This window comes from Oncorhynchus mykiss, chromosome 16, assembly GCF_057628025.1.
Source record: "Oncorhynchus mykiss isolate SJ-2025 chromosome 16, ASM5762802v1, whole genome shotgun sequence".
Lineage (NCBI taxonomy): Eukaryota > Metazoa > Chordata > Actinopteri > Salmoniformes > Salmonidae > Oncorhynchus > Oncorhynchus mykiss.
In genome coordinates, this window is record NC_143037.1 from 40,518,617 (window position 1) to 40,662,795 (window position 144,179).

General features: G+C 42.7%; 4 protein-coding genes across 19 annotated transcripts; 1 reads left to right on the plus strand and 3 right to left on the minus strand.

Annotated features, from left to right (window-relative positions):
* Positions 1–7,209: 7,209 nt before the first annotated feature.
* Positions 7,210–60,826, minus strand: tns2a (tensin 2a). 10 transcript variants are annotated; one of them, XM_090202630.1, is made up of 29 exons: positions 55,399–55,552; positions 54,951–55,035; positions 50,566–50,671; positions 50,246–50,283; positions 35,892–35,927; positions 35,578–35,619; positions 35,413–35,462; positions 34,771–34,954; positions 26,347–26,397; positions 26,114–26,236; positions 25,708–25,772; positions 25,389–25,472; positions 25,164–25,276; positions 24,728–24,788; positions 24,498–24,573; positions 24,209–24,338; positions 23,741–23,806; positions 23,481–23,597; positions 20,873–22,420; positions 20,574–20,736; positions 17,439–18,571; positions 17,203–17,334; positions 16,981–17,073; positions 16,561–16,638; positions 16,159–16,239; positions 11,438–11,606; positions 11,197–11,265; positions 10,771–10,800; positions 7,210–8,913 (listed from the first exon to the last, which is right to left on the minus strand). In XM_090202630.1, the coding sequence occupies exons 2-29, from the start codon at positions 54,975–54,977 to the stop codon at positions 8,772–8,774; spliced, it is 5,007 nt and encodes a 1,668-aa protein (XP_090058756.1). In that variant the 5' UTR covers positions 54,978–55,035; positions 55,399–55,552; the 3' UTR covers positions 7,210–8,771. The 10 variants fall into 10 exon arrangements, with proteins under 10 accessions (XP_090058756.1, XP_036802682.2, XP_036802684.2 ...); XM_036946787.2 differs by lacking the exons at positions 54,951–55,035; positions 55,399–55,552 and adding an exon at positions 59,579–60,826; XM_036946789.2 differs by lacking the exon at positions 54,951–55,035 and having other exon boundaries at positions 55,399–55,755.
* Positions 11,572–15,072, plus strand: LOC110491900 (dihydropteridine reductase). 2 transcript variants are annotated; one of them, XM_021565724.3, is made up of 7 exons: positions 11,572–12,493; positions 13,071–13,163; positions 13,365–13,461; positions 13,561–13,701; positions 13,811–13,919; positions 14,016–14,099; positions 14,532–15,072. In XM_021565724.3, the coding sequence occupies exons 1-7, from the start codon at positions 12,401–12,403 to the stop codon at positions 14,629–14,631; spliced, it is 717 nt and encodes a 238-aa protein (XP_021421399.1). In that variant the 5' UTR covers positions 11,572–12,400; the 3' UTR covers positions 14,632–15,072. The 2 variants fall into 2 exon arrangements, with proteins under 2 accessions (XP_021421399.1, XP_090058763.1); XM_090202637.1 differs by lacking the exon at positions 13,071–13,163 and having other exon boundaries at positions 12,028–12,493.
* Positions 60,827–63,544: 2,718 nt separating the features above from the next.
* eif4ba (eukaryotic translation initiation factor 4Ba) lies at positions 63,545–84,307 on the minus strand. 6 transcript variants are annotated; one of them, XM_021565730.3, is made up of 13 exons: positions 83,310–84,307; positions 80,924–81,073; positions 73,271–73,476; positions 72,783–72,899; positions 70,637–70,691; positions 70,334–70,486; positions 70,121–70,231; positions 69,828–70,022; positions 69,499–69,730; positions 69,300–69,388; positions 68,857–69,091; positions 64,538–64,572; positions 63,545–64,436 (listed from the first exon to the last, which is right to left on the minus strand). In XM_021565730.3, exons 1-13 carry the CDS (start codon positions 83,320–83,322, stop codon positions 64,417–64,419), a joined length of 1,611 nt encoding a protein of 536 aa, XP_021421405.1. In that variant the 5' UTR covers positions 83,323–84,307; the 3' UTR covers positions 63,545–64,416. The 6 variants fall into 6 exon arrangements, with proteins under 6 accessions (XP_021421405.1, XP_021421404.1, XP_090058767.1 ...); XM_021565729.3 differs by having other exon boundaries at positions 69,819–70,022; positions 83,310–84,184; XM_090202641.1 differs by having other exon boundaries at positions 80,924–81,070; positions 83,310–83,394.
* Positions 84,308–106,821: 22,514 nt separating this feature from the next.
* On the minus strand, positions 106,822–111,505 carry LOC110491902 (keratin, type I cytoskeletal 18). The gene is made up of 7 exons (XM_021565731.3): positions 110,987–111,505; positions 109,021–109,103; positions 108,659–108,815; positions 108,149–108,313; positions 107,892–108,017; positions 107,536–107,756; positions 106,822–107,341 (listed from the first exon to the last, which is right to left on the minus strand). Exons 1-7 carry the CDS (start codon positions 111,422–111,424, stop codon positions 107,221–107,223), a joined length of 1,311 nt encoding a protein of 436 aa, XP_021421406.2. The 5' UTR covers positions 111,425–111,505; the 3' UTR covers positions 106,822–107,220.
* Positions 111,506–144,179: the final 32,674 nt, after the last annotated feature.

Below are 144,179 nucleotides of genomic sequence, written 5' to 3' on the forward strand. Positions count from 1 at the left end.
ATAAAACATTAGCTCATCAGTAAATTATATTTTCAGCTGTTCTGCATTTGACTGATGTTCAGGGTATGACTAATTTACAGCCTCCTGTAGCTTCAACATCCTTGATTTTAGGAGTTAATTAGTTAACCTTGACTTGATCATAGTAACTGGAGTTACTACTTAATTATGACTATATCCTGCTTTGCTAGTCGTTTTATTTGTAACATTGAGAGCATCCTATAACATTTTAGGAAGGTCTTTTAGCGTGGGTTCATGTGATTTAAGGTGCTTGGCATAGTAACAATGTATAAAGCGACTGACATTGTATTGCGCAAGAAGGGAGATTTGTTCTTTGCAATTTATATGGGGGACATGACAAGACTAGTTGAGGGATGTGCTTAAGGCAATTTATTGACTCCAATGCTTCCCACAGTTGTGTCAAGTTGGCCGGTTCTCCTTTGGGTGGTGGACCATTGTTGATGCACACGGGAAACTGTTGAGTGTGAAAAACCCAGCAGCGTTGCAGTTTTTGACACAAACCGTTACGCCTGCTCAAAGGCATTTAAAAATGTTGTCTTGCCCATTCATCCCCAAGCCATAAGACTCCTGAACATCTAGTCAAATGGCTACCCGGACTATTTGCATTCCCCCCCCCCCTCCCATCCCCTCTCCACACCACTGCCACTCTCTGTTGTCATCTATGCATAGTCACTTTAGTAACCCTACCTACATGTATGTACTACCTCAACTAACCGGTGCCCCCACACATTGACTCTGTACCAGCACCCCTGTACCGGCACCCCTGTATATATCGTCATTTTTAATGCTGCTCTTTAATTACTTGTTACTTTTATCTCACAGGCAATGAATAGGCCAATAGTGGCGAAGTAATTACAATTTAGCAATTTACACTGGAGTCATATATATGTGCAGATGAGGATGTGCAAGTAGAAATACTGGTGTGCAAAAGAGCAGAAAAACAAAAACAAATATGGGGATGAGGTAGGTAGTTGGTTGGATGGGCTATTTACAGATGAGCTGTGTACAGCTGCAGCTGCTCTGACAGCTGACGCTTAAAGTTAGTGAGGGAGATATAAGACTCCAAATTCAGTGATTTTTACAATTTGTTCCAGTCATTGGCAGCAGAGAACTGGAAGGAAAGGGCCAAAGGAGGTGTTGGCTTTGGGGATGACCAGTGAAATATACCTGCTGGAGCGCGTGCTACGGTTGGGTGTTGCTATGGGGACCAGTGAGCTGAGATAAGTGTAAGCTTTACCTAGCAAAGACTTATAGATGACCTGGAGCCAGTGGGTTTGGCGACGAATATGTAGCGAGGACCAGCCAATGAGAGCATACAGGTCACAGTGGTGGGTAGTGTATGGGGCTTTGGTGACCAAACGAATGGCACTGTAATAGACTGCATCCAATTTGCTTGAGGCTATTTTGTAAATGATATCGCTGAAGTCAAGGATCGGTAGGATAGTCAGTTTTATGAGGGTATGTTTGGCAGCATGAGTGAAGGAGGCTTTGTTGCAAAATAGGAAGCCAATTCTATATTTAACTTTGGATTGGAGATGCTTAATGTGAGTCTGGAAGGAGAGTTTACAGTCTAGCCATTTCGACCATGAAGGCCTGATTCACGCAGTCTCCTCTGAACAGTTGATGTTGAGATGTGTCTGTTACTTGAACTCTGTGAAGCATTTATTTGGGCTGCAATCTGAGGTGCAGTTAACTCTAATGAACTTATCTTCTGCAGCAGAGGTAAGTCTGGCTCTTCCTTTCCTGTGGCGGTCCTCATGAGAGCCAGTTTCATCATATCACATGACGGTTTTTGTGACTGCACTTGAAGAAACTTTCAAAGTTCTTGAAGTTTTCTGTATTGAATGACTTTCATGTCTTAACCTCTAGTGACACCCCATCCCGTGAATGGGACCGTTTTCATCATCTTACACTAATTAGCATAATGCAACAGACATAAATCTTCCTAGAAAATCTTCCTATTCATGAAAATCACAAGTGAAATATATTGGAACACAGCCTTTTGTTAATCACCCTGTCATCTCAGATTTTCAAAATATGCTTTACAGCCAACGCTAGACAAGCATTTGTGTAAGTTTATAATAGCCTAGCATAGCATTATGCCTTGCTAGCAGCAAGCAACCTTGTTACGGAAATCAGAAAAGCAATCAAATTAAATCGTTTACCTTTGATGAACTTCAGATGTTTTCACTCACGAGACTCCCAGGTAGATAGCCAAAGTTCATTTTTTCCCAAAAGATTATTTTTGTAGCTCCTTTGTTCTTCACGTTTGGCTGAGAAATCGCCCGGAAATTGCGGTCACCACAATGCCGAATTTGTTTCCAACTTAGCTCCATAATATCGACAGAAACATGGCAAACGTTGTTTAGAATCCATCCTCAATGTGTTTTTCTAATATCTATTCGATAATATATCCGTCGGGACAATTCCTTTTTCTCTAGGACCGATTGGAGTAATGGCTACCTCTGCACTTTACGCGAGAATCTCTCTCGGAGCCACCATGTGACCACTTACGCAATGTGCCCCCATACGGCTATTCTTCAACAGAAATGCGTAAAACTATGTCACAATGCTGTAGACACCTTGGGGAATACGTAGAAAGCATAAGCTCGTTGATGGTACATTCACAGCCATATAGGGAGTCATTGGAATGCAGCGCTTTCAAAACCTGGGGCACTTCCGGATTGGATTTTTCTCAGGCTTTCGCTTGCAACATCAGTTCTGTTATACTCACAGATATTATCTTTACAGTTTTGGAAACGTTAGAGTGTTTTCTATCGAAAGCTGTCAATTATATGCATATTCTAGCATATTTTCCTGACAAAATATCCCGTTTAAAACGGGAACGTTTTTTTCCAAAAATGAAAATACTGCCCCCTAACACCAACAGGTTAAAGTAATGATGGACTGTCTTTTCTCTTGCTTATTTGAGCTGTTCTTGCCATAATATAGACTTGGTCTTTTACCAAATAGGGCTATCTTCTGTATACCACCCCTGCCTTGTCACAACACAACTGATTGGCTCAAACGCATTAAGAAGGAAAGAAATTCCACAAATTAACCTTTAACAAGGTACAGCTGATGATGGAAATTCCAGGTGACTACCTCATGAAGCTGGTTGAGAAAATGCCAAGAGTGTGCAAAGCTGTCAAAGGCAAAGGGTGGCTACTTTGAAGAATCTCAAATATAAAATATATTTAGATTTGTTTACCACTTTTTTGGTTATTACATGATTCCATATGTGTTATTTCATAGTTTTGATGTCTTCACTATTCTACAATGTAGAAAATAGTAAAAATAAAGTAAAACGTTTGAATGAGTTGGTTTGTTCAGTCTTTTGACTGGTACTGTGTGTGTGTGTGTATATATGTGTGTGTGTATATATATGTTAATGTTGAAAATGACTATTGTACCTGGAAATGGCAGATTTTTTATGGAATATGTTGGCGTACAGCGGCCCATTATCAGCAACCATCATTCCTGTGTTCCAATGGAGTGTTGTGTTAGCTAATCCAAGTTTATAATTTTAAAAGGGCAATTGATCATTAGAAACCCTTTTGCAATTATGTTAGCACAGCTGAAAACTGTTGTCCTGATTAAAGAAGCAATAAAACTGGCCTTCTTTTGACTAGTTGAGTATCTGGAGCACCAGCATTTGTGGAGTCGATTACAGACTCAAAAGGGCCATAAACAAAGTACTTTCTTCTGAAAATCGTCAGCTATTCCATGCGAGCAATTGCCAAGAAACTGAAGTTCTCGTACAACGCTGTATACTATTCCCTTCACAGAACAGCGCAAACTGGCTCTAACCAGAATAGAAAGAGGAGTGGGTGGCCCTGGTGCACAACTGAGCAAGAGGACAAGTACGTTAGAGTGTCTAGTTTGAGAAACAGACACCTCACAATTCCTCAACTGGCAGCTTCATTAAATAGTACCAGAAAAACGCTAGTCTCAACGTCCACATTGAAGAGGCGACTCTGGGATGCTGGCCTTCTAGGCAGAGTTGGAAAGAAAAAGACATATCTCAGACTGGCCAATAAAAAGAAAAGATTAAGATGGGAAAAAGAACACAGACACTGGACAGAGGAACTCTGCCTAGAACGCCAGCAACCTGGAGTCGCCTCTTCACTGTGGACGTTGAGACTGGTGTTTTGCTCAGTTGTGCACTGGGGCCTCCCACTCCTCTTTCTATTCTGGTTAGAGCCAGTTTTCCCTGTTCTGTGAAGGGAGAAGTACACAGCGTTGTACGAAATCTTCAGTTTCTTGGCAACTTCTTGCAAGGAATAGCCTTCATTTCTCAGAACAAAAATAGACTGGTGAGTTTCGTAAGAAAGTATTTTTTTTCTGGCCATTTTGAGCGTGTAATCGAACCCACAAATGCTGAAGTCCAGAGAGGACATACGAATAAATAAATAATCACAACGTATTTATCTCATGATCACAACATGAAAAAAAGTTGTTTTGTTGAGATCACGAGATAAATAGGAGTGGACAGTATGGCTGAGGCGGCAGAGCCCATGGTGGATCAGCGCATATGTTTTTATTGATTGTTACACTAATGGATGGTACATTTCATGCTAACATCATGCTTTCATTTGTATTTGGAGCACATTATCAGTTTATAAGTTAGAATGTTAGCAAGCTAAATGTCCTTTACCTTGAGCTAAGAGCTCTCTTGGGGCATCTAAGCCATCGTGGGGCATTTGAGCCTGTCTCCCAGGCTGTATGACACCCCCAAGACCACAGCATGCAAGCAACAAAGCAGCTACAGGGCCTTCAGAAACTATTCATACCCCTTGACTCATTCCATATTTTGTTGTTACAGCCTGAATTTTCTCACCAATCTACACACAATACTCCGTAATGACAAAGTGAAGAAAAAAAAGGTTTTATCAAATACATAAATATCTAATTTACGTAAGTATTCTCACCCCTTTGCTATGAGCTCAGGTGCATCCAATTTCCTTTGATCATCCTTGAGATGCCACTACTACTTAATTGGAGTCCACCTGTGGCCAATTCAATTGTTTGGACATGATTTAGAAAGAAACACACCTGTCTATATAAGGTCCCACAGTTGAAACAATTTCTAGAATGTAGAAAGTTTGGTCTTCATAATTGGAAAATGTAAAAAAATATGGAACTACCTAGAGCTGGCTGTTTGAACCAAACTGAGCAACCGGGCAAAAAGGATCTTGGTCAGGGAGGTGACCAATAACCCGATGACCATTCTGACAGAATTACAGAGTGCCTTAACTGAGATGGGAGAACCTGCCAGAAGGACAACTGTCTCTACAGAGTTTCACCAATGGGGGTTTATGGGAGAGTGGTCACATAAAGCCACTCCGGAGAAGAAGCCACAGCACACCTGGAGTTTGCAAAAAGGCAAGTGAAAGACTGAGATCATAAGGCAATCGATTATGTGGTCTGATGAGACAAAAATGTAACTTTTTGGCCTGAATGCAAAGCACTATGTCTGGAGATAACCAGGCACAGCTCATCAACCATCTAACATCATCCCTACCGTGAAGGATGATGGTGGTAGCATCATGCTATTGGGATGCTTTTCGGTGGCAGGGACTGGGAGACTGATAAGGATAGAGGGAACAATGAATGGAGCCAAATACAGGCAAATCCTTGATGAAAACCTACTTCAGAGTGCAAACAACCTTAGACTAGGGTGAAGATTTACATTCCAACAGGATAATGACCCCAAAGATACAGCCAAAGCAACACAAGAATGGCTTCAGAACAAGAATGTTAAAGTCCTTGAGTTACCCAGCCAAAGCCCAGACTTGAGTCCCTTTGAAAATCTGTGGAAAGACTTCAAGATTGCTGTTCACCGCCGTACCCCATCTAACGTAGCAAAGCTTGGGAAAATCTGCAAGGAAGAATGAGAGAAAATCCCCAACTCTAGATGTGCAAAGCTGATGCAGAAAACCCTAAATTACTCAAAGCTGTAATCGCCTCAAACGTGCTTCAACAAAGTATTGACTCATGGTGTGAATACTTATATACATTTGATTTCTGTATTTCATTTTCAATACATTTGCAAAAATGTAAATTTAAACATATTTTCACTTTGTCATTATGGGGTATTGTGTGTAGTTGTGTGAGGGGGGAAATTTAATTCAATTTAATCAATTTTGAATTCAGGCTGTAACGCAACAAAACGTCAATGGGTATGAATTATTTCTGAAGGCACTATGTGCAACAGTTGAAGATTAAACTTAAAAGTAAGATAAGAGGGTAAAGGCAATGTTCATAAGGCAGTTTTATGTTGTTGGGATTGTTCATTTTACTGCCCTAGATTATGGGGGAAACTGCAAATGTTTTAGTTGAGCACAATTAGCTAGTAAATCCAACCCTTAAGTCCAAGTTGTTGACAAGATTGTAATACTAAAAGCATAGTCTTGCCAAGTACACAGCACTAGCACAGTGTGATGTATGGACGTCTGTCTGGAGGCCCAGCTTGGACATAACTCCGTAGTGGCTTGTAAAAGGGATCTTTGTAATGGCAACTGCTGTGGTATTAACCAGGTCAGGATAACTTTAATTACATTAACTCACTCACTGTCCTATTATGTTGAGCATCTTGCTAATGTTGTTTACATTCCAAAGCACACCCTCTTGTTGTCATAGACCTACATAGAATAAGCTAATGAAATGGCTTGAAATTTAGTTTCAGAGTTGTTTTTCGAGAAAGTTAAAAAGTTACGTTTGTGTGGTATTTCCAAGTTTGTGGATTGGCTGTTTAATTCGAAGAGTATTATTGCACTAAATGGCAATAGAGATGGCCTGAGTGCCTGTCTGTTTGACAATGACAGCAATGAGTTGACAAGAGCACAAAGATCATGGGACGAGGCTACAATGGAGAAAGGTGAAATTAAAACAGATGATGTGCGATGTAAAAAAATAACTTGATGGATCTTGCTTTTTAGATATTTTGGAATAAATGTATATTTTCCAAATGCAGAATTCTAAAATGGCGAAAAATAATTAAACTAATAAAGATTATTATTTTTTGGGACCTGTCTGTATGTCTCCTCTGTTTGTGACATCTTTGTTTCAGGCCTGATTCTTGCTCTTGAAAAAATTAAGCAAAACACATGAGGCTTTAAATTCTGGAGTACAGTTTAGAAACCTAGTGATAATAAATCCAATGAGCAGAAGTCAGACTTGGTACCAGAATTTTAACTTTTTTAAATGTTTTATTATATTCTTCATTTGTGCATACAAAGCTTTCTTAAAAAATAGCATATAACATAGATTTTCTTACAAATGTTTCCTTTTGTCCTCCCTTTCCTAGCTGCATGTGAGAAAATATATTACTACATATAAAGATCAATAAGAAAACAGACCACAATATATTACCGCTGTCATACAAAGTAGTGTCTTTCTATTTCTTACAAAAACAATGCAAAACACTAAGAATACAAATACATGAAGCTTAAAAATATGAATGATTAAATCTTAATACAGGAGTGCTCTGTCTTTGGTTAAGTACATAGGACCTTAGACAACTGTCTGCTTTGTGTGTTAACTTTGTACATAAAGTCATACAGGTAAAAATATATGTGGGAGTTACATTGATATTGTGACTTATTCTTGTCTTGTTTTTAACGTTTGAATACATTTCTCAATGTTATACAGTATAATAAGGACTAGTATTTGCCCCATATTCTAGATAATTGACCCACAAAAAAATTGTGGAATAGAACAAAATGACTATTCGCAGCAATATTGTGTATTGCTCTTAACAGGAAAAGCCATAGGTATAAATACAATACATTAGAGACGGCATTGGTGCGGCACACCATTATTCCTTGGTTACTACAAACTTTTCTTTCTAGAGTACAATTCATACGAACGTACATGTGAACAAAACATAACAATACCCCATTATCTCTAGTACTGACCATATCTGTGCCCTATCCTCTACACACACTGATACCCTAACCACATACACTCTCTCCCTTGCACATTACAAATAGACGTTTCTCACATTCACTTTTACTTTCTACTGTAGCCTACTAGCAAGTGACGACAAGGCTTTGGTAACTTTAAGGTAATAGGAAATTAAAGGCCCAGTGCTGTTAAAAACTAGGTTTCCTGTGTTTTATATGTATTTCCACACTGAGGTTGGAATAATACTGTGAAAATGATAAATGCCTTTTTAGTTTAAGAGCTGTTTGAAAGGACCGCCTTGAAATATCCGCCTGTTATGGTGGGATCGAGTTTTGGCCTGCCTGGTGACATCACAGGGCAATTAATTTGTTAATAGACAAATAAGAGAGTTCCAAACCTCTCTGCCAATAACAGCTAGTTTTTCAGTTTTCAGCTTAGACCACTCACAGACAGTTCTAGCAAAATTGTTGCTTGAGAAATTGCTCTTTGCTGAGAAACATATTTTTTTTTAAACAATTTTAATTGAAAACAATTACAATAAGGTACTTAATTGTTACCCAGAAATGATTTGATGTTGAGATAAAAAAAAAAAAATGGCTGCATTGGACCTTTAAGGCATTTTTAGACATTAGACATTTAAACAACTAATACATTTGGACTATAATTCAAAATACCAGTCATGTTTGAAATGTTGAGCCTTTTGGTTCCAAAACTCAGTCTTTGAGAAGAGGCCACCGCCAATGGTGCTTTGTGGGTCTGTAAAGCATTTGTTTTGAAGCCTCCTCTTTGGGAGTTGTAACACTGTTGACAGTGTAACACCGGTGACGGGTCTTTGGCTTGGTTTTCTACCTGCGCTGCGGCCCTAACATCACCTTGTTGATGAAGTTGACAATGGCAGAGGCTGGCTGCTCCGGGTCGAGCTCAGCAAACAGATGACACACGTTTTCTGCCATGCTGCCTGGCTTCTTGGCTACAAACCCAAACACCCTATTGAACAGAAGGAGGAGGGGGAGAGAGGAAATAGATATTAGAGGGTTAGAAATACACACCTAGGGCTAGATTCGAACCTGACTGCGAAATATCCGCATTATAACGCAATTGACATTTAAAAACAAGGTTTCTTGCGTTTGCGGAAACTGCATTCATGGTAAACATTGCATATGTCGGCTCAATCGGAAATTACCTTTAAATATAAATTGCACTATATTGCAATTATTCTGCGTTCCGGATTGAATCAAGCCCCTATTTAGACATATTGATGCCCATTCTTACTGGTTTAATACTATGAGTGAGACTTCTGTTACTAAACGCTCAATTCAATCAGATTTGTTTTGGCAGTGTCAGAGATGTCAAATTCTTAAGTGGCTCCTGGCATTAGAGGTCGACCGATTAATCGGAATGGCCGATTAATTAGGGCCGATTTCAAGTTTTCATAACAATCGGAAATCTGTATTTTTGGGCGCCGATTTCCGATTATTATTATTTTTTTAAATAATAATACAAAATAAAAAAAACTTTTATTTAGCTAGGCAAGTCAGTTAAGAACACATTCTTATTTTCGATGACTGCCTAGGAGCTGTGGGTTAACTGCCTTGTTCAGGGGCAGAACGACAGATTTTCACCTTGTCAGCTCAGGGGACCCAATCTTACAACCGCAGAGTTAACTAGTCCAACGCTCTAACTCCACGAGTAGTCTGCCTGTTACACAAATGCAGTAGAAGCCAAGGTAAATTGCTAGCTAGCATTAAACTTATCTTATAAAAAACAAGCAATCATAATCACTAGTTATAACTACTGATCCAGTTTAGCAGGCAATATTAACCAGGTGAAATTGTGTCATTTCTCTTGTGTTCAGTGCACGCAGAGTCAGGGTATATGCAACAGTTTGGGCTGCCTGGCTCATTGCGAACTAATTTGCCAGAATTTTACGTAATCATATAATTTTTTAATCGGCCGATTAATCGGTATCGGCTTTTTGCGTCCTCCAATAATCGGTATTGAAAAATCATAATCAGTCGACCTCTACCCGGGATTATACCTAAAGCGGACATTGCCATTGGCTGAACGGAATCATATAAAGAGAAATTCTATGCAACCTTGTATACAAGTATGAACACTGGAATGTGAGATGCAATCTACACCTCGATTATGATGATAGCAATCCTCATTATTTCTTAGAAATTATTTTTCATTTTGAGCATAATTACTTTTATTATAGCCTACACTTTCTGATTCTGAACTTCTAACACAAGTCAAGCGGAGCAGTTGCTCCAAAGCAGTTTCAACTCCGAAAAATGCTGTATCTGTGTCTGCTATCGCAGGTTAATGCTTGATCTGATTGAATCGAATCTAGGCCTAACTCTTTAGACAGGAACAGGCTGAGACTAACATATGGGCCAGGTAACCAAACAAAGTTACCGTAGTAGAAGGTAGAACCTGGAAGGATAATATTAGCCTCATCTGATTATCCTGATCTCGCGAGCTTATAGTACATTATGTTCCGCTACTCGGATTCAGTGAAGTGCGTAGCGGTCAGGATGGTGGATCAGGCTATCATAATATCTCCTAAGCTAATATACAATAAAAATAAATAATAATCGAACTACACAAATGTACATAAAGCCTATGAACTGGCATAAAACAGAAGCTGTGAGCATGAATATTGGTGAACATGAATTTGTGACCGTGATCAACAGATACTGTATTTACTGGGATGATGGCAAAGGCACAAAAGCAATATGATGCCATGCAGGTAATCAAACATCGTGTCACACCGATCAATACACATACAAACACATCACACTCCCAAACAAACATATGCACAAACACACATAGAGCACTTACTTAGATGTTGTTCTGTCTGAATTAGTCCACCTGAAGCAAAGAGAAAGACAGACCGGACTCAAGACCCACACTGACAGACAGAGCTCTCAAACAAGCACAGGCATGGGTACAGATGCAGTCACAGCCACGGCCTGCATTGCACAGGCATAAACACATCACATTCTCTCTCCCACAAACACACACACACTCAGAAACACATATTTCAAGCTCACACACACACAGATCCATGCGCAGGTTTACAGCAAATGATGAATGAAATATGGTGATGACAGATGGTTAGCTGAGATGGTTTATAAACAGTGTGGTCGAGGTGTATTAGATTGCATAAGGGCACAGTCTTCATGTAATTCATGTTATATGTCATGGCTGACTAACATTTAAATTGTTTGTGAATGGTTTGTGTTAGTGTGCTACTCCAGTGCCCACCTCCTGTCCTGGGGGTCGATACTGCTGAAAGTCACACTGTTGACTGGGTAGTGTCTCCTGAAGAACACCCTATAGACAGACCGACAGAAAGACCATTTAGTGTGACCATTGATATCACTATCATATGTACTAATCTACCACAATACATCCATACAACCTTTCTTCCTGTTTTCTTTCCTAATCACTAATGACTTATGTGGGTGACATTTAGACCATATGATTTTGTCAGTGGTAATGTTACCTGCGCTGGCTGTCAGTCAGTGTGATACCCTGTGAAGACACTTTAAAGTGGACCACTGTGGCCGCTGGCTGGGGGTTTCGTGCCAGCGTGGCTCCGGTTGCCTTGGAGATGGCCTGTGGTCCAGTCAGTGACTCAGTCTCCACAGAATTCAGGTAGAGCACGTTGCAGGCTGGACGGGAGAGGGGTGGGACAGGAAAAAGTCAGAACATTCAGGAAGGGAACTGTGAGAGAATGATTTAGTTTCAAATTCGACATTTGTATATATTTAACCTTTATTTAACTAGGCAAGTTTTTCAAATTCGGCATTACATAGTACTGTATCAATAGCGTATCAATAGCAGCTAACGCATTATGCATCACATAGGAATTATATCAGCTCACATCACAGTGATTAATTAATTCTGTTCTGTTTTTTTGTACGGTATCAGAACAGCTAAGTCAACACAGAAAGTTAGTACGCTGACGTACTCTGACGTCCCAACTCCCCCTGCTGGGCAAACGAGCTCACACTCTTTTAGTGATTGGCCAGATTTCACTTTGGAGAATTTCCATTGGTCCTCCGGGCTCTGGGCGGTATTTGGTTAGTAACTAGTTCCGGTTGAAATGATCATTTAGGTGGAAGGGTGTTCACTAGTTACCACAGCCAGAAAGTCAAAAATGCCTATTATCGTAAACATTCATGAAACAACTTTTTTTTCCTTCTTAATTTACGGTTACGCATAATGTTATCAGTGTGATTAGGGTTAAGAGTAAGGTTTAAATCAGATTTTAAGAAGATCAATTGTAGAAATAGGGGTTTAGCCATAATTATGACTTTGTGGCTGCGGTAACTAGTGACGACCAGGTGGAAGAGCAAAGTCTGAACGGAGGAGTTTATAGTCTAGTTCTAGAATTTACAACAGCCCCTTCTGTCCGCGGACAGACTACTGGACATTAGTTAACGTACCAGACGAAGCTATAGGTATGGCGGCGGGAGAGGCACGAAAAGTCATCATCTACGGTGGGAAAGGAGCACTAGGAGCCACTTGTGTCCAATACTTCAAGTCTAAAAACTGGGTGAGAATTGACAGACAGACAAACTGTTGTTCTTCTTTGTAAAGCTACAATGAACGATATTAGCTTCAACAACGGCATGTATATGAACAGTATAGAAATATAACTGAGGCCGACTGTCAGATTTCTAGTGTTGTTATTATGGTAGTTCTTGTAAGGTGTATTCACTAGGAACAAACGGAACCACACAAAAGCAAACGGAACGGAATTTGTCTAATTGAAACGCTCGTTTTCGTTGCCAAACGTTTTGAAACGGTTTGCTACTTTGTGTGCACTAATGATATACCCCTAAAACGAGTTTCTATTGGACAAATTCCGGTAAGTCGCTCATCGTTTTGTTATGTTTCCTTCCGTTTAAGAAACGTTTTGAAACAAAATCGGCGGAATTAATATACCCCCAGGTTTAAGGTGTAACGTTGGTGCCAGTAGGAGTAGAATTACTGGCTAGGTACCCCTCGCTAAAGAGCACTCTAACCTCAAGGATCTTTTAACCGAACTAAGGTTAAATAAATAGAATATGACGAGCTGAAGCCATACTCAAATTGCAGCCCTGCCTACAGTACTGTGTGTGTTTCTCCAGTGGGTGGCTTGTATTGACATCAATGCCAATGAGGAGGCAAGTGCCAACATCCTTGTCAAACCAACCGACTCCTTTACTGACCAGGCAGAACAGGTGAGACCCTCCCCGCTCCTCCTCTCCTTGTCTCGTCTCTTTCCCTCAGCTATTTCCTTCAACACCACAGAGGGAAGGGACGGAGATGAGGGAAGAAGAGGACATTAAGCCAGGCTGTGTGTGTTATATGCTGTATGTATTCCCATGTTGATGTATGTATGCCCATGTTGATCATGGAGAGTGTGTGTGTGTGTTGCCTAGGTGACAGCGGATGTGTTGTCGTTGCTAGGCGACCAGAAGGTGGATGCCATCCTGTGTGTGGCGGGAGGATGGGCCGGAGGCAGCGCCAAGGCTAAAGGTCAGGGCTCGACACAGACGGACACCCACACAACAACTGATCTCTCTTTCCTTCTCTTCAGCCCTGTATAAAACAATGATCGTGTGTGTGTGTGTGTAGCTCTCTATAAGAACAGTGATCTGATGTGGAAGCAGAGTGTGTGGACGTCTACCATTTCCAGTCACCTAGCAACCAGACACCTGAGAGAAGGGGGGCTGCTCACACTGTCTGGAGCTCAGGCTGCCCTGACCGGAACCCCAGGTACACACACACAGACACACACTGCCTGGCTTTTATGATTGGCATCCATTAAGAATGTGAGCAGTAGATTCCATATATTGTTCTCTCCCTCCTCTGCATGTGTGTGTAGGTATGTTGGGTTATGGTATGGCGAAGGCAGCGGTCCACCAGCTGTGTCAGTCTCTAGCGGGAACCAACAGTGGCCTCCCTCCACAAGCTGCTGCTGTCACTATACTACCGTAAGACAGACAGACAGATGAACACACACACACACACACAGACGAACAGACACACATTCACACCAGTCTGTAATCATCTTTTGCACTCTCTGACAGCATTACCTTGGATACGCCTATGAACAGGAAGTTCATGCCTGACGCTGATGTCAGTTCCTGGACACCACTGGAATATGTGGCAGAGTGAGTGTGCGACAGTGCTGTCCATACACACACCACACAAAATATACTATAATATTGTAATATACCGTATTTAGCTATGCCGGCTTATATTTCCATATGGGTGGTCTCAGCAGGAATCGAACCCAAAACCCTGATGCTGCAAGAGCCATGCTGTAACAGTTTCTCTATCCTGGTCCAGGAGACCTAGCACTACACACCTGATTACACTAATCAATTTATCATCAAACCTTTGAATAATGGAATCAGATGTGTGCAGTGCTAGGGCAAAAACTAAAATGTGCACCCCATTGGATCCCTAGCACCAGGATTAAGAAGCACTGCTTTAACACAGTACTGTAATTCAGTGCTGTCTGATGTGATGTTTTAGAATGTTATACTGGGTTGTATTCTACCATGCTGTGATCTATGGAATGTTCAATTGTGTTGTTCCAGAATGTTCTACGGCTGGTCGACAGGAGAGAACCGACCGGCCTCCGGAACTCTGCTGCAGCTGGTGACATCCCAGGGCCAGACACAGGCCACACCGATGTAGAGGCGCACTCTTCCGCAATCATCTGCTCACTGTCCTCAAGAACTGAAATTACCACAACACTACTTAATGCTGGGCGCGTACAAGCAGATACATTTTGTCTAGTCGGTCACCGCCTTTCAAAGTGTGTTGCATTATGGGGATAAAAATAATATCGATTGCATGAACTCTACAAATGTTTTAAAAAATTGCTTCTTCATTTGTGCTTCTAAATCAGCATTGCTTGCTGTCTAGGGTTTTAGGCTGGGTTTCTGTATAACCACTTTGTGACATCTACTGATGTAAAAAGGGTTTTATAAATTTGATTTGAGTTAAGCAATCATTAGGGTGTTTTTGCTTGACCCACGTGAACGTGACCAAAGACGTGACTGAAACAGGAACCTCCTTTGCCATGAATCTAAAGCTACAGGGAATAAAAATAAGTGATATTTAAGATCTAACAAATTAATTGTACACATGTTTATGTTTTCAGTTTGTGAGTGTGATATGGGGGTACATAAGTTTATTTCAACAATTTGTAAAGAAAACCTTTTATAAACAATAGCAGCTATATTGACACTGCCATATTGACCTGAGCCTTACTGCTGGAAAACCCCCAGTGTCCTAACTTTTGGCTGTCGCAGATGCACCTCCCCCGCCTTCACTCACCGACTTAATTTACTGTGGGCTTTGTTAGCATTACTGCTCAAACACATCTGTGTGTCAGTGATGTGCAGTCAGGGAAGGCAGTGCTTACTCTAATGACAATCTAATCAAAATAGCTATTATGAAAGTCAAATTGAAAAGACATTTAAGATATTTAAGTATTTTTTTGTTATCTAATATTTGTTGTCTCAAAAAAAAAAAAATCTCTCAAATCCCAAAATGTACTAAAATTGCATCAAAACATCGAGTCGCCAGGGTATGCATCTCGATCATCTTATGCAGTGCCTTCCTTCCCGTTGAAATGCACTCCAGTCACTGTTGATGGACGTTTCAGGCATAGATAGGGCTTTGCTGCCTTCTCCATGATGCTAGCTTCATTCATTTAATTGAGTGGATTTCATAGTTTGCACATGCGTATTGCCTTTGAAATAAATGGATAAACAGTGCTTATTTGGGGCGTCTACATAGTTTGGTGCTTGGCATCCCCTGAGTGTCATCTAACGTCAACGAAGCTAACTAGCTAGCAAAAACAATAACCTGACAAAATGCATATTATGCACGCAAACATTTTTCCATTCATCCAGAAGGATAGACGAATGGATTTAATTTGCAATTGGCAGGTCACTGTTGAATTAATGAATAACGAATATGAGAAAAACTGGTATATTATACAAATGTATAAAACATGTGACTTGCTCCATTATCAGTTGCATGGACTACAACATATTTTACGCCCTATATACTGTGGAAAATAAGATGTATTACATTATAAAGCACCACGGTGTTCATATATGTCACACACAACAGGGTCTCTCACCAACAACAGCAGGAATGCAGCCATTTGTAGTTGAACATTGTGATACCTGACTAGGCTAGGGAACTCACCTGCACCCTGTTTCAGCAGGTCGGCAGCAGTGCTCATGTTACTGGCAGTCGACTGCAGCGCCTGCATTTCTCCAATGGGATCTGCAACACAGGGATGTACAAATTAGATATAGGTATTTGAATCAATATCTATACTCTGTCTCCATCTGGAGGAAATTGCTGGAAATATTTCAACCTTGCCAGAAGGTTATAATTCTATGCATATGTATCAGTGAAAAGTGCTACAAACATAAAATGTCTATGTACGATTATTACACAAATTGTCTAGGGATTAGATTGTGACAGGGTACTTAGCATCAATGGTTATAAAACAGCTTATGTTTACTTCGGTCGGGACTGTTCCCATTAAAATGACTCCAGCCGGCTAGCTAATAATAGCCCATAATGTGAGTGACTGCAGACCTTTTTCTGGGATCCGTAGGGAACAGGGTAGAGAAATTGGGGTGATGGAGTGCTGGTACACCAATGCAGACAAACTCCCTGTGGAACACAGACATTTAGGGCTCTATTCAATCTGTATCGCTGAATTGTTACCGATTGCACGATAGAAATGTAAAGGTAATTTTTGATTGAGCCGACATATGCAGCGTTTACTGTGAATGCAGTGTCCACTAACGTGGGAACATTGCCTTTAAATTTCAATCTCGCTGTAATGCTGAACTTCTGCGATACGGACTGAATAGAGCCCTTAGACTAAATGATCCATTGGGAACAACAACTATGGAACATAATGACTGAATGCCTAAATAGCTGAATACTGAAAAAACGAAAACAATATAGCCCAAAACTGAGAGTATACTATTCTTAATGTGAACATCTCACCAAAATGGGGCTCATTCTGACACCCTTTAATCTTCACTCCACGGGGGCCCGTCTCAATCAGGAAGTGTCGCACCAGCTGCTCTAATGGATTGGCTACCATGTGTGTGTTAGGGAGAGAACATGAAGAACACTATTAGCTAGCCGAAATTGAAGTGCTTTGTGTCGAGGAAATGTAGGGTGTTGAGATGAAGGCAAAAGGCTTGGGCAGTTGTTGAGTCATACCTTTGCTGCTGTGGTTGTTGACGTTAGCGGGCGGGATGGCCACCTTCAGTGCCAGGCCATAGGCACCCTGGAAGGAGTTGCTGTCCCGGATAAGAAACGCCCCTGGTTCTCTCTCCTTCAGCGCAGCTATGGCTACAGGTCAACAGAAAATAGGCATAAAAAAAGTTTCATGCATATTGATTGCATAACAGTCAAACGGCTTTCTTTATGACAAGTTAAAAAGTAACTTAAGTTACCTTGGTCCCTGGAGATGCCAGGCTTGTACCAGAAGCGTGAGCTGTCCTGGACAAACTTAACACTGACTCTGCCTGCCATCTCTCCTTCCAGAGATATAATTCCTTCTCCTTGGCCTGCAGGGGGTGCCATCTCCCCCACCATTGGAGAGAAGGTGACATGGTGCTGTGAGAGGGAGGACCTCAGTGTACCCACCCCGCCGTTAGGTGATCCTGGCCGGGCAGACTGCCGCCGTTTCTCTGGGAGTGGGGGCTGGGGGATGGTGACAGCAGTGTAGCCCGAGTATGGCAGATGGGGGGCAGATTGGGCACAGCAGCCAGTGGCAGAGGTGGGGAAGGTGGGGGTGTCATGTCCCTCAAGGGCTGAAGAGTGCCCACTGGCACTGCCCTCCATGCCAGGGTAATGCTGCAGGGGTCCTGGGGACTCAGTGCCCAGCATAAGCCTCCGGCCCAGGGTGGCGAAGCCAGGCACAGGAGGTTCTGAGGAGGGGGAGCCCTCCAGACTGCTGATGAGAGGCTGGGGGGAGGAAGGGGCCTTAGTGGGGGTGGCGATGGATTTAGGGACCTCTGGGTTCAGCTCCCTGGGTGGACATGCTCCATTCAGCTGGCCCTGAGCTGGGCAGGGTCCCGTTGTGCCAGGTACAGAGTTGGGGTTGGGTGGCTGGTGCTGGGCAAGTTCCGTTGTGCCAGCTGCAGAGTTGAGGTTGGGTGGCTGGTGCTGGGCAAGGGGTGGCTGGTGCTGGGCAAGAGGAGGCAGTGCAGCAGTCTCTGTAGGAAGGGTTGTCTCTGGACCAGGTGGGCTAACTTTCTCAGGGGGGGTCTGAGTGGGTGATACGGGGAGGCAGTGGTTGCTGGGTTGGCTGGTTATAGGTGAGAGTGTGGTACAGTGGTTCTGGGGCTGGGGCTGGTTGGGTGAGGGTGGATGTGTCGGTGTGGTGCAGTGGCTGTTGAGTTGGGTGGGGGAAGGTGTGGGTGTCACGGATGAAGACTGTGAGGGGTCAGGGATGTGTTGCTGGTTGAGCTGAGATACTTGAGCAGCAGTACTATCGGGCCTATCCTGGGACTGGGCAGATTCAAAGTCACTGTTGACTATGTCAGTCGATCGAACTTCATTCCCTTGTACACCTTGACTGGGCCTAAAAAAAATAGAAAGTCATTAAAAGAGATATGCAATATATTCTTACATGACATTTTGAAATGTTTATTTAAGGAAATTGTCTGGTACTTCTGCATACTAAACTCAGCAAAAAAAGAAACGTCCCTTTTTCAGGACCCTGTTCTTCAAAGATAATTCGTATAAATCCAAATAACTTCACAGATCTTCATTGTAAAGGGTTTAAACACCGTTTCCCATGCTTGTTCAATGAACAATAAACAATTAATGAACATGCACCTGTGGAACGGTCGTTAAGACATTAACAGCTTACAGACGGTAGGCAATTAAGGTCACAGTTACGAAAACTTAGGACACTAAAGAGGCCTTTCTACTGACTCTGAAAAACACCAAAAGTAAGATGCCCAGGGTCCCTGCTCATCTGTGTGAATGTGCCTTAGGCATGCTGCAAGGAGGCACGAGGACTGCAGATGTGGCCAGGGCAATAAATTGCCATGTCTGTACTGTGAGACGCCTAAGACAGAGCTACAGGGAGACAGGATGGACAGCTGAGAACCATTTGTAACAACACCTGCACAGGATCGGTACATCCGAACATCACACCTGCGGGACAGGTGCAGGATGGCAACAACAACTGCCCGAGTTACACCAGGAAGGCACAATCCCTCCATCAGGGCTCAGACTGTCCGCAATAGGCTGAGAGAGGCAGGACTGAGTGCTTGTAGGCCTGTTGTAAAGGCAGGTCCTCACCAGACATTACCGGCAACAACGTCACCTATGGGCACAAACCCACTGTCGCTGGACCAGGCAGGACTGGAAAAAAGTGCTCTTCACTGACGAGTCACAGTTTTGTCTCACCAGGGGTGATGGTCGGATTTGCGTTTATCATCAAAGGAATGAGCGTTACACAGAGGCCTGTACTCTGGAGCGGGATCAATTTGGAGGTGGAGGGTCCGTCATGGTCTGGGGCGGTGTGTCACAGCATCATCGGACTGAGCTTGTTGTCATTGCAGGCAATCTCAACACTGTGCTTTACAGGGAAGACATCCTCCTCCCTCATGTGGCACCCTTCCTGCAGGCTCATCCTGACATGACCCTCCAGCATGACAGCCACACTGCTCATTCTGTTCGTGATTTCCTGGAAGACAGGAATGTCAGTGTTCTGCCATGGCCAGCAGAGAGCACAGATCTCAATCCCATTGAGCACATCTGGGACCTGTTGGATCGGAGGGTGAGGGCTATGGCGATTTCCCCCCAGAAATGTCTGGGAACTTGCAGGTGCCTTGGTGGAAGAGTGGGATAACACAGCAAGAACTGGCAAATCCATGAGGAGATGCACTGCAGTACTTAATGCAGTTGGTGGCCACACCAGATACTGACTGTTAATTTTGATTTAGACCCCCCTTTGTTCAGGGACACATTATTCCATTTCTGTTAGTCACGTCTGTGGAACTTGTTCAGTTTATGTCGCAGTTGTTGAATCTTGTAATGTTCATACAAACATTTACACATGTTAAGTTTGCTGAAAATAAACGCAGTTGACAGTGAGAGGACTTTTTCTTTTTTGCTGAGTTTATTTAGCCAGTAGTTCTGAAAGTAGCGCTTATCAGCCAAAAGTGGTCCCCGAAAATTGCTACTACATCACATATGTGCAGATATGTTCACCACGTCATTACTCGCTCTTCTGTATGTGCATCTTGCTAGCTGTCACTCAAATGGCGAGGGGCTAAAGCTCATTGGCTAGAACTCAAAATGCTAGGGGGCTGGCCCACGTGGGGGAAAATGGAGGGAAAATGGGGCAGGAGAGCTTTGAGAAAAACAGTTGCTTTCAAATTAGGGATTTCGTGTCTAATCGAGGTAAAACAGTAATTACAGATTATGCATGTATGAACTGCACATTGACACATCCAGCCCAAAGTGGGAAATAAAAAAAATACTTAGTAGTTGCCAAAGTTCTGGAGCATGTCTTCAATCGACACACACGACTGATATGTGACATGCAGATGTTAAAAAGAAGACTATACCTTTCTTGTGTGCGCAGAGGGCTGCTGGTATGAACAGGAGTGGGTGGCTCAGAGCGGTCATAAGGCGTGGAACACGGGACATGGACATCTCGATGCATCCTCTTGAAGGAACCCTGGGAGATGTGGTCTCTCCAACCCACATTCTCACTCATCCCCCTTCCATCTTATGGAAGACAGAGAAAATAGGGAATTATTTTATGTGACACTGAACTGACAATTGACCAATTCTTTCCTACATTGGTTTAAATGTAATTTCATGAAATTATTTTCTAAATTGTTGTCAGTCGAGGTTGTCTCACCTGTCTGGCTGTCGGAGAGGTACTGCTGAGGGTGGGCTTCAGGGTGGTGGTCTGCTGGCCCTGTGGTGTGGCTGCAGGGGCCTGACAGGGTGGAAGGAGGGGGCAGAGGGGAGGTAGACTCAGACTGGTAGCCTGAGGCATAGCCCCTACTTTCAGAGGGGGAAGGCTGGTAGGGGGAGCAGGGGTAGGCCTGGTGGGGGGTCTGGTAGCCACTGCTGCTGCTGCTGTACTTCAGATCCAGGTGGGAGTGGGCGTGGGAGCGAGACGGCTCTGGGTACGCAGGGTGGCCTGACGGCAGGGGGTCAAAAGTGAAGGCAGGGAGCTCGTGTCCCTGGGGCCCATAGGAAGACACTGTGGCCCTCCTGTGCCAATAGTCTGCCTCTCTCTCTCTCTCCCATTGGAGCTCTGCCTCCCTGTCCCAATGCAGTGACATCTCCCTGCCTCTTCTCAGTCCCACTGCCTCCCTCTCCCAGTGCATCTCTACCCCCCTGGGCAGCTCAGACTCCCTCCCCCTCCTCAGCCCTGCTTCACGATGCTGCAGCTCTGCCTCTCTGTCCCAGTGGAAGCTCTCTCCTCGCTCCAGCCGCAGACCGCGGAAGGCTGAGTCCTCCCTCCTGATGAGGCAGTCCCGGCAGGGGCAGCCAGGGGGCGGCAGACCGTCCAGCAGCAGCATGTCGTGGTAGGGGCCAGAGGACTTGGTGTGGTGAGGGTGGTGATGGGTGTGTGAGGGAGGGTGATGGTACGGACCATAGTCATCACTTCTACAGAGCAGGCGCCCGGGAGGAAGGGTGTGGGAGTGGGGGTGAGGGGTCAGCTCCTGGGATGGATAGGGGCACAGAGAGGGGTGATGAGAGGGTCCCTCAGAGCAGGAGCGGTGCAGGTAATGTGGCGGGCCCTGCTGGCGGTCCCACACCAGGTCAGGGGGAGGCAGGGCCGGGTGAGGGTGCGGACTGTAGTGCTGGCACAGGTCCATGTGTGAGGGGGCGGTGGCAGGGTTAGCCGAGGGCGGTGCCCCAGGATGACCATTGGTGCCCGGGGCTCTGTCCAGGCAGTAGCTGTTGGGCATGAGGTGGAGTCGGTCACAACCGGGCTCGGCACAGTGCTGGGAGCGGTAGCCCACCCGGCAGGAACAGGAGCGGCCCAGCCTCAGGGTACCTGTACGCTCAGAGGGAGAGGACGAGTCCCCGTCATCCAGGATGGCAGTCTCCCTCTCCCTGTCTCGGTCGTCCATTTCCCCCTCGATGCCCCCCAGCAAGCGCTCCAGCTCCTCCCTCTCCTGCCGAGTGGGGGGCGGGGGCCTTCTGGGCTCTTCTGGATGCTCTGGGTGGGCCGTAGAGTGGGAAGAGTGGCCGGAGTGGCTAGTGAGGCCGGAGTGATTGAGAGAGTCAGAGCTAGGGGAGAGGAGCTGGTTCGGACTCGGCCTCTCCTCACTGGTGCCTGCTGGACTCCCATTGGTGGAGGTCAGGGAGCCTGAACCTGGGCCTGAACGACGTTTCTTTATCTGGGCGTACAGACTGCCATCCACTGGACCCCTGGTGTGAGCTATGTCTGAGAGAGAGTAGAGATTTAACATACTGTACCTTCAGAGTACAGTATCGACAGTATAGCCATAAAGTAATTGCCCAGTGTTTCCATATTTCTATGAAATATGACCTATAATTATTTACAATATGAGTGAAATGGTTTTATTTCCAAATGGTTTAAATTATTATGTATCTTAAAGATCAGCTGTGTTGGAATGGTGGGTGTACCCCAACAACAAAATGGTGTGGCTGTATCTCAGTCATAAAACATATTCACAGAAGTAGGCCACTGATTGGCCAACTCATCCTCCTCATGGAGATGGCATCATGTTCTATGAGGAAATAGCAAGCATTTTTTAAACGGTCTGTTTGCGTACAGATGTTCCATTATGTTATACAGATACTCCATTGGCCGCTCTATCAATAAAAATAAATGTCTTAAAAAATGGAAGGTAGTCAGGAGAAGGCAATGTTAAGTTGGGACCATTCTAGCCAATGAGAGGGCAGATACATGTGTGACCAACCACAACAGTCCTTGCTATCTGGGATCCTTGGTATGTGCCTACCCCCCATTGAAGTTGATGTTTAAAATGGTTAGGTACCAGTTAAGGTTAGGGGTTAGGGATTGGGATGTCCCAAGCATACTTCATAGCATTAACAAGCACAACTCTGATATAAAGATTTTTTTTATTAAAGGTGCCGGGATGTCACGTGCCCTATTTATATCAGTACACTCATCAGTACACTCGCCTTACCTAAGCATTACAAAACTTCTATTCAATCAAATAAACCTCACGTAGCAAATAAACCATCAAACATTTTTTGGGACCAAATTTGACACACCTTTCGCTTGGTGTGCAAAAACATTGGAGGCGAAAGACAGATTTTGGGCCTAGTTATCCATCTCTGGCTTGAGATACAAGTTTGAGGCAGGGATTTTGAAGTGTATAGGACGAGTCAACAACATTATTTGGATATGAGTTAATCAAATATTAACTTTTAAAAGTGACATTTTCACTGGGCAGTTACTTTAAGCTGTATGATTGAGATAGAGCCCACCAGAAATTCAGGGTGGCTTTCTGTACCTTCTAGACTGTCCTGGTAGCGCTGGTTGAAGTTCTCATAGGAGTCCCAGCGCACCACTGGGTCAGCTGTGTTGTAGTCCACTGTGACAGCAGGGTCATTCCTCTGGTACTCACGCCCTGAGGGGATAGTGTGTATGATTAGACATATGATTAAGCACACGCACATTAATACAAACTGCTATTGTGTTCACAGGTACTGTTACATTGTAAATTCTCCTGAAATGAGAGAGCTGAAGATGAGTCACATAGTAAGAACAAACCTTTGATCTTCTCTGGTCCAGAGGAAAAGACAAACTCTACAGTTGCATCCGAGGGAAATCGTTCATCTGAGAAAAGAAATGACCACATCGATCGGGTGCGTTTTAATGTTTTCCTTTAGAGTGGCTTGGTTGATTCAATTGGGCTAATTACTTCCACATAATCCCCTGGTGCTTTTACAATACAGGCCACAACATTTCAGCTGGAAGTAATTTAACAGAAAGTAAAAACAGGGGAATTAGGAAATTAGTGTGTTCATTATACAATTAAGCAAATAACCCGGAGAGATTCATTTTGACACATCGGTTCTATATAGTAATTTCCACTTCTCTTAACCACCACAATGAACCAACAAGTTTTATTGTTCCACACTGGCTTAACCGTTACTGCCAAGAAGGCCTTGTATTGATAATAAACCCTTTCCATACATGTCTCAAGAAGCCCTCTTCCCAGACCCTCCCCCTCCATACCAGTACAGGCCTCATCCAGCTCCCCCTTGCCGAACCACAGCTGTGCCCCGTGGATGGTGCAGGTGTGGAACTGCAGTCTGAACACTGTGTCCCTCTCTGCACTCTGGGCCCGTCTGTGGTAACACTTCACCTGCAAGGGGAGACAGAGATTTGGGAAGGGAGCAGAACAACAGATGAGATGCAGGAGAGGAGAATCCATCTACTTTCTGAACAGGCATTGGCAAGGCAGTGACTTAACTTGAGAAACAGTGGAATAATCTGTCAGACTATCTGTCTGACTCAGACTTACCATGATGTCTCCCTTCAGCAGCAATGCAGGCTCAATGGTCACACACAGTCTTCGGCCCCCGGAACCCTGCAAGTCACTGTGAACAACACACAACATATGAATACAAACAGATAGGCGCACACAGACAAGGAAAAGTAAAGGCACATCCTGTCCAGTATGTTAGAGCTATGGCTTTTCTGTCAGTTGTGTTGGTTAATAATACTGTAGGACATAAAGTGATGCAGACTCACTATATCCCTGAGGTGTAGACCAGCTGCATGGACTGGTAGATCTTCAGGAAGGGAAAGTAACCTGGGCAACGATAAAGAGAGGCGGTGTTCAGTGTTACACAGTGGAATGTGCTGACTGTCTCTCCCCCTGTCCTTTGTCATACGATTAAGGATAAACAGGCCAGTGTGTGGGTGGAGGGTGAACTTGACCATGTGAAAGCACTGTTGTCATTCACAGGGCCATATCTCAGAGCCTTGTGCAGAGACATGCACTCATAGACACACACACACACCTGGCACACGCACACACATACATGCACGCACACACACACACCACAGTCTACTGTAAACATAGACTCAAAACCGACTCAGCTCCCTGAGGTAGGAGAATGAGTGGTCTTATCTGAGGATGTCAGTCAGGGTGAACAAATGCGTAGTGCCCATCGCATGGCCTCACCTCCTTCGCCCTGGAAGTTAGGGAGTGTGGGGATGAGGACCTGGTGGAGGAACAGTGGGTTGCTGTTCATCTTGATCGCCCCAGAGAGGAGCCCCCCAAAGTAGTAGATATACCTGAGAGAGGGGGGGGGTTAGTAAGCCCACATCACTTCAGACAAAAAATAAAAAAGATGGGGCTTGCTTGTTGGCTAGTGATACAGACAAAATGTCTGTAGATAGTCCTTACCTGTTTTGGGACGGTTGGAGGGAGGACGAGACTTTATCCTCACAGAACTTCCTCATGGCCAGTGTGCTAAGGGCCTGGTCTGCCCTGCTCAAACACAGAAACACAGAATTAAATCGACACACTGCACAAGAAGAATACATACTTCATAGAGAGAATTATACAACATTTACAAAACATTCCCATTATGGGCTCTCTTAAAAGCCAGAAGTACATGAATGCAGCAGGCTTGAGCCAATGAACAAGCCAGGTTCCATTACTACAGCCTTAAACCATGCTCAGCATGGAAACTGTGGCTTTGGATGCAGGACAGGACACTTACCCTGCAGAGATCTTGCTGTAGTGCATGTAGGCTGCAATAATCACTCCTGTCTTGCCCTTGTTGCCCTGGAAGAGGAAGATCCGTGCCATCAGGACATAAAGTACCAACTGTTTTTAGCCTAAGGTTTGAGGCATTAAACTTATTACTACTGCTGTAAAGATATGGACGTCACTACCCTTATAAGAACATTCTGACCACTAACTTCACAGCGATTTCAAAACTTCACAGTGAAAAGATACAAAGATGAGATTACATATTGCCCTTAAATATATCAAAGAGCTTCTGTAAAGTGAATGCAAGTCATCTGGGTAAACCCAGCATTCTGTTTTTTTGTGTTTTCTTTAAAAGCCCCTAAAACAACAAAACGGGCGTTTAAAACCCAGTCAAAAGCAGGCCGAACCCTGACCTTGCAGTGCAAGACTACCACATGCTGGGGGTCGGAGGTCAGCCAGGTCTCCATGGCCTTACACATGGCACAGATCTTGTCCAGGGGAGGGGCATGGAGGTCAGGCCAGCCGAAGTCATGGACCTGAATGTCATGGGAAAATAGTGAGGAAGATAGGAAAAGTATGTTAATATAATAAGTCACAGAAAGTGGAACTGATACAGAATTGATACAGAAAATAAAAACATGTACACCTTTGGATTCATGCGGGTGATGTCATGGCGTCGTTCAGAGAGATTGAAGAGCTGAAAGCAAAATTCATATTTGAGATGAATGATGTGTGTACTCACGCTACACATATAAAAGCACATATTAGTATTTTATTAAGATCCCCATTAGCTGCTGCCAAAGCATCCGCTACTCTTCATGGGGTCCAAACAGGAACAAAACAACACATCACAACAAAACAATAGTCTACATCATAAATAAAACAATACATCACACAAGACATTGTGCACTATACAAGTTTACACTGCTCCACCATTACACATCCACAATATAAAATTTACAATATTTCAACAATTCAATATTACAATTTGTGTGTGTGTGTGTCTCTTCACAGTCTGTGTTGTGCCGTGAGGTGTTGTTTTATCTGTTTTATTTATCTGAATTTACTGTTAGCTTGAGTTACCTGATGTGGAAGAGAGTTCCATGTAGTCATGGCTCTATGTAATACTGTGCGTTTCCCAGCCTCAGTTCTGGACTGTGAAGAGAACCCTGATGGCATGTCTTGTGGGGTACGTATGGGTGTCTGAGCTGTGTTAGCTGTTTGACAGTTCGGTGCTTTCAATACGTCAATAGCTCTCACGAAGACAAGAAGTGATGCAGTCAATCTCTCCTCTACTTTGAGCCAGGAGAGATTGACATGCATGTTCATGATATTAGCCCTCCGTGTACATTTAAGGGCCAGCTGTGCTGCTCTGTTCTGGGCCAACTGTAATTAGCCTATGTCCTTCTTTGCAGCACTTGACCATATAACTGGGCAGTAGTTCAGGTATGATAAAACTAGGGCCTGTAGGACTTGTTTGGTTGATTGTGATGCCAAGAAAGCAAAGCAGCGCTATATCACTGACAGACCTCTCCCCATTTTAGCAACCGTTGCATCAATATGTTTTGACCATGTCAGTTTACAGTATAGGGTTAAACCAAGCAGTTTAGTCTCCTCAACATGTTCAATTGCCACATTTTTAATAACTGTATTTAGATGAGGTTTACGGTTTAGCGAGTGATTTGTCCCAAATACAATGCTTTTAGTTTTTGATATATTTAGGACTAACTTATTACCAGCCACTCATTCTAAAACTGACTGCAACTCTTTGTTAAGGGTTTCAGTGATTTCACTTGCTGTGGTAGCTGATGTGTATAACATTGAGTCATCAGCATGCATACAGTAGACACACAGGCTTTGCTCAAGGCTAGAAAACAGTAAAGGTTCAAGACAGCTGCCTTGAGGTATACCACACTACCTGGTTTAGGTTAGAAAGGATTCCATTAAAGAAAACCCTCTGTGTTCTATTAGACAGGTTCAAGATATGGCAGAGGATGTAAAGCCATGACACATACGTATTTTCAGCATCAGACTATGATTGATAATGTCAAAAGCTGCACTGAAGTCTAACAAAACAGCTCCCACAATCTTTTTATTATCAATTTCTTTCAACCAACCAATCATCAGTCATTTATGTCAGTGCTGTACATGTTGAGTGCCCTTCCCTATAAGCAGGCTGGAAGTCTGTTGTTAATTTGTTTACTGTGAAATAGCATTGTGTCTGGTCAAACACCATTTTTTCCGAAAGTTCACTAAGAGTCGGTAGCAGGCTGATTGGTCAGCTGTTTGATTCAGTAAAGGGTGCTTTGCTATTCTTGGATAGTGGAATGACTTTTGCTTCCCTCCAGGCCTGAGGGCACACAATTTACTGTAGGCTTGGATTGAAGAGATTGCAAATAGGAGTGGAGATATAGTCCGCTACTATCCTCAGTAATTTTCCATGCTCGTCAGTACCAGGTGGTTTGTCATTATTGATAGACAGCAATAATTTTTTCACGTTTTCCACACTCACTACAGAATTCAAAATGACATTGCTTGTCTTTCATTATTTGGTCAGTTATGATTGGATATGAATGTTCAGAGTTTTTTGTTGGCATGTCATGCTTAAGTGTTCTAATCTCGCCAATGAAAAAGTAATTAAAGTTGTTGGCAGTATCAGAGGGTTTTGTGATAAATGAGCCATCTGATTCAGTGGATGGAGATGAGTTTGCCTTTTTGCCCACTTGATTCAGCTGCACTGCACTCCGGGTAGTCGAAGTGCAAAATATGGAAAATATGCATATAATTGACAGCTTTGGATAGAAAACACTCTAATCCGGAAGTGCCCCAGGTTTTGAAAGCGCTGCGTTCCAATGACTCCCTATTCAGCTGTGAATGTACCACCAACGAGCTTACGCTTTCTACGTATTCCCCAAGGTGTCTACAGCATTGTGACGTAGTTTTACGCATTTCTGTTGAAGAATAGCCGTAGGCTACATTGCGTAAGTGGTCACATGGTGGCTCCGAGAGAGATTCTCGCGTAAAATACAGAGGTAGCCATTACTCCAATCGGTCCTAGTGAAAAACGAATTGTCCCGACGGATATATTATCGAATAGATATTAGAAAAACACATTGAGGATGGATTCTAAACAACGTTTGCCATGTTTCTGTCGATATTATGGAGCTAATTTGGAATATTTTTCGGCGTTGTGGTGACCGCAATTTCCGGGCGATTTCTCAGCCAAACGTGAAGAACAAACGGAGCTATTTCGCCTACAAAAATAATATTTTGGGAAAAAATGAACTTTGTCTTTCTACCTGGGAGTCTCGTGAGTGAAAACATCCGAAGTTCATCAAAGGTAAACAATTTAAATTTGATTGCTTTTCTGATTTCCGTGACAAGGTTGCCTGCTGCTATCGAGGCATAATGCTATGCTAGGCTATGATAAACTTACACAAATGCTTGTCTAGCGTTGGCTGTAAAGCATATTTTGAAAATCTGAGATGACAGGGTGATTAACAAAAGGCTAAGCTGTGTTCCAATATATTTCACTTGTGATTTTCATGAATAGGAATATTTTCTAGGAAGATTTATGTCCGTTGCATTAGGCTAATTAGTGTCAGATGATGACAACGGTCCCGTTCACGGGATGGGGTGTCACTACAGGTTAATGGCTTGTGTCTTTCTAATATCGAGGAGTATTTCACATTCTCTGGTCATACGAGTAACAACATGAATTGGTGCATGAGTCTCTCTCTCTCTCTAGGAGAATATGTGTGGATGTTAGACAAGGTCTCTGATGCTAAGAGATAAATGTATTTTCTAGGTGACTTGAACATTGACTGGTTATCATCTAGTTGTCCTCTCAAGAGGAAGCTTCTTACTGTGACTAATGCCTGTAACATGAACCATGTTATCACTCAGCCAACTAGTGTATTCCAATAGTGTTGGATCTGTGACATCCTCTTGTATTGATCATATCTTCACTAATGCTGCAGTACTTTGCTCCAAAGCAATATCAGTTCCCATTGGCTGTAGTGATCATAAGATTGTGGCAATAACAAGGAAAGCCAAAGTACCAAAGGCAGGGCCTAAAGTTATTCATAAGAAATCATACAATGTTTTCTCAGAACGTTTGTCAAAGATGTTGGTCTGATGTGTAGAAGGAGGTGAATCCAGATGCAGCACTTTGAGTTTTTGCACAATTATTCTTGCAAATTGTTGACAAACATTCATCTGTGAAAACTGTTAAGAGCCCTGTGATAAATTACTAAAATGCAATGTAAATGTAAAAAGGAAAGTTGTTTAAATTTCCATTTATTTTTGAAAAGGCCCTAAATAATTTTGTATCAGGACTGTTGAAAAGTATTTTGAAAATACATTAGTTTAGTTTAGGCCAGTGAAATACAAATGACAAACACTAAAAAGTAACAGAAATACTGCCCATCCCTGTGTGTATTGAATATACAATATTGAAAGAGAAGAACTGCTGTTTTGAATTTGGTCAAGTTTGTGTGGAAGAGGTCGAAAAACAATTGCCATCCATCAGTAATGATAAGCCACCAGCTAAAATGACTATGTATGTTGATGATTGCACACTCTACACATCAGCACCTACAGCTAGTGAGCTCACTGAAACTCTTAGCAAGGAGTCACAGTCAGTGTCAGAATGGGTAATTAACAATAAACTGGTCTGAAATACAGTGCATTCGGGAAGTATTCAGTGCATTCATCAATCTAGATACAATACCCCATAACGACAAAGTGAAAACAGGTTTTTAGACATTTTATCAAATGTATTTTAAAAAACAAACAGAAAATACTTTATTTACATAAGCCTTCAGACCCTTTGCTATGATACTCAAAACTGAGCTCATTTGCATCCTATTTCCATTGATCATGCTTGAGATGTTTCTACAACTTTATTGGAGTCCACATCTGGTAAATTCAATTGATTGGACATGATTTGTAAAGGCACACATCTGTATATATGAGGTCCCACAGTTAAACAGTTCATGTCAGAGCAAAAAAACAAGCCATGAGGTTGAAGGAATTGTCCGTAAAGCTCAGAGACAGGATTTTGTCGAGGCACAGATCTTGGGGAAGGGTACCAAAACATTTCTGCAGCATTGAAGGTCCCCAAGAACACAGTGGCCTCCATCATTCTTAAATGAAAGAAGTTTGGAACCGCCAAGACTCTTCCTGGAGCTGGCCGCCCGGCCAAATTGAGCAATTGTGGGAGAAGGTCCACTCCTCAGTAAAAGACACATGACAGCCCATTTGCCAAAAGGCACCTGAAGGACTCTCAGACCATGAGAAATAAGATTCTCTGGTCTGATGAAACCAAGATTGAACCCTTTGTCCTGAATGCCAAGTGTCACATCTGGAGGAAACCTGACACTAATCCCTACGATAAAGCATGGTGGTGGCAGCATCATGCTATGGGGATGTTTTTCAGCGGCAGAGAATGGGAGACTAATCAGGATAGAGGGAAAAATGAACGGAGCAAAGTACAGAGAGCCTTGATGAAAACCTGCTCCAGAGTGCTATGGACCTCAGACTGGGGTAACGGTTCACGTTCCAACAGGACAACGACCCTAAGCACACAGCCAAGACAACGCAGAGGTGGCTTCGGGACAATTCTCTGAATGTCCTTGAGTGTCCCAGCCAGAGCCCAGACCGGGGGGGCAAACTACCTGCCCTCCAGGACACCTACACCACCCGATGTCACAGGAAGGCCATAAAGATCATCAAGGACAACAACCACCCGAGCCACTGCCTGTTCACCCCGCTATCATCCAGAAGGCGAGGTCAGTACAGGTGCATCAAAGCTGGGACCGAGAGACTGAAAAACAGCTTCTATCTCAAGGCCATCAGACTGTTAAACAGCCACCACTAACATTGAGTGGCTGCTGCCAACACACTGACTCAACTCCAGCCACTTTAATAATGGGAATTGATGGGAAATGATGTAAAATATATCACTAGCCACTTTAAACAATGCTACCTAATATAATGTTACATACCCTACATTATTCATCTCATATGTATATGTATATACTGTACTCTATATCATCTACTGCATCTTTATGTAATACATGTATCACTAGCCACTTTAACTATGCCACTTTGTTTACATACTCATCTCATATGTATGTACTGCACTCAATACCATCTACTGTATCTTGCCTATGCCGCTCTGTACCATCACTCATTCATATATCTTTATGTACATATTCTTTATCCCCTTAACTTGTGTCTATAAGGTAGTAGTTTTGGAATTGTTAGCTAGATTACTTGTTGGTTATTACTGCATTGTCGGAACTAGAAGCACAAGCATTTCGCTACACTCGCATTAACATCTGCTAACCATGTGTATGTGACAAATAAAATTTTATTTTATTTGACTTGAACCCGATCGAACATCTCTGGAGAGACCTGAAAATAGCTGTGCAGCGACGCTCCCCTATTACTTGAAAGAGCTTGAGAGGATCTGCAGAGAAGAATGGGAGAAACTCTCCAAATACAGGTTTGCCAAGCTTGTAGCATCATACCCAAGAAGACTCAAGTCTGTAATCGCAGCCAAAGGTGCTTCAATAAAATACTGAGTATAGGGTCTGAATACTTATGTAAATATTTTTCTACGTTTTTTTAAGTTTCTGTTATATATACAGTTGAAGTCGGAAGTTTACATACACCTTAGCCAAATACATTTAAACTCAGTTTTTCACAATTCCTGACATTTAATCCTAGTAAGAATTCCATGTCTAAGGTCAGTTAGGATCACCACAGTTAGGATCACCACTTTATTTTAAGAATGTGAAATGTCAGAATAATAGTAGAGAGAATTTTATTTCAGTTTTTATTTCTTTCATCACATTCCCAGTGGGTCAGAAGTTTACATACACTCAATTAGTATTTGGTAGCATTGCCTTTAAATAGTTTAACTTGGGTCAAACATTTCAGGTAGCCTTCCACAAGCGTCCCACAATAAGTTGGGTGAATTTTGGTCCATTCCTCCTGACAGAGCTGGTGTAACTGAGTCAGGTTTGTAGGCCCTCTTGCTCGCACACACTTTTTCAGTTCTGCAAACACATTTTCTATAGGATTGAAGTCAAGGCTTGTGATGACCACTCCAATACCTTGATTTTGTTGTCCTTACGCCATTTTGCTACAACTTTGGAAGTATGCTTGGGGTCATTGTCCATTCGGAAGACCCAATTGCGACCAAGCTTGAACCTCCTGACGGATGTCTTGAGATGTTGCTTCAATATAGCCACATAATTTTCTTTCCTCATGATGCCATCTATTTTGTGAAGTGTACCAGTCTCTCCAGCAAAGCAATCACACAGCATGATGCTGCCACCCCCGTGCTGTGCTTCACGGTTGGGATAATGTTCTTCAACTTGCAAGCCTCCCCCTTTTTCTTCCAAACATAACAATGGTCATTATGGCCAAACAGTTCTATTTATGTTTCATCAGACCAGAGGACATTTCTTCAAAAAGTACAATCTTTGTCCCCATGTGCAGTTGCAAACCATAGTCTGGCTTTTTTTATGGCGGTTTTGGAGCAGTGGCTTCTTCCCTTTTCAGGTTATGTCAATATAGGTCCAGCAGCTTCACAAGGTGCTTTGTTGTTGTTCTGGGATTGATTTGCACTTTTCGCACCAAAGTACGTCCATCTCTAGTTGACAGAATGCGTCTCCTTCCTGAGCGGTAAGACAGCTGCTGGTCCCATGGTGTTTATACTTGTGTACTATTGTTTGTACAGATGAATGTAGTACCTTCAGGCCTTTGGAAATTGCTCCCAAGGATGAACCAGACTTATGGAGGTCTACAATTTTTTCTGAGGTCTTGGCTGATTTCTTTTGATTTTCCCATGATGTCAAGCAAAGAGGCACTGAGTTTGAAGGTAGGCCTTGAAATACATCCACAGGTACACCTCCAATTGACTAAAATGATGTCAATTAGCCTATCAGAAGCTTCTAAAGCCATAATTTTCAGGAATTGTCCAAGCTGTTTAAAGGCACAGTCAACTTAGTGTATGTAAACTTCTGACCCCCTGGATTTGTGATACAGTGAAATAATCTGTCTGTAAACAATTGTTGGAAAAATGACTTGTGTCATGCACAAAGTAGATGTCCTCACGACTTGCCAGAACTATAGTTTGTTAACAAGACATTTGTGGAGTGGTTGAAAAACAAGTTTTAATGACTCCACAACCTATGTTAACTTCCGACTTTACATTTGCAAAAATGTCTAAAAACCTGTTTTTGCTTTGCCATTATGGGGTACTGTGTGTAGATTGATGAGTGAAAAAATAGATTTGAATCCATTGTAGAATAAGGCTGTAAAGTAACAAAATGTGGAAAAAGTCAAGGGGTCTGAATACTTTCCGAATGCCCTGTATTAACATTCTGATTATATATCATTTTTAAATGGTCTGAGAAGAACAACAATGGCAGGGCAATTCAATAATAACCAATATGCAGTGATAATGTATTGAGCCTACTGCACAAACCTCATTGCTACAGTACTGTTTTTAGTAGGTTAATGTTGCATAGGCTTACAGCTTTTTAAGTCATGTTAAAAAAAAAAAAAAAAATCTGCCTCCATTTTGATTCAGAAAGTGATCTCCGCTCAGAAAAGGTTTGACCACTTTTTTACAGGAATATGATTCTGAATACATAAAGGACACCTCCCCCATTGGCATTCCTATCTCTTTTATATATGTATTTTATAGATGTATTTCTACCACGGTATCATCAAAGGAATTATCTAAGTGAGTTTCTGAGATAGCCAGTATATGAATGTTATCTGATGTTAGTAAGTTATTGATTTCATGAACCTTGTTTCTCAGGCTACATATGTTCATGGGCTATTTTTAACCTTTTCTGGGTTGCTTTTCTGGGTGGCTTTGAAAGCACATATGAAAGCATCACTGAGTGTATGGCTACATTCCAAAATCCATACCAGCCTACCACTTATAATACATGCCCAACACAATCCTTAATTTGGAGTGGTATGATAGTAGAGTAGATATTTGAACCCAGCCCATGTCGACAGCGGCAGGATATAATGTACTCACCAGGAACTTGTCCTGGTGCTTGGACCTGAGCATGGCAGTCACCTCCTTGAGGTTGAGACGGTAGCGCTGCTCGTCCAGCAGAGGGGGGAAGAACACGGAGATGATCCTCTCAGTGATGTAGGTCAGGTCAAAGTCATAGTGGCCCTCCATGACTCTTTCCATCACACGGTCCACACTGAAACTCCTGACCAGAGGGAAAACGCAAGGGGTTATGAGGTGGTCTACAGATGGATGTTGTGTTACTCCATTGAGCTCCAAAACAGAAACACTGAAACCTTTCATTTGCAGCCTCCCTTACATTACTCAGCGTTTCCCAAACTAGGGGTCGCGACCCCATGTGGTGTTGCCTGATTTGAAAATGGGGTCGAGAGAAAAACAGGAGGAAGTGTAGTTGGATAATGAGAGGAGGTGTAGAATGACAAATAAAAAGAGGGAATGAAGGAGGAGTGATAAAAAGAGAGAGACTGGGAAAGAGAAGAAGAGAATGAAGAGGAGATAGGAGGAGTCAGTGTGAAATCCTCCTCTTAATCATCCAGTACCTCCTCCTTTTCATCATCCTCCTCTTCCTTCTTCTCTTCCTCCTCCGGAGAGAGACATGTTAAATAATCAATTTAATTAGGTTATCATAGGGAGCTGTGTTACCTGGGGAGGGTGGTCCTCTGTTTGGTGTAAGTCAGAGACTTTGTGGAACCCTGAAGACAGAGAGAAATTAAATTAGAACCATTTCTCACACTCATGAGAAGAACAGCATGAACATTCACTTGTGGAGGGGAAGTGAGAAAAATGTGTCTGGAAAAGTCTTCTCACCAGGTGTTGGACGTGTCGGGATGGAGCTGTCCCTCTGCGCTGCTGTAGGCAACAAGGGGAGATATATGGTGATTCAACAAACAGGCTTCCTTCCTGAAGGCCCACCTATACTACTTATTGTAGCAACCTGACTTCTAGACAACACTCTCATCCAAGAACAAACCAAGCCCCCTCTACTAGCCAAGGAAAAGAGGGGCATCTGCCATTTTCCAACAGCACTGCAGATTTATGGATGGCTACAGCTTGTTGTTTATATCATAAAGTGAAGGAATGAAGGACTATTTAAAGAGTGAGAGACAGAGGGGTCAACTTACCAGATCAGATGGAGCTGGGATGCATGCTGTGGTCACCTGAAACACAACAACAGACCATTTTTCCAACGAGAAACATAATCGAACCAAAACATACAGTCAAAACATACAGTCAAAACATACAGTCAAAACCTACAGTCAAAACCTACAGTCAAAACCTACAGTCAAAACATACACATTACACGTTCCGAGGCTTTCCGCTGTCTGTTTTTTTTCTTCTCATATTTTTCTCCAGGAAAGAGGGAAGGGAGTGGTGAGGCTGGCGAGGCCGGGGAAGATGGGCCAGAGGAAATGCTCCCTCAGACAGACGGAGAGATAAAGAAAGAGAGAAAAACACATCCAAGCCAGATACGAGAGCCCTGTCATCCCATGTAGACATGATTACAGTAGAAATACCAGGACAAGGGAAGTATGGTATGCAAGTCCCAACATTCTCTGGGGGCGCTTGGTGGGACGGTCTGAGAAAAACCAGAGGTTGCATAATTTATCTTGCTAACCCACTCCATTTTGGTGTCACTCACACAATGGCACAGTTGGTAGCCAGGGAGCATGTGCACATAATCATGTTGGTCATGTTCACACTGATTCATAAAAACACAAAGCACTACAAAGTACAACTAATATGCTGGTGAAAAGCATTTATTAGAAACATTTGCTTTGACAACACTACAGCCTTTGCTGTCTCGTACGCACTCAGGCACGCATGCACACACACACACACACACACACACACACACAATGTAATTTCCCATGTGCAATGGTCTGTAGATCGTGAACCCAGACCTATGTTCCGGAGCAAGTGGAAGGAAGCACTGGTAGATTTTAGGTAGGGTTGAGGACCACAGTCATGCTTACGTAAAGGCCAAGCACACTGCGGGCCAGAGTATGTCCTAGCATTTCCACTCCCCAACCCTGTTACGCCTGTTTGTTTGGACACAGGAAAGGGCAAAGGCTTGTATATCTCATTGTGTACAGAGGGAAGTTACAGACCCCTTGGGTGGGAGTATGTTTGTGTTTGAGTGTGTGTGAGCCAGATATAGCTAGTGTGCTTGTGTGCGTTTCTAAGAAAATGTGTGGGCCTCAGACCTCTCCTCCTCATACAGTAGGTGGCTATAGGCAAAGCAGGGTGGTGTCAACAGACAATGTGCTGTAATGAGACACATGACTACATCACAGAGCTTGTTTCTGATTGATTACAATGAAGTTCATGGAACCACCACTGCTTTATTCTGCCAAGCAGTGGAACAATTCGTCCCCATGACGGATAATACTTCTGTTCTTTAAGAATCATAGCAGATCTTATCTTCTGTCCTGACTGCCAGTTGGGCTTGTGAAACTGCGACCACATAACTATGAAAACAATAACAAGAACCATGTTAAAAGGATGCATTAGGGTACTGCTGCTAACACAAGAACAACATGGCATTGCATTGTTTGCTGTTTGGGGTTTTAGGCTGGGTTTCTGTATAGCACTTTGTGACATCTGCTGATGTAAAAAAAAAGGGCTTCATAAATACATTTGATTGATTGATTGATGGCCAGAAGGTGAACCAGACAGCACACTGTCCACTCTCTTTCTGTCCAACTGTCCCTCTCCTCTGCCTCTAATCAATTCTCTCCGGCGACATCCTCTCTTTCCCTCGTTCTCTTCCAAACTGACTCTCTCCCTCTCTCTAACATTTTCTTTCTCCAATAATCCCTCTATCTCCTCTATTTTCCCCTCTCACTCCCTGTCAAACTTTCCCTCTCTCCAGCAGCATTCACCCTCTCTCTCTCTCTCCCGGCCTGCTGTCCTCCCCTCTCAGAGCGAGCGATGGGGCCTGCAGCAGGGGAGCATTACGCCAGAACAAACACACCAGATTCCATCTCCTGGGCCAACACTTACGCACGCGCTTCCTGCAAGTGCTCTCCCCCTCCCCTCTCCCTCACTCCCGCTCTCCCTCCATGTACCTCTCCCACTATATCACTCTCCAAACAGGCCCAGCTGGTAAGGCTCATGATGCTAACCCCTCTCTGCCTCTTCTAGATGGGCCACTGGTTCAACCAATGTCCTTGATCCATTAAAGCCAGGGACCATGGCTAATGCACTCACTGTGAATGCATCTCTTCAGTGCTATGCAAGACTAGCTATGGGAGAGAGGACTGATGATGAGGTAGCCTTACTGGTATGTTATACGTATGAGTAAGTGAGTGTGTGGGTATAGGGGAAATCCTAGAGTGCATAAGAGAACAAAGGGGTCTGCTTCATGTCCACTGACACCGAAAGGTGTTTTTGTAAGTGGAGTACAGGGTAAATAGACTGGATAACAGGGGAGGTGGCAGGGAGGAGTAATGGGGATACGGACATCATGTAAACAATATCATTAGTGAGCAGAACTGGGGCTAATTGGACTTCATCAACTTTGATTCTGCCCCACCCCAATGATAATTCATTCAGCCTTTCTCTGTCAAGTCTGATTCATGTTTTGTTCAAGAGTTGAGTCTCTCATCAGTCTCTTTTATTCCATCAAGCCTATCACTAAACAGAATTCAAAAACAGTTTTTGAAAACTGAAAATGAGCATGCTAAGGCTCATGGAAACTTCACTGGATTTGTACACTTTGTATCCGCCATAACTCTGTGGTAACCCTGTTCCACATTGAGTCACAAAACCTCATGACATATCAAAACAGACTGCGGTCTAATAGAGTGGTGATTGAAACCCACATGGCAGGAATTTCACAACAATATTCTGGTTGTCTAATCACCAGCCCCAACCATCTGGTTCTTCTCAGCTTTCAATTAGCATAGGAGAAAATCACACACAGAAATGGCATTTCTATGACTTCACTGACATGGTATGCACAAAGAGTGTACAAAGCATTAGGAACACCTCAGAAAAGCCTCAATTCATCGGGAATGACGTCGAAAGCGTTCCACTGGGATGCTCCCCCATGTTGACTCCAATGTTTCCCACAGTTGTGTCAAGTTGGTTGGCTGTTGCGTGTGAAAAACAGCAGTGTTGCAGCTCCTGTCACACTCACTGGCATCTACTACCATACCCCGTTCAAAGGGAGTTACATTTTTTTGTCTTGCCCATTCCGCCTCTGAATGGCAAACATACACAATCCATGTCTCAATTGTCTCAAAGCATAAAAATCCTCCTTAACCTGTCTCCTTCCCTTCATCTACACTGATTGAAGTGGATTTAACAAGTGGCATCAATAAGGGATCATACCTTTCACCTGGATTCACCTGGTCAGTCTATGTCATGGAAAGAGCACACTCAGTGTATTTGTCCTTTGTCTTACTGTATGTAACCAATTGTTGTCTTGACATAGCATTTGTCCAAGACAATTATATTTGATGCTTATTAGCCAATTGCTTCCCCTGTGAGACAGCCAATCAGAGGGCAGTGATGAAAGGGAAGCCAATCAGAATTGAAAGCTGATGCCAGATGGCCTTGTGCTTTCATCACGAAGGGTATTTTCAGAGGGCTGGTGATGTCATAGTGCCCAACAGGCATGAGGCTGGTTAGTGTCCCTCAGGCAGCTGTCCATTCTCATAGACCCTCCTGATATAGAAGATAGTGGGGTGTGACTAAGGTCAAAGGTTCAAGTCCCAGTGGAGGTACCTGACTGTATATCTCTGAGCTAGGTTTCATTATTCAAACACCCCATCCCCAACCCCCATTCAATCATTTTTACTACGCTGGTATGAGGAGTCTGAAGCAAACCTAATGCCCCTTAATCATTGCAAGGTGTGCTGTCTCTGAGAGTCCCTGAAAGTGAATCATGCGAGAAAACCAGCTAACGTTGGGGGCCTCGAAAGCCAGGACTGGGATACACTGCTGTAGGGAATGATCTCTTTATCCATCTGGCTTAAACTCTGTCCATTATATTTGTCTCCCTCTCTATCTTTCTTCCCGTCTCTCTCTTTCCCTAATTCCTTCCCTTCCGCGCTCTCTTACTTCGTCTCTTTCTCCCTCTCTTTACTTTTTCCTTCATTTCCCCCCTATTTTCTCATCTCTCTTTCTCTTCATCTCTCTGTATCTCCCTCTCCCTATCACTCTCTCTCTCTCTCTCGCTCGCTCCATCTCTCTCACCAAACAGCTGAGGGTGGGTACAGAACAGAACAGAACAGATAGGACAGAGGTCACATGTGTCCCTTTGGTATCTGTAATTACTGTGTGGGACTCCCAGTCATAGAGCCAGAGTCAACAGTGACCACAACAACCCCCCTCCTCTCCTCCTCCCCCCCGCCTCCTCCAAGTGCAAGAAGTATTCAAAGAGCAATGCTGGGCAAAAATAAACAGTGGTAAATAAACAGATTCGAAAAAATCAGCAAGGCAAGATTGTGAGAGATCAACACTGGAAAAATCCCCTGTGAACCAACCAACATGAGCCATTTTTATATCGTGTCTCAATGGTTTCCTCTTCCTCCCTGTTCTCTCTGTTTTTTTAAATTGGGTTCGTCCTGACCATTCTAGCTAGAGCTAGTCTCTTTGCTGTCCCACTAATATTGCTGAAATCTGAACAGATACATTCCTCAGATGGCGATGTCTCTTTCTCTTTCTCTAGTTCTAAGAGAAATGTTTTGTGGTAAGGAGTCATTGCCCCATGTACACAGCAACAAACTGTGTACAAATCAATGCATGTATGTATCTACAAATGGCAATAACCTGGATGTAATGACTACTGAATATGACACCAGACACATTACCATGGTCTGCCCTGTAGTGGAGAAAGTGGAAAGACATTCTTGGGATGATAGGGAGACTTTGCAGCCTTCAGCGTTGTGCAGTCAGAATAGAGCAAAACAGTGGCCAATTAGCCTGGCTTATTTCCCCTCTACCAAAGGTCATCTGGCAGAGTCCCAGACCTGTTAAGCCAACTGTCACGCTTATGGTTTTAACGCTGATCAGCATCACACTGACTCACTCACTAGTCTGCCCACATTCACAACAAGCCACGCTATCTACCCCGGCAATTACCATGACTCTGTGACGGGGTGGCGACTCAGAGTCCCTAACGATGATGATGAGACACATTCATTCTATTTCTATTCTACACTTCCTGTAGTACATTTCTATATAAACTAATTAAGAGATAAATATATAACAACTGGATTTTAATAAGATTATTTACCAGTGACACATCCCTAGTAATGATTACCAGGAAGATTTTTTCCGTTATTATGAGCTCGGGTCTGACAGGAAATAGAAGATGAGCAGAGAGGATGCTGGGTCAGCTCTGTGTTGTTGACAGGGTTAGAAAAACAGTAGAGGTTAACCGGATCTACAGGCCATCCTCTTACAGTTGTCTGCTGTTCCTCCACCACTTCCTATCTACACTACTGTGCCCCCCCCCACACACACACACCTTCAACTGATTTCCCGTAAATTACAACCAATATCCAGCTGGGCGGGGGTTGCTATTCCTCCCGAAAAAGCGGAAATGTCTCTTCCTGCCTTATTGGGTAGCACATCATGGGCAACATTCCCTGACCCTTAATCCTGGACCCCTCCCCTAACCCTGGTCCCCCTTCGCTCCCTGTGGACCACATGTTCCACTCCAGCTCACAGATAAGGAGGAACTGTTCTCTCTACAGAGAACAAGCAGAAATTAAACACTGTTTTGGCATATTGATGTATTTTTGACGTGGGATCGCTCATGAAAGACAAGAGATGAGCCAGCTGTAGGTTGTTGACGTCGTGGTTGGATGACTAACCGCAACTCCACAAGACAAGTACAAGAGTAGAAGCCATAGGGAGAAGCACACAGACTATTCTTTTTTCTAGTCCCCCTCTTTTCCAGGAAATGCTTTATTCTGGGAAGAGGAGACCAGGGGTTTTTCCCAAGGGAGCATTGACAGTAACTTAAAGGGACAGTTTGTCACCAGGCTCATGGCAACACTTGTCTGTAAAAGGTTGTAAATTCAGTCATAATGAGAGCACAATGGTTCACAGATGGCTAGTGAATTAGGATGTCTCCAGATGCATGGTAGAAACTACGTGACATAAACTCTTAAATGAGGAACTGAGTTGTTACATACAGTACCCTACTCAGACATTTAGGGTTAACGTGAAGATCAGCCAAAGGTCTTGTTCAGAGGTGGAAGTAACAAATTACAAATACTCTTGTTACTGTAATTGAGTTGCTTTTCCAAGTAGTTACTTTTTTTTTTTTTTTTTCCAAAGTCAGTAACTGTACTTTTACTTACACTGTAAATATGTTTTGAAGTATTGTACTCTGCTACCTTTTTAAAACCATCTGTTACAGAGCACAATTTTGTAGGCTATACATAACTGTAGATCATAATGGCACGGAAAGTTTGCGGAGCCATAAAACTGCTCATGTTGTTGTGACCAATCAAGTGACCAATCAAATGACCAATCAAATCAAATTTCACACATCACGCCAAAACAGGCCAATCAAATCAAATCAAACATTATTTGTCACATGTGTCGAATACAACAAGTGTAGACCTTACCGTGAAATGCTTACTTTACAAGCCCTTAACCAACAGTGCAGTTCAAGAAAGAGTTAAGAAAAGATTTACCAAAAAACGAATGAAAAAAATAAATAAAAAGTAACACAATAGAATAACAATAACGAGGCTATATACAGGGGGTACCGGTACCGAGTCAATGTGTGGGGGTACAGGTTAGTCGAGGTAATTTGTACATGGAGGTAGGGGTGAAGTGACTATGCATAGATAATAAACAGCGAGTAACAGCAGTGTACAAAACAAATGGAGGGGGGAGGGGTGTTAATGTAAACAGTCCGATGGCCATTTGATTAATTGTTCAGGAGTCTTATGGCTTGGAGGTAGAAGCTGTTAAGGAGCCTTTTGGTCCTAGACTTGGTGCACCGGTACCGCTTGCCGTGCAATAGCAAAAAAAAACTGTCTTTGACCTGGGTGACTGGAGTCTCTTACAATTTTCTGGGCCTTCCTCTGACAACGCCTGGTATATAGATCCTGGATGGCAGGAACTTTGGCCCCAGTGATGTACTGGGCCGTACGCACTACCCTCTGTAGAGCCTTACAGTCAGATGCTGAGCAGTTGCCATACCAGGCGGTGATGCTACCGGTCAAGATGCTCTCGATGGTGCAGCTGTAGAACTTTTTGAGGATCTGGGGTCCCCAGAGGAATTTTTTTTTTATCAAAGAGGTGTGTGTGAAAAAACAATGGAGACAGAGGAGACTGAGGAGATGAGACAATCCAGACACAGACAGACCCAGTGTTAAAGGCGAGGAGGAAAATCCCTGGCCTAAACTCAGTGACCAGTTCTCCTTTAAGCACAGGAGAGGCGAGAGTGTAATCATGCAATGCAAGCTTTGCTTACCCAGGATGATGGAGGTGGCTGCTAATTTAGCTAGTTAGCTACATGGCTAACCACCATCCAATGATGATAGCCGTTATTGTGCCTAGCACGTCATTGTCACTACGTGTGGTGGTGGCTGTGCCCAGTGGGACCTAGGAATTTTAGATACAGTGGGGAGAACAAGTATTTCATACACTGCAGATTTTGCAGGTTTTCCTACTTACAAAGCATGTAGAGGTCTGTAATGTTTTATCATAGGTACACTTCAATGTTGAGAGACGGAATCTAAAACAAAAATCCAGAAAATCACATTGTATGATTTTTAAGTAATTTGCATTTTATTGCATGACATAAGTATTTGATCACCTACCAACCAGTAAGAATTCCAGCTCTCACAGACCTGTTAGTTTTTCTTTAAGAAGCCCACCTGTTCTCCACTCATTACCTGTATTAAATGCACCTGTTTGAACTCGTTACCTGTATAAAAGACACCTGTCCACACACTCAATCAAACAGACTCCAACCTCTCCACAATGGCCAAGACTAGAGAGCTGTGTAAGGACATCAGGGATAAAATTGTAGACCTGCACAAGGCTGGGATGGGCTACAGGACAATAGGCATACGACTTGGTGAGAAGGCAACAACTGTTGGCGCAATTATTAGAAAATGGAAGAAGCTCAAAATGACGGTCAATCACCCTCGGTCTGGGGCTCCATGCAAGATCTCACCTCGTGGGGCATCAATGATCATGAGGAAGGTGAGGGATCAGCCCTGAACTACACGGCATGACCTGGTCAATGACCTGAAGAGAGCTGGGACCACAGTCTCAAAGAAAACCATTAGTAACACACTACGCCGTCATGGATTAAAATCCTGCAGCGCACGCAAGGTCCCCCTGCTCAAGCCAGCGCATGTCCAGGCCCTTCTGAAGTTTGCCAATGACCATCTGGATGATCCAGAGGAGAAGTTCATGTGGTCTGATGAGACAAAAATAGAGCTTTTTGGTCTAAACTCCACTCGCCGTGTTTGGAGGAAGAAGAAGGATGAGTACAACCCCAAGAACACCATCCCAACCGTGAAGCATGGAGATGGAAACATTCTTTGGAGATGCTTTTCTGCAAAGGGGACAGGACGACTGCACCGTATTGAGGGGAGGATGGATGGGGCCATGTATCGCGAGATCTTGGCCAATAACCTCCTTCCCTCAGTAAGAGCATTGAAGATGGGTCATGGCTGGGTCTTCCAGCATGTCAACGACCCGAAACACACAGCCAAGAGTGGCTCCGTAAGAAGCATCTCAAGGTCCTGGAGTGGCCTAGCCAGTCTCCAGACCTGAACCCAATAGAAAATCTTTGGAGGGAGCTGAAAGTCCGTATTGCCCAGCGACAGCCCCAAAACCTGAAGGACCTGGAGAAGGTCTGTATGGAGGAGTGGGCCAAAATCCTTGCTGCAGCGTGTTCAAACCTGGTCAAGAACTACAGGAAACGTATGATCTCTGTAATTGCAAACAAAGGTTTCTGTACCAAATATTAAGTTATGTTTTTCTGATGTATCAAATACTTATGTCATACAATAAAATGCAAATGAATGACTTAAAAATCATACAATGTGATTTTCTGGATTTTTGTTTTAGATTCCGTCTCTCACAGTTGAAGTGTACCTATGATAAAACAATTACAGACCTCTACATGCTTTGTAAGTAGGAAAACCTGCAAAATCGGCAGTGTATCAAATACTTGTTCTCCCCACTGTATGTACTTTCTCTGTGTAAATTTGGATAACATAAAAGCCAGACTCTGTAGCTAAGTCTCATAGAATGGGTCAAATTGCATTCTTCTTTTAGCTAGCTACTTACTGTACACTACCAAGAAAATGGTAAAAAAAAAAAACATAGTTGTGAGGCTTAATATACTGAACAAAAATATAAACGCAACATGCAACAATTTCAAAGATTTTACTGAGTTACAGTTCATATAAGGAAATCAGTCAAATTAAATAAATAAATTAGGTCCTAATCTATGGATTTCACATGACTGAGAAAACAGATATGCATCTGTTGGTCACAGATACCTTAAAAAAAGGTAGGGGAGTGGATCAGAAAACCGGTCAGTATCTGGTGTGACCACCATTTGCCTCATGCAGCACAACACATCTCCTTCGTATAGAGTTGTTGACTGGGTCCTGTGGACACCTGTTGTCCCACTCCTCTTCAATGGCTGTGCGAAGTTGCTGGATATTGGCGGGAACTGGAACACACTGTTGTACACCTCAATCCAGAACATGCCCAATGGGTGACATGTCTGCTGAGTATGCAGGCCATGGAAGAACTGGGACATTCCAGGAATTGTGTACAGATGCTTGAGACGTGGGGCCATGCATTATCATGCTAAAACATGAGGTGATGGCGGTGGATAAATGGCACGACAATGGGCCTCAGGATCTCGTCACTGTATCTCTGTGCATTCAAATTGCCATCGATAAAATGCAATTGTGTTCGTTGTCCGTAGCTTATTCCTGCCCATACCATAACCCCACCGCCACCGTGGGGCACTCTGATGTTTGCTGATGTTCACAACGTTGACATCAGCAAACCGCTCACCCACACGACGCCATGCACACTGTCTGCCATCTGCCTGGTACAGTTGAAACCGTGATTCATCTGTGAACTTCTCCAGTGTGCCAGTGGCCATCAAAGATGAGCATTTGCCACCTGAAGTTGGCTACGATGGCGAACTGCAGTCAAGTCAAGACCCTGGTGAGGACGACGAGCACACATATGAGCTGCACTGAAACTTTTTCTGTGCAGACATTCTTTGGTTGTGCAAATCCACAACTTCATCAGCTGTCCAGGTGGCTGGTCTCAGACGATCCCGCAGGTGAAGAAGTCGGATGTGGAGGTCCTGGGCTGGCATGGTTACACATGGTCTGCGGTTGTGAGGCCGGTTGCCAAATTGGTCTGAGGTTGTGAGGCCAGTTGCCAAATTGTCTAAAACGACGTTGGAGGCGACTTATGGTAGAAAAATTAACATTCAATTCTCTGGCAACAGCTCTGGTGGACATTCATGCTGTCAGCATGCCAATTAAATGTTCCCTCAAAACTTAAGACATCTGTGGCATTGTGTTGTATGACAAAACAGCACATTTAAAAGAGGTTTTGCTGTTTAATCAGCTTCTTGATATGCCACATCACTCAGATGATGAAAGCATAGAATAGCCAAATATCACAGAATTAAATATTTACTATAACTGGGGCTTAAACTTTACATAAGCATTCAAAACACCTTTATGAAGCCATTCATGACACCTTAATGAGTGTTTCAGTAGGCCTATAATGTATTACATTAACCTTCATGATTGATGTATTCTTTCATCAGTGTCTCTCACAAGTAATGTTTTGTCTACACATCATTATAATTTTATTGAGTGTGTATGTGAAGTGAGAGAACAGCAGATTGGTTTTATACAAATTAATGTAAACAAACCCATCTCTGTGTGTTTCATGAGGTCATGTGACGTTCATTTTGCATACATAGACGGAATATTTTTGTTCAGAGGGAACCTCCATCTAAGATGACGGTCTACAATAACCTCACCTCAGCACGCAAAAACAGGCGGACCAAGGAACCATTAAACAAGCAAAGATATATCTGCCATGATAACATATAAATGTATGTAATTTATTTATAAAAAAATGATTGTCCATGAACTATGACTATTCTAACAGGTGTTAAAATGTGCTTATGTCTTTACAGGCTGAGTCCTACAGAAATAGCCTTCTTAACCGTGATGAGGCCTGTGGTGACGGCAGGTGGAGGCTTTGAACACTGGCTGCTGCCGGTGATCTTATCGCTACAATCAAAACTTAAGAGGCTGGAAGCATCGTGCAAGATGTCCCTACCACTCATGAGAGGGTCTCTGAAAGCGCTTTGGAGGAATGAAGGAAGATCCCTAACTTATTGCTGCTGCAATCCTTCTGCCCAAGTTAAAAATCTCTTGGACTGACAAAGCAGATGTCATCGAAGCAGGTAAGATTTCATCACTCTAATATTTGTCACATTATTTGTTAACCTTAAACGTGTTCCTATGGTGATAAGATACACACTGAGTATACCAAACATTAGGAACACCTTCCTAATATTGAGTTGCACCCCCCTTTTGCCCTCAGAAAAGCCCCAATTCGTCAGGGCATGGACTCTACAAGGTGTCGAACGCGTTCCACAAGGATGGTGGCCCATTTTGACTCCAATGCTTCAAACAGTTGTGTCAAGTTGGCTGGATGTCCATTGGGTGGTGGTCCATTCTTGATACACACAGGAAACTGTTGAGCGAGAAAAACCCAGCAGCGTTGCAGTTCTTGACACAAACCGGTGCACCTGGCACCTACTACCATACCCTGTTCAAAGGCACTTCAATATTTTGTCTTGCCCAGTTACCCTCTGAATGGCACACTTACACAATCCATGTCTCAATTGTCTCAAGGCTTAAAAATCATTCTTTAACCTGGCTCCTCCCCTTCATCTACACTGAATGAAGTGGATTTAACAAGTGACATCAATAAGGGATCATTGTTTTCACCTGGATTCATTTGGTCAGTCTATGTCAATGGTTCCCAAACTTTTTATAGTCCTGTACCCCTTCAAACATTCAACCTCCAGCTGTGTACCCCCTCTAGCACCATGGTCAGCGCACTCTCAAATGTAGTTTTTTTTTGCCATTATTGTAACCCTGCCACACACACACTATACGATACATTTATTAAACATAAGAATGAGTGTGAGATTTTGTCACAACCCGGCTCGTGGGTATTGACAAAGAGCTCTTATAGGACCAGGGCACAAATAATAATATAATAATAATAACTCATTTTGCTCTTTATTTAACCATCTTACATATAAAACCTTATTGTTCATCGAACATTGTGAATAACTCACAACAGGTTAATGAGAAGGGTGTGCTTGAAAGGATGCTCATAACTCTGCAGTGTTGGGTTGTATTGGAAAGAGTCTCAGTCTTAAATCATTACCCACACACAGTCTGTGCCTGTATTTAGTTTTCATGCTAGTGAGGGCCGAGAATCCACTCTCACATAGGTACATGGTTGCAAAGGGCATCAGTGTCTTAACAGCGCGATTTGCCACGCAAATTTTCACAGAACCGTTTGTTGCAATTTCAATGAGGCTCTCTTGTTCAGATATCGGTAAGTGGACTGGAGGCAGGGCATGAAAGGGATAACGAATCCAGTTGTTTGTGTCATCCGTTTCGGGAAAGTACCTGCGTAATTGTGCACCAGACTCACTCCGGTGCTTCGCTATATCACATTTGACATTGTCCGTAAGCTTCATTTCCACACAAAAAAATCATACAATGATGGAAAGACCTTGTTAATGCAGATAGAGAAGAGCTCTAACTTCTTAATCATAGCCTCAATGTTGTCCCGCACATTGAATATAGTTGTGCAGAGTCCCTGTAATCCTAGATTCAGGCTAGAAAAAACATCACTCAGATAGGCCAGTCGTGTGAGAAACTCATCATCATGCAAAGTGACAAGTGATAATACAGATCTGGGCCTTATCCACAAAGCCTCTCAGAGTAGGAGTGCTGATCTAGGATCAGTTTTACCTTTTAGATCATAATGAAGAAGAGTACAGATGTAGGATCTTAATTTGATCACTCATTTGTTGCTGAGAATTTTCCTGTACAGCAGGAAATGCAAACTTGTAGTGTATTCAAGATTTAAAAAGGCTTCTAAAGTTTGTAATTTCCACTTTAAAATGTCAGACTTGATTTGCCCTAACAAAAAATGTATCAACACCTCAAACTATTTCCATGAATTATAATACCCATAATAATTCACATTTCCTCTTGCTGCATGATTGTTTTCCTGCTGTAGCAAACTGGCTTAATTTAAGATCGTACATCTGTATATGGACAGGTTGGGACCTGCTTTGTGGAAATGGGCCCTGGCCTGACACTGACCTGACCATCTGTCGATCTCTCGCTCTCTCTTTCATTCTCAATGACTGTGATAAAGCTAAGGTTATTACACTAGCATAACACAGAGGCTGGTCTTTTTTATTAAAATCAGACAGATTTTCGTGGACAATAACTTATAAAACCCTCAGGGCCAGACGGATGTTGTACCATGTGTATTTGGGGTTTGTGTTTGCTCTTCTGTATGTGGTTTCAATAAAACCCCAGGCAGCTTCCTTCGATCAGAGCTTCCTGAATCCCAAGCTTTCATGGGCGAGCCCCTTTAGCCCTCAGCGCTGGCTCTTAAGGCCAGATAACAGTTGAGATGGCCATGCCCCCGGAGGCTGGCCTGGCCTCTCCCTTCCTGGGCAGGACCGATGTCTATCGCTGCCTGGGCACCGACCACCCCCAGTCAACAGGACAGCCTCAGCTAAGCAGCTATCATCTCCAAACCCAAACACATCCAGGCCACAAACAACACAACAATGTGGAAATAATATCCCTCTGACGAAAAGCATTAATTTGAGGAAACAGCCAGACCTTTACAATCCACAGGACAAGAGTGGCCTACATACTATTCCAGGTCTACTGCAGACGAGTTTGTGCCCATTCCTAGATAGAAATCATCAAATATGAAAATTATATTGAAAAAACAACCGGATATGGACTTTTATTGATTTGCTACTTTCCAAACCCACCCTCACTTATCTTCTAATGCTCTCGTCAGATGGAAAAGATGCTACGAAGATTGGAAGGCAATCTCTGCCACATGCTTTCTTCCATAATGCATGGCGCCCGCCGCCGCAGTCTGCCAAGTCTCTCCCTGCCCCAGGCCAAAGTTGGCATTCACTCCTCCATCAATGACCCTTTCACATGGAGCAGCGTGGGGCTTGGGTGCGGCCGGTCCCCGTTCTGGGAATGGAACAGTGAAGCCTTCACATCAGTGGAAAGAAACTGTAGCCTTCCTTAACCCGCTGCAGCTCTACTCAAAGGTGGCATCTAGCTCATAGGGTAGGGACAGGGAGGATAATTCCAGAGTTGGGCAAGTTACGCAGGAGTGAATCAGTTTGGAGTCTTACCTTTGCCTCGCATTTCTTGTGAGTGGCTGTTTTACACACTGGAGAGAGAAGGATGAGAATGGAGCAATTAGTCAGCTTCCATCATCCAGGTTAATTTTGTGTATTTGATGTAGCATTGTTAAAAACATGATCTAACTCAGCCTAGCTCCCTAGACAATAATCAGCTTACAGTCAGGAGGATGTTGGCTCTGAGAGAGACAGCTAGCTAGAGCTGACAGGAGTGCCAGCTGAACAGGTTCCTCCATGGAGGAGGGTGGAGAGAGAGGGAGAGAAGTGGAAGAGAGAGAGTCTGAGAAAGACAGAGAGAGAGAGACACTCACCTCGACAGAAGGACCCTGTGCTGTCCACACTCTGACGACACACCCCACACTGACGCCTCTTCCTAAAGGTCTTCTCCTTGAAGACATGGGGCTCTTCCTTGCCCGTCTGTCAACACACAGGTACACACACATTCAGAAACTCAGTACTTAGGGAGTAGCACACACACTAGCAGGTTGTTGGCGTGTTTGAGTGAAAGGAGTTTTGCAGTCAGGTGTTGCTGATCCTTATTTCTGCTCCAGAACCTCTGGATGGTTGGTCCTATAACGGAGGTAATCTTCTAGTAACACGCCCATGATCCTACTTTGTTTCACAACATGAAATTGGCTTTGAACATGAGACTGCAGGGGGATGGGAGTTACACGTTTCATGGCATGGTAACTAAGCCAATGTAAACTAAGCCAATGTGGGTTGCTCTGCTCGTACACACAGACACACATTCACACACTCTCTCTCCCTATGTCGTGAACTAAGGAAAGAAAGGATGGAGAATGTTTGTGGAAAAAATGAAGGCATAGAAACACCCACTCAGATATACTGAGGGCAAATCCACCAGTTAATGTAAGCCCTCAGAAGTGTCCATGTTCGTGTGTGTACAGTACAATCTATCTACTGGCTCAAAGCCTGTCTGTTTTCATTGGTCCGGAAATCAAACTGAAACGTATAATGAACCTTTGTTACGGCAGTGTGTGCTTTTCCTCTTCAGTAAAGGGGCTGTTTGCACACTTTTCCATTCTCCTCTCCCGCTACGACTGGGCACTATTTGGACAGCTGGCAGGAGACTGTGCTTACCATGTTCACTACGCAACTGTGTGGACACCCAGGGCTGGCACCCCCCCCCCCCCCCCCACCCCACCCCCTCACCCATGGCCCCACCTCACCACTGACCCCAAGCATACCAGGCATGACACTAAACAACTGTCTCTCTGAAACTTTCTACCTGTCTGCAGCCATGGAGTGGCCCGGGAACCAAGTTTAAATAGAGACTTTAAATTCAAATTCAAATGAACTTCACCGCAAGCCTACTGTTGTTTGTGAGTAAAATACTGTAAGCAGTTTCACACATACTGGGCATGGTTTCACAACATTTTTGCTAAAGACACGATCACTCTGCATTACAGACCACCTGGCAGACAGACAGAGAAACAGACGGACGGACTGCATACCCTGGGATGCGTTCAGAAAAGGTGCAATGGGCTGAATGTTGCAGAGATAAAGAGCTGACATGACTCCTTACTTTACTTGTCAGAGAGGCATTTCAGTCATTGAGAACACTTCGCAACACTGTGCAATACTGAACATGGACCTGGATACTGACATAAGCACAAGCAGCCGGACACAGTTGGTAAACACTCAGTTGAAACAATGTGCAAGTTGGGGCCTTACGATAACAATTAGGTGTAACAAATGAAAATGTCCCCCATGTGAGACATGTGTCTCATGGATCCTTCTGTATGACATAAAAGGAATGATTGGCTCTCTTTGGATAATCAGCTGCCAAATGAGAGCTGTGAGGACAGGATGGATGGAAAGAGAGATGGGGAGAAAAGATAGATAAAGGTATCGAGTGAAACTTCTACACTCTTAGTAAAAAAGGTGCTATGTAGAACCTATTTCCTTTTTGGTTCCAGGTAGAACCCTTGTGGGTTCCATGCAGAACCTTTTCCACAGAGGGTTCTACCCCAAAGTTTTTTTTACCTGTAACTAAAAAGGGTTGTATCTATACCCAAGGGTTATCCTATGGGGCCAGTCGAAAACCCCTTTTTCAAAGTGTACACAGCAACTTGAAAACTTAGACTGGTTGAGTTGATTCAAACCAAATATCTTGGTTTTCCCTCCGTCTTTACAAAGTTTGTCTGTGGTTTTCATGATCTTTCGCTCTCCAGCCATTGGTTTACATATTTGTTCAAAAACATGCTAACATTCTCCTCATACTGTACTTTATTTATACAAACATTATTTATTATTACAAGTTCGCAATGTTCACCAACAGGCTATATATCCCATTCACCTTCATGGCAAAGTATGTCTAAAATGGGCATGCATAACATCTTACCTCGTTAGCCGCCCAAATAGAACTTCAGACTCTGGGTTAAAAAAAATTGCAGACAGTTCTCTGTTACAACCCCTCCTCTCCTAAAAACACCCTTCAAGTGCACACCAGTGAGTTGCTACCTCACAAACCTGACTGTTTGTGTAGTCAGTCAGTGTAATGGGACAACCTTTATCGCCAAGTCCCTGTGTCTCCCGTCTGCTCTGGGACAGCCCCCCTTCCCCCACCCCCCATCATCCCCCAGGCATTAACAGCAGTTCAGCACACAAAAGGGTTCTGTTCTCTTGTTTTTATGTCGTCCAGCTCAGAAAACCAGAAGTTCCTTAGTCAAAGAACCGCTTTTTGAAAATAAATCCCTCCCTTTCCTTCTCCCCGTCTACCAGAAGCCCCCAGAACAGAAGCGTGATTGAAGGGAGGAGCCAACCCATACACACAGATGCTACACACATCCATCCCTACAGACCCCCTGGATGCTCTGACTCCCTCTTCCCCTCCAAAAATAGCTTGATATTTAGTTTACACAATGATGGTTATTGTGTGGCACTCTGGACTGGACCCACTGACCCCAGGCTAAAGCGAGGCCAGGGGCCCGAGGCAGCTGGACTATAGAGATACTCCATAAGGGTAGGTCTTCTCTTGGGTTTCCCTTTAGACTCCAATATCTAAACAACTGAAGCTGTATTTGGACCTGAACGTCAACTCCTCTGATGTTGTGGCGCACTGGCTGGATGAGGGCCACCAGCAGCTGAGGGAGACGAGTTGAAGGAGAAGAGCTGCAGAGCACTGTTCAGTGCAAGAGCATCATACTTTATGTGCCATCTGGTAAAATGATTACGGTAGCATAATAACATTTGTAATATGCCATCTTCTCTCCACTATGAGTCTTTGTGACTCATATTGTTACAGGGGTTGTTTGTGTATATGTGTGGGTCTGCAGTACAATCCCCCTCCCTCGATTTAAAGCCAGTGTGTCACAGATGGAGATCAAGTGTGTGTGTGTGTGTGTGTGCATAATTGTGTGTGTGTTCTCTCTGTGTTCCCCTTCCCTTAATAGAAAGTCTAAAGATGCGGATGTGTGTGTGTCTGTGTTTGAATGTGTGTGCACGTGTTTATGTGCACGCGTGTGTGTGTACGTGTTTGTGTGTGTACACGTGTGTGTGTGTGTGTGTTCTCTGTGCAGCCTCCGTCCCTTCCTCCACAGAAGGCCAGTGTGTCTCAAAAGGGTGGGACAGGCAGCGGAGGGAACAGAGACAGCTTGTTCCAGTGGTGAGGTCAGCGCTGCGCCATGACACACTTCCTGTGTAGCCCTCCTCACTGTTTTAACCTCTGGTGGTCAGCCACAATGCTGCTGTCGCTGGCTAGGGTCCTCTCCTCTCACATTCAAAATCCTGATCCTGTTGTTCAGGGGCCGTATTCATATATCTCAGAGTAGGACTGCTGATATAGGATCAGGTCCCCCTTTCCATTGTATTCTTATTCATTTTGATCTAAAATGCTAAACTGATCCTAGATAGGTAATCCTATGATGAGACTTGGGCTGGTTCTACTGTGTCTCTGCTCCTTTCTCCCTCAGAGTCTGAACCACAACACTGCTGCTGGAGTGGGTCCTATCTATCAACTGATAAATGACATGCTCGGGTCACTGCAGTACACAGCAGCGCCAGTCTATTAGCAGTAACACGGTTATCACTGCCAAAGGAAAGATTGGACAATGTTATCGTGTTACCTATTCACTGTGGTTTCCCTCGTGTTATTATGTTCAGACCGCAGGGAAGAAACTTTTGACATGGGAATATGATATTGGAGGAGATTAAAGCACACATCCACATCTCCCCCTCACACACACACACACATTGTACACAACACATGCAAGAAAGCACACACACACACACAAACTACCTGGTTTACCATCACCACCTGGTTATTCAAATTGACATTTGTCATTAAGTTCACACACCCGCAAACACAGACGGACACACAAACACACACACACCTAAGGAGATCAAAATACACTTTCACAAAATCATAATAATGGTAAAGGATTGGGAAATTGCTATGACGCAGTAATGAACACAGAACACATTGGGGATGGGAGGGGAGGGGTGTGACGGGAGGGGAGGGGTGCGCATGGAGTCAGATGATTTAACCACTTTCCTTTTAGGCTTTCTGTATCAGACCTGCAAAAATACTTCACAATTAGCCTGCTATGACATCGGATTATACCGTAATTGGGCAAATAGACTCCACTAAGGCGAGGATATTAATCACATAGTAAAACGACAATATTAGTACTTTATCATTTCAATTGAATATAGTTCACCAGAGGATGATTACCTTGTGGAAGAGTCTCGAATATCTCATTCAGTCGGACAAATAACCCTGTCCGATGTGCAGCTGTGTAACTTTCGACTAGGGTGTACTGTCAAAGAACAAGCGAGTTTGGAAAGATGACTAATCCACTAATCTAACCGCGCAAAAACATTTACAGAAAAAGATAATTGTTTATAAAAAAAACTAACAGCACTGGAACATTCGACAAGAGACTATAGCTAATGATGTCAACATGACAACATTTCGAGGGAGAGGGCAAGCGCAGCGTGCGCAAATTAATGGGATGAATACTGTCAACGATGATGCTTGCACAGTCCCCCACACCTCAATGTAACACTTTGATTCCCTCACGAATTTGCATTATTTGATTGACCATAAGGAGTACTATGTAATACTAGTCCTACAATAAAAATACATTTCAATAATAATTACTTCTCCATTATTTTCTTACCTTATTCATTTCTTTTTCCTTTAAATCTACGCCTCGAGGCATAGGTCCGAGTTAGACTTTTTAGTTCAAAAGTTCTCTTACATCTCCAAAAAGTCCTCAAAACATAGTTTGCAACTAAAGGTTGCCTTGTTTCTTTTAGTCTCCCCTCTGCTCTGTCGCTGTGGGTGGAGCCATTAAAGGAAAGGCTATTGTGGAATTGAATGACTGGAATTCCACTCTGTGATTGGTCAGATCTGGGAGGGGAGAGTGAAGAAATTTCCCCAGGATTGGGAATTAGATATGTATTTTCTGGGGGCAAGTCAAAATGGTTCTAACATTGCATGTTTATCATCACGAATTTTCTAAACTGTTATGGTTGTTTATGTATAATTGTGGTAGACAATTATAGATCCAAACTTGTAAATACTCTCCAGACACAATCCCACCAAAAGGCACCTCTGTGGTTTTGTAGCCCTCTCTGACTCTCTCTCTCTCTCTCTCTCTCTCTCTCTCTCTCTCTCTCTCTCTCTCTCTCTCTCTCTCTCTCTCTCTCTCTCTCTCTCTCTCTCTCTCTCTCTCTCTCTCTCTCTCTCTCTCTCTCTCTCTCTCTCTCTCTCTCTCTCTCTCTCTCTCTCTCTCTCTCTCTCTCTCTCTCTCTCTCTCGCACACAGGCACGCACACACACACGTTTTAATGCATGCACACAGGTTGCAAGATTAGACATTGACATAATAAAGGTGGGCCAAACTTGTGTCATGTTACCAATAGCACAAGAGCTACACCACGTGGGGGGAAGAGAGAGGTGCAACAGGTAGTGTGCAAGTGCGTCAGTTCTGTGGCGTAGCACATTTTCACACAATCCAGAGGTGGTCTTGTGAGTTCCAAATCAACTCCTAGCCCCTATTCCCCAGCCACCTCTGTTGATCTGAAAGGATGGGATAGATGGAAGCATTATGTAGATATTTCTACCCAGCCAACTAGAAGCCAAGATGAAACTATTAAATGCCATAATGCTCAAGAGAATAGTGATAAATACCAATAATCTGTGACCTTGACAGGATTTAGGACTATTCCTAAATAGGAGAGTAAATACATTATTAGAAACATGACTATAATGACTGAGTATATCTGCGTTCGGGACCTACGTTTATCTAACCACTACATCATTTGAATGTAACTCACAGGAATCCCAGAACAACACATAGGGTAATTCAGTCCAGCCGTAAAAAAGGCCTAAGCGCCATGGAATTTCCGGCTCATGTGAAAACGGAGGGACCAGGGACGTTTATTTGTCTGTAGCTTTTTTTCTATTGGAGAGGAGTGGAGGAGAGGGGGAGGGAGGGGCAGGAAGGCCACAGGAGAGTTTAACAAAATACAGGGGTACTTCCTCGAGCTGACAAGATGCTTGGAGTCTGGGACTTGGAGAGGAGGGTAGGGTTGGGGGATAGATGAGGGATGGGGATTTGATTACAGCTGTTGAATTGGCCCTAGAACAAATTTTATTGTCACATCCTCAAATACACATAGACATGGATGGACAACAGGTTGATGTTCATTGTCAATGAGTCTTGTCCTGGAGGCAGAACTGAGAGATTTCCCCTGAGATAGCAGCTGCAAAATTGTAAACATTCATGAAAAAAAATTTGTTAGGGATAGGCATTTGGGTCAGCACCGTGGTTAAGGTTAGGGTTAGGTTTCAAATCAGATTTTATGACTTTCAAAATGTGCCAGCAAGTGACCACTCTGCAGAGCTGCCTCCCGAGGAAGATTCACGATGAAAAACGCTAACCTGCGGATGGACATGTGTAGTTATTTACAAAGAAGGATATATGTACAGAGACAACTACAATAGAGAGGGGGGAGCAACAGCTTTTGAACCTCAAATAGGGGGTCGAATAAGCCTGTGTCGAGAGCAAATCAGGCAGAACTGCCTCCCATCATTACAACTTTAACTGTGCAGAGATACTGAGAAACTAAGTCTGAATGAGCCTCACTGATCCTCATCAGTACTGAACATATAGAATGATACCTCTAAAATAAAATACTGCTTTTAGCTTAAGTTCTCTAAATACAAAGGATGTAACACTTTGTGGAATAGGGGAAATGCATGGAGCAGCATGGAGGTAAATGAAAAAGGTTTTGAGAGTGGGAACATTGGCCAAGAGGAAATGGGGTGGGGGAAAAGGGAGTGAAGGGGGAGCTGTATTGCTTGAGGAATGATTGTGTAAGACAGCGCTAAGCCAAATGTTGATAAGGTACAGCTGTACAGACGGAAAGAGAAAGAGAGAGAAAGAGAGAGAGAGACTATGAATACATACGCACGAGAGTAAACAAAGCTAGGGTCTCTTTGGGGTTGTATTTATCTTGGGAATATTTACATTAATTTTCCATGAGCGTAATACAATGCTGAATCATATCCCACTTACTTTATGTGCCCTCCCTACTCTCCCTGCCAAATTCCAGCTCATTCCCAAAACATTTCCTACTCTTTCAAAACACTCTTTTGCATACAATATTATCTTCAGAGGTTCTGTTATTTAAATGGGTGGGTCTGGGATTTATTGGGGTGGCAGGTTTTGGAAAAAGGAAAGACATTTCCTTTTCCCATTTCTCTACTTTCATCTCATACGCTGCCCCATACACACAAACATTCCTCAAGTACTGGTAACAGGTTTGTTCTAAACCAGAGGAGTCATGTCTAGTCAAAGCTTCCCTGGGGTTTGACTAAAGTTTGACCACAGATAACAGGAAGTGAGTGAGTTTCCATGTGAGTGAGTTTGTGGTTATGTGTGCCAGTGGAACGGTGTGTATTTGTGTCTGTGTCTGAGTGAGCATTATGGATCGTAGAGGCTATTTTTACCCTTGATCCTCCAATGCTCTTTTCTGTGTTGGGTGTGTAGAAAATGCCTGTGGAATATGGTCGCTGTAAGGCAGTGCCAGTTTCAAGCGTCGTTGGTTCTTTAAGGAATTCAAACCATTTTCTTTTGACCTTTGAAGGGATGAGTAATCTGAGCCTGCAGAACCGCTGTGTGTTACAGCTGTAACAGGTGGAACAAGAGGAATATCTAGCCATCTATTCCAATCAAGTCACTGTTGTTGTACTCTATCTTCACATTCAAGAGATGGAGAGCTGCCCAGCTCTGGCTTAGGGTGAGGGGATCATAAGCCAATATCACAATGTTCTCTGGTGATCAAGATAGGCTTTGAAAGAGTGAGTATCATATCACGATAGATTCAATCGCAGAAATTACACCTCTGGCTTTGATCCCTGTTGTGCATTCGGCTACAGCAAATTGTGTTTTTCTTTTGGTTGCCAAGTAATTGAATACTATAAGCCATTAATGGAGCTTCTCTAAGATAACACAGCCAGCCCACTCATAGGATGTACTGTAGCCAGCAGTATAACAAAGCTGTGACGCATCATGACTCATTGCACATAACCTGTGAGGCTTAAAAACAATCACCAGTATAACCACCACCTTGCCTTTGGCACCCAATAAAAAGCATTGCCATTCTAGCAACAGGAAAACAGGCATCGGCCAGAAGGACACTGTTGTGAAGTGTATTTATTAAGAAGTCAATGATATCTCTTCCATGCTTATCTGTTCATGGAGCATTTTTGACATTCACAGCTGCAGCCAAACCAGTCAAAATGAAATCAATTCCAAATAGGCCACCAATACTGTACATCAGCTCTGTGATAGGTCAATAATAATGTAAATGAATAGCTTGAGAGCATGAAAAGAGGATGATCCATTTTGACCACACCCATACTGACGGGTCAGTTGGATGCAATAGACTGACGTCGTCCCGGGGGCTAAGCATTCCCACGCTCCACAGCATGTGCTGTAACCATGGAGTACAATAACACTCATGTACCCAAACAGGGTTCCAATTATACACAGACTCTTGGGGGTGCCCGACGTCTCTTTCTTTGACAATTTCCATTCTGATGAGGGGGGCATGATTTTTTATGGGGGTAGCCATCCCTCTATAACCCTGAGTAATTCAAACCCTGCACCCAAACATGGGCACAGACACCAGACACAACTCAAAGAAACAAGCACGCTAATATACACAGACCAAACACATGCACTCAAATGTATGAGTATATCATGCATGATGTGCAAGGTTTCCTAAAATACAGCTCTTTTGTATTGGACCAGCTGTGGCCCCTAGACAAGCCCACCCAGACACTCACCTTGGTCAGCTTCATCTTGACGCTGTTGGATCTCTCTGGACCTCGGCGCTTCAGTGACCCTCTCACTAAGGGCACAGGCTCCGCTTCCTCCCCACAGCAAGGCTCCGCACTCAGGGCGCAACCCATATAGAGATGTGGGCCCTGGTGCTCTCTTTCTCTCCTGTCCTCTCTTTCCCTGTCCCCTGCTCCCTATACTCTACCAGACACTGTTTTCCTGCGTACTCTCAGGCAGCTGTTTTTGTCGGCGGACACGAGGCCCTTCCCCTTTTCCTGGCTCCCATTCAGCCTCACGCACACTCGCCAAGGGCCAGAGGATATACGTTCTCTCCCTCCTCTCCTTCTGTCTCACACAGACATATGCATCCACCCATTTCAAATACTCACATATAGACATACAGTACATATATGGTCTCTCTCCTTCGTTCCCTCTCTCCCAGGCACAAACGGTTACCCTCTCTCTTTCCCTCTAACTAACTCTCTTCTCTCATACGCATATACAATAACGCTCTGTTTCTCCCTCCCTTTCTCGCTCTGAAACCGTCTCTGTTTCCTGCTCACACATACACAGTCATTTTGCCAGACATTGCATGTATTGTCTAGAAATGGGTTCACAAAGCAACAAAACCACAATATAGTTGCAGTTTAGATGCTCTAAAAGACACAGACCTCTTAGCGTGGAGGCTGTCTCCTCTCCCTATGCTACTTACAAACGTGGAACTTGCAACATCAATTCCAAATACTTCCAGCAGAGTTGAAGTGGTCAGAAGTGCTGCTATGGCCATCCATCTACTCTAAACCTCTATCATTTTGTCTAGACCTTAGAGTAGACAAAGTTCACTTACTCTTACCCATTCTCACACTTTGCGACTGCTCCCAAAAGAGGCCCTTTATACTAGAGTGAGAATAACATTAGTATTATTCTTGCTTTGTTTTTTCCTCTGTCTTTTCGGTGTTCTTTGTTTATCCTGTTCAGTGTTTTGGCTGCTGCATGTGAACTCGCAGGACTTGGAGACCGTACCCCTTAAAAGGCAAATTCTTGATGTGCCTCCAAACCCAGTCTCTCACTCCCTTACTCCAACCCCCTTTTCCTCTCTTTCCCCTCCTACCTCGGTAGACTGAAAACAGCAGGCCAGGCTATGTCTTGTTGTTGTAAATGTGTTGCTCCCTCCAGACGGCCCTTGCAGGTATTCACCCCCAACTCTCTTTCCCTAACCCTCTCTTTCCACCCCTCCAGTTGTGTCTGTTTCCAGATCCCCGTTTGTGTGTTTACAACTGAACCCCTCCTGCTTTAACCACAGTACAATTTACTCCTTTTAATCAACTTACTTAGGTCCTGTGTGAAGTAGACTGAACACAGGGAGAGGGTTTGGATGAAACTGAGGATCTGTAGCTGGGCTTCCAGACAGTACTGGTTATCAAAGCATACCAGACACAGTGACATATAACCATACTAAAAAACCACTCACCATGGGTTTCTATACATTGAAAAAATATGACAGAGACGACAGACAGAGATCATAGAGACCAAATATGAGATGAGAGAAACCCTGAGAAAGTGCGAGGAGAGTGAGAAAGATAGTCACGACCAAAATTGTCACACTTCAGATGAGCAAGATGAGCAAAAAAAGACTATATGAGATACATAATACAAATACTGAGCTATAGTATATTGTATGCAAAAAAAAAGGGGGCAATTCTATTATTTTACACTAATACAATTGCTCAATATTTGTATTTATTTACAGGTAATAATAAACCATCTAAAAAAGATAGGTGTCAAAATTATTGACACCCCTATTTAAAAAAAAATACTTTCCATGATGTCTGCGCCTATGGACTGCCCTCTTCAATTCAAACCATAGATTTTCAATGGAGTTTGAGGCTGGAGTTTGAGAATGCCATTGCAAAATGTGTACAATAAATTCATGTCAATTTGTTACCTTATGTCTACTTTTATGCTCCTTTTCAAATTTCAAATGTTGCAAATCAACATCACAGATTTCTGTGATAAAGATTTATTATACTACAATGTACATATATGATATATTAATAAACACTATATTTTACACCGGTTGTCTTTGTGAATTGTTTCAACGATGTAAATGAATGAGCCACATTCTCAAAGCTAGTATTTTTCAAATGATTATCAGTGTTAAGGGGCACCCTCCTACCACTTTGTCTTTCTACATCCAAACACACATTAGCATGAACTCAAATAGAACATAGTTGTCTGCATATGGTAAACAAAAAAAAAAATGCAGTTTGACCAAGGACAGATTTGTGCCCAGTGTGGGCATAATCTATAAACAGGAAAGAACAAAACATGGGCCATATCACAGACAAAAAGGGAAAGTAACCAAAATGAAGTGCTGTATATTCAAGTACAATATGTGGGACTTACAAACTTCTTCCCTTTAGGGAGGTTGCTCCTGGAAAAAAGGCTAAGTGAAAGCTGTCTGTATTTAAAGGGATAGTTCACCCAAATTACAAAATGACAGTACAAAATGTACATCATGTCCAAATCATCCTAAAGTATCTAAAAATTGATTGTGTCATTGACGTTGCATATACAGTAGATGATTTGGAAATGAAGTGCAAAAATGCTAATATACCAAGAGGTACCATTGACTTATGTTGGATTTGTGCCACAAAATCCTAAAAAGTAAAACAACCAAAGCATGGACTGCTTAAAGGGTAAGAAAAGCAATACGTCATCTGGGTGAACTATCCCTATAGTGTGTAGGAGTTAGCAAGCCAGGAAGTAAAGGACCAAATATCAATCAATCCTCATGTTAGGATTGGGAATTGTTGTCAGTAGGTAACTTGAGACATTTAAAAATATATATTATTTGGCCCGATACAAAGGCCAGATATGAAACATAGTAGTGGCAAAAGGTTGTAGTTATGGAAAACAGAGGAAACAGGTACAGAACAAGCGATGTGATAGAAATGTGCCAAATAGGAACCATCTTCATGATATTGAGGATACTATTAATAGTAGTTTAAAAAACATTTTTATAACAATGTATGAGAGTGACAAATAATAGGCGGTTAGGTAGGAAATTTAATAGATTCACATTCAAAAGTGACCAATAAAAACTGCTTTTGGGAAGAAAGTTCAACTGTGACTCCTCAAAGCTGTGGTGAGGGTATTACCTTGTAAAATTCCTTTAATTCAACCTTGAATTCAGATCTGAGGCAGTGTTCCACACATTTCCCATTACTGACCCCCCTTAACTGAACACAGCCAGGGGCTTTGTCTCTCCCTCCCAGGATAGGACATCTAGACTTCCCCTGGGGGCGGAGGCGCCTGCCTTGGTATCCAGGAATAGACCATATGGGAGACAAGCAGGAAAAGATGCTGGGAAAATGTCAAGAGTTTAACAGTGACTCGGAGCACATGCAGCTGGACCAGCTTCAGGCTACAATATACTCCTCAGACACACTGAGTCTTGTTCCCTGCTCTCTCTTCCCCCCCTCAAAATTACACAGAAATGCCTGTTTACTATCAGCGTTCCGAAGCAGAGAACCCACCCTAAATATGCTGTGCTTAATGAGTCCTGTCACACAAAGTTAAGAGATCACAACCTGAGGGTCATACAGGTCAGGGATGTGAAGAAAGAGGTGGTTTGTATAGACAGGATATTACAAGATAAATATCACATTTTCATCTGTTTGAAGTGAACCTAAAATGTGACAAAAATACACCTAGAAACCAAAATCTGGGTGAATATTGTTTTAAGGTGGGAAATGAGGGGTTAGATTCGACAATCAAAACAGCATAATTTAGCAGTGGCGTACCATTACCTTTGGGGTATATCTATATAAAAAAATCCTTATATCAAGCTCTCGCACTCTTAAAAGCTCCCCATAGTGAGTTAAGGGTGACTTGACATTCCCATGGCTTAAAGAACAGTAAGAGTCTGGTTCTACAGTCATGCACGTAACAGATAAAGAAACAGAAACATCCAGAAACATTTAATGAGATCTCCTTCAGTTACATGTGATAGTGGGGTTACATACGACAATGCTGAAACATCCTCTGCATTAAATGCCAGTCGACACTTGGCACATGGATAAGAGTGAGTGAAGAGCATGCCTCCAAAACATTTATCACACAGCTCATATGATTTTCCATGGCATGGTTGCCTTGGCATTGACCTCCAGGCAGGTCCGGATGAGAGAAGGAAGCGGTTCCTTTCTGTGAAGGAAGCAGGAAGCCATTGACAGTGTATTGGGAAAGACCCTGGAAAGAAGCAGCTAATGACTGCTATACATGATGATCAGAGGAACACAAACATTGCTTCCCTCATAGTCAAAAAGAAGTTAAGGTATGTCAGCAAAGCCCCCTAAAATAAGGAGACTGTCTGTTTTCTTTTATTAAAACTCTTGTCTGTCCCTCTTGGACACAGGCGCTCCATCATTAGCATAACCAGGCTTACAGAGCTCAGACAGCTTACATAGTCCAGCATTTAGACTGGTGGTGGGTGGCGACGACGCCCGTAGCAATACATGTTTTCTCAACCCCACCTTTCAAAATTGTTATAATGATTAAAACTTCAACCTCCAGTCTCTTTTACTTAAAACCAGTCATTATTTCTCTATGTTTAGGTACAGTCCTGATGGTGCAGCCAGTCAGCACTGTGGGGTGGGTTTCTATTGAAGCAGGTTAGCAGGAAGGGAGCTGTAGTGCTGCTCCAGCCAGGTTGTGGTGCAGAGCAGAGATCTCACTCTTTTGGCATCAAACATCTTCACTTCTTCCATTCCACCTCTGTCTGCATTGTCCTCCATATTGTCATGTGGGTCTGCGTCCATTATAGCAAGGCTGCATACTGTACTTATTCGCTGAGCTCGACCTCTGAACAGAATTGCGGAAAAAGTATGAGTTTAATTGAAAAGTTTGAACATTGCTAAAATCTCAATTTAGCAGTAAATTCAGTGTCAGCAACCAATCTTTACCTTTTTTATTTACCTCATCAGCTAAGCTTGAGGAGCTGAAAAAAAATACACATGTTAATGGAGAAATGTACTGCTGAAACATGGTTGATTAAACTCTCCTCAGTTAGGTGCATCGCTAGAATATCAAACAGGGTAGGGCATCCCTGTTCATACAGTGGGTCCTCATTTAAAACTTGGATCATACTGCAGCACAGCTTGCAGAATACTGCGGTAAGGTACAGCATGTTACAGTGCATGAGTCATAGTATTTCACTGTCAGACTTAGTTGCCGTTATTGTTTGTTGAAACCACCAGAGGGCATCTTTGAGGGCGTCTTCATGAAACTCATTGGTGCTTGCTTACTTTCTCAAATAATCCTACAGAGGTCCATGCAGGCCAGAGGTTTTGATTGCTATACACCCACCTTAAAAAGTATAGCAAGTTAATTAATTTTGTTGACATGAAGCAACCATACTATAGCACAGAGAAACATCTTAAAACACGCTATTCTGTTCTTTTAAAATAAATTGTCTTAGTATCATGTTTTTTTTATGACCTTCCTAAACAAAATATTAATGGATTTCTTTGTGATTGGGTATATTAAATTGATTTGGACTTGTTTCAATAGTGCAGTAATATCTAACAATTCACAACAGTACACACAACCTAAAAGTAAAAGAACGGAATTAAGGAATATATAAATATTAGGATGAGAAATGTCAGAGTGGTATAGAGTAGAATAGAATACGGTATATACATATGAAATGAGTAAAGCAAAAATATGTAAACATTATTAAAGTGACTAGTGTTCCATTATTAAAAGTGGCCAGTGATTTAAAGTCTATGTATGAGGCAGCAGCCTCTAAGGTGCAGGGTTATGTAACTGGGTGGAAGCTACCTAGTGATGGCTGTTACTGCTGCTCTTTAATTATTTGTTTTTCTTTTATTTTTTTATTTTTTTAAAGGTATTTTCTTAAAACTGCATTGTTGGTTAAGGGCTTGTAAGTAAGCATTTCACTGTAAGGTCTACACCGGTTGTATTCCGCGCATGTGACAAAAAACATTTGATTTAACAATCTGATGGCCTTGAGATAGAAGCTGTTTTTCAGTCTCTTGGTCCCAGCTTTGATGCACCTGTACTATCTTCACCTTCTGGATGATAGCGGGGTGAACAGGCAGTGTTAGGTGAATGGATGATCTACGTGTGTGTGGTTCCCTCCGTGAAGCATAGAGGTGGTGTTGTGATGGTGCTTTGCTGGTGACACTGTACGTGATTTATTTAGAATTCAAGGCACACTTAACCAGCATGGCTACCACATCATTCTGCAGCAATACGCCATCTCTTCTGGTTTGAGCTTACTGGGACTATCATTTGTTTTTCAACAGGACAATGACCAAACACACCTCCAGGCTGTGTAAGGGCTATTTGACCAAGGAGAGTGATGGAGTGCTGCATCAGATGACCTGGCCTCCACAATCACCCGACCTCAGCCCAATTGAGATGATTTGGGATGGGTTGGACCGCAGAGTGAAGGAAAAGAGGCCAACAATTGCTCAGCATATGTGGGAAATCCAATACTTTTAGAAAAGTATTCCAGGTGAAGCTGGTTGAGAGAATGCCAAGAGCTGTCAAAGCAAATGGTGGCTACTTTGAAGAATCTAAAATATATTTAGATTTGTTTAACACTTTTTGGTTACTACATGTGGTTACTTTTTGGTTACTACATGTGTTATGTCTTAATTTAGTCTTCACTATTAATCTACAATGTAGAAAATAGTAAAAATAGTTTAAAAAAATAAAAAGAAACTAGAATGAGTAGGTGTGTCCAAACTTTTGACTGGTACATCTGCCCGATGTATACATGATGTATACATGATACATCAGGCAGATGTAGTATGGAGAGCGTTTGAACATTGGCAAGAAGTCGCCGAGACTTTGGCATTAGATCGCATTTTCCCTTCAGCCGCTGTTTGGATGATGCATGTCAAAGTGGCTAAATTATACTGGCAATAATAAAATTAAAACCGATATATTCATTTTTTTTGTTTATTTATTGTTTTTACCTTATTTCACCAAGTCAGTTAAGAACAAATTCTTATTTACAATGATGGCCTAGGAACAATTGGCAGAATGACAGATTTTTACCCTGTCAGCTCGGGATTTGATTTAGCAACCTCTCGGTTACCTAGCCCAATGCTCTAACCACTAGGCTACCAGATGCCCCAGACATGACTTCTAGTAGTGATTGCATACGTTTTCGTACTTTTTTTTCTTCATACTTGTCCCTCATGGGAATCGAACCCTCAATCCTGGCGTTGCAAGCGCTATGCTCTACCAGCTGAGCTTACATGGGACTATACTAGACTAAGTTATTTTTCTTGTAGGTAAAATGAAGAGATGATTCAAGTTAATGTAAAGTTTATTAGGCTATTGCTATACCATCAAGTTCTTAATAAAAGAACCAGCAAAGAGAAGAGAAAGGAGCCTTGAATAATTAAACAATAAATCAATCGCAACATGGTCGGCTAAAGCAACTGAATTCAGGAATTCATTCAACTGTTTTTAATCTTGACTGTACTAAAGACTTTAAAACCTTTTTTGTTAGAACAGACTATATGGGATTGATTATCATTTGTTGTGTAATAATCTGGGTCAAGACGCCAGCAGAGTAAGTAGACCTAAAACACTTTTTCACAGCATATTACTCAACACTAGTGAGACTCACCTCGCCTATGGTAGGCCTACAGTATATCTAAAAATATGTTAATGTAGGTCTCCTGATTTAAACCTGATTGGCATCAACTGAAAACAATCTGTAAACTCGGTCAAGCCTACAAGCAAAGATGAACTGGTGAAGGGCATCAAGACGTATTGGCTTGAGAAACTGACGATACAACAACGCAACAAATACATTAATCATCTCAGCAAGGTTTTACCCGTGGTCGTGGAGCTGGGGGGGGGGGTAACTAAAATGTAGCTGAAACAAACATCTGAGTCTATCATCATTTTATTAATGAAAACAAAAATGTTGATGAACAAATATTGTATATGGATAGGAGTCTTTCTTTTGGAAATATATAAATCATTGCCAATTATAAGGTTGATTTGATTATTATGTGGGTTGTAATAAATGTACATATTTGTTGGTTGTTGATGCATTTTTCGTTCGGGCAAATCAGGTCTGTGATATTGATACATCTATAACTTTAGTCTTGTATCAGGTGAAGTGTCCTCACATTTGGTCTGATCATTTCCCCCTAATCTCCAAAGGGCTCTCTCTCAATTGCTACTTCAATATAGAGTACCAGTCAAAAGTTTGGACACAACTACTCATTCAAGGGTTGTTCTTCCTTTTTTACCAGCTTCATGAGGAATGCTTTTCCAACAGTCTTGAAGGAGTTCCAACATATGTTGGGCAATTGTTGGTTGCTTTTCCTTCACTCTGTGGTCCAACTCATCCCAAACCATCTCAATTGGGTTGAGGTCGGGTGATTGTGGAGGCCAGGTCATTTGATGCAGCACGACATCACTCTCCTTCTTGGTCAAATAGCCCTTACACAGCCTGGAGGTGTGTTTTGGGTCATTGTCCTGTTGAAAAACAAATGATAGTCCCACTAAGCGCAAACCAGATGGGATGGCGTATCGTTGCCGAATGCTGTGGTAGCCATGCTGGTTAAGTGTGCCTTGAATTCTAAATAAATCACGTACAGTGTCACCAGCAAAGCACTAATACACCATCACACCCCCTCCTCCATGCTTCATGGAGGGAACCAGACATGCGGAGATCATCCGTTCACCTACTCTGCGTCTCACAAAGACACGGAGGTTGGAAACAAAAATCTTAAATGTGTACCCCAGAACTAAGGACAGATTTCTACCGGTCTAATGTCCATTGCTCGTAGTTCTTGGCCAAAGAAAGTCTCTTCTTCTTATTGGTGTACTTTAGTAGTGATTTCTTTGCAGCAATTCAACCATGAAGGCCTGATTCACAGTCTCCTCTGATCAGTTGATGTTGAGATGTGTCTATTACTTGAACTCTGTGAAGAATTTATTTGGTCATATTGCCCATTCACTGACAGCATTCACTCAGGTAGAGACACATTAGTGCCATGGGAACAACATTTTACAATGTACCCAAAAGCATAATCAGCGCTCTAACACTGCCTGGTCTGGAGCATATGAAGCAGTGACGCAGGGTAACATACAAATCCAGAAATTACCTCAATGTCCTGCAGCATAATCTCAAAACTTTTAATTGAGGAACCACTGTAGGTGTTAGGGGCATGTGGATTGTAGGGTGGGGTGACTCATAGAATCAATCTATGGGATGACCTCTAACCTGGTGAGCTGTGGGGCTGTTTCACTGCTGGGGGCGACAGGTTGCCCAGCCGAGCCCTCACTGGAGCCCCCAACGGGCGTGGTCCTCTTGGCCCAGGCGTTCTCCTTGGGGGGCGGGGCAAACACCACCTTCAGGGGCTGCCCGTCCAGTCTGGGAGGGGGCAGGGTCACAGGGGAGGAGGGCTCCTCTTCACGACCACTGTCCACCGAGCGCTCACTCTCCCTGCGCTTGGAGGCTGGCAATGGGACAGGAAGAAGAAAATAGAACTTTATTGTCCAACGTCCACAAATGTCCAACAGGAAATGTGTATTCTATTATTTTAGACCAACCCTCCCAATGAAGTTAGCTGAAATCACAACATTACCCTCCAAAGACATCGCAGCGACTACAGTACTGATATAACGGCTGACTGCATTACCCATCATAGCCAGTCAAATTCTCACCTCTGCCAGACTGGCTGCCTGGTTGGGAAGACTCGCTGCCCGTCCGAGAGCGTTCTGCAGGTTGGTCCTCACTGCGCCAGCTGGGGTGCCTGAGGGATGACCAGGATCAATGAGTCAAGGATAACATCCTATACATGAAGTTTATTCCTTACTCCATTTCCTCATTTTAGCCTATGCTCTTCTGCCCTTCGTAACATACCTCTCTCTGGGCTTGCGGTCTGGGATCCTGTCCTCTAGCTGTCGCTGCAGTTTCTCCTGTTCCCTCTTCAGCCTCTCCTCGACCTCTCTCTCCTTGGCGGCCGTGTCCACTGGCTTAGCCCCGCCGAAGATGGAGGCAGCCCTGCCTGAGGGGGCAAACGGTGTGTTGCTCTGCTCCACCTCTTTGGGTACGCTACGGGGCTTCAGGATCAACTTGGGCCTCTCGACAGCACCTAAGAATGGCCAAAAAGTACACCCTGGTACAGTACATGTTTCACTGGGCCGGTGCACATGAAGAATGAGATAATGTATTTTAATAACCTTTCTCACCTCTGTCATCCCGGCTTTCCTCCCGTCTCTCGTATCGATCACTACCACGGTCACCATAACGATCCCCACTAACCCGGTAGTCATCCCGTCGGTAGCTATCCGACCGGTAGCTATCCTGCCGGTAGCTATCCTGTCCTCCCTCATCGCGCCTGTAACCAGTGCCAAATGCCCTGCGACCACCACCACCAAAACCACCTGAGGGAAGCGGCAGAAATACTATATTAGTAAGCCTTCTCACTAAAATGCTGAATGTGTATAGGTGTACTGGTATAAGACCAGGCATTCCAACTGACCTCTGTCATCTCTGCGATCCCGGTCATCATAGCGATCCCTGAACCTGTCCTGGCCCCCTCCGTAGCGATCATCTCCTCTGGGCCTGTCTGACTCGTAGCGGTCCCGTGACCCTGGAGCAAACGGCAGACAGAGAGGGGGCAGGGGGGTTTATTAGGGGGGGTCAATCTACCCCACATAGAGGACATGAGGTTTCTGACCTGTACTGTACTCACGGTCTCCAAAGGCGTCGTCTCTCCGAGGCGGCCCGTCGTCACTCTCTCCTCCACTGGGCCGAGGAGCCCTCCAGTCATCACAGTCTGTCTTGTCTGGGCCAAAGTCTCCCCCCCGGTCCCTGTCCCGGCCACCCATGGAGTGATTATCCCTCCCTAAGAGAGACACAGACGAGTCAGAAAGGAAGTGGAGACAAAACTCTTCTGATGCTTAATCAAGTTCATCTGAACTGCGAAAGTGTATGTAGAATGCACAGCTGCAATAATGTGTATGGTAGTACTGTAGCTTCAAGATAAGATACACACCTTTGTCATTAGACTGGTCTGCAATGTCCACACGGATTCTTCTATTTCCCAAGTTCTGCATGGAGAAAGAGTAAACATTAAAGGTCCAATGCAGCTGTTTTATCTCAATATCAAATCCTTTCTGGGTAAGTACCTTACTGTGATTGTTTTATTTTAATTGAAAACAAAAATAGCTTAGCAAAGAGCATAAAAAAGTATATATATTTATTTCCTACATGACAAAATGTACACATACAAACAATAGCGTCACACCTGATCAATCTCATCACCTTGCACTTTCACCACCCTGTGAAGTTCATCACAAATGTATTCATCTGTAGCCTAAAACTCCATGCTTTCCCGATGAATCGTAGTGGGAGTACCACACAACGTCATTGCGTGACTCCAAGTCTACGTCGATATGATGGTTATTATACTGAACAAAAATATAAACGCAACATGTAAAGAGTTGGTCCCATGTTTCATGAGCAGAAAAGATGCCAGAAATGTTCCATTCGCACAAAAAACACATTTTGTGCACCAATTTGTTTGCATCCCTGTTAGTGAGCATTTATTCTTTCCCAGATAATCCATCCCCCTGACAGGTGTGGCATATCAAGAAGCTGATTAAACAGCATGATCATTACACAGGTGCAGGGAACAATAAAAGGCCACTCTCAAATGTGCAGTTGTGTCTGTCATACAACACAATGCCACAGATGTCTCAAGCTGAGGGCGCGTGCAATTGGCATGCTGACTGCAGGAGCGTCCTTCAGATCTAGCAAAACGTCCAACTGGCCTCACAACTGCCGATCACATGTAACCACGCCAGCCCCAGGACTTCCACATCCGGCTTCTTCACCTGCGGGATTGTCTGAGACTAGCCACCCGAACAGCCTATGAAACTGTGGATTTGCACAATCCAATAATTTCTGCACAAACTGTCAGAATAAATCTCAGTGAAGCTCATCTGCGTGCTCGTTGCCCTCACCAGGGTCTTGACTTGACTGCAGTTTGGCATCGTAACCGACTTCAGTGGGAAATTGCTCACTTTCAATGGCCACTGGCACGCTGGATAAGTGGAGTGTTTCTCTCTGTAATAAAGACCTTTTGTGAGGAAAAACTGCTTTGGATTGGCTGAGCCTGGCTCCCCAGTGGGTGGGCCTGGGTCCCAAATGCCTGTGCCCCTGCCAAGTTGTGAAATCCATAGATTAGGGCCTAATTAATTTATTTAAATTGACTGATTTCCTTATACAAACTGTAACGTAGTAAAATCATTGAAAATGTTGCATTTATATTTTTGTTCAGTATATATATATATATATATATATATATATATATATATATATATATATATATATATATATATATATATATATATATGCCCATAAAAGCTATCCACCGACATTTCTCGCATAATTCGTTTTACAGACAGGAAAAGATGCCTCCTTGTCTAGCATACTTTATCGACATTTGTAAAGTTTATCAACAAATGTTCTGTTTCCATCAGGCCTGTAGTGAAATGTTTTATCCGACATGTACTTTACATGCATAAAAAGGTTTGTTTTACCACTTAAGACATGACTTTGGCGTTGTGCTGTAGAACTTGTGACTTGTATAATCAATTCTATACATTAGTTTATAATGGATTAAGCATTCATTTTCGTTAACTCTAATTTAGTTAATTATGTTTCAACATTCTTTCCATCTTGGGCCAATATCAGTTATTTTTTAAGATTGCAAAGAGCAATTTCTCAAGCAAGAATTTTGCTAGGACTGTCTGTGAATGGTCTAAGGGGGAGGGGAAAATTAAAAACTAGCTGTTATTGGCAGAGGTTTGGAACTCTCTTATTGGCCTATTAACTCATTTACAACTTGGTGGCGTCACCAGGCAGGACAAAACTCCATCCCACCAAAACAGGCTGACATTACAGGCAGTCTTTTCAAACAGCTCTTACAGTAGAAAGGCATTATCAGAATTTTCACAATATTATTCCAACCTCAGTGTGGAAATATATATAAAACACAGAAAAAAAATCTGTTTTTTTGAATGCACTGGGCCTTTAAAAAACAAATGATGCCATCTAGTGGCTAAACCTATGAATGGTGAGAACGGTGTTTTCACTGACTTTTTCCCTTGTAGCTCACTTTTTAAAAATTGACTCACCTCTTCGTTTAGACTCAAGGCACTCAGGAGGGATTCCACATCATCAAACTCAGCATAGCCAAAACCCTTCAGCCTCTCTGGGTTACTGGGCTCTCTAGGAAGACGCACTGCACTGATCTACACAGAGAGAGAAAGAGATATGTCTGGATTTGGATGAACAAATACTAGCAGCAACTTGACAAATACTTTAGAAAAGGGGTATTCAAATCTTACCCTACGAGGTCCAGACTACTGTTGGTTTTCTGTTCTACCTGATCATTAATTACCACCTGGTGTCCCTGGTCTAAATCAGTCCCTGACTCTAGGGAAATAATGAAAAAGAGCAGTGGAACTGGTTTCGAGGTCCAGACTTGAATTTGAGGGCATTATAATATAATAATATAAAACAATATGCCATTTAGCAGATTATTTTGTCCAAAGCGAATTACAGTCACGCGTGTATACATTTTACATACGGTTTCATGTTTTTACATTCGTAGTGCACTTACCCCCACACCCCTGAAGAAGTCCTTGATTGAGTCCTCAGTGACGTCGTAGGGCAGGTTGCCCAGGAAGGCGGTGTAAGGGGGACCACGGGGGATACGGGAGCGGTCAACATTTGGCTCCCGGGCTGAACGGGGTGCTGTGGGCAGGATGGAGCGGTCGATGGCTGGGGCCCTGTACATATCCTCCTCTGTATGCCAGGAGGTGGACACTGGACGAAGGAGAAGGGAGAGAATTGAGAGAGATTGGTGGTTAAAGGGTCAATCTATCTTGGGAATTTTAAGTATGTGGACATACTCGCATTCCAAAATCATGGGCATTAATATAGAGTTGGGTCCCCCCTTTGTTGCCATAACAGCCTCCACTCTACTGGGAAGGCTTTCCACTAGATGTTGGAACATTGCTGCGGGGACTTTCTTCCATTCAGCCACAAGCGCATTAGTGAGGTAGGGCACCGATGTTGGGCGATTAGGCCTGGCTCGCAGTCGGCGTTTCAATTAATCCCAAAGGTTTTCGATGGAGTTGAGGTAGGGGCGGTGTGCAGGCCAGTCAACTTCTTCCACACCAATCTCGACAAACAATTTCTGTATAGACCTCGCTTTGTGCACGGGGGCATTGTCATGCTGAAACAGGAAAAGGCCTTCCCCAAACTGTTGCCACAAAGTTGGAAGGACAGAATCGTCTACAATGTCATTGTATGTTGTAAAGTCAAGATTTCCTTTCACTGGAACTAAGGGTCCTAGGCCGAACCATGAAAAACAGCCCCAGACAAATATTCCTCCTCCACCAAACTTTACAGTTGGCACTACGCATTCGGGCAGGTAGTGTTCTCCTGGCATCAGCCAAATCCAGATTCGTCATTTGAACTACGAGATGGTGAAGCGTAATTCATAACTCCAGAGAACCTGTTATAGCACTGCTCTTTTACCTTTATTTAACCAGGAAAAGCCCATTGAGACCCAGAGGCTCTTTTTCAAAGGAGACTTGGCTAAGGCAGCAGCAACAATCAATACATACAATTAAAACATGATCCAGCCTAAAAAAAGCATTTTACACTCCTCTGTAGCAGAGTCTCCCATCAATATTTTAAATTAATTCAGGGGTACTAACATATCTAGATGAAGCATGGATTGTAGACTATTCCATAGTCTGCTCAAGACGAGAAGGCAGTCTCGCCTAATACTGTATATATCCTGGGGACTTTAAGTAGCACCCACCTAGCAGACCGGGTATGGTATCTGCTGGTGGTGAAGGAGACCAGACTAGAGGTAAAGTGGGAGTTTACCAAAAAGGGCTTTGTAGATGAACACATACAAATGTAGCTTCCTGCACATATAAAGTGAAGTCCAACCTATCATTTGGTACAAGGTGCAATGGTGGATGAGTGACTTGGCATTTGTAATAAAGCACAAGGATGCATGATAAACAGAGTCCAGTCTCTGTAAAATGGAGGAGGCTGCATGCATATACTACAAGTCACCATAATCAATTACAGAGACAAAAGTGGCATGAACAAGCCATAAGTGGGAAGCAGGCCTTATTACAAAGATCATTCATATGAACTTTAAAGGACAACTTGTCATCCAACTATATACCCAGGTATTTGTAGGATGACACTTTTTCAATGGATAAGCCACCAGATGTGACAATACTAACCTTCTCTGGCTGAGTGTGAGCTCTGGTAAAGGTCATGAATTTAGGTTTTTGTACATTCAATACCAATTTGAGACCATAAAGGGAGGCCTGCAGTGACTGAAAAGCAGCCTGGAGCTCTTCAACTGCCTGAACCAGAGAAGCAGCAAATTAATATATGACTGTATCATCTGCATATAGATGTAACTTTGCTGGTTGCATCCCATTTCCCAAATCATTAATACAATTGAGAACACAGGAGCTAATGCAAAACCCTGAGGCACACCTCTATTAATGGCAAGAAAGCTAGACTTTTGATTGTCAGTATATACACATTGAGTTCTGTCTCTTCACTGAGACCAATGTTAATGAGTCTAGCTACCAACAATTCATGGTCAACTGAATCAAATGCCTTTGATAAATCAAAAACAGAGCAGCACAATGTTGCTTTTTATCAAGTGCATTTATGATGTAATTTTCACTGCTATAGCTGCAGCTGTGGTCTGTGTCCCGATCTAAAGCCAGACTGAACCCTGCTCAGTATGTTATTTTCAATTAAAATGCAAAAAAATACCAATAACGTTCACAAGGGATTCATAGACTTTGGCCAAGATAGGGAGTTTGGAAATAGGACGATATTTATTAGCATCTGAGGGATCTCCACCCTTTAGCAAGGGGAAGACATAAACTGATTTACAATTTAGTCAAGAGACTCAAGTTGAACATGTGAACCACAGCTGCTATCTTTAAGAGGTAAGGATCCAGGTGGTTTGGACCCGCAGACCTTTTAGTCTCTATTGCCTTTAAAGCTTTTATAGACCTCAGCATAAGAAACAGGCTCAAAGTTCAAATGGTTCACGAGGGCCTATATCATAGTTTACTGTAACAGAGCTTACATTAGAGGCCTGTGCCCCACCTTTATCAAAAACAGAACCAGCAGATATGAAGTGCTTGTTAAAAACCCCTACACTATTGGCTTTATCCTTCACTTCATTAGAGCCCATAATTAAATGGTCAGGTAGGCCAGAGGAGACATTAGAACCTGACACTGATTTGATTAGCCTCCAAAACTTGGTAGGGTTGTTTAGGTTCTCTGTGACAGCATTTAGATAGAAATCTGATTTGGACTTCCTGATCAATCCTGTGCATTTATTTCTTAGGAGGCCCAGTCAACAGGAGCATATGTATGTCTACCTTGAGCCCAAGATACATTTCTCTTTCTAATTAATCCTGCTAAGTTATCTGAAAAGCACTGATTCTAAATGTCTTCACAGGGGTGTGCTTATCCCTCTGTCAATATTATGGTACAGATCATGTAAGAACGCTTGCTCATCAAACTGTCTAAAATGTCTTGTAAAATATAACGGGGTTTGGCTTTGGTCATTTTTGTGTTTCTAACACTAGCAATTGCACGGTGATCACTGACATCATTACAGAATATCCCAGTCGATGTGTATTTGTGAGGGGTATTCGTTAGAAGAATGTCCAATAGCGTTAATTTGTTAGGTGCTCTGGGACTCGGTCTTGTAGGCGCATTGATTTATTGATCGAGATTCAGAGAGTCACACAGTTCTTTAAAAGAGTCCGATACAGATGTAATCATGCCCCAGTTCAAAAGTTCAAACCTCCTAAAAGAATGAATTCAGAGTCATTTAGCTTGTGTAGGACATCAGAAAGAGAGTTACTTGCATCTCCCGAAGCCGAGGGCAGTCTGTAGCAGCCGAGTACAGAGATGTGGGAGTCCTTGTAAACGTTCACTTTAACCCAAAGAAATTCAAAATGTTTGGGTTTGGTAATCGACAGAATTTCAAGTGTTAAACTTGGATTTCACATAAATTGCAACCAGTCCTCCTTTACAAAAAAAAAAAATGTGTACAAATGCAATAGCAGAGAGAGACCCTGGTGGTATTGACATGATGGTCTCGTCACTCACCCATTGATCATCCATCCTATTTAATCCAGGATGTCATTAAGTAAAGACCAAGTACAGTAACAGATACATAATGCCGGTTTTTATAGCTCTTTCAGCACAGGTGTGCAACAACCAGTAGACGTTGTGCAGAACGACGTAGACTTTCCCAAAGTGCATCAGATTTTCCAATCTGGCAACCGCTTCTCCTATCCTAGCCTTCAGTGCGCACCTGCGCTCGCGTAGCAGGCCTAGCGTGCAGACAGACGCTCCTGACTCGGCAGGCTCCAACTCCAAAAAAGTGTAGGCTACAGTTTACGAGCGGCCCGAGGCAGAAAAAAAGCCTTCTCAAAAGTACATTTCGTCAAAAAGACAGAACTAAAAATAGTTATATACAGCATTCACCTTCACATCAAAAGGGTTTGCTTCTGTAAACAGGATCAGGGTCATTAACACATAAAAACTCTTAAAACTCTGATCTCAAGAATCAGACATACAAATGGACAGACTGATTGGCTGCCATGGCGGTGAGCTTTACACCACTCAAGCCGACACTTGGCATTGTGCGGCTGCTAGGCCATGGAAACCCATTTCATGAAGCTCCTGAAGAACAGTTCTGTGCTGATGTTGCTTCCAGCGGCAGTTTGGAACTCGATAGTGAGTGTTGCAACCGAGGACAGATGATTTTTACATGCTATGCACTTCAGCAATCGGCATACTAGTTCTGTGAGCTTGTGTGGCAGCTCCTAGACATTTCCACTTCACAAAAACAGCACTTACAGTTGACCGGGACAGCTCTAGCAGGGCAGAATTTTTACAAACTGACTGTTGGAAAGGTAGAATCCTATGACGGTGCCACGTTAAAAGTCACTGAGCTCTTCAGTACGGGCCATTCTACTGTCAATGTTTGTCTATGGCAATTGCATGGCGGTGTGCTAGATTTTATATACCGGTCAGCAACAGGTGTGGCTGAAATAGCCAAATCCACTAATTTGAAGGGGTGTCCACATATATACCCATTGATTCTTAATTAAGAATATAATGTATAAATGCCTCATGAGCTTAGTTCAACTATCATACCCGACCAGAACCCCAAATATAAGTTTATTTTACTCCATTGTAAACACTGTCTAGACTCAAAGCTAGCCATCTGCCAAGCATGGTGGAGGCAATGTGATGGTCTGAAATGCTTTGGTGGTGGTGGTAAAGTGGGATATTTGTACAGGGTAAAAGGGAACTTGAAAAAGGAAGGCTATCACTCCATTTTTCAACGCCATGCCATACCCTGTGGACGGCGCTTAATTGGAGCCAATGTCCTCCTACAACAGGACAATGACCCAAAGCACAGCTCCAAACTATGCAAGAACTATTTAGGGAAGAAGCAGTCAGCTGGTATTCTGTCTATAATGGAGTGGCCAGCACAGTCACCGGATCTCAACCCTATTGAGCTGTTGTGGGAGCAGCTTGATCGTATGGTACGTAAGAAGTGCCCATCAAGTCAATCCAACTCATGGGTGGTGCTTCAGGAAGCATGGGGTGAAATCTCTTCAGATTACCTCAACAAATTGACAACTACAGTGCCTTGCAAAAGTACTCATCCCCCTTGGCATTTTTCCTATTTTGTTGCATTACAACCTGTAATTTAAATGGATTTTTATTTGGATATCATGTAATAGACATACACAAAATAGACCAAATTGGTGAAGTGAAATTTAAAAAAGAATGTTTCAATTTGTTTAATTATTTTTTTTAAATGGAAAAGTGGTGTGTACAGTAACAGATACATAATGCCGGTTTGTGGTGCATGCCCCTAAATAAGATCGATCTGGTGCAACCGATTACCTCCAGAAGTCACATAATTAGTTAAATAAAGTCCACCTGTGTGCAATCTAAGAGTCACATTTTTTAACATTTTTATTTAACCTTTATTTAACTAGGCCTTTATTTAACTCAATTAAGAACAAATTCTTATTTTCAATGACGGCCTAGGAACAGTGGCCCCTGAACTGCCTGTTCAGGGGCAGAACGACAGATTTGTACCTTGTCAGCTCGGGGGTTTGAACTTGCAACCTTGTGGTTACTAGTCCAACTCTCTAACCACTAGGCTACCCTGCCGCCCCGACATGATCTGTCACATGATCTCAGTATATATACACACCTGTTCTGAAAGGCCCCAGACTCTGCAACACCAAGAAAGTGGCACCATGAAGACCAAGGAGCTCTCCAAACAGGTCAGGCACAAAGTTGTGGATAAGTACAGACAAGGTTTGGTTTATAAAAAAATATCCAAACCTGTGAACATCCCACAGAGGACCACTAAATCCATTTAAAAAAAAATTGAAAGAATAAGGCACCACAACAAACCTGCCAATAGAGGGCCGACCAGGCAGGGAGGGCATTAATCAGAGGTAACAAAGAGACCAAAGATAACCCTGAAGGAGCTGCAAAGCTCCACAGCAGAGATTGGAGTATCTGTCCATAGGACCACTTTACGCCGTACACGCCACAGAGCTGAGCTTTATGGGAGAGTGGCTAGAAAAAAGCCATTGCTTAAAGAAAAAAATAAGCAAAGATGTTTGGTGTTCGCCAAAAGGCATGTGGGAGACTCCCCAAACATATGGCAGAAGGTACTCTGGTCAGATGAGACAAAAATGTAGCGTTTTGGCCATCAAGGAAAACGCTATGTCTGGTGCAAACCCAACACCTCTCATCAACCCGAGAACACCATCCCCACAGTGAAGCATGGTGGTGGCAGCATCATGTTGTGGGGATGTTTTTTCATCGGCAGGGACTAGGAAACTGGTCAGAATTGAAGGAATAATGGATGGCGCTAAATACAGGGAAATTCTTGAGGGAAACCTGTTTCAGTCTTTCCAGAGATTTGAGACTAGGATGGAGGTTCACCTTCCAGCAGGACAATGACCCTAAGCATGGTGCTAAAACAACACTTGTGGTTTAAGGAGAAACATTTAAATGCCTTGGAATGGCCTAGTCAAAGCCCAGACCTCAATCCAATTGAGAATCTGTGGTATGATTTAAAGATTGCTGTACACCAGCGGAACCTGTCCAACTTGAAGGAGCTGGAACAATTTTGCCTTGAAGAATGGGCAAAAATCCCAGTGGCTAGATGTGCCAAGCTTATAGAGACATACCCCAAAGGACTTGCAGCATCTTCAAAGTGGTAAGCATGTTGTGTAAATCAAATGATACAAACCCCCAAAAAATCTATTTTAATTCCAGATTGTAAAGGCAACAAAATAGGAAAATGCCAAGGGGGGTGAATATTTTCGCAAGCCACTGTAGAATGCCAAAGGTCTGCAAGGCTGTAATTGCTGTAAATGGAGGATTCTTTGACGAAAGCAAAGTTTGAAGGACAATTATTATTTCAATTAAAAATCATTATTTATGATCTTGTCATCGTCTTGACTATATTTCCTATCCTTTTGGAACTAATTTCATGTATGTTTTCATGGAAAACAAAGACATTTATAAGAGACCCCAAACTTTTGAACGGTAGTGTACATATTACCTCAATTAAACGGTGTCCCTGCTCATTGACTCTGTACTGATACATATATAGCCTCGCTATTGTTGTTTAACTGCTGCTATTTTTCAATTAACACTTTTTTTTCTTAAAACTGCATTGTTAGTTAAGGGCTTGTAAGTAATCATTTCACTGTTGTATTCAGCGCATGTGACATAACATTTGATTTTATCCATAATTTTGATCTCATGGATGATGAGTCCTTGCATCCATAGCAGTCTATGAATTTAAGAGTGGTTACATTTATCCAGCCCCATCCCGTAGCTATTTAACAAAACAGTGGCAGGGTGTCCCTTTTGTTGTGGTTTGAACTGCAAATTGCCTCTTTAAGGTCACCCTGCTAGGTACTGTATGTATGGATCCTAACAATAAGATGTGTCAGCAGCTGTTGACACGTTGACTATGAATACCAAACACAGGTGCACTGACACCAGAGGTGAATATCACAAAACAGGACTGGGCCTAAACGAATTACAGTAGCCAACATTATCCTGGTTGAATAAACACTCAACATATAGGCCTAAATAGGAGAAAATATGTATGGCGATTGTTTATTTTTCTGAAGTATCTCACCCTCTGTTTCCAGGTCATCTGTCTCGTCTGCCCAGCTGCTAGCGGGCTTGGTGGGAGCGTAACTTGTGGGAGCATTGCCCCCCTTGTCATCAGCAAGGAAGTCAGTCAGAGATAGGGTCTTCACCTTCTTATTCCCCTTCTTCTTAGCTGCTGTGAGTAGAGGGAAACATTTACCATCATGATCAAACAGCTCTCTGACAAGCCTCTGACAAGACTGACTGACTAATGGGAAAATTGTATTCCTGCTATCAGAGTGCCTGCTTCATAGCCTAACAGACCAACATAGATCTAATGCATCATATATGCACACTCCTCCTGGTTCAATTGCCTGATTCATACCAAAGGGCCGACCCAAAACCTTACTGTGCTGGCTTGGATATTTTCTTTTCAGTCACACTGTCCTTTCCAATATGATTCCAGCAACAATGGTGGCTGCGTAACCAAGCCGGCTTGCTTTTGTGCCTATAGTGTGAATCAGGCAAAAGTGTTTGGGGATGCTGCACTGGGTCGATGACGGTTCCTTAGTAGTGAGTCAGTGAAGGAAAAATTATAAGCCTGCAAGACTAACATTTCCCTGATTTTTAAGGGTCATTCCAAGCCGGCCATATGGTTCACAGTCAGACCATTTCAGTGCTGTGTGGATGTTCCCTTTACAGACTTGCAGAGAGCTCACAATGGCATGAAATGAGGCCTTGATGCACAAGGGTCCCCATTTGATTTACCATACCGACATCCCCTTCCCCTCCTCCATCAGATGTTGACACACCCCACAAAACATAAAATACCTCACCCTGGTCTACTGTGCATGCCCCAGATACTGTCAACGTAGGTCAGCTGTCAACTCTCTTGTTTACATATACTACATGACCAAAAGTATGTGTACACCTACTCGTTGAACATCTCATTCCAAAATCATGAGCATTAACATGGAGTTGATCCCCCCTTTGTTGCTATAACAGCCTCCACTCTTCTGGGAAGGCTTTCCACTAGATGTTGGAACACTGCTGCGGGGACTTGCTTCCATTCAGCCACAAGAGCATTAGTGAAGTCGGGTACCGATATTGGGCGATTAGGTCTGGCTCGCAGTCGGCATTCCAATTCATCCCAAAGGTGTTCGGTGGGGTTCAGGTCAGGGCTCTGTGCAGGCCAGTCAACTTCTTCCACACCAATCTCAACAAACAATTTCTGTATGGACCTCACTTTGTGGACAGGGGCATACTGAAACAGGAAAGGGCCTTCCCCAAACTGTTGCCACAAAGTTGGAAGCACAGAATCGTCTAGAATGTCATTGTATGCTGTAGCGTTAATATTTAACGTCACTGGAACTACGGGGCCTAACCTGAACCATGAAAAACAGCACCAGACCATTACTCCTCCTCCACCAAACTTTACAGTTGGCACTATGCATTCGGGCAGGTAGTGTTCTCTGCCAGATGGTGCAGCATGATTTATCACTCCAGAGAACGCGTTTCCACTGCTCCAGAGTCCTATGGCGGCGAGCTTTACGCCACTCCAGACGATGCTTGGCATTACGCATGGTCATTTTGGCCATGGAAACCCATTTCATGAAGCTCCCGAAGAACAGTTCTTGTTCTGACGTTGCTTCCAGAGACAGTTTGAAATTTGGTTGTGAGTGTTGCAACGAAGGACAGACCAAAAAAATTGCGCTACGTGCTTCAGCGGTCCCGTTCTGTGAGCTTCTGTGGCCTACCACTTTGCGGTTGAGCCATTGTTGCTCCTAGACGTTTCCCCTTACAGTTGACCGGAGCAGCTCTAGCAGGGCAGACATTTGCCAAACTGACTTTTTTGGCAAGGTGGCATACTATGACAGTGCTATGTTTGAAGTCACTGAGCTCTCCAGTAAGACCATTCTACTACCAATGTCTATGGAGAATGCATGGCTGTGAGCGCGATGTTATACACCTGTCAGCAACGGGTGTGGATAAAATAGCCGAATCCACTAATTTGAAGGTGTGTCCGCATACTTCGGTATATATAGTGTAGCTGTCAAGCGTCTACAGGTAACTAACTACCTCTAAAAACCCAGCAGATAACGCACTGTCGGCACAGTAGCAACTATCGTAGTCTCAAACAAATAATATCTATGAAGACGCATGGTCATTCCTGTGGTCTATGACCAGATCCTCTTCCTGGGGGGGGGAAAAAAACTGTAAGTGCGATGTTTACTCGGTCCCATGCCCACCCTGCAGCGTCGATCGTGATACAGCCCTGACACAGAGCACGCAATTCTGAAACACCCGGAGAAAGTATGTATTTCAAAAGATGAGTCCATCCCTTTCTAAAATGTTTAGTCGATGCTACTCAATGCATATCTCCATGCTTGCCACACCCGGCCCATGCAGAATTTAGCTAACATAATCCTCACCTAACGCCGCCATGTTGGAGATCGACAGCCTGCCCTGGATCCCGGAGACGTGGGCACGCAAGTTTCCGCGTGCATGTTTCGCAACGTGTCCACCTACAGGGCTGCATTGCAATGGTGTAGGTCACTATCACCACTGGGGGGCGGTGTAAGCCTAGTTAACGGAATTGAAGCGAGGTTCTCAAAATTAAATCATGAGAAGGGGATCTGTTGTCCAATTTAACATTTTGTACGCATGTTCCCTGTGTTAATTCCATTGCACGATGACACTAATATGATGGTCGCTTAGGGCCCCTGGCCCCCGACCAAAAAGTTATAATAGTTTTACAAATATCTGTTTTAGGAACTCAGTGGGTTAGAATACTGTTGAGTTAGAATAGTAGAATACACAAGGTGCAATTTAAAAAATGTGGCTGTGCATCAGCAGACATTCTCTTGTTATGTCAATCACTCAATTAGCCATGTCAGCTAACAATTAAGATTGGTAAATTAGTCTAGCCAGCGATCTAAACTTCTGGTAATCATGGCTGAATACCGACCAGGCACACAGGGCATGTGCCCAGGGTAGGGATGTGACAAATTGAAAAATTGTCTTAATGATTAAACAGCATAAAATGCACAAAATCCCACATGAATTCACAATGCAGCTGCTGCCAGCAACGGTTTGGTCTCACGGTGCTTCCCTTTCAGATGGTTAAGCATTGCACCTGTACTACCATTACTGTACCTCACTTCCACCTCGCAAAGTTTGCAATTCCTTCTCAATTAACTACTCAAAGTATTGCCATACAGGCCTTTCTCTGACATTAGTTTTTTCTGTTAACAACGATGACGTAGTGGTGAAGTCGACTCCAAAATAATTGATTCCTCAAATCCTTGCAATTCGCCGCCCGATGTCAACGCCCATTTCTGAGTGTCAAGATTAGACTGGTAAGATTCACTATTTTTGGAACGGAGGAGACTGATTAGTTGCAGTACTTAGGAGAACACAAACACACGCTAGAGAGGGGGAGGGGCACAGTATAGGCAGGTCGGCCACCAGGCAGACAGTCTGAACCGTGCACTAGGCCTATCTATCAGCAATCAAAAGCTGTATCTCGCAATGGAATGCTGTATCTCACAATTTCTTGGCTTGCAATATCATGCAACTTAAGTAAAGCAGGGCCTATCATCACAGCATGGTAGCCAAGGCACCTAAACAGAGGACAAGTTGAACCTTGCACTTCAACACTCTTAGTTGTTGCGGAGATTGACCCCACTATGCTGTTTGCTTTTTGCATCTACGTCATATCGCTGAGTTTAATTTTAAATTACACAACTTCCCCCTGGCCTTTATAGCCTATCATCTAGTTAGGCTATAAAACATATGTTTTGTGATAAATGTTTTTGTTAAGGATCACAATTTAATTTCAACGTTTTCTCTGCCCCGTGGCAAACTTAGTAGAATTGCATGAAATTTGTTTCAAAATTGCAAAACTTCTCTATTCCCCATAGCAACATGTGTCGAATTACAGGAAATTAACTTTAACATAAAACATTTTCTCTTTGCCGTCAAAATGGGGAGGGGGGGCACTAAAATGTCCAATATCAAATCTCGCCTAGGGCCCACAAAAGGCTATAGGGCCGGCCCTGTTGGGTGGGTGACAGCGGGTGTAGAGTATCACACAAGCCAGTTGTTAGGGCCAAGGTGCGGTCTTAACTCCCTCTCTCATTTCCTTGGTCACCGCATCCAAGGCCTGAAATACTTAGTAACTCCAAAACACTTCAATCAGTGTTTTGAAAACAGTGGCTCCCACATGCATTCCACACAGTAGCCTTTAGACTTTGGAGTACAATGTAACTGTGATACGACTTTGTAATGAAAGATTATGGAAGACCAAGGTTATCTAATTTTGTTTGACTTAACGTGCTAGTTTGACATATGGCCATTAGGTTGTGCTGGACAAATATCTCATGATGTACTTTCTATCTGTCAAGTGAAATGATACAGCTGTTGTAGTAGAAGACAAAATGAGGAAAGCTCATTTTTAACCCTCACTTGTAAAACTGCATTATTGATGTCTTTATGTGTGTTTATCGATATTTGTTATGTTTGTCCAAGGCCAAAGTATTTTATGTGTACAGTATATCAAATGTACTGTATTTGTTTATGCCTTGATCCTCATTACTGTGGAAAACACTGGTGAACGTCAGAGTTTCTACTCAATGACAAGACAGGAAATCCTGGTCTGATTGTGTATGGGTGTCTATGTGAGTGTTGCTTATTAAATCATAAGTCAATGCAACATTGTGAGGTCCGACTAATTATTGGGCTGATTTAGTTTGACTGCACCATTGTATGTTTCTAAGCTAGAAGCTGCTGGTGTATGACAGAGTGGAAAACCAGTGAGTCGAGCTCATGCTCTCTCTTCTATCACAGGGTCCTTGTTCCAGCACAGGGACATGGATGCCAGTCAGTCAGTGGTTGGTTGAGCTAAGCTAGTGGAGCATTGCTTCTTTGCTCTGTGTTGCCTGCTCCTTTAGATAGTTGTTCTGGTGCTGACCTGTCTTCCTGGAAATATTTTCAATGTGGTTTCTTTGTGTGTGTGTGTGAGAGAGATCGGGGGGAGGAGGGGATAATTGATGACAGATTTGTTTTTGTATACTACCAGCAGTATACTGTATTGTGTACAACATGTGGGTACCATTTCTAAAGAATAGGCTAGATGGGATAATAGACAAATATTTCAGAACATTCTTCATTGGAAAATCATTTTGGGATTTAGATTCTTGTCAGTGCAAGTGGGTTCTTGTCCTTTTTGTTTTTGGATTGTTCTCTTGGTCCACTGAAAAGCAACAGACAGCACCTGCCAATTGACTACTGTAAGTACTTTGTTTGCATGTTTCAACAGCATCTCATTATGATTAGTCGTACTCTATCAATGTGTTGCCTGTGTGTACAGACAGATACAGTCAGCATGGACAATCGAACACTTCTCACACTATTAATAATAACAACAAATTGGACTTGTTCAAGGACATTGAGTGCACAGTTCCATAGATTTGGTAGTAAAACAGATGTCTCATTTCGCTCTCACCTCCACCATCAGTTTGCTCTAATGCCCTCCAGATATATGTGTATTCCGCACAGTTCCGACGCCCTTTAGCAATGACATTATATTATGATATTTATTACGGTCCATGGGTTCTGCTGATTGGCTTCACAGTGCAACGCCACCAGCTCAGTTGTTATAGGTCTCACCTTATCAGTTTCCAGATGTTATTTTAATATTAAGCCATATCAGTAATATCAATATTTTTAGCAATGAGCCTGTAGAATCAACTATTTGTAAACGAGGCTGTGTTTCACTCTAAATGTGGAATTGGCATGTAATAGCCAATGGAATGAATTCCACTAAAAGCTTAACAAGTCATAATTGTGCATCCAGTCAGGATGCCAAGATGATCTCCCTCGGGAACAGCGTGGCCAGGTTCACTCAAGATTATTCAGTGGTTATGGACAGGATCATTTATTAGATGTTTTGGCACAGAAAGCAGAAGGAATGTGGCTCAAGTTCATTACGTCATCAAAAGATTGACTTGAACACTGTCTCTTTAGAAAGAACCACACTGACCATGCTGGATTTGCTGGACTTAGTTAAGTGCTTTTAGAAGTTTGGAAGAGCACACAATTTGTTTATTGTACTATTTAATTTAGAGAAGTCAAGTTAAAAACAATTTATCCTTATGACTTGTCAAGCTGTGTTTGTGTTGTCTTGAGAAAATATGCAATCGCAGATGTCAGAGTGACCTGTAAAAAGACATTGGATAGGCCAGAAGATGCACTAAACCTGGGGGAGGTAGGTAAAGCCATAACTGCAGCGGCCGTGCAGCTGTACTGAATTGGACTCTGCTATTTGCACTAACATCACCGCTCGAGTACCACAAAAGGCAGGCCTGTCAACATCGCAAAAGGTGTGCAGACGAACCACATGATTGAGTAAAGATCTGTTCTCTCACACCCCTTGTTCTGTAAACAAGAGTTGAGTAAAAGCCTGGTGATTGAGTTGAATATGATTTTACAGAGCTAAGTTGGATGTTTGCTGTGGATCACGCTCCATCTGAAACTGTTCAAGCGTGTGCAGGAGTGGCAGTTAATCACAATAATTAAGCTCAGTTTTAATGACACCCTCCCTTCTCCCACTGTCACTCTTGGCAGGCAAACTAGTCTCTTGAGGTTTTACAGATGCCTGGCTCACGGAAATCTTAACTCTCCTCATCCTCACTGATGAACACCGATGAGGGGAGACAGAGGAATCTAGGTTGGGAATCTAAGATACAGGACTCCATTTACTGTCCTGGGTTTGTTTTTGTCGCTCACACGTGATTGATACGGACTATCTCGAACTCTCCCAAGAGAAGTGGCTGTCATTCCCCCATTCACTGCTACTGTAGCAACATAGGCTACAGCACAGGAGGGTCTGAGCAAAGTATTATTACATTGAACAGTAGTTGAAGTCTTAAGACTACTTGTAGTAGGAGCCATCCATACATGTTCACATGTGAACCCTGAAAATGACATCACTATGATGAAGTATTGTTTTGTTGAGAGAGTGTTGTTGGCTGATATCCTCACCAATACCATGTGAGGGAATAGTGATCTGGGTCCATTCAAAAAAGCAGCCAGTTTTCATTATTTTGTTGTTTTGTCAGCTTTGGTAGTTTGAGTCAATTCTCTTAATTATCTGAATCCTTGAGAATTTATCCCAGTCTGTGTTGATGGGCACAGAGCCAACTCAATGCTCAGCTCAAGGTAGCTAGTATTTCTTGGTGTGTCTGCCTGGCCTGTCTGGGCCTTGATGATGAATGTGTTATCTCAGCAGTAATGTCTACAGTCAGGAGATAATATTTGCCTGTTGTGCCAGATACATAGCAGGCTTCAAAATGTAGGGCCCACTTAAGGTCATAATATCACCCTCATGGCATATTTTATGCATCATCATCATCTGGAGCCCAGTTTTTCCATTTATTAAATCTGGATCAGAATATTCTGTAATCCTCTTTTTTGTGATCCAGGATCAGATCAGATTAATCTGGCTGTTTTTTTGTTTTTAGCATTTTCTCCCCCAAAACATAATCCAATAGGATCATTCTGATCCAGATACCACAATATCAAGATCACAGAATCAGGATTTTCAGTGGTTTGAACAGGCCTACCTACTCCTTTTCATCTACTGGACAGGTAGTGGTACTACTTCTACACTGTCATAAGGAAACAGTGATGAGTATACTATATGAATAAAGGTACCTTGATTAATAGTAGAGCCTGAATATATATATATATATATATATATGTATGTATATATATATATATATATATTATTGTGTTAAATAAATGCATCTACTTACTTATAAGAAGTGAGATATATATATATATATATATATATATATATATACCATATATACCATCCGATAGACGAAATCCAGATCTATTTTTTTATTTTATTTGGCCGCTGGATAGGGTTAAGGATTTGGTAATCCAATCTGACATTTAACAATTGTGGTCAGTTGTTATATATATATATATATATATATATATATTACCAAATCCTTATCCCTATCCAGGGGCCAAATAAAATAAAAAAATAGATCTGGATTTCGTCTATCGGATATAATTAAATTAATAGATTGAGGAGTCTCAAGAAATTTGGCTTGGCCCCAAAATCCCTCTCAAACTTTTACAGATGTACAATTGAGAGAATCCTGTCGGGCCGTATCCCTGCCTGGCACCTGCACCACCCGCAACCGCAGGGCTCTCCAGAGGGTGGTGCGGTCTCCCCAACGCATCACCGGGAGCAAACTACCTGCCCTGCAGGACACCTACAGCACCCGAGAGACTTTTATCTCAAGGCCATCAGACTGTTAAATACCCATCACTAGCCGGCTTCCAGCCGGTTACACAACCCTGCACCTTAGAAGCTGCTGCACTATATACGGACTTGGAATCACTGGCCACTTTAATAATGGAACACTAGTCACTTTAATAATGTTTAAATACTGTTTACATACTGCTTTACTCATCTCATATGTATATACTGTATTATATTGCTGAAATCCGATCAGATAACTTATGAAAAACTGGGCCCTGATGATTGGCAAATATCCTCTGATTCTTATAGGTGGGGAAATGAAAACGGAACAATGGTTCATGTTACTGTTGTGCATTTAATTAAATACCTGATGTCAGCTCTAAAAAAATGACCTGTTTTGTTCCCACGGGGCATGTTTTGTATAAACAGACCAGATATGGTTTAAACATCCTGATCCTACCAAACTGTCAAGTCTCTTTTTCCTGTTTTCATAAGAGCGTTTAGCTGGGCTGGCGTTTGATAAGTTAGCTGGAGAAGCCCTGGGAGGAGGTCTAGTCCTCTTACGTAACATCAGGGTTAAGTGAGCAGTGAAAGTGCAACTGAAATGGTATCGGTTGAATTCGTACCGTGTCAGTTGACACTGTTCTGTCATGTCCAGGTTTAAGCCTTAGCAGCATTCTCATATTCCCTTCACTATGACTGTTTGTCCTGTGCTGCGTGCACATAATATGTGTGAGTGTGAAAAAGCCCTGCTGTTATGTCTGTGTGTCCTGTCTTCTGTGAGTCAGCCTTTTAAAGGAACTGCCAAAGGGGGAGGAGTTAGCGTGCAAAGTGCCGTCATACTTTCCAGGTCTATGCCCAAACAGTTCGAGCTTCTAATTTAACAAATTCATCTCTCCAGAAATAAGTCTCTTACTGTTGCCGCCTGTTATAGAACCCCCTCAGCTCCCAGCTGTGCACTGGACACCATATGTGAATTGATTGCCCCCCATCTATCTTCAGTTCGTTCTGTTAGGTGACCTAAACTGGGATATGCTTAACACCCCAGCAGTCCTACAATCTAAGCTAGATGCTCTCAATCTCACACAAATTATCAAGGAAACCACCATGTACAACCCTAAATCCGTAAACATGGGCACCCTCATAGATATTATCCTGACCAACTTGCCCTCCAAATACACCTCTGCTGTTTTCAATCAGGATCTCAGCGATCACTGCCTCATTGCCTGCATCCACTATGGGTCCGCGGTCAAATGACCACCCCTCATCACTGTCAAACGCTCCCTAAAACACTTCTGCGAGCAGGCCTCTCTAATCGACCTGGCCCAGATATCCTGGAAGGATATTGACCTCATCCCATCAGTCGAGGATGCCTGGTCATTCTTTAAAAGTCATTTCCTCACCATCTTAAATAAGCATGCCCCTTTCAAAAAATGTAGAACTCAGAACAGCTATAGCCCTTGGTTCACTCCAGATCTGACTGCCCTTGACCAGCACAAAAACATCCTGTGGCGGACTGCACTAGCATCGAATATTCTCCGCGATATGCAACTTTTCATGGATGTCAGGAACCAATACACACAGTCAGTAAGGAAAGCAAAGGCTAGGTTTTTCAAAAAGAAATTTGCATCCTGTAGCTCTAACGCCAAAACATTTTGGGACACTGTAAAGTCCATGGAGAACAAGAGCACCTCCTCCCAGCTGCCTACTGCACTGAGGCTAGGTGACACGGTCACCACCGATAAATCCATGATTTCAATAAGCATTTCTTTATGGCTGGCCATGCTTTCCTGCTGGCTACCCCGGCCAACAGCTCCGCACCCCTCGTAGCTACCTGCCCGAGCATCCCCAGCTTCTCCTTCACCCAAATCCAGATAGCAGATGTTCTGAAAGAGCAGGAAAACCTGGACCTGTACAAATCAGCTGGGCTAGACAATCTGGACCCTCTCTTTCTAAAATGATCTGCCGCCATTGTTGCAACCCCTATTACCAGTCTGTTCAACCTCTCTCTTTCATTTCGTCCAAGATCCCTAAAGATTGGAAAGCTGCCGCGGTCATCCCCCTCTTCAAACGAGGTGACACTCTAGACCCAAACTGTTACAGACCTATATCCATCCTGCCCTGCCTTTCTAAAGTCCTTGAAAGCAAAGTTAATAAACTGACCATTTCGGATCCCACCGTACCTTCTCCGCTGTGCAATCCATTTTCCGAGCTGGTCACGGTGCACCTCAGCCACGCTCAAGGTACTAAACGATATCATAACCGTCATCGATAAAAGACAGTACTGTGCAGCCGCCTTCATCATCCTGGACAAGGCTTCTCAAATGACTGCCTCGCCTGGTTCACCAACTACTTCAGTGTGTAAAATCAGTTCAGTGTGTTCAGTGTGTAAAATCGGAGGGCCTGTTGTCCGGACCTCTGGCAGTCTCTATGGGGGTACCACAGGGTTCAATTCTCGGGCTGACTCTTTTCTCTGTATATTTATCAACGATGTCACTCTTGCTGTGGGTGATTCCCTGATCCACCTCTACGCAGACAACACCATTCTGTATACATCTGGCCCTTCTTTGGACACTTTGTTAACTAACCTCCAAATGAGTTTCAATGCCATACAACACTCCTTCCGTGGCCTCCAACTGCTCTTAAACTCTAGCAAAACCAAATGCATGTTTTTCAACCGTTCTCTGCCCGCACCCGCCCGCCTGACTAGCATCACTACTCTGGACGGTTCTGACCTAGAATACGTGGACAACTACAAATACCTAGGTGTCTGGCTAGACTGTAAACTCTCCTTCCAGACTCATATCAAATCTAGAATCGGCTTTCTATTTTGCAACAAGGCCTCCTTCACTCATGCCGCCAAACATACCCTAGTAAAACTGACTATCCTACCGATCCTCGACTTTGGCGATGTCATCTACAAAATAGCTTCCAATACTCTACTTGGATGCAGTCTATCACAGTGCCATCCGTTTTGTTACCAAAGCACCTTATACCACCCACCATTGCGACCTGTATGCTCTAGTCGGCTGGCCCTCGCTACATAGTCATCGGCAGACCCACTTGTTCCAGGTCATCTACAATTCTATGCTAGGTAAATCTCCGCCTTATCTCAGCTCACTGGTCACAATAACAACACCCACCCGTAGCACACGCTCCAGCAGGTGTATTTGGCCGCCTTTCCTTCCAGTTCTCTGCTGCCAGTGACTGGAACGAATTGCAAAAATCACTGAAGCTGGAGACTTACATTTCCCTCACTAACTTTAAACATCAGCTAACCGATCGCTGCAGCTGTGCATAGTCCATCTGTAAATAGCCCACCCAATCTACCTACCTCATCCCCATATTGTTTTTATTTACTTTGATGCTCTTTTGCACACCAATATCACTACTTACACACCATCATCTACTCATCTATCACTCCAGTGTTAATCTGCTAAATTGTAATTACTTTGCTACTGTGGCCTATTTATTGCCATACCTCCTCATGCCATTTGCACACACTGTATATAGACTTTTCTTTTTTAAATATTGTGTAATTGACTGTACGCTTGTTTATTCCAACTCGGTGTTGTTGTTTGTGTTGCACTGCTTTGCTTTCTTGGCCAGGTCGCAGTTGTAAATGAGAACTTGTTCTCAACTAGCTTACCTGGTTAAATAAAGGTGAAATAAAAAATATATATTTGTGTGCATGTCTGGCACTATTACATGTATGTGTGTGTTCTTGGATGTGTTTATTTGAATGACAGTGTGTGTGTGTATATGCATGTGTACAAACACCTGCACGGCATCAACCTCAGGCAAGCCGGCATTAGTTGTGAAAACACTGCCACTTAGTGTCATTCAAATGTACTTTTTATTATTATTACTTCCACTTGTCTCCAATTCCACATACCCAACCCTCAGCTTCCCTCAGCCCATCCCATCTATCTCTGCTGACCACCCACTTCGGGTTTCTACGCAACAATATCTTTCATCTGTGAGTCAGCCTTACCTGTGAGAAACACACACACACACACCCATGTCTCCTGGCTCAGACATACAGTATTATCTCCAGACAGATGCCAGACTAAAGAGCATTCAACAACAAGGACAGAGCTATGATATTTTCCTGTTGCGCCTTCAGACAATCCTGAAGGCAGTGAGTTGCAAAGCTCCAACGAGAGACACCTCAGACGCTACAGTAATCTGGCCCATCAAAATGCATAATGATCAAGCAGATAATACAGTGTAAACATAATTCAACAGATATCACTGTCAGATAACACGTTTCTTACAGTCAGGTAAATCACTCCTGGCTTCTGTGAGACCCTTGGTATAATATTTTAAGCGTTTTAGTGCTAATGTCAAGTAGCAGTTTGCAACATTCCTCCACTCTGCCCCACAACTACTGAGTCATTTTTCCACTGCTGTGTAGGCGAGAGATATTGCCTGATTCCCAGCAGTAGCAGAAAGTACCCTTTTTTGGTCATATCTGACTGGAATGGGAGGCCAAAAGCCAACTAGTCCAAAGGGGGGGAACACAGTAGACTTAGCCAAGCTGCACGATTGCAACTTGGCCTGGGCTGCTCCTGTCTTGTTTCATAGTCAGAGCTGTCATGCCGGGAATTTCTGATTTAATACTCAGATAAGAAAAGTGATTAAGCAAGCATGAAATTATATTTATACATAGCCTGCTGGTAATTATGTATGTAATTAAACACTTTTTCTGTGGTATTCTGAAATGGTCCAATGGCTGTTATCAGCAAATACGGGAAGTGATCTGAAATTATAACCAGGATACAAGCCAAGGCATTCCAACAGCAATATGTTTTGTTGTAGATTGGTAACGGGGAATCCCATGTGGGTCACCATTCCTGAGGAGTGGGAAGTAGCTAGGATTAAAGCAGCAGTTCTGCATGACTGCTGTGTAAAGTGCTGTGACCAGCCATGCCTGGGGCATGGCCAGTAGAGGGGTGTGATGATGGTGACAGTCCCTTGATGATCCTGTCCTCACTGTGGTCTCCGTTAAAGCTGTGTGGTGACAGTCGCACACCTTGATGACAGGTTTCCAGGCCAGAGATGGCGGCCATTTCTCACAGCTAATGCTTATGTAGAATGCTACTTATCTATTTTATAGCATATAGATGGTTTACTCAGAAGCCATGAGTGTGTTTGCCCTGTTTCTCTGGCAACATTCCCCAAAAACGTGCTCTGTAAACAAATAATGTATCCCATGTGTATGACAACTTTGACTTAATAGTTGTTACAGAGCAAGTTTTCTGTGATGGTTGTCACAGCAACTGGGCAAAAACAGGATTGTTATGCCTTAAATGACCCCATTGCCTCTGAGTAAATCAAACCTCATGCCAACCTGATGGATGTACGCTAATTTCGTCAGTAAAGTCAGTCAATAAACACAAACCCTATCCTCTGAACACCAGTCCTCCATTTCTGTTGTAGCCCCAGACCTGATTCAACATGTCAACTAAATCATCAAGACCTCCATGAGCGAGTTTGTCTGGGGTTACAACAAAAGTGTGTGCTGTTGGGGGTACTGACTGGAAAACATTGGTCTATGTAACAAATGCCTTTTGTAGTGGAGCTCCATGAAAGAAGAGCTCACTTAACATCCAACATGTTACTAGAGTGATTTCAAGACAAAGTATTGACACAATGTCCTGAAGACCAAGAACCTTCACAACAAATATACCCATATAACAAATAGGGGGGAGAGTTGTCTCTAAGATGGATTCCTAGACCATTAGCACTCAGACAGGGCTGTGGACAGGACTCTGAGGGAATGTCTGACCTAATCATCAAAGTACTGTTGACATTTAACCCCATGACTTGGTCTCCACTCCCTACATTCCTCTGGCCTGACTTGTACCTCCTTCTCAGTGCCCAGATACAAAGGAATGTAAATGGGGTGGACAGGACTACCCAAGAAAGACAATGTTTTCCACTCATAACGGAATCTAGCTGGAATTTGTTTTCCAATGTCTTGTCCAGAACAGGTTGACGTAGTGAACCTGTTGTGTCCATGGGCCTTTCATGTTGGTGGAAAGATCTGTTGATGAACTCAGCAGGTGTGAAGGTGTGGGTGGGTGGACCTTTGTTCACTGTAAATATCGACTCTCCCTTCCTGCTATAAAATTCCTTTCTCTACACGGTATTCACATGGAAAAGTATAGTATTTGTTGCACACAAGGAACTAAAGGACCCTGAGCTACTGTAGCCAGACACCATTACCACATGTTTTAATCATTTACCTTCAATTCTGGAATCTGTGGTAGTTACTCATTCAACGAATGCCAAGGTTGGGATTTAGATTCCGTGCTTACATTGGTACTGGCATAGAATAACAAGTTCACATTTCTTTAGTTTCATTTCGTGATAGTTTGTGAATCATTTCTGAGTTTATTTCAAAATTAATTTTACTACCAGATCTGTTTTCATGGTAACTCCTCACAGATTTACTGGAAGAGCTCATGCACATTGAAATCTTACAGCAAGAAGTAGAAGTTTGGTTTCTTTGTATTTTTAGCCAAAAGGGGTAATCATGTTAGTTGTACTATACTGTGTGGCTGTCTGTGACTGGTCGTTGACTTCCCTGGTTGGACTTTCCACTGGGACAGACCACTGTGACCAGACTGAGTGACTCATGCACTAACAAAGCAGCCAAAACACGTATTTGTGCGGTTCGCCTGACATTTCCAGCTCTCCATGCATCAGAAATGGAAAAATGAAATGGAGGAAGAGACCGGCAGCTAGCTGGGCAGTGGCCTCTTTCCCAGTTCTGTTCTTACTTAATCCACCCATTTCCCTCCCTGTCTTTGCCCTCTCTCTGAGCAGTCTGGGAGGAAACGCTGCCCATTCTGACTCTGAGCAGAGGCCACACCCTACAGATGTGTCTGGTAGAGAAGAGTGGTTATTAGCAACCTTTGACCAAAAATGTATATGACTCATGCTTGAAGTCTGGTATTCTGAAGTGACTGTTCGTCATCTGGTGCTGCAGGGTTGTTTATGTACTCTGAATGAAGTTATAAAATAGGCTGAGATAACTGGCCAATTACTTTGCGCTGTTTAGTCTTTGCCTGTCTCTCCCTTTTCGCTAAGTTTGCTGTTTGTTCCACCCAGAGTGAAGCCAAAGACGTTCTCCCTCCTACTCTATAATAGAATTCTGTAAAAACACAATTTGATGTATGAATATATTTGGCCTACTTCCTCCAAGGAAAAACTCCATGAAACATTCCTGTGTATTCCTTTGAATTGGATGGGATGAGAGACAGAATAATAGTGTGGATGATCTATTTGGACCTAATGGGCTCACTTGTGATAAACTGCATGGCTAATCTCCTGGCCAGAGAGTCCAGTGGAGCCCAGCGATGCAGAGGAATGGCAGGTATGCAGTATAGATATTCTGCACGCCCCATCTGGAATCAGTTTGGAATGCTCTGTCTCCCTGATACACCCGCTGCTTTGCTTTCATCCCTCTAATGCAAGGCGGCTGGAGATCTCTGGCTCTAACAAAATATATCTGTATGTGTGTGGAGGACAGCTATACAACACTAGCCAGTGCATGGTCAGGTACCACCATCAGCAGACTGACTTTTACACATCTTTTACATAACTGGAATGCAGGAAGAGATAAGATAATCATGATTTGGGCAACAATATTTTAGGTGTAATAACCTCTCAACCTTTGCTTGATATTTTGGTCTAGTTTTTTTTCTTCTTAATTGAACAATAATTCTAACTAACCAATACAAGGGGATCACCATAGAGACCAAATGAGGTCAATGGTACTTAAACAATATGCAGACTAGCTAATGTGAAGGAAAATAAACCAAAGCAAGAGTGCACTGTGAGTAATAATGTGAAATAGCATGGGAATTGAGGCCCAGTCCAGCAGTCGGGGGTTATATAGAGAACTTTGGGTCAAAATGAAGAATAAACAGAGATTTCATGAGAATTTTTTTTGTTGTTGTCTAGACTGGGAACAGAGCTGGATGAAGTGTGCTAAGTGACATAGGGACAATTATTTATGCAGCTCTATAAAATTTTGTGAGATTTTAAGTTTGTTGCTTGAGTAATATCGCTTTTCACCTCACATCAACTTTGCAGGTCTTCTGTATGCATTTAGAGGAAACAAACAGACTTTTCATAATGTACTATACATGTTACACTAAATGAAATATGACACACACACACAGACAGCCAGTGCATTGTTTATTGTAATTGTCTCTTATCATTTTTGAACAATGAACTGTTATTCTACGAGTGTTATGGTGTGTCATGATGAGAGAGAAGATGTTTCTTGACTGGGTAGTTATCTTTTCCATCCATCAGTGTCTGGGTGACAACCACAGTCTTTGTTCAGAAATATTTTGTCGTTTTTTTCTCAACAACAACGTCATTTTTGAAGCACGGATGAAAACAAAGATCCATTGGATACTGTAACTAAAACAGTCATATCACTTTCCATATCAGGGCTCAGTTTTCCAAAATAACCTTTGTAGGCGCAACATTTAATCTTCCCAAGTTTCCCAAGACCATCGTTATTAACATTGCACTTGAAAATGTTTGGAATCTAACGCCTGCCTCAGACCACTCGTTGAACAGCGAAGTGGATCGTTAGTAACTGCTTACTGACTGTATGCTGCGCTATTAGCTACGTTAGTTCTATTCGCTATGTTTACTATGACATTACTTTAGCTAATATGGCGACAACGATGTAGCGGTTATGATATGATGGTTTGGCTTGTAAAGTTTTTTTTTGCCTGGTCACAGACAGCTGATGTGTTCTACGGGGAAGTTCACAAGCAAAGGGAAAAGGTGAGAGGAGGAGGAAAATAAATATAATGAGCTGTTTGTATGTGCCTACGGAAGTGAACTGTTTGCATGTGATCAGGGGATGTATTCATTCCACCGATTCTGTTAAAAAACGTTTCTTAAATGGAACAAAATGGGGATAAACATACCTGAATTTGTCCAATAGAAAACTTTTGTTTGTAACTAATGATTACGCCCTAGATCAGCTAGATGCAGGCAAGTGTGTGCAAGGCGGTATTGAATGTGTAACTGTCTGTCCACGTGTCACTGTCTATCACCTCAAATCTTTCTCTCGACCTGTGCACCTACGTTGTCAACTTTCATTCATAGGCTAGGTTCTACGTTAGAACCTCATAATGGGTATAGGGAAAATTTGAGTATAATGTAGTAGTCTGAACCTATCAACGTTACATTGAAATAGGTGAATGGAATATGAATGACAGTCATCCAATATGCTGTAATAGAAATAAGGCCATACTCAATAAAAAAATAATTGTCCGAAATGGCACCGACCGCCACTGATGGATGCCAAGGGAAGCCAGGCTTCCCCCAAAAGTGTACCAAGAAAAAAAGACTACGTATAGCTACGTATTGAACTTCCATCCTTTCAGGCCGGGCACACAATGTACAGTGCCTTGCGAAAGTATTTGGACCACCTTGAACTTTGCGACCTTTTGCCACATTTCAGGCTTCAAACATAAAGATATAAAACTGTATTTTTTTGTGAAGAATCAACAACAAGTGGGACACAATCATGAAGTGGAACGACATTTATTGGATATTTCAAACTTTTTTAACAAATCAAAAACTGAAAAATTGGGCGTGCAAAATTATTCAGCCCCCTTAAGTTAATACTTTGTAGAGCCACCTTTTGCTGCGATTACAGCTGTAAGTCGCTTGGGGTATGTCTCTATCAGTTTTGCACATCGAGAGACCGAATTTTTTCCCCATTCCTCCTTGCAAAACAGCTCGAGCTCAGTGAGGTTGGATGGAGAGCATTTGTGAACAGCAGTTTTCAGTTCTTTCCACAGATTCTCGATTGGATTCAGGTCTGGACTTTGACTTGGCCATTCTAACACCTGGATATGTTTATTTTTGAACCATTCCATTGTAGATTTTGCTTTATGTTTTGGATCATTGTCTTGTTGGAAGACAAATCTCCGTCCCAGTCTCAGGTCTTTTGCAGACTCCATCAGGTTTTCTTCCAGAATGGTCCTGTATTTGGCTCCATACATCTTCCCATCAATTTTAACCATCTTCCCTGTCCCTGCTGAAGAAAAGCAGGCCCAAACCATGATGCTGCCACCACCATGTTTGACAGTGGGGATGGTGTGTTCAGCTGTGTTGCTTTTACGCCAAACATAACGTTTTGCATTGTTGCCAAAAAGTTCAATTTTGGTTTCATCTGACCAGAGCACCTTCTTCCACATGTTTGGTGTGTCTCCCAGGTGGCTTGTGGCAAACTTTAAACGACACTTTTATGGATATCTTTAAGAAATGGCTTTCTTCTTGCCACTCTTACATAAAGGCCAGATTTGTGCAATATACGACTGATTGTTGTCCAATGGACAGAGTCTCCCACCTCAGCTTTAGATCTCTGCAGTTCATCCAGAGTGATCATGGGCCTCTTGGTTGCATCTCTGATCAGTCTTCTCCTTGTATGAGCTGAAAGTTTAGAGGGACGGCCAGGTCTTGGTAGATTTGCAGTGGTCTGATACTCCTTCCATTTCAATATTATCGCTTGCACAGTGCTCCTTGGGATGTTTAAAGCTTGGGAAATCTTTTTGTATCCAAATCCGGCTTTAAACTTCTTCACAACAGTATCTCGGACCTGCCTAGGTATGTTCCTTGTTCTTCATGATGCTCTCTGCGCTTTTAACGGACCTCTGAGACTATCACAGTGCAGGTGCATTTATACGGAGACTTGATTACACACAGGTGGATTGTATTTATCATCATTAGTCATTTAGGTCAACATTGGATCATTCAGAGATCCTCACTGAACTTCTGGAGAGAGTTTGCTGCACTGAAAGTAAAGGGGCTGAATAATTTTGCACGCCCAATTTTTCAGTTTTTGATATGTTAAAAAAGTTTGAAATATCTAATAAATGTCGTTCCACTTCATGATTGTGTCCCACTTGTTGTTGATTCTTCACAAAAAAATACAGTTTTATATCTTTATGTTTGAAGCCTGAAATGTGGCAAAAGGTCGCAAAGTTCAAGGGGGCCGAATACTTTCGCAAGGCACTGTATGAATTCATGGTTGAATCAGATTTACCGTTATAATCATTAACTAGTACGGAGAATTGAAGTAAAACTACAAGTCCAAATCCCTATCTCCATCAATGGCTAATTTAGGAAAGGGCCAATAGGTTAATTGTCACGGCTGTCGAATGATGAGGACCAAGGTGCAGCGTGGTGAAGGTACATTTTACTTTATTTAAGAATGATGGCGACAAAAAAACAATAAACCAAACAAAAAACGGCCGTGAAGCTAAAGGCTATAGTGCCAACAAACAAAGACAACTTCCCACAAAAAGGAGGGTAAAGGGCTACCTAAGTATGGTTCCCAATCAGAGACAACGATAGACAGCTGTCCCTGACTGAGAACCATACCAATGCCAAAACATTGAAATACAATCATAGAAAAACAAAACATAGAATGCCCACCCCAAATCACACCCTGACCCTGACCAAACCAAATAGAGACATTAAAAGGCTTTCCAAGGTCAGGGCGTGACACTAATGTTAACTAGCTGCACATGAAAGTAAGTTAGGCTAGTGAGCAAGCATTATAGCCAGGTAGTCCAGGACAACAAAACGAATAGTGTGTACTGTATGACAGAGTGAGTGAGTCATAGACCATTTGGGCAACATGACAAAAAGGAGGATGTCATTGGCGTTTCTCTGCAAGTTGGGTGAGTCAACATGTTTTTTCTACTTACACACACTCACGGAAATCAGAACAATGGAAAGCCAAATATTTAGCTTACATTGATCGGACTAAATTGTTTTTGGAATATTTTAGTTGTCACTGTATTAGACTAAGCATAAGTGTTTTGATGATGTTTAAAATTTTGAAGTTGAAATGGCGCAGGAATAGTGGAAGCAGCTGAGTCATTCCTACAATGTGGTGCATTTTCTATCCCCAGGAAATATCTCTTCTTATTTAGTGTAAAATGTGTATTCCAAAAGGCTGTCCTTTTTACCTTAAAAATACAAAATATGGATCTTGCAAAGAAATGTTGCATTTTTTTCAGTGGATGTAGGCATTTATTCCATGAGAAATATACACCTTAAAATAATATTTCAAATTTGTTATTATTTTATAGTTAAATTATTACATTTAAGTAATTTTTTTCATGATTATTGTATTTATTATTTTATTTAAGATTTATTTAAGAAAACAACCCCTTTAAAAAATGTCACCACATTCAGGAAGTGTCATTTCTTTGGTGGGGAAACAATGGTGCAAAGGTACATACATATATATACTGAACAAAAATATAAATGCAACATGCAACCGTTTCAACAACTTTACTGCGTTACAGTTCATATGTGATCCGTTTCAGGAAACTAGGCAATTTTCTCAAAAGCGAGGTTACAAGTTTGTCAACTTTCAAAGCAGAATTAATTTCCCATTGTTCCTCAAATGCAGTGTATGATATACTGTACCCGTTTGTAACTCTGTGTCTCTGCTTTTATCCAATGTAAAAAACACAATTTCAAATGTTGCTACATAAGACCGAATCAAGGTGGTCGGTCACATAAAAGGAAATCGGTCAATTTAAATAAATACATTAGGCCCTAATCTATGGATTTCACATGACTGGACAGGTGCATCGCTATGGATGGGCCGAGGAGGGAGTAAGCCCACCCACTTGGGAGCTAGGCCCACCCACTGGAGAGCCAGGCCCAGCCAATCAGAACGAGTTTTTCCCCACAAAAGCGCTTTATTCCAGACCGAAATACTCCTCATTTTCATCAGCTGTTGGCTGGTCTCAGACGATCACACAGTTGAAGAGGCCGGATGTGGATGTCCTGGGCTGGCATGGTGAGGCCGGTTGGACTTGCTGCCAAATTCTCGAAACGACTTTGGATGCGGCTTATGGTAGAGAAAATACCATTCAGTTCTCTGGTGGGCATTCCTGCAGTCGGCATGCCAATTGCACACTTCCTCAAAACTTGAGACATGACATACGTGGCATTGTATTGTGTGACAAAACTGCACATTTTAGAGTAGCCTTTTATTGTCCCCACAAGGTGCTCCTGTGTAATGATCATGCTGTTTAATCAGCTTCTTGATATGCCACACCTGTCAGGTGGCTGGATTATCTTGGCAAATTAGAAATGTTCACTAACAGGGATGTAAACACATTTTAGAGAAATCATATTTTTGTGCATATGGAAAAAATTCTGGGATCTTTTATTTCAGATCATGAAACATGGGACCAACACTTTACATGTTGAGTTTATATTCTTTTTCAGTATAAACACATATATTTTTCCATGTTTCATGTTGTCAGTCTGTATGTCCCACTCAAATTAAATTTGTTTTATTTTTTAGTAAAGAAAATTAACCAAATTTCAAAATGTAGGCCTTAGGCCTTATACAGTATATCACAGTTGCAAGGTATATGAACTAACAGGTTACAGAGCAAACAACACAATTATCACAACACAGGTTGTAAAATTGCTTTTTTTCCCTGGTTTCCCCAGTGATTTTTACCCACGCATTGCCACTGATCGACACATGCCTCAGCGACGCACATAGCGAACGTTCTCTCTGCATGATGTTTTGAGAAACGTATATTCAGCCGTCGGAGGAAAGATGCGTTGTTAAAACACTTGCATGCCTAAATTCAGTCGCTATCGCGGAACCGGGCCCAGACCTGAGTCCTTGTACAGTACATACACACTAGTTTTCATGAAAATACTGTATCTAATTAGCAAATATGACGCTTCCTATGCCTCAAAAAAAGCAAGCGAACAAAATATCAATACCCAGCTGGTCATGCAGCTCCACCTGTCATCTCTCCATGTTTTACCCTCCATCCAGCAGCCTCTTGTACAGTGCGATCTCACTCTCCGGCCCTATCTTGATGTTGAACAGGACCTGACAGTTCTCAAATTTCAAGTTTTATTGTCACGTTCACAAGTACACAATGAAATGCCTTTCTTGCAAGCGCTTTCTCAACAATGCAGTAATCAATATCAGTAGTTCTATAAAAGAAAGTAAAGTAGAACAAAAAGACATGAGGGTCAGTTCCCGGGTCAGTGCTAATACCATACTTACAATGTGCAGGGATACTGGAGAGGTAGGGGTAGATGGACCAAACCCCTATATACTGTTTATTACACCACTGGGGCCAAGCTTCCTGCCATCCAGGAACTCCATACCAGGCGGTGTCAGAGGAAGGCCCTACAAATGGTCAGACTCCAGCCAACCAAGTCGTACACTGTTCTTTCTGCTATCGCACGGCAAGCGGTACCGGAGCGCCAAGTTTAGGTCCAAAAGGCTCCTTATTAATAGATTCTACCCCCAAGACATAAGACTGCTAAACAGTTAATCAAATTAATGGCTACCCGGACTATTGGCATTGACCCCCTTTTTTACGCTGCTGCTACTCTCTGTTTATTATCTATGATTTGTCACTTTGCCCCTACCTACATGTACATATTATTTAAATTACCTCGACTAACCTGTACCCCCGCACATTGACTCAATACCCCCTGTATATAGCATCGTTAATGTTATTGTGTTTACTTTTTTAACATTCGTTTTAGAAAATATTTCTTCAGAAAATATTTTCCTACTATAAATCAAATCTGCATAATTGGTTCAAGGGCTTGTAAGTAAGCATTTTACAGTAAGGTCAGAGCAAAAACCAAGCCATGAGGTCGACGGAATTGTCCGTAGAGAATATTGTTTCTCATGGTCTGAGAGTCCTTTAGGTGCCTTTTGGCTAACTCCAAGCGGGCTGTCAGGTGCCTTTTTACTGAAGAGTCTGGCCACTCTACCACAAATGATTGGTGGAGTGCTGCAGAGATGGTTGTCCTTCTGGAAGGTTCTCCCATCTCCACAGAGGAACTCTGGAGCTTTTATCAGAGTGACCATCTGGTTCTTGGTCACCTCCTTGACCAAGGCCCTTCTCCCCTGATTGCTTAGTTTGGCCGCCTGGTAGGCCAGCTCTAGGAAGAGTCTTGGTGGTTGCAAACTTCGTCCATTTTAAGAATGATGGAGACCACTGTGTTCTTGGGGAGCTTCAATGCTGCAGACATTTTTTGGTACCCTTACCCAGATCTGTGCCTCGACACAATTCTGTCTCGGTGTATAGACAATTCCTTCGACCTCATGGCTTGGTTTTTGCTCTGACATGCACTGTCATCATGGCCATCATGGCCAATCAATTGAATTTACCACATGTGGACTCCAATCAAATTGTAGAAACATCTCAAGGTTGATCAACAGAAACAGGATGCATCTAAGCTCAATATTGAATCTCATTGCAAATGGTCAAAAATGTCTAAAACCTGTTTTCACTTTGTCATTATGAGGTATTGTGCATAGATTGATGAGGGAAAATAATAATTGTATCAATTTTATAATAAGGCTGTAACGTAACAAAATGTGGAAAAAGTCAAGGGGCCTGAATACTTTCCGAATTCACTCAATACGAAAAGCCGATTTAAAGAAATATATATATTTTTTAATTAAAACATTTTTTTTTTTTATATCTAATTTTTTTGTTGTTTTTTTGCTGGGGTCTCAAGACTGATAGGGTTAATAGGTACATTATTAGTAACTGGTATAAGCAATTTCATAAATGTGTGAAGTGCAGCATCCTCATTACACACCACATAGAAATCACTACAAAACCTCTTGTATGATCTCCTATACACTATGTTAGGCTCAGCCTTTGGAACTTTGGTTTTCCTAGATATGGGGCCTATATTATGATCACTACATCCAATAGATGTGGATGCTACTTTATAGCAGATTTCTGTAGATTTCTGTAGCGTTAGTAAACAAAAATAGAAATGCAACATGTGTTGGTCCCATGTTTCATGAGCTGAAATAAAAGTTCCCAGAAATTATCTATATGCACAAAAAGCACATTTGTTTACGTCCCTGTTCGTTAGCATTTCTCCTTTGCCATGAAAATCCATCCACATGACAAGTGTGGCATATCAAGAAGATGATTAAACAGCATGATCATTACACAGGTGCACCTTGTGCTGGGGCAATAAAAGGCCACTCTAAAATGTGCAGTTTTGTCACACAACACATAGCCACAGATGTCTCAAGTTGAGGATGCGTGCAATTGGAATGCCGACTGCTGAAATGTCCACCAGAGCTGTTGCCAGATAATTAAATGTTAATTTCTTTACCAAAAGCCACCTCCTATGTAGTTTTAGAGAATTTGGCAGTACGTCGAACCGGCCTCACAACCACAGACCACGTGTAACCACGCCAGCCCAGGATCTCCACATCCGGCTTCTTCACCTGAGGGATCATTTGAAATTGTTGCATGTTGCGTTTACATTTTTGTTCAGTATATATTTGAGCTGATAGTGAAGGGTGGACTGCTCAATGTGGGCTTCCTACTATGGCAAACAGTCTGTGCTAACAGTTTAGCTCCGGTTCACAGGAGCATGATTACTGCTGACAACCCACTGCGCACACTGTCATTTCAAAGTGGAAATGTTGGTAATATTTGGTTGAGACGTTGATCAATGAGATTTAAACCTTTATTCACCCACTCAAAAGACAGTTATTTAAAAATGTTCATACTATCGAGTTTGAAAACTATACCATCAACTACATTTCAATATTGGAGTGAGGTTGAGAACACATGGTGATTTAACTTGACCAAATCACACCATGAATTCAACTAGGATTATCACCAATCCATGCAGTGTGTAATGCCAGTAGCCTTCTGAATCTTTCGTTGCAGCGGCCCAGCGTTGGCATAGGTTCTGAAATAATCAGCCGCTTTCTGGTGTCTTTCAGAGCTAGAATCAATTCTTTAAAATCCAGTTTCAGCAGTTCTGAGCTAGTTCTCTTAATGTTGTTTCAGCCCGCATGGATTATGACAGTGTCAGCCCATGGCAGTTGTCGTAGAATGGTAGGAAGCCGCCTAGTAATGTCCTGTACTCGTACCCCAGAATAACACATGGTTTTTGCCCCAGAAACCGAGATGTTTCTCACCATAGAGCTTCCGATGCTAACAGCAGATGAGTGGTTCAGGAGACCCCTTGAGGCCCGATGGAAGCTGGAGCATGGTGGACCCGAGCCAGCCGTAGAATCCACCATGGACGATGGCGAGGCAATGCACTATCATAGCTAACCCATAGTGGTTTGAGCGTTGGGACTAGTAACCGAAAGGTTGCAAGGTCATATCCCCGAGCTGACAAAGTACAAATCTGTCGTTCTGCCCCTGAACAGGCAGTTAACCCACTGTTCCCACTAGGCCGTCATTAAAAATAATAATTTGTTCTTAACTGACTTGCCTAGTTAAATAAAGGTAAAAAAAAATAAAAAAAATAGAGCAAATATTACTTTAACCTATGTGATATTTTGTAAAGCACTATCAGTAGTTAACCTATAGAAGAAGATTAGAGCAAATATGACATCCACCCTCATGATCTGTATAAATAATTGTCCTTCTCTGCTCAATATGCATTTGTTATTAGTTTCAATTTGTTGTAGTACAGTTGCTATTTTGACATTAACCACAATCCATTATGTAAAGTGATAACCTAGAAAAGCTGTTTGTTCTATTATGCAGCAATAGTGCATGTTTGGAGTAAAATGTTCAAAGAAGTGCACATCCATTGAAAGACAATACTCAAGATTCCGGTAAAATTTTATTGTACAATGAAGGTACATCACATCAGGCAAATTCAATTGGACAGAAAGAAAAGTAAGATGACAATGGTAGAAAAAGAAAGTTAATAGATAATACAGATATTTTACTTCATCCAATTGCTAGTTTAAAGGTCTTAAACATTGGTTAAACCAACTTTGTCCCAAATTTCTCAATTGTGAACTTGTACTATAAACGTATGTATTCTTACGTTTAAAGATTTTAAAAAAAACACAAGACCCAAAAGCAAAAGAAACATTGATGAAATAAATACAATGGTGAGATAGCTTTCTTCTTATATCCAGCTAGATGTTATCGTATGCCTATGAGGTGTCGATTGGTGTTGTACGTTAAGGATGACGGGGAATGATGGGTGTGGTCTCACTGTTTCCTCTCCTTGGTCTCTGTGCTGGAGGAGACAACTTTCCCATCCACCAGAGTCTGTGTGACGGTCATCACCTTGGTCTTCACTGTCCGCTGGTCCTCCAGAGCATCCTGGAGCCTTGAGAGAGGGAGATAGTTTCACAACTGTCAGCCAACAGAAACCTGGTTTCAATATGGCTACTTGTGCTTCCAAGATAGAAAATGCCTCTTTAGATTACCATTTACCCTAATAGGCTCTTGGCTGACAACAAACCTCATTATCTTTCTCAGGTCTACTTCATTGGTTGGAAGTACACCCTCTGTCTTACTCACTTGAAGTCTCCTCCGTCCAGCAGTCTTCTGTATGTGGCGATCTCCGCCTCCAGCTTCATCTTGATGTTGAGCAGGTGCTCGTACTCCTGTGTCTGCTGCTGGATGTTGGAGCGGAGGTTGGTCAGCTCAGACTCCAGACCCACGAGGATGTTGTTCAAGGATTCCATCTCCATGTTGTAGCGCGTCTCTGTGTCGCGCAGGGTTCCCTCCAGAGAACCTTTCTGTTAGAAAGAGGAAGACCGTCAGGACAGATGGTTGGACTTGTAAATTAACATGAACTTAACCAATGGCATTGATGCCGTGATGTATTTTGTACACACTGGCTGGGTGAGTTTAGTGTTATTGAGGGATCTTACCAAGCTTTTCTGTGAGTCCAGCTCAATCTCCAGTGTCTGTAGCTGTCTGCGGAGGTCATTGATCTCTGTGTGTGCGCCCTGCAGGGCCTCTGTGTTCTGTGACACCACAGACTGCACCTCTGTGATCTGGAAGGGATAGAGGATATAGATGTCAGTTTAAAAATCATTGGTTAAGAGGGCATTTCTGTGGCTGTGCATGTGACGGTTTCACTTTAAAGTCAGCACTGTTTTCAAATGATTTAGCTGCTAGGTGTTACCCGTGTTTCGTGCCATGCTTTGAGCTCCTCCTGGTTCTTCAGGGCCTCCTTCTCATACTTGGCCCGGACCTCAGCCATGATAGCGGCCAGGTCCTGTCCCTTAGGAGCATCCACATCCACCTGCACTCCAGACTGGGAGATCATGTTACGCATCTCCATCACCTCCTGTTTGGCCAAATGGACAACAACGTTAACATTTATTAAGCAATATGTTTTCAAGACTGAAGTCAGCGTCCATGTTTAGGCCGTTTGTTTGGGTACTCAAGGGCCCCCTGGGTGAATCCTATGGTTGAGCCGCACTTACCGCTCCATTGCTAAATCCAAAAGATCTCACAAACAACACCTCTGTTTATACAGTAAGGTTGACTTTATCTCCTATGTAGGCATGCTAGGTCTTACTCTTGCTAAACCATTGACAAGGAATATGGTAAATATACATTTGGGGGTGCAAGAGAGGTGGGGTTGGGTCATGTGTATTATATTGGTTTGGTGGTTGGGTCAAGAGCTTACGTTGTCGTGGTTCTTCTTCAGGAAGATGAGCTCCTCCTTTAGAGATTCGATCTCGCTCTCCAGGTTCATGCGGCCCATGTTGGTGTCATCAATGACCTTCCTCAGGCCAACAATGTCAGCTTCAACAGACTGCCGGATGGACAGCTCGGACTCGAACCTGCAAGACACACAGAAAATAACATCTGATACAGTGACCTGGAGAGCTATTCTCTAAAGTGTCACTAATAGTATGGAGGGTATGCAGATAATGTGGCACATCAACTGTCTTTGTTTTGTTTTCATTGGATGTTCATCATGCTGCCGTTAATTAAGGTGTGCCAGCAACTGGCTGATGGTTTTGTGCTCTACTAAGCATGACTTACTTCACCCTGAAGTCATCAGCAGCCAAGCGTGCATTGTCGATCTGAAGACACAGACGGGCGTTGTCTTTTGTGGCATCAAACACCTACCAATGACAGGGAGGAATGAGTCAACACACTTTTATTTAAAAATTTTTCACAACAGTTTCAATAATTTTCTGTAATGAGTATCAAAGTGAAAAGGCAGGTGTGGGAATTCCGAAAGGACATGGCAGCCAGGATCAGGGAAGGCCAGCTACCCCACAGCCACAGTGTTTGCTCTCCATGGTACAGTAGATAAGGGTGGGGATGGATGCGTGCAGGTTACACAATCTGGGCAATCATTAACAAACAGCCAAGCTGCTGGTGAGCTAGTTGATGTGCCAGGAAGAAGGCAGCGGATTTGCATCAGGTGGGAGGTTGGTGCGTGTGTGTGGGGGATGGCGGGATGGTTACTGGGTTGGATATCCTGTTGTTACTGGCAAGATAAGCCTTGTTTTTTGAAGGATGAACATTTGAATTAGCAACCACATCCTGGTATCATGACAAAGAAAAATAAACCTGTTGGGACACTAATCTATGGAGTTGGGGGTCAATTAGATACCATGGGCAGTTGGTAAAGCCAACAAAGGCAAGCATTAATAGCAAGGCAAACATCAAGCCCTAACTCCCTTCCTCCCCTAACCCTTTATGCAAGGCTTCATAATGAGAGCCAAAACAAGAGCAGCAGACTAAACAAATATTTAAACCATGTTGCTTTTACCATTTATTTTTTTCAAGGCTGAGTTCAGTGTCCTTATTCCGATTTTTTTTCAAAGGGACAAAGTAATAGGAATGCTGTGGTGATTGTCTGTCCTATTTGCATTTTGTCTTTCGCTATTGGTATCTGACATCTACCATGTAATCTCCATATTTTGCATAGCTACTCTGTCACTTTGGGTTGTTACTTTGGCATGTTGCTTCAGCAAGGTCCAAAATGGCCAATGACAGGATGACTGGAATCTTCCAGAATCCAATGGAAAGAGCTTTTCAGATATTTTTTTAAATAAAAAATGAAATATGGTATTAAGGATTTGCTGTGAAGTACAACAGTAACTTGTTGCAAATGCATTAGGCCTATAATTTGATTTATAAAAGTTTTTCCACCCAGATAATTAGCCTATTTTGAAGTATCATCAGCTCTCATTTACAGTTGGATGACTCACAGAATGTTTTTAATTTCCCCACAGTGTACACACAAAAAGGCATTACAAACCCATATGTCCATTTTTCAGTATATATATGAATGTAACACTATCAGATGAATGGGATCGGAATGACTTAGACGGTTAGATGGACAACTTTTTGATGGCACACATTGACTCCAAAACTCATTACCATGCTCCACCCTAAAAGTAAGGACCACACCATCAAATAGTACTATAAGGTGCGAGTTCCCTTCTCTCTCATCGATACTAGTGAATTGTATTTCCATTTAACTGTTATACACTCACCAAAGCAGAGAGACAATATAAAAACCTCTTGAACTTTATCTTGAACTGTAACAACTATCCTTGCTTTCATGGGGAAACTTGTCAGTATATCATCGATAATCCTTTTATTGCTAACCATCTTTGTGTTCCAAAAAAGCTAGCTGGACCCAGAACTCTGGCCATGTCAAAAGTCAGCTAGCAGAACCCCTTGGAATTCCCCTTCTTATTGCTTTATGTCTGCCTTTGGCCTTCTGCCTGGAGAAGCTGGCACACTGCCATCACTGATCAGCACGGCTCTAATGAACAAACCAGCTGACCTGGGTCTTTACTACCAAGGGGAATAATCTGACAAGGAAATGAAGTAGGGCCACTGTGTTCCCTCTTTCACTCCCAAACTACATTCTGACACACTCTCAGACAGTGAACTTCCCTAACTTCCCTAAAGCTCTATAGTATAGATTCTCCAGCATTTCTAATATTAGCCAATAGTACCTTCCTTCCTCCCACAGCCCTCTCACCTTCTTCCTCAGGTCATCCAAGATGGCGTTGTAGCGGCTGTAGTCGTTGACGTCTGGGCCTCTCTTCTCCATGGCCTCCCTGATCTTCAGCTCCAGTTTGCCATTGGCCTGCTCCAGGTTCCTCACCATCTCCAGGTAAGAGGCCAGACGGTCGTTGAGGTTCTGCATGGCAAACTTCTCATTGCCCATGATGTCGGCTGTGTCCCCGCTGGCACTCACCTGGATGCTGCTGGACATGGAGCCCCCGGAGCCTCCCATCCCCATCCCTCCCATCCCGCTGCGCACACCTGAGTAGGACACAGAGGAGATGCGGGTCCCCTGACCCCCAGCCCCACCATAGGTGCTGGCGGCCCGGTAGGCGGGAGCAGCAGAGCTGCGAGTGATGGATTGGCTGTACCCACTACCAGGTCCCCTGACGCTGCTTCGTTTGACACTCATTTTCGTTGGAGCAAGAGAGACTGAGAGAGGCACAGAGAGTTAAGAGTGGGCCAGCAGAAACAGGAGCACACAGACACACAGAGCAGGGGCAGAGAGGAAGCCGTTCTAACTATATAACCCTGCAGGCCCCCACAGTCCCTCCCACTAGAAACTCCCCTCTGCCCAAGTTCCCTCCCTCTCTCCTCTATGCCCCAAAAGCACTTTTCATACTCCTTTGTCCTCATGTCTGGCTTTGCGCTCTCAAAAGTGAAACTCTAAAGTACACTTCTTCAAATGTGAGTGAGCTGGTACTATTTTTGTTTGCCTCAGTTTGTAGCTTTTCCTTTCAAAATCCCTTGGTGATTTGAGATTGCCATCTCTTTAATTGTAATGTCACAGAATAAGTATGGAATGGTAAAACAGAATGATGGTGATCAGAAATATTTTCTGTTTATACATATTTGTGATTTAATTCTGTGCCCAAATATGAAAATATATTATATAAACTACTTGTGTGTGAACTGTAATGTATTTGTGTTCCACTCCATATACATGGTTTCTCAATTTCCTCACTGGCATACCTTGAAAACCTGGAATCACATGCAAACTGGCAGGGACATGAGTCGCATCACAAACCACACAGACAGTTAAAGGGGCAATTCAGGATTGATACCTCCATTTTTGGACCTTTTTTAAATCAATTTTATATAGCTATAGCCATTGATTCTTGAAGAATAGAACTTATTCACATGAGCTTTGTTCAACTGTCTTAAACCCATCAGAACCCAAAATATAAGCTTATTTTATAAAAAATAATGAAAAATGAAACAGAGTAGACCAGTTAAACCCCTCATAAGTATACCACATGAGATTATGTAAAGAACTCGACATGGACCTAATTGTCCTCCACCTATCTGAGGATATGAGTTCCAGACAAGCTAAACAAAAGAACAATTAGCCTAGCCCTGTGCAGACATGCAGGAACAAAGGCAACTCTAATCTTGTTGTAAACATATCCGGAAGAGGACCCCCTGTAATTTTACCCGGAACATTCCCCACTGAGATATGGAAAGCTGCTCTTGGCTCAACAAGAGAAAGAGTTTTTTTTTCTCAGATGCCGTTCCCTTGGTAGTAAATTGATATTGCCCCATTCATTCTCAGAGCATAAGAACAATGCAAAGATAAGGGTGGTAAGGGTGAGCTCTCTCTCTCTATCTAGCTCTCTCTTTCTCGCACACTCTCTCCTTGTGGATATCTTAGCTGTGTACACACAGGCACCTACAGTATTTACACATAGTACCATCAATAGTATAGCAGTGTTTGGATATACCTAATATAAGAGGCCATGAACTAACAAGCCTGTCCTACAAAGCCGATAAAATAAAGATCACTTTCTTTATGCTGCCTGTGGTATTATTGTCTCTTCCTCTCATCCCAGTAGAAGGTATTTCTGTCACAGAGAATCAGGAAGGAGCATGAGGCAGGAAATTAAGTCAAGAAAGAATTCCTTACAAATTTAAAACAACTATCTTTGCCTCTCTTGGAGGCATATGTGTAGTTAGAACCATGAGAAACTCTGTTTTAGACCGTTTGAGAAAGTACCCTATGTACAGTAGATATTCCCTTTTGGTGTGGTGGTTATAAAATAATGGACTGTTTGATCCAAATGCAGTGAGCCATAATGTGAGTTATATTTTCCAAAGGCACAGCCACCCAGACCTCATGGTATTTTTATGGTTTGCTAATGTTAGCATTCCAAGCTCATCCAGTTGTAAGGCTGTGCCTGCAGAGTCTTGCCTGGTCCTCCCTGGTGCCACACCGGCTTGGGACACAGAGATGTTGATGGGGGCTAATGCAGATAGGGATAAATGTCTCAATGTGGCCCATCCTGTTGGAGCTTGTCTGTCTTATCTTCAGTGTTCCATCTCATAAGCAAACCACCCTGCTAACCCTACTTTCAAAATGAGTCCTCTTTTTCACAATCTTGGATAACACAGTGTTATCTTAGGCCAGGAGTCAATCCGATTGCCTTTAAAAGTTGCACTGTCTACAAGGGCAATGTAACCGCGTTCGCAGAGATCGCTTTCAAGCTAAACGCTGCAAATGTCGGCTCAATTGGAAATGAACTATCAATGTCAAGCATGCTATAACTAGGATCTAACGCTTGACGGATTTAATCCTGGCCTTAGCTTCTGTATGAAGCTTCCTGGTTGATGGAGACTTGGGAATATGGTGACGCAAGACTAGCGGTATCTCTATTCTCAACATAATGTCAGTAAACTCATAATAGTTTATGGTCCTTCATAAACAGGTTGTAAAAAGTGCTACTTAATGGTTCCTGTGAAACCAAAGGACAACTGACGAGGTCACTCTGGATAAAAGCATTAGCTAAATGACCAAAATGTGAGGTAAATGTAGGATAACTTAACTGTAGGCTACTGTGGCACCATATTGTTTCACATTATGAATGAATCATACCTTTTGGAAAGCAGGTATATAGATAGGGTTGCCTGACAACTTCACGATCATTTTGAGCCACAATGTGCACGCAGGGGTAAAAGGCAGTGTGTTTGTGAACGGTCAGATAGCTGGCAACAATGAAAAGAAGCTGCCACGTGGGCAATCGTACATGGCTCGTTTCAGCTACTGTTGTGGTATCTTGTTCTTGATACCATTTTGTGTTTTGAGGTGTTTGGACTTAGACATGATATATGTTAATATGGATCAAATTCACTAGCCAGCTATCCAACAATTGTAATGATCAATCAATAAACATTTGGACACATATACCTACCTCTAAAATCATTGACGGGTAGCATCATTAACTTATGGCATCAGTAATTGTCTTAAAATAAATAAGTATAACTGTAAAATAATTTGCATATAGGGAGGCACCAGCTAATCTTGTTACAATGCGGACGCAGTGGACAGACAAGATACACATTTTAATACAATGTGTAGACGCAACAAACCTTGATCAGATAGTGATTGGATTATATTGATCAGATCACGAAACTCACATCTTAGCGCAAGGTGTAGACGAGGCTACGGTGATTTGAGTCATACCAGTTCTGTTAAAGGGAGGAGTGGGTTTGCCGGGTTGCACTTTTACTTTTAAATTCTGGGAAGAGTTATTTGGACTGTCCTCAAATGAGCCTCGTGATCTGGCCGTGATTGGCCCCATTGAGTTCTGGCTTTGGCCCATCTTCAGAGAGCCCTTTTTCACTGGAGTAAGAATGAGTTTCCTCTTAGGCTCTGACTGAGCAGGATTGTTAGATGGTCTGTAAGGCTCTGTTCTAGCCATGCCCATCCTGTTCAAGTTCAAGGAACACCCACAGAGGGTCTTATATCTAAAGCCAGCCACTGGAGAGACTAGCCGACCCAGGGTCAGTCTCTCAATGTGACTTGGCAGGACATCTCTCACCCCTGAAAATTACAACTGACAATAGACCTTTCCCAGAAACTCCCATGAAACACACAAAGCCCCTTAGATCAACTAGCTCCAACAGGCTGTCTCATGTTGATAAACGACAACATAAAGTGCATGTCACATGGATGGACTTGTAATGTAGCATGACATAAGAAAAGCTCATCTGATTCATAAGACTGTGCAGATGGCTGCAAACAATTATCAGGTGTGCTCAACATTCCTCTGAGTGTGAATGGTGCACCAAAGACATCACATCACTCACCTAGTGTAAACCTACCTGACATCGTGGGTGTGTGTGTGTGAAGGGTGTGTGTGAAGGGAGTTATTCTTTTTTCAGGTTTCCTGGTGGTGGGCTCAATGCATCAGCTTGCAGGCTGACTGTAAAGATGACTCCTGGATTCCTGTTGAGCAAATTACAGCAGCTATTGTCCAGGTCTGGATGGTTGGAGGGTGGGGGTCTCTGGGTTGGGATGAGTGTGAGAAGGTGGGGTGAGCTATGCCGGGTGGCGTGAATCTGTAACTGAGTGCTAATGCTGCACTCACATTACAGACGCAAAGAAAGTCTGATCAGATGGCGGCAGCACCCCATGAAAAATCCTAATAAAATAACAGTTATTCACAAAAGGAGTGTACTGGGCCTTTGCTAGTCCTGTATTACTGGACTGATATAGCCTCTTGTAGCGCTGCATGAAAACTGGTGGCCTAGCTAGTTTGAAAAACATGCTAGCTTCCCAGTGGGCACACACTGGTTGAATACGTTGTTTCTGCGTCATTTCAATGAAATTACATTGAATCAACGTGGAATAGATGTGGAATTGACGTATGTGCACAGTGGGTGTCAAAAAATTCTAAACAGAATAAATACAGCACTTTGAACCACAATATTTCTTAGCTAGATGCTATATGATATTTCTAAATATAAATGACTCACTGTTGTATTGTTTTAGTTAAGAATAGTCACAGGGGCTAACATCTGATTTGGTTTTGCCGCCACAGTCAACGTCAAAAGTAGAGATATTTTTACTTTTGGCGCCCATGCCGTCTGCCGCCTGCCCTGGTGGAATTGGCAGTACTGTCCTATTGTAAACAATGACATCCGATTTCGTCCTGCCGTAATGAGTCAGGTACGTGAAGACATATAACTGGGGTGAGGTCTATAGGGTGGGAGCTATGACAGGGTGGTGATGGAGAGTGAGACACTGGGCCCTGGAGGACAAGCTATAAGGACAAGGACATACAGTATGCACAGCACGCAGGCACACACATACATTACAATCCCCTCTCTGTCTTTCTCCTTCTATTTCTACAAACTCTTTTCACTCAAATTCTTTCTCATTCTTTCACTTTCTCTCCTTCTTGCACGCTCATTCCCACTCTATCCGTCTCCCCCTATTCCACACCACACATTCTCAGTAATTACCATTAGGAATCCTCCCTCTGACGTCGAAACCACAGGAAAATTCCAAAACGATCCCATGGTGCCCATGGCAACAGAAAACAAAGATTTGGGTTCATTTGGAAGCACATAGCCGGTTTCATACGAAACAAACCCAGACAGTTCTTGGCAGGTCTCAGTGGAGTTGACACACCATATTTCACAAGCATTTGCTAGGCACAGCTGGAGTCACTCGCTTCACTTCTCTGTTAGTAACTCCCTGCATAGAGGCTGGGATTTTAGAGACACAATGGGTTCATTTGAGTGGATGGGCACTGTAAAAAAAAACTATATTTTTACTCCAGATGATAAAGAGTCTATTTTAAAAGAATGCACATGGCTCATTGCGCAAAATTCTCAAAATGCCGCATTAAAGTGGAACTGACAGCGTTTTAACTACTTTGCAGATATGAAACAGACAATCATTGTATCAGTCAAAAATATCATATTCCCAGTTTATGCTAAAAAACCAACTTCATGAACTCCCAATCATTGCCTAAGGAACAGCGCAAAGTTCTGTATTTAATTTTCAAGGAAAAGAGACAAAGGGAAACGCGTAGCTCTCATAGTAGATAAACTGCATATTTATAACCAATTGTAAAGAGACACAAAGACTACTCCTCTATGAGAATGGAGTAGTCATTAAATAGTACCCGCAAAACACCAGTCTCAACGTCAACAGTGAAGAGGCGACTCCGTGATGCTGGCCTTCTTGTTCTTTTGCCCATCTTAATCTTTTATTTTTATTGGACAGTCTAAGATATGGCTTTTTCTTTGAAATTCGGCCTAGAAGGCCAGCATCCCTCTTCACTGTTATCATTGAGACTGGTATTTTGCGGGTACTATTTAATGAAGCTGCCAGTTGAGGACTTGTGAGGCATCCGTTTCTCATACTAGACACTCTAATGTACTTGTCCTCTTGCTCAGTTGTGCACTGGGGCCTCCCACTCCTCTTTCTATTCTGGTTAGTGCCAGTGTGCGCTGTTCTGTGAAGGGAGTAGTACACAGCGCTGTACGAGATCTTCAGTTTCTTGGCAATTTCTCACATGGAATAGCCTTCATTTCTCAGAACAAGAATAGGCTGACGAGTTTCAGAAAAAAACATTTGTTTCTGGCCATTTTGAGCCACAAATGCTGATTCTCCAGATACTCAACTAGTCTAAAGAAGGCCAGTTTCATTGGATCAGTTTTCAACTGTGCTAACTTAATTGCAAAAGTGCTCCTGTGCTAACTTAATTGCAAAAGGGTTAAATGATACATTTGGATTAGCTAACATAATGTGCCATTTGGAATACAGGAGTGATGGTTGCTGATAATGGGCCTCTGTATGCCTATGTAAATATTCCAATAAAAAGCAGCCATTTCCAGTAACAATAGTCATTTTCAATATTAACTATGTCCACACTGTAGTTCTGATCAATTTGAATTTTAAAACATTTGCAAGGACATTTCTAAGTGACCCCAAACTTCTGAACGCTAGTGTATATGTTTTTTAATGGCTATATATAATACAAATCAAGGTGAGAGCGATGGAAATGCATTTGGCAGTTGATCTGCTTCTGTTCTGTGGTGGCACTGTGTGCTCTTTTCGAAGGATGGGTCCCGGTCTCTACGGGGCCATGTGATCCGGTGGGTCAGGGGTGATCTGCCAGGCATTGGGATGACAACCCAACTCGGGATGAGGGGTTTTAGCAGGTGGAATAGTGGGGACCAATTGGAGGTTTACTTAGTAGAAAAGCAAATATCATGGTACAGGTATATAGACACTCGATCATTATGTTACTTTTTAATGGTACATTTACAAACATATATTATGATAAACAGAATTGAAACTTGAGTCTCATTATGGTAATTGTTGAAATAAGTATAACCAGTTATAATTGTAATGGTTTAGCAGATAATAAGAAAAGACGATCAGTATTTACCTGGCAAGAAGAGAACGAATATAATGTCTATTGTTTACAGGAAACTCATTCAACACTTTTAGATTAAGTTTTGTGGAAATGCAAAATATATTTCTCCCATGGGCAAAGAAATTCAAAAGGGTGATGATATTAATGAACATGGATGTTATGGATATATTGGAATTAGTGGATATATGGAGACTTAAATACCCTGACCTAGTGAGATATACGTGGCGGATGCTTAATCAAGATAGTCATCTTGATTACTTTCTTATGTCATTTTCTCTGGCGTCAAAGGCTTTAAAAGTGTTGATAGTGGACAGAATGCGGTCGGGCCATCACATAATTGGCATATACAGTGGGGGGGGGGGGGGGTATTTAGTCAGCCACCAAATGTGCATGTTCTCCCACTTAAAAAGATGAGAGAGGCCTGTAATTTTCATCATAGGTACACTTTAACTATGACAGACAAAATGAGAAAAAATTGTAGGATTTTTTAATTAATTTATTTGCAAATTATGGTGGAAAATAAGTATTTGGTCACCTACAAACAAGCAAGATGTCTGGCTCTGACCTCAGACCTCAGACCTGTAACTTCTTCTTTAAGAGGCTCCTCTGTCCTCCACTCATTACCTGTATTAATGGCACCTGTTTGAACTTGTTATCAGTATAAAAGACACCTGTCCACAACCTCAAACAGTCACACTCCACTATGCCCAAGACCAAAGAGCTGTCAAAGGACACCAGAAACAAAATTGTAGACCTGCACCAGGCTGGGAAGACTGAATCTGTAATAGGTAAGCAGCTTGGTTTGAAGAAATCAACTGTGGGAGCAAATATTATTAAATGGAAGACATACAAGACCACTGATAATCTCCCTCGATCTGGGGCTCCACGCAAGATCTCACCCCGTGGGGACAAAATGATCACAAGAACGGTGAGCAAAAATCCCAGAACCACACGGGGGGACCTAGTGAATGACCTGCAGAGAGCTGGGACCAAATTACCAAAGCCTACCATCAGTAACACACTACGCCGCCAGGGACTCAAATCCTGCAGTGCCAGACATGTCCCCCTGCTTAAGCCAGTACATGCCCAGGCCCGTCTGAAGTTTGCTAGAGAGCATTTGGATGATCCAGAAGAAGATTGGGAGAATGTCATATGGTCAGATGAAACCAAAATATAACTTTTTGGTAAAAACTCAACTCGTCGTGTTTGGAGGACAAAGAATGCTGAGTTGCATCCAAAGAACACTATACCTACTGTGAAGCATGGGGGTGGACACATCATGCTTTGGGGCTGTTTTTCTGCAAAGGGACCAGGACGACTGATCCGTGTAAAGGAAAGAATGAATGGGGCCATGTATTGTGAGATTTTGAGTGAAAACCTCCATCAGCAAGGGCATTGAAGATGAAACGTGGCTGGGTCTTTCAGCATGACAATAATCCCAAACTCACCGCCCGGGCAACGAAGGAGTGGCTTCGTAAGAAGCATTTCAAGGTCCTGGAGTGGCCTAGCCAGTCTCCAGATCTCAACCCCATAGAAAATCTTTGGAGGGAGTTGAAAGTCCATGTTGCCCAGCAACAGCCCCAAAACATCACTGCTCTAGAGGAGATCTACATGGAGGAATGGGCCAAGAAACCAGCAACAGTGTGTGAAAACCTTGTGAAGACTTACAGAAAATGTTTGACCTCTGTCATTGCCAACAAAGGGTAAATAACAAAGTATTGAGAAACTTTTGTTATTGACCAAATACTTATTTTCCACCATCATTTGAAAATAAATTCATAAAAAATCCTACAATGTGATTTTCTGGATTTCTTTTTCTCACAGTTGACAGTGCACCTATGATGAAAATTACAGGCCTCTCTCATCTTTTTAAGTGGGAGAACTTGCACATTTGGTGGCTGACTAAATACTTTTTTGCCCCACTGTATATAAAGATCCAGTCCATTTAAAAAATTGGAGGACTCTTACACTTCAGGGTTGTGATGCAAAAATTATAGCTAAATGCTTGGTGCATAGAATGCTAAATGCTTGGTGAATGAGAATATGGATAAGTATATGGATGAGCAATGGCCGAGCGGCATAGGCAAGGTGCAATAGATGGTATAAAATACAGTATATACATGTGATATGAGAAATGTAAACACTATTGGGGCGGCAGGGTAGCCTAGAGCGTTGTACTAGTAACCGGAAGGTTGCAAGTTCTAACCCCCGAGCTGACAAGGTACAAATCTATCCTTCTGCCCCTGAACAGGCAGTTAACCCACTGTTCCTAGGCCATCATTGAAAATAAGAATTTGTTCTTAACTGACTTGCCTAGTTAAATAAAGGTAAAAATAATTAAAGTGGAATTGTTTAAAGTGACTAGTGATCCATTTATTAAAGTGTTCAGTGATTGGGTCTCCATTTAGGCAGCAGCCTCTCTGAGTTTGTGATTGCTGTTTAGCAGTCTGATTGCCTTGAAATAGAAGCTGTTTTTCAATCTCTCGGTCCCCACTATGATGCACCTGTACTGACCTCGCCTTCTGGATGATAGTGTTGTGAACAAGCAGTGGCTCGGGTGTTTGTTGTCCTTGATGATCTTTATGTCCTTCCTATGACATCGGGTGGAGTAGGTGTCCTGGAGGGCAGGTAGTTTGACCCCGGTGATGTGTTGTGCAGACCTCACTACCTTCTGGAGAGCCTTGCGGTTTGTCAGGGTTTTCGGGGACAAGCCACATTTCTTCAGCCTCCTGAGGTTGAAGAGGCACTGTTGTGCCTTCTTCACCACGCTGTTTGTGTGGGTGGACCATTTCAGTGATGTGTACGCCAAGGAACTTAAAACGTTCCACCTTCTCCACTGCTGTCCCTTCGATGTGGATAGGAGGGTGCTCCCTTTGCTGTTTCCTGAAGTCCACAATCATCTCCTTTGTTTTGTTGACGTTGTGAGAGGTTATTTTCCTGGCACCACACGCCGAGTGGGAGTACAGGAGAGGGCTGAGCATGCACCCTTGTGGGGCCCCAGTGTTGAGGGTCAGCGAAGCGGAGATGTTGTTTCCTAACTTCACCGCCTGGGGTGGCCCGTCAAAGTCCAAGACCCAATTGCACAGGGCGGGGTTGAGGCCCAGGGCCTCCAGCTTGATGATGATGATGAGCTTGGAGGATACTATGGTGTTTAATGCTGAGCTGTAGTGCGTGAACAGCATTCTTACATAGGTATTCCTTTTGTCCAGATGGGATAGGGCAGTGTGATGGCGATTGCGTCATCTGTGGACAGGTTGGGGCAGTATGCAAACTGAAGTTGGTCTAGGGTGGACAGTAAGGTGGAGGTGATATGATCCTTGAGTAGCCTCACAAAGCATTTCATGATGACAGAAGTGAGTGCTACATAGTAGCACTCACTTCTGTAGTCATGTAGTTCAGTTATCTTTGCCTTCTTGGGTACAGGAACAATGGTAGCCATCTTGAACCATGTGGGAACAACAGACTAGGATAGGGAGTGATAGAATATGTCCGTAAACACATCAGCCAGCTGGTCTGCACATGCTCTGAGGATGCGGCTAGGGATGCGGTCGGGGCCAGCAGCCTTGAGAGAGTTAACACGTTTAAATGTTTTACTTACTTTCGCTTGTTTGATTGCCTTTTGGAGGGAATAACCACTGATTATATTCAGCTATATTTCCAGACCTCTTTCTATCTATCGTTAAATGCGGTGGATTGCGCTTTCAGTTTTGCGCGAATGCCGCCATCCATCCCGTTTCTGGTTAGGGTAGGTTTTAATAGTCACAGTGGATACAACATCTCCATTGCACTTCTTTGTATGCCGCCATCCATCCCGTTTCTGGTTAGGGTAGGTTTTAATAGTCACAGTGGATACAACATCTCCATTGCACTTCTTTGTAAACTCACTCACCGAGTGGTTGATGTTGCTCTCTGAGGCTGGCCGGAACATATTCGAGTCCACGTGATCAACACCATTGTGGACATACTCGGTATACATATCCCGAATGAAAGAAAGGATCTCACTCCAATACATTTTAATAGAAAGTTCTCAAAAATAGATCTTGCTACCAGGGTCTGCCTAATGACCTGCTTTTTAAATTATATGAACAAAAAATATTCCATTTTATTTGGAATTGCAAGCCAGACAAAATTAAAAGGGCGAATATGAATTCGAAAGGCAGAAATGATTAAATATTAAGGTATTAGACCTCTCACCAAAGGCAACAGTTCTACTTAAATCCGAAATGGTTCTATAATAAATTAGTAAGAAAGTCTCACCCCATGTTCAAGAATTGTATTTTCCCCTTTATTCAGATTACAACTGCAACTGGAAATGACAATCTCCCAAATATCGCTTTTTTTTTAAAACAAGCCTTAGAAAGTTGGATGCCATTTCAGTTTAATTCACCTGAAAAGACAGAACAAATATTGTGGTTAAACTCAAATATACTAATTGCTTAAAAAACCGTATTTTTCGCTAAAATAAATTAATATACATAATCTTTTTAAAGACCAAAAATGGTTAAAGAAAATTGTGATGAATAAAAATACACTGCTCAAAAAAATAAAGGGAACACTAAAATAACACATCCTAGATCTGAATAAATTAAATATTCTTATTAAATACTTTTTTCTTTACATAGTTGAATGTGCTGACAACAAAATCACACAAAAATTATAAATGGAAATCAAATTATCAACCCATGGAGGTCTGGATTTGGAGTCACACTCAAAATTAAAGTGGAAAACCACACTACAGGCTGATCCAACTTTGATGTAATGTCCTTAAAACAAGTCAAAATGAAGCTCAGTAGTGTGTGTGGCCTCCACGTGCCTGTATGACCTCCATACAACGCCTGGGCATGCTCCTGATGAGGTGTGCGGATGGTCTCCTGAGGGATCTCCTCCCAGACCTGGACTAAAGCATCCGCCAACTCCTGGACAGTCTGTGGTGCAACGTGGCGTTGGTGAATGGAGCGAGACATTATGTCCCAGATGTGCTCATTTGGATTCAGCTCTGGGGAACAGGCGGGCCAGTCCATAGCATCAATGACTTCACCATTACATTTCTTGGTACTCCCACAAATTTTGTTTTATTAGGTTGTAAATCACAGCTGGCCTGGTACATTGTTTGCTGCCTCATTCGGGATGCAGTGTTTCAGTTTCAATGGCTCAATATTTTGGACTAAAACAGTAATGATCACAAGTCAGTCATAACATGGGCTAATTAGCTAGTGTATCTATTTGTGTAGATACAGAGCTTGACGTTAGCTAGATAGCTAGCTAGCTGCTAGGAAGATGTCATGTCATTGGAGGAGATGGTGAGTGACTGACTTTTTCCCCTCATATTGTTTTTCAGTGGCTATACTGTACACAGCTAAGGATGCAGGTGTCATTTGGTTAGCTAGCAAGAACTTGAGTGACTGTTATCCAGTTAGCATATCGCTTGTGTTTGCAAATTCACTCTGGCTATCAACTCCGATTTCAGGGCACTCTCGTCTGAGTGTGCCAGAGCACAGAATAAGTTATGAATTTACAAACCCACAACACCCACTGAATATATGACCAAGTGATGTCCATTAACAAAGGCAAAGAAAGTAATAGTTAGTTACGAGCACTCTTGATAACATATAAACAACCTAGCCAGCTCTGCTAGGGTAAGGTGTTTTTTCATTTGTGTTGGAAGTAGCTAGCGAGCAAGCTAGACAACTTTAGCCAGTTAGCTTTGGGTGCTTGGTTGGGTCAATCATGCATTGTTCGCAGGCAAGCTGCAGAAGGGCGAGTGGGCTACATTTCCCCTTCTTCTATCAGTGAAATTTTGGCGGCCAACTAACTGAAAAAGTTTGAGAGGGTTTATCTAATGTTCCTTTGTTAGATTTTTCTCATCTTTCTCTGGGTAGCATTAGTTGTTGATCTTTTTGTTGTTGATGTACATAACAGAAGAAGAGAGAGCATACCTTTTCATGGTTGTTTGATCAATAGGACTGTTAATGTAATGACACATTTGCAGAAATCCATTCAGATGTATTTTGTGGCTTTTGGCGAATGCGTTGTAATGATCTAAAGTCGCGCTGTTGCAACTGCCTGTAAACACACAGTCCAGTTCAAAGTGAATGATGGCAGGCAAATAAAGGCCTACTGTAGCTCTGATTGGCTATGGTGCACCGGTCTGTGTAGCCTCTGGTCCTGGACGAGACAGATGTTTAATTTACTGCAGTTAATTGTCCAAATGCACGGCCGCTTTCCCACTCTATGGGTGCAGTCGTAAATTCACTTTGGCTATCTACTCCGATTTCAGAGCACTCTCCTCTGAGTGTGCCAGAGCTCGGAATTACTGATGAATTTATGACCGCTCAACACCTGTTGAATGTGGCCGGTGTCATAAAAAGTTGGCAAAAAAAACATGATTAAGTTGTTGCCAGTAGCACAGTTACAGTCACCAAAGCTCTAGATAACATGAAAACAGCCTAACCACCTCTGCTAGGGCGAGTAAAATATTCAGAGTGAGGTGTTCTCTCATACATGTCTGGAAGTAGCTAGCAAGCTGGCCAAAGTTAGCCAGTTAGCTTGGGTGCTTGACTGCTGTTGTGAGGTAAAAACGCTCGGACCAACCCTACTCCTCGGCCAGCGCTTCCAGTGTGCACTCTGAGAGTGAAACGCTCTGAATTGATGAACAGACAACCTGACAATGCTCTGAATTTACTGAATGCCCAGAGCACACTCTGAGCACACTCTGGCACTCCAGAGTGAATTTATGAACACACCCTACCTACGTTGCTTTAGAATTTTCACAAATGCCTTACTATATGTAATTCCCAAACATTCTAAGAATTTATGAAAACGTGAAAATGACAATATCGAAGTGCTTGCTTGTCAGAAAGTGTAATTGTCTTCCTGGTGGTGTACAGTATATGAACAGATTTTAATAAGATGTCATGTTGGTATAATGCAGTCAGTTCCACTTTAAGATTTCATTGAGAGGCAAGGGGAAGGGAATGGATGAGACAAAGCAATTATTTGATCTTTCACTCCACTGGCCTTCAGTGTTGTTGGTGGTGGTGAAGAATCTGCCTACTGAGTTCTAGGGATACCTATAGGTCCCGAAATAATACAAAGAGTGTGACATCCCAGCCACATCTGCGGCTCTACCCAGCAGACATTAAAAATGCCACTCCGCATCGTCACCAAGTGAGATCAGGAACCGGCAGTTACAGTATCTCCCAATGTTAATCCAATAAATGAATCAAGGAGTTTGTTAAAGTTTTCAGTTGACACGTGGGTAACCAAGTCATTTTTGGAAAGTGAGTCTATTTCAGGATCTGAGTCACAAATTGTTAACAGAAATGTAATTATACCTTAGTTACCAGCTACAGTCTGTGCACTTAACTGAACCTACAATAGGGATGATTGATCTGGAAAACCCCTTCCAAATGGGGTATCCCCAGTTCCAAGAGAAGCATTCCTTTACAACCATAAGCACTTCTGGAAACCATCACATATTCCACTGCTTTTCTTTTTTCCATGTCACGCCACAGTGGCAGCAGCATACTGCTCGACTTCATTCATACTGGTGTGAATTGGGAAAGGCCTGCTCAGTAACTCCCTCCTTGGCCCCTTTCCCCACTGCGCCACGCCAGGCCGCCACCCACACACTCAGAGAAATGTCTCATGTATTTGCTAAGAGCACCACATGAGTATGAAAACGACCTGGGAAGTTACTTTTTCTCTACATGGTTTGCTATCATGAAATCAAACAGTAACGCGATCTCTGTCAGTCACAAGGGGTATATCTCTAGTCTAAGTTCAAGATGAATCTATCTGTCTGGCAATGACTTGTTGGCATTTTGGTGTCTGGGATAGACAATAAGAGTCATGGCCTTTTTGAGTCATGTCTCCTCATTTTAGTACAAAGCTATAAAGCATGACCAATTAAATTGTACCATTCTCATTTCTTCATGACAAATATAATATATCTTGGACATTCTGACTCTGCTGTGTCTCTATTGTGACTTTATACAGTATTCATATTCTGAAATATAACTTTTTGGGCGACCTGACCAAATTCAGATAGAAATATGAGTTATAGATCTGTCATTCTCATTGAAAGGAAGTCTAAGAAGCAGTCGATCTGTTCTATGTGCGCTATTTCTATGCTTCCATACTTACGTTTTGTTTTTTGCGTTACTTTCGTGTTTGTACACCAGCTTCAAAAAGCTGGAAATACAATATTTCTGCTTATTAAAAATATATTTCACCTCGGTTTTAGGTCGTAAAATGATTGCTTGTTTTGTCACATAAACAGAAATTAGGCAAACTATTAGAATTTTAGCAACCAGGAAATGGAACCTTAAACAAGGGTGTAGATCATGATTCAATCTTTCTCCACCAGCAGCCTTTTAGTCCAGCGGCTAATCGTAACATTTGAGGGGAATTGTGACTTTTGTGATGGAGGCACCAAATTGCACACACAGCTAGGACAAGTCCTTAGAAGTGTTTTTAGCTATAGTGCAGATTTTTATATTACCCCCTTGGTGGCCGTTTATATTATGGCTGCCAACCATCTCAGTGGGGACAAATTGGGCAGGTGTCACGTGGCCGTATCAGCATAAATAATAGGTACATACAGCCCAATGATGGCTTAAATTGTTTAAGGGGGGTCTGGAGAGCAGTGTTGTAGTACTCAAGTCCCGTCTCAAACCCCATATTGACTGTTTATCCCGTCTTGACTCGGCCTTGTTTGAAAGTTGCACACTCACTAGTAAGGGGAGACCGGGGGAAGTTGTAACATATTTTGTATTTTTATCTATTTAGAGACCCATTTGGGTTAGTGATGATTCCTAGAGTGGCTATTTGACCTCAGAATGCATGTTTTCACTATTTTGAATGTCTAATGAATCCATATGTGGTTCTGAAATATGAACACAGAAATACTGAACATTTTGAACTCTTATAGTGGTGATTTGACACAATTATTGTTATGTCTTGTGGGTTCCAAAACCATGTCTTTATAAAAACTCAATAAGGATGAGATGGGAGACAGGAATAAGTTCAACCACTTATCTGGAATGTGATCTTGTCAACACACATTATGATGCTCTGCGTATACAACTACGGTAAGTATGGGGGTGCAAATGGTACAACTCTAATACACAACAACTCCTCCCCTCCTACATGAACTGTCAGGAGTCCAAGCATCTAGGTGCCTGCCTATCTCTCGTAGATTAGTACAATAAAGTATGAAACTGTATGCACTCACTACTGTAAGAGCGCCTGCTAAATAACTAAAATGTAATCACAACCTGACTCTCAACAGCAATATCTTTGGACTGTGACGTTGACACAGGTGTTGGCATGTAAGTATTTATTAGGATCCCTATTAGCCGACGCCAATGGCAACAGCTAGTCTTACTGGGGTCCGTCACACAATTAAAAATACATTACAGACAAAAGACTTCACAATTTACATACAAAAACATGCAGTGTGTGTGTGTGTGTGTGTGTGTGTGTGTGTGTGTGTGTGTGTGTGTGTGTGTGTGTGTGTGTGTGTGTGTGTGTGTGTGTGTGTGTGTGTGTGTGTGTGTGTGTGTATCGATCAGTTACACATACATGTCAGTACATATACACAACAAGTAGGTCACATGGGGGAGAGGCGTTGCTTTATTTTTTAAGCCAGGTTTGCTGTTCACTTGCGCTATATAAGACGGAAGGAGTTCCATGCACTCCTGACTCTGTATAATACTATACCTTTCCTTAAATTTGTTTTCTACCTGAAAAGACCACTGGTGGCATGTCTGGTGGGGTAAGTGTTTGTGTCAGTGCTGTGTGTTGACTATGAAAACTATTTGGAATTTACAACACATTAATGTTTCTTAAGAAACAAGAAGTGACACAGTCAGTCTTTCCTAAACACTTAGCCAAAAGAAATGTTCATGCATAGTATTAATATTAGCCCTCTGACTACAATGAAAAGCAAGACGTGCGGCTCTGTCCTGGGCCAGCTGCAGCTTAAAACTAGGTCTTTCTTTGCAGCACTTGACCATATGACTGGTCAATAATCAAGATAAGATCAAACTAGAGCCTCTTTATTACGGACAAACCGCTCCCGTCTTTACAACCATTGAATCTATTTGTTTTGACCATGACAGTTTACAATCTAAGTTAACTCCAAGTAATTTAATCCCCTCAACTTGTTCAACCATCGGCCCAGCCCGATAGTGGTCAAGTTCCTGAGGTTCAAGGACATGGTAGCTGTTCTGGAAAGAGCCAAGAACTTGAGATCAATGTATATCTTCCTCAACGAGGACTATCCTGAAGCAGTGCGCCAGAAGAGGAAAGAACTGATCCCAGTCATGAAACCTGTCAGAGCGTGTGGGGACATTGCGTACATCCACTACGACAGGCTCATTGTCCATCATCCCTCCCAGAAGCCTGGAAGGGATGAGAGAGCCAAGCCCACGGGTTCGTAGCCTCAACCCCGCAGCACACACATAAACTAATTGATTAATGGACTGCTGAATGTAGATTTTTTTCTCTTGCTTTGTCTGCTCTTTTCAATATTATGTCTCTCTGATAAGCTACCAAGGAAAGGGCTGAAACTAGCCCATATTAATACAGTCAGCATACAGTTGAAGTCAGAAGTTTACATACACCTTAGCCAAATACATTTAAACTCTGTTTTTCACAATTACTGACATTTAATCCTAGAAAAGATTACCTGTCTTAGGTCAGTTAGGATCACCAATTTATTTTAAGACTGTGAAATGTCAGAATTATAGTAGAGAATTATTTATTTCAGCTTTTATTTCGTTCATCACATTCCCAGTGGATCAGAAGTTAGGGGGCAGTATTTTCATTTTTTGAAAAAAAAAACGTTCCCGTTTTAAACGGGATATTTTGTCAGGAAAATATACTAGAATATGTATATAATTCACAGCTTTGGATAGAAAACACTCTTAACGTTTCCAAAACTGTAAAGATTTTGTCTGTGATGTTGCAGGCCTGAGAAAAATCCAATCCGGAAGTGCCCCAGGTTTTGAAAGCGCTGCGTTCCAATGACTCCCTATTCAGCTGTGAATGTACCATCAACGAGCTTACGCTTTCTACGTATTCCCCAAGGTGTTTACAGCATTGTGACGTAGTTTTACGCATTTCTGTTGAAGAATAGCCATAGGCGTCCACATTGCGTAAGTGGTCACATGGTGGCTCCGAGAGAGATTCTCGAGTAAAATACAGAGGTAGCCATTATTCCAATCGGTCCTAGGGAAAAACGATATCCGTTGTCCCAACGGATATATTATCGAATAGATATTAGAAAAACACCTTGAGGATGGATTCTAAACAACGTTTGCCATGTTTCTGTCGCTATTATGGAGCTAATTTGGAATATTTTTCGGCGTTGTGGTGACCGCAATTTCGGGCGATTTCTCAGACAAACGTGAAGAACAAACGAAGCTATTTCGCCTACAAAAATAGTATTTTGGTAAAAAACGAACTTTGGCTGTCTACATGGGAGTCTTGTGAGTGAAAACATCCGAAGTTCATCAAAGGTAAACGATTTAATTTGATTGCTTTTCTGATTTCCGTGACAAGGTTGCCTGCTGCTAGCAAGGCATAATGCTATGCTAGGCTATGATAAACTTACACAAATGCTTGTCTAGCGTTGGCTGTAAAGCATATTTACAAAATCTGAGATGACAGGGTGATTAACAAAAGGCTAAGCTGTGTTCCAATATATTTCACTTGTGATTTTCATGAATAGGAATATTTTCTAGGAAGATTTATGTCCGTTGCGTTATGCTAATTAGTGTCAGATGATGACAACGGTCCCGTTCACGGGATGGGGTGTCACAACAGGTTAAATGGTTTAACTTGGGTCAAACATTTCGGGTAGCCTTCCACAAGCTTCCCACAATAAGTTGGGTGAATTTTGGCCCATTCTTCTTGACAGAGCTGGTGTAACTGAGTCAGGTTTGTAGGCCTCCTTGCTCGCACATGCTTTTTCAGTTCTGCCCAAACATTTTCTATAGGATTGAGGTCAGGGCTTTGTGATGGCCACTCCAGTATCTTCACTTTGTTGTCCTTAAGCCATATCACAATTCCAGACGGTCAGATGTTTACATACACTAATTTGACTGTGCCTTTTAAACAGCTTGGAAAATTCCAGAAAAGGATGTCATGGCTTTAGATAGGCTAATTGATATCCTGTGAGTCAATTGGAGGTGTATCTGTGGATGTATTTCAAGGCCTACCTTCAAACTCAGTGCTTCTTTGCTTGACATCATGGGGAAATCAAAAGAAATCATCCAAGACCTCAGAAAAACATTGTAGACCTCCACAAGTCTGGTTCATCCTTGGGAGCAATTTCTAAATGCCCGAAGGGTCCACGTTCATCTGTACAAACAATTGTACGCAAGTATTAACATCATGGGACCACGCAGCTGTCATACCGCTCAGGAAGGAGAAGTAATTCTGTCTCCTAGAGATGAATGTACTTTGGTATGAAAAGTGCAAATCAATCCCAGAACAACAGAAAAAGACCTGGTGAAGATGCTGGAGGAAACAGGTACAAAAGCATCTATATCCACAGTAAAACCAGTCCTATATTGACATAACCTGAAAGGCCACTCAGCAAGGAAGAAGCCTCTGCTACAAAACTGCCATAAAAAAGCCAGACTATGGTTTGCAACTGCACATGGGGACAAAGATTGTACTTTTTGGAGAAATGTCCTCTCGTCTGATGAAACAAATAGTCTTTTGACTCCTGCCCAATAAGAACAGATGAAGCTGGTTGGCGGCCACTTTGGAATACTGGTCCCTTTTAAAATATAATAGGTTAAACCTACAATGGAACGATAGCAATGGAGGCTGCTGAGGGGAGGACAGCTCATTATAATGGTTTGAATGGAGCAAATGGAATGGCGTGATACCTTTCCACTTATTCCGCTCCAGCCATTACTACATGCCCGTCCTACCGAATTAAGGTGCCACCAACCTCCTGTGCTGTATAGCTAGACTATAGCTAGCTTTTTGTAAAGGTTGAATGGTGTCATCACAAAGACATTTTGTGAAAATGGGTGACCTGTCTCTGCAGGATATAATGCATTCCTATGGGATTATAATTAGAGATGTGTACAGATCAAGTTTATAAAAAAAAAAAAAAAATCACACATCATGTAATATGATGTACTCCCTGATCACCCATGACTACGTGGCTATGCACGCCTCCAACTCAATCATCAAGTTTGCAGACGACACTACAGTGTTAGGCTTGATTACCAACAATGACAAGACGGCCTACAGGGAGTTGAGGGTGGCAGGAAAATAACCTCACACTCAACATCAACAAAACAAAGGAGATGATCGTGGACTTCAGGAAACGGTAGAGGGAGCATCCCCCTATCCACATCGATGGGACAGTAGTGGAGAAGGTGGAAAGTTTTAGGTTCCTCGGCTTATACATCACGGATAAACTGAAATGGTCCATCCACACAGACAGTGTGGTGAAGAGTGCCTCTTCAACCTCTTATTCATTCCTTTACACTTGCGTGTGTTTAAGGTAGTTGTTGTGAAATTGTTAGATTACTTGTTAGATATTACTGCACGGTCGGAACTAGAACTACAAGCATTTCGCTACACTCGCATTAACATCTGCTAACCATGTGTATGTGACCAATATAATTTGATTTGATTTTGATGATATTACACATCATTTTAATTAGTAGACTTCAGGGAACACCTAATATAACTTGTAGTGTTTACATGTAAAATTACTAGAACTAGAGATTAATAAAATTACCAAAAAACTGTAATTTTGGGCACTTTTGTCTCCACTTTTCTACTACTTTTTTGAAGAATATACACCCCCCTACATGTTTATTTGGACAGTGAAGCTACAGTAAAACCTTTAATTTGGCTCTATACTCAAAAGATCAATGTTTCATATGAGGCGACAATACAGAATATCCACTTTATTTGAGGGCATTTTCATCTGTTTTCCCGTTTAGAAACGAAAGCATCCCCCCGTTGTTTAAAGGTTAACTCATGTATGTTAAATGAGTCAAACATTTAGTATTTGGTCCCATATTCCTAGTACTCAATGATTACATCAAGCTTGACTATACACATTTGTTGGATTCATTTGCAGTTTGTTTTGATTGTGTTTCAGATGATGTTGTGCCCAATAGATATTAGTGGCAAATAATGTGTCATTTTGTGTCATTTTGGAGTAACTTTTATTGTAAATATTAATAAAATAATATGTTTTGCGGATAATGACTAGTGAGAAAGGCAGATAGAGGCTCAATGATCATACCCCCAAGAAATGCTAACCTCTCACCATTACCAATAGGTTTGGGAGGTTTGGGGGGGTTCTGATATTTATGCCTCTGTAAATTTCTCACTCGTCATTTTTCACGATTAATTCATGATTATCCATAATCACAGTAGCATCCACATTCACGTAGAAGTGTTCAGAAACTAAATAGTAAAACAAATACAGTATATATTAAAATACCCTCAAAATAAATGTGACGTTCTGTACTGTCGCCTCATATGAATTTGATCTCAAATCCAAAATGCCGGAGTATAGAACTAAAAGTTGTATCTTCATTGTCCAAATAAATACGTAGGGGAATGTATGTAGCATATTCAGACCATTTAATTGTGTTCTCCAGACCCCATCAAGCATTTTAAGCCGTCATTGGGCTGTATATACCAATTATGTATGGGGATATGGCCATGTGACTCCTGTCCAACCTGGCCAAATGGACCTGGTTGGCAGCCATATTTGGAAATGACCGTCAGGGTGGTAATGGACAAAATCTGGGATGGTACTATAGCCAAAAATGCTTCTTTAGACATTCCCTATCTATGTGTGAAATGTGGTGCCTCTATCAAAATAGCAACCAAAAAATGAATTGCTTAACCTCTGGCCTTTTGACATGGGAGTGGCAGCATCATATGACCAATGAACACACCCTGTGGAAAAAGCAGAACCGGCTGCAGTTCAGTGCCCCAAAAATATCTCCCTCCCTTTTGCCCGTCACTGCCTCTCTTATTTCATTCTCCCCTCTCTCTCTTTAATGTGTCTCTGTCTCTCTCTCTTCAATGTGTCTCTGTCTCTCTCTCTTCAATGTGTCTCTGTCTCTCTCTCTCTTTAATGTGTTTCTGTCTCTCTCTCTTTCTAGCTGACCCTTTAGCTGCAATGTAGGAATTTGTTCCTTCTGACCCCGTATCCCATGGTGGAAACATGACGAGACATAAGAACTGAGCAGAGTCGTCGGCAAGAAGCACAGCTTTCTGTCGAACAATATCAGAGTAACACTGGAAGGAAGGCCGTGACCTGTCCCGTTAATTTATTTCTCGACTGACTTCTTCTCTCTATGCCCATTTCATACTCTTCTCTCCTCTCTATTTATTGCTACATATATCTATTCAACAGTCCACTCGCGTATTTCACAAGAGATGTGACAATGCAAGGTCATTTCGATTTCTGGAGGTTTCTGTTTGGTTTGTCAATACACCCAGAAAACTTCCTATGATTAATTTTCCCACATTGCTTTATATGGTTAAAACATTTAAGTGAAGAGCAGGAAACTTCAGACGTGTGTAGATGGAACGTGCAGCTGTTAGGTAAGGAATACATCTACTTAGTCACACATGCCTGAGTCAATGGCGCTTCCTTGAAATGAGAGGTGTAAACATGGGTTTCCAGGGAAATGGGTCAGTTGTGATTGACTCAGTGGTCAACATTAGATACAGTATCGAACCCTTTGCAGAAGAGACATTTTATCTTGTCTAATCACTGGCGAACAGGGATGAAAAACCAAGTGGATACGCACTGTGCGGCTAAATAGTAATACAAGTGCCAAGGGTCTAAGGCTGTATCTTACTTCATGTCATAGATAGTTTCACATTCAACAGCCACTGTGCAGGGCAACATTGTTTTCTTAAACTTCAGTAGGGGGCAGAAGAGGGTAGGTGTTCTGTGAACAGGTAGGCTACAAGGTATAGTAGGTAAAGAACAGGTAAGCACAATGACGGGGTCTCTCTAGTCTCCGCCCTTTTTTCTTTGCACTCGTTTCCTCACATGGTTTTCTTTGTAGAGGCCTCACATGGGTTTCTTGTTTCAAAGCAGACTTTTTTTGACATTATGCGAGTGTTGCAGTGGTCTCAGGCACTGCATCTCAGTGCAAGAGGCAGTATCACATTTGGTTGTGATTGGGAGTCCCATAGGGCAGCACACAATTGGCCCTGCATTGTCTGGGTTTGGCCGGGGTAGGCCGTCATTGTAAATAAGAATTTGTTCTTAACTGACTTGTATTTCATCACCTCCGCCTCATTATCAATACATGCTTAGTTAAATAAAGGTTAAATAAAAAAAATCAACAGGAAATTACAGACCTGTAAGCTCCCCCCACTATTGTACTGCTGTACCCTCTCTCTCAACTCAATTCTAGGGCTTTATTGGCATGGGAAACATATGTTAACATTGCCAACGCAAGTGAAGTAAGTAACAAACAAAAGTGAAATAAACAATAAAAATGAACAGTAAACATTACACTCACAGAAGTTACAAAAGAATAAAGACATTTCAAATGTCATATTGTGTCTATATACAGCATTGTAACGATGTGCAAATACTTCAAGTACAAAAGAGAAAATAAATAAACATAAATATGGGTTGTATTTACAATGGTGTTTGTTCTTCGCAGGTTGCTCTTTTCTTGTGGCAACAGGTCACAAATATTGCTGCTGTGATGTCACACTGTGGGATTTCACCCAGTAGATATGGGAGTATATCAAAATTGGGTTTGTTTTCAAATTCTTTGTGGATCTGTGTAATCTGAGGGAAATATGTGTCTCTAATATGGTAATACATTTGGCAGGAGGTTAGGAAGTGCAGCTCAGTTTCCTCCTCATTTTGTGGACAGTGTGCACATAGCCTGTCTTCTCTTGAGAGCCAGGTCTGCGTACGAGAGCCTTTCTCAATAGCAAGGCAATGCTCACTGACTCTGTACATAGTCAAAGTTTTCCTTAAGTTTGGGTCAGTCACAGTGGTCAGGCCACTGTGTACTCTCTTTTTAGGGCCAAATGGCATTCTAGTTTGCTCAGTTTTTTGTTAATTATTTCCAATGTGTCAAGTAATTATCTTTTGTTTTCTCATGATTTGGTTGGGTCTAATTGTGTTGCTGTCGTGGAGCTCTGTGGGGTCTGTTTGTGTTTGTGAACAAAGCCCAGGGACCAGCTTGCTTAGGGGATTCTTCTCCAGGTAGGTGATGGCTTTGTTATGGAAGGTTTGGGAATCGGTTACTTTTAGGTGGTTGTAGAATTCAACAGCTCTTTTCTGGATTTTGATAATTAGAGTGTATTGGCCTAATTCTGCTCTGCATGCAATATTTGGTGTTTTAACACTGAGGATATTTTTGCAGAATTCTGCATAAACAGTCTCAATTTGGTGTTTGACCCATTTTGTGAATTATAACTGATTGACGTTTTTTTAGACAGATCCTAATTGGTATATCGAATTTTATGTTCCTTTTGATGGCATAGAAGGCCCTTCTTACCTTGTCTCTCAGCTCGTTCACAGCTTTGTGGAAGTTCCCTGTGGCACTGATGTTAGGCCGAGTTATGTATAGTTTTTTGTGTGCTCTAGGGCTAGATGTCTAGATGGAATTTATATTTGTGGTCCTGGTAACTGGACCTTTTTTGGAACGCCATTATTTTTGTCTAACTGAGATTTACTGTCAGGGCCCAGGACTGACAGAATCTGTTCAGAAGATCTAGATGCTGCTGTAGGCCCTCCTTGGTTGGTGACAGAAGCACCAGATCATCAGCAAACAGTAGACATTTGACTTCAGATTCTAGTAGGGTGAGGCAGGGTGCTGCAGACTTTTCTAGTGCCTTCGCCAATTAGTTGGTATATATGTTAGAGGCTGGGGTTGAAGCTGCATCCCTGTCTCACCCCACGGCCCTTTGGAAAGAAATGTCCTGTAGCTCGCTCTCGCTCTGTAGCTCGCTCATTTGCCTTGTTTTACTCTTTCAGTGCCTCCTCTCTCTTGCTCCGTGACCCCAGATTCTCCCCCATTAGTCTCCTGAGGTTAGCCAGGAGGCCTCTGCTGTCAGATAGACCAGTCGGTCCTGCTAGTTAACCCCTCCTTTCCTGGATCTGGAATCCCAGAATTTTTCCTGGATACAAAACAAATGCTAATTAAAATACACTTGAATGTAACAGAACAATAGGCCTCCATGAGAACAATCTGGGGCAGCGGGTAGCCTAGTGGTTAGAGCGTCGTTAGGTCAGTAACCGAAAGGTTGCTGGATCGAATCCCTGAGTTGACAAGGTAAAAACCGGTTGTTCTGAACAAGGCAATGTTTCCTGGTAGGCCGTCATTGTAAATAAGAATTTGTTCTTAACTGACTTGCCTAGTTAAATAAAGGTTAAAAATAAGTTACACAAATCAGGTTGTCAGTTGTTGTCTTTATAGGAGTATGTAATTTTTCTGACAACCACAAGTACTTGAGTGTACATGTTTTTGAAGATAGATTCAGCTCATTGTTCCCAGGGCAGGGTAGGGTGCATCAACACACCAACCCAGGTGTGACGACACCACAGTGGTAGGCCTGATCACTGACAATGATGAGACAGCCTATAGGGAGGAGGTCAAAGACCTGACAGTGTGGTGCCAGGACAACAACTTCTCCCTCAATGTGATCAAGACAAAGGAGATGATCATGGACTACAGGAAAAGGAGGGCCGAGCACGTCCACATTCTCATCGACAGCACTGTAGTGGAGCGAGTTGAGAGCTTCAAGGTCTTTGGCGTCCACATCACCAACAAACTATCATGGTCCAAACTTACCAAGACAGTCATGAAGAGGGCACAACAACGCCTATTCCCCCATCCGGAGACTGAAAAGATTTGGCATGGGTCCTCAGATCCTCAAGGACCCACAGAGGGTAGCGCCTACGGCCCAGTACATTACTGGGGCCAAGCTTCCTGCCATCCAGGACCTCTATACTAGGCGGTGTCAGAGGAAGGCTCTAAAAATTGCCAATGACTCCAGCCACCGTAGTCATAGACTGTTCTAGCTGCTACCGCACGTCAAGCGGTACCAGAGCACCAAGTCTATGTCCTAAAGGCTTTTTAACAGCTTCTACCACCAAGCCTTAAGACTGCTGAAGAGCTAATCAAATGGCTACTCAGACTACTTGCATTGACCCCCCCCCCTACCTTTTTGATGCTGCTGCTACTCGCTGTTTATTATGTATGCATAGTCACTTTACCCCTACCTAGATGTACATATTACCTCAACTACCTCGACTAACCTGTTCCCAACACATTGACTCGGTGCCCCCTGTATATAGCCTCGTTATTGTTATTTTGATGTTGCTCTTTTATTTTTTTACTTTAGTTTATCTAGTAAATCTTTTCTTAACTCTTATCTTTCTTAAAACTGCATTGTTGGTTAAGGGCTTGCATTTTCTGTTGATCCATCATTTACTGAAGTAACATTTTATGACATAGTATATGACTATGAATACTAATTCCCCACTTGGGTCAATTGACATAATCATGCTAGGCAGGAAAACAAGATGTCCTGAATCTCATGTTAACATATCCAAATATACTAATTTCACCGTACAAAGACCTAGAGTACTAGTCCTCTGCACGATGCTTGTCATACGTTCTCAATGTAATCAAATAAAAGAACAACTTATCTGAACCCATTGGAAAACTGGCAAAACAGTGTTCGTTCCAAGCACCATGCAGGGATACAGGTCACCCCACAGCCGGACATTGATAAATGCTCTAAATATCAACTGGGAAACAACCTAAAAGAGCCCCATGTTCTGAGGATTTACTTTGTGACCACTTCTTAAGATAACACCGTGTGTAAACATGGACTCCAGCTGACCTATCCATCAGCTGATTTTACAGACAACAAGATCTAACTGACCAGAAGGACAGGATATGTGTGAATATTGAGTTGGGAAGAAACGTATTACATTTCTTATCTGGGTTTGGCCTGTTTTGGGTGTTACGCAATCTGAGCAGATGTGGGACACACAACACACATTTGTCCCCAGATAGTCTGGACTGGGTAACACAATAAACTTGCTCTCCTCTCTCCCTTGAGGCCCCTCCCACACACTTAACCCCTCCAGCAACGCTAACCACAGGCCAAGTCTCTTCATAATTCACTCCAAATGCCTGACAAAAGGATTGTGCAGGGAGTGTTCCTTCTCTGAGAATAACCAAAGCAGCTCACTATCAGAACAGTGTGGGAGTGCTGAGTGAAAGAACAATGAGATAAGAATTCAGCATTCAGCATTCTTTAACATTCAACTGGGCATAACAAGATAGTGTGTTTGAAGAATTAATATTCTCATTCTCTCAGGCACATTTAACACAAGGTCACAGGTGAGGTAGACTGTAGCGGATAAAATGTCTCATTTTAGCTGGATTATGGGTTGTGGACAGAAGAAGTGAGGAATTGAACACCTCACATGTTTTTCCTGAAGCCTATTAATCTTTATTTCTGCTGCATCTGTTCCACAGCAACGCTGCTCGTTTGTTACTGCCCTCTAACTCCACCTCTCCAACCCCTCACCCCCTCTCCTCCTCTCTGTATGCCCGTTTCAGTGCATTCCTATCCCCTGCCATCATCCCTGCAAGCTTTTCACACAGACCTAAAGCTCCCCAGTCCTCCCTGCTGTAAAACAGGCCTGGACAAAGGGCTCTGGTGTTGCTGGACTCCTGGCCCATGCTAGCTTGATCCACGGGGGGAAAAAATAGGGTTGGCAACGCGAGCAACACAGGGGAAATATTTGCCCAAGTGCATTGCACGTGTGCTGACTTTCCTCACCTGTTTCTTTGTTTTACACAACCCCTTGTTTCTGGTTACGGGCTCTTTTTGGCAAGTTTATAAGCAGCCAGGCAGCACGTAATAAGTCTGCACCTCTGTGGAAAGGAGTAGTAAAATCCTTATCCGCTCAGGATATAATGACCTCCATGAGTGGTGAGCTGAGCACTACAGATCCAGAAATTGAGGGCTAGAACTGAAATGTTAAAATGTTGCTTTCTTAAACAGAAGCAGCCTTTGGGGAATGAGTCAGACCATTTCATTTCCCTTCCGTGAGTGCCTCCTGTTTTGCTTCGCTATTGTGTTTTACTTTATTACCTTTGGCTCATGGCAATGTCCAAAACTTCATTTCTGCTAAGGTGCTGAGTAGATACATACTTCTCAGGGCAAGGAGGATGAAATTGAGGTACAGTCTACAGTCCACCCAAAGGTTTCTGTCAACATTATGGATCTCATTCTAACTGACACACCTTCATGTCACGTTAAAGGTGTTCTGGCAAATGTTGAAAAGCATCCTTGTTAGTTTGCATAGATAAGACACTTTTATGTATTTAGTTTATTTTTTGTAATTAAGCGTGAGATTAGAGATATCCGCTTTTGAGTGCTCCCATGCCAAGAAGTTGCCAGCAAGAACTGCACACTTCAAAAATAGCTTCTCTATCCTCTACAAAGTCTATGTGCATGTACAGTACACACAGACAGGTTTGTCACCATTTTAACTTCTCAAGTTGGTAGACATTCAACAGAAATGTCTAGCTTTGTCCACTCTCTCACCTCCTTAAGGAACATGGTTCACACTTCAGACCTGATGATTGATATGCATGTTTGCTGCTTTGGCCTGCCTACCTATAGGGGATGTAAGAGCCCCTCCCACACATATCAGCAAAACTCTCCTGAGGGACACTCCCAAGGCAATACAGAAAACTGAATTTCTATTTACTCATGAACAGATCTTCAAACTGATTAATGCATTGCACCTCTATAGTGTCTAGATAAACAATGCTATACCATTTTGTGCATGTCATTTAAATAGTAGCCAATAGCCATACATCCCAAATCATTACTATTATGTGAGTAGTAAGTAGCAGCCATGGCACACCCCACTCTATCACTAACCAAACCTCATTAGAAGAGTGTGCTCTGAGACCCTCAATCTACACCTAAACATTAGAGCTGCACAATGTAAATACTGCAATCAAGCTGCACTACACATTGTGTTGTACTCGTGCAAACACACAGACACACTTGAGCACAGATGAGAACCCAGAGCAAAGCTCAAACAGGGCCACATACTATCTTTATACAAAAATGCAAGGAGGAAAACATACAGACCTGATGCCAATGGACATAACCTAGATGCAATCACACAAACATGCATAGACACCAACAGGATCAGACACACATAGCATGTGCATGTATACACAGACAGGCATGCACACAGCACACAGGCACACACACCTAGAAAAACACCCTCCTGCAGGTATAAGCACCACTCCTACACGCTTGTACACATGATCGTGAATAAGATAAGAGGCTTATGATAACACATTATGGGGTAAGACATGACAAGGCTTTACAGAATACCACTGTCAGTCTGTGGCTGAAGGCTGTCTGCAGCTAAGGTAACAGGAAAGGTCTAGCTACGGTACTATAAATGACACATGTTTTAGTTTAGAGAGCTAACTCCAAGCCCTGCTTTGTATGTGACAGAGAATCAACAATAACTACGTGTTGAAAAGATCTAAATGGATCTCTTTAAATTCAACAGTCAGCTTAGATCAGACCCCTGGGCACTATAATTTGGGCCAACTTGCAGGAAGCTAGAAAATGCCTGTTTGAGTAAAACTATCCACTAAGGTTTGGCAAGTAAACTATTCATTACCCTTGCATATATACAGTACCACTCGAAAGTTTGGACACAACTACTACTTTCTTTATTTTTACTATTTTCGACATTGTGGGATAATAGTGAAGACATCAAAACTATGTAATAACACATATGGAATCATGTAGTAACCAAAAAAGTGTTAAACAAATCAAAATATATTTGAGAATTTTCAAAGTACTCACCCTTTGCCTTGATGACAGCTTTGCACACTCTAGGCAGTCTCTCAACCAGCTTCATGAGGAATGCTTTTCCAACAGTCTTGAAGGAGTTCCCACATATGCTGAGCACTTGTTGGCTGCTTTTCCTTCACTCTGCAGTCCAACTCATCCCAAACCATCTGAATTGGGTTAAGGTCAGGTGATTGTGAAGGCCAGGTCATCTGATGCAGCACTCGATCACTCTCCTTCTTGGTCAAATTGCTCTTACACAGCCTGGAGGTGTGTTGGGTCATTGTCCTATTGAAAAACAAATGATGCTGTATGTGTGTGTATATATATATATATATATTATAGTCCAAAAATGGGTGTAGTAACTAAGGATTCTAGCTTTAAAGGAAAATGCACAGTAATAGTAACTTTTCTAATCTGTTGTTACTGTCGTTAATTCTCAGACCGGGAACCATATTATGACGAATAGAGCAGTCTCTCTCCTCAGTTTGACTTGCATCATGTCGGAGAGCCTGTTTTCCAGACCTCTGGCAGTCTCTATGGGGGTGCCGCAGGATTCAACTCTCGGGCTGACTCTTTTCTCTGTATACATCAATGATGTCCCTCTTGCTGCTGGTGATTCTCTGATCCACCTCTACGCAGACAACACCATTCAGTATACATCTGGCCCTCCTTTGGACACTGTGTTATCTAACCTCCAGACGAGCTTCAATGCCATACAACTCTCCTTCCATGGCCTCCAACTGCTCTAAAATGTAAGGAAAACTAAATGCATGCTCTTCAACCAATCGCTGCCCACACCTGCCCGCCTGTCCAGCATCACTACTCTGGATGGCTCTGACTTAGAATATGTGGACAACTTAAAATACCTAGGTGCCTGGTTAGACAGTAATCTCTCCTTCCAGACTCACATTAAGCATCTCCAATCCAAAATAAAATTTAGAATCGGCTTCCTATTAGCAACAAAGCATCCTTCACTCATGCTGCCAAACATCCCCTCGTAAAACTGACTATCCTACCGATCCTTGACTTCGGGGATGTCATTTACAAAATAGCCTCCAACACTCCACTCAACAAATTGGATGCAGTCTATCACAGTGCCATTCGTTTTGTCACCAAAGCCCCATATACTACCCACCACTGCGACCTGTATGCTCTCGTTGGCTGGCCCTCGCTTCATATTCGTTGCCAAACCCACTGGCTCCAGGTCTTTGCTAGGTAAATCCCAGCCTTATGTCAGCTCACTGGTCACCATAGCAGCACCCACCCGTAGCACGCGCTCCAGCAGGTATATCTCACTGGTCAAATCAAATCAAATTTTATTTGTCACATACACATGGTTAGCAGATGTTAATGCGAGTGTAGCGAAATGCTTGTGCTTCTAGTTCCGACAATGCAGTAATAACCAACAAGTAATCTAACTAACAATTCCAAAACTACTGTCTTATACACACACGTGTAAGGGGATAAAGAATATGTACATAAAGATATATGAATGAGTGATGGTACAGAGCGGCATAGGCAAGATACAGTAGATGGTATCGAGTACAGTATATACATATGAGATGAGTATGTAAACAAAGTGGCATAGTTAAAGTGGCTAGTGATACATGTATTACATAAAGATGCAGTAGATGATATAGAGTACAGTATATACGTATACATATGAGATTAATAATGTAGGGTATGTAAACATTATATTAGGTAGCATTGTTTAAAGTGGCTAGTGATATATTTTACATCATTTCCCATCAATTCCCATTATTAAAGTGGCTGGAGTTGAGTCAGTGTGTTGGCAGCAGCCACTAAATGTTAGTGGTGGCTGTTTAACAGTCTGATGGCCTTGAGATAGAAGCTGTTTTTCAGTCTCTCGGTCCCAGCTTTGATGCACCTGTACTGACCTCACCTTCTGGATGATAGCAGGGGGGAACAGGCAGTGGCTCGGGTGGTTGTTGTCCTTGATGATCTTTATGGCCTTCCTGTAACATCGGGTGGTGTAGGTGTCCTGGAGGGCAGGTAGTTTGCCCCCGGTGATGCGTTGTGCAGACCTCACTACCCTCTGGAGAGCCTTACGTTTGTCGGCGGAGCAGTTGCCGTACCAGGCGGTGATACAGCCCGCCAGGATGCTCTCGATTGTGCATCTGTAGAAGTTTGTGAGTGCTTTTGGTGACAAGCCAAATTTCTTCAGCCTCCTGAGGTTGAAGAGGCGCTGCTGCGCCTTCTTCACAATGCTGTCTGTGTGGGTGGACCAATTCAGTTTGTCTGTGATGTGTACGCCGAGGAACTTAGCTAAGCGTCAGTATAGAGACAAAGTAGAATCTCAATTCAACGGCTCAGACACAAGAGGTGTGTGGCAGGGTCTACAGTCAATCACGGATTACAAAAAGATAACCAGCCCCGTCACGGACCAGGATGTCTTGCTCCCAGGCAGACTAAATAACTTTTTGGCCCGCTTTGAGGACAATACAGTGCCACTGACACGGCCTGCAACCAAAACATGCGGCCTCTCCTTCACTGCAGCCGAGGTGAGTAAAACATTTAAACGTGTTAACCCTCGCAAGGCTGCAGGCCCAGACGGCATCCCCAGCCGCGCCCTCAGAGCATGCGCAGACCAGCTGGCTGGTGTGTTTACGGACATATTCAATCAATCCCTATCCCAGTCTGCTGTTCCCACATGCTTCAAGAGGGCCACCATTGTTCCTGTTCCCAAGAAAGCTAAGGTAACTGAGCTAAACGACTACCGCCCCGTAGCACTCACTTCCGTCATCATGAAGTGCTTTGAGAGACTAGTCAAGGACCATATCACCTCCACCCTACCTGACACCCTAGACCCACTCCAATTTGCTTACCGCCCAAATACAGTGCCTTGCGAAAGTATTCGGCCCCCTTGAACTTTGCGACCTTTTGCCACATTTCAGGCTTCAAACATAAAGATATAAAACTGTATTTTTTTGTGAAGAATCAACAACAAGTGGGACACAATCATGAAGTGGAACGACATTTATTGGATATTTCTAACTTCTTTAACAAATCGAAAAGTGAAAAATTGGGCGTGCAAAATTATTCAGCCCCTTTACTTTCAGTGCAGCAAACTCTCTC

What these genes read in the sequence shown, in the direction of transcription:
- LOC110491900 (XM_021565724.3), top strand. Translation starts at nt 12,401, where the DNA reads ATGGCGGCGGGAGAGGCACGAAAAGTCATCATCTACGGTGGGAAAGGA. An exon ending in ACTTCAAGTCTAAAAACTGG is followed by an intron (nt 12,494 to 13,070) that starts GTGAGAATTGAC and finishes GTGTTTCTCCAG; the next exon opens with TGGGTGGCTTGTATTGACAT. An exon ending in CCACTGGAATATGTGGCAGA is followed by an intron (nt 14,100 to 14,531) that starts GTGAGTGTGCGA and finishes GTGTTGTTCCAG; the next exon opens with AATGTTCTACGGCTGGTCGA.
- tns2a (XM_036946787.2), bottom strand. Translation starts at nt 59,704, where the DNA reads ATGGGTTGCGCCCTGAGTGCGGAGCCTTGCTGTGGGGAGGAAGCGGAG. An exon ending in TACAGCAAGATCTCTGCAGG is followed by an intron (nt 25,473 to 25,707) that starts GTAAGTGTCCTG and finishes GTGTTTGAGCAG; the next exon opens with GGCAGACCAGGCCCTTAGCA. An exon ending in CTACCAGGACAGTCTAGAAG is followed by an intron (nt 22,421 to 23,480) that starts GTACAGAAAGCC and finishes ACTCTCTCTCAG; the next exon opens with ACATAGCTCACACCAGGGGT.
- eif4ba (XM_090202638.1), bottom strand. An exon ending in AGACCAGTCTAATGACAAAG is followed by an intron (nt 70,487 to 70,636) that starts GTGTGTATCTTA and finishes TGTCTCTCTTAG; the next exon opens with GGAGGGATAATCACTCCATG. An exon ending in TGATGAGGTAAATAAAAAAG is followed by an intron (nt 64,437 to 64,537) that starts GTAAAGATTGGT and finishes AATTCTGTTCAG; the next exon opens with AGGTCGAGCTCAGCGAATAA.
- LOC110491902 (XM_021565731.3), bottom strand. Translation starts at nt 111,424, where the DNA reads ATGAGTGTCAAACGAAGCAGCGTCAGGGGACCTGGTAGTGGGTACAGC. An exon ending in TGGACTCACAGAAAAGCTTG is followed by an intron (nt 107,757 to 107,891) that starts GTAAGATCCCTC and finishes TCTTTCTAACAG; the next exon opens with AAAGGTTCTCTGGAGGGAAC. An exon ending in CTGGACGGAGGAGACTTCAA is followed by an intron (nt 107,342 to 107,535) that starts GTGAGTAAGACA and finishes CCCTCTCTCAAG; the next exon opens with GCTCCAGGATGCTCTGGAGG.